The following is a 144,179-nucleotide window of genomic DNA, read 5'->3' as shown; positions in this document are numbered from 1 at the left end:
AGATCTGGGTGGATTTTCTCTCCTCGTTTGGGAGTAAACAATGTTAATCAAGTCCTAGCTGGCATAACCTAGTCTGTGGAAGGTCATTGGAGCTTGTGGCTAATAACCTCATTACTTAAAGGAAAATCTGCAATTAAGTCTCCCAGTTCTCAGATCTTGTCTTTTTGTTTTACATAAGAGGAGATGGTATCTAATCTTATATTGTCAAAGCAGATGGTGGTCTAGTAACAGGATTCTTTCTCCCTTGTAGGCATTCTGGCCATCAAGTCAATTGACAGGCTGTCCCTGACTCATTCAAGACACCTATCCCTGTTGAACCTGTGCAGTGGAAACTTTTGAGCCTAGATGCTGTATTACTTTCCTACTTGACACTGAATCATGTGCATCTCAGGTTCCACCTAACCTGCGGAGTCAGTACTCTTTGTCTTCATCCTGCATTCAAAGCACTAGAGGCTGTAACTGAAACTTAGATGAACAGAATGTATAGTTCCTATATAATAGGCAATAAAGGAAAGACAGATAAAACCAAAACAGAAAAATCAAGAAATGTTTAAGTACACATTAAGAAACTAGGACATAGAAAAATGATAAAAAGAATAATAAACTTAGACCATAAGGTCAAAACATTGATCAACTACTAAAAATCTAATGAAGACAAATGAACATTAATAAGTAACACAATACCTTAATTGAAAAAATAATCATTAAATTGGAGAAAATTAAAATATTCCAAAAATACTTGAATGATATTAATTGGTCTATAATGGGTGATGTTTAATGCGTGAAAGTTAATATTAGAAAATGAACCATCACAGTGTGTTCATGGCTTTGGATTCCCAAACTAACCAATTAAGAAGCAGTAATCCTACTCTTATGAAATTGTCCAGCCATGTATTCTGACTACACATCATAGTGTGACATTCATATAGGATGGTAAATTTTGAAAAATTCCCACCAGTTATTACCAACTGAGTTAAACTTTTGAATACTCATCAAAATTCCTTAGCAAAAATTTTCAACAGAGAGAGCAAAGAAGAATATTGAACATATAATGCCTTGACCTTTGGTAGGTTGGCAATAGAAAGGAGATAATTAAGTGTACAAACATGGCTATACAGTCTCTCATGTTAACAACAAATCTCTCTAGAATACATACAAATCACTTTTGTACGTTTTCTATGTCACTTCCAGAAGACATCTCCTGCAGAGGCTGCCAATCATTCCATATCCCTAAGCTCAAGAACTGGTTGTTGCTGAATATCTTACAGTTTTAGAAAATTTTGACAAAATCAATTTTATCCTCTTTGAAATATTTCCTTCACCTGACTTTCACAGCTCTGAATTGCCCTTGTCTCTTTACACATGGGGATTTTACATTTTAAAGCCCCTTACTCCTGGTGGTGAACTGACCATGAACTGTATGATATTGTGACAGCCTCAGCCTAACTTGGGGTCAGCAGTTTGGTTTGGGGCTGGAATAGTGCCTGATGTGACACAGAACATGACAGTTTCTTCATCTCTGGTGTGATAACTGAAGTCATAAGATTGTTCAACAACACTTTCTGATATGGAAAAGAGCATTCAAGGTCAGCATAGCTGTTGTGTGACAAAGCTTTTCATAGGAGTGTACAACACATATCTACTCTTTCCAGATAGAGAGCTTACAGAAGACCAAGGCATGGATATAACAAACGTTCAATTGTGAATAAATGAATTTTGTGGGAGTTACATATAGAAAATAGAGAAAAGTTTTGTAGTAAAAATCGTCAGTTACGAGAATCCAAGAACAATGGCATTGGGTTTTGATTCTACTGCATGGACTGGCTTTGTGGGAGCCTAGTCTGTTTTGATGCTTACCTTACTAGATCTGGATGGAGGGCAGAGGACCTTGGACTTCCCACAGTGCAGGGAACCCTGACTGTACTTAGGACTGGAGAGGGAGGGGAGGGGGAGTGGGGGGAGTAGGAAGGAAATGGGAGGAGGTGGAAATTTTTAATAAATAAATTAATTAATTAAAAAAAGAATACAAGTGAGGGGTTACCTGCTGGAGTAGAAATGATTCACTGATAGTTTCATCACCAAAGCTCACCCCACTACAAAAGCTTGGAAGCTAGAATACTTTTGCAAAGCTTCCAGGCAGCTCAACAGATTGGAGAGCGTCCATTCCATTGGTCTAAACTTCTTCCATGCAGCTTGGTTGGGTAACTGCTTCTTCCAGGAAGTTGGTCTAGCTTCAGAATCTTCTTTGCCTTTATGTTTGACAGTGGCTCTCAACAGTCTTTATTGGTACTCTTGGGAAGAAGAGTTCTCATGAATCTTGTTAGTGTCAGGGACTTTATGACGCTATCGTGTGCTGTTTAATTTCTGTCTGAAAGTGCTTCCCTATTGGATCAAATGTTCTAATCTGACTGTCTATCTCTATCTCCCTTCTCTATCTCCAACTCTCTCCAAAATTAGATGGTATTCTATCTCAGCCAACAGTACCTTCGTTATGACAAGCTTTCTTTCCTTCATCTTTCATATTTATCTCATTAGCTAACTTCACACAATATTCTAATAATTACTGCTTATGTTATGGGACCACCTAAAACCCATGTCATTTATGCCATAGTAGATAAACAATATCTTACACTGTTTCTAGTTTTGGTAGAATTCTGATGAGCTACTGCCTTGACATTCTGAAAGCATTATAAAGTTTCAAAGAAATATACAGCAGATCATTTTTGAAAAGCTCTTCCACCTCCATGTCTTTCCATTTCACCCAAGTAGACTCCTGAACTCCTAATGAGAGTTTTCACAACCTGGTACAAATTCAGTGCTGGGCATTCCAGGAACTTTCTCCTCTGCCTTGCATTCTTTCCCTACCTCAGCCCAAACAAAGCTTCAGGGAAGAACTGTGAGCAGGTGGTTCTCCTCCTGAAGTATCCTGAAGAGATCACACCCCAGAGCCTGACTTTCTCTTTCTTTATGGAGTTTTATTTCACATGTATCCTTTTTCATGATGCATTACATCCTATTTAAATAGCATTGACTCTTTTTCTCAGAAATCTCAATTTCTTCCTGTGACTTATTTCATCACTAACACTTACCTGTGCCTGTAACTCATTTCCCTTCCAGGCTACTTCTCAGAGTTTTGTTTTGTATAGTCCCATAGTTTCAGTTTCTAAAACAGTGTCAACACTTAGCCTTGAGAAGTGCTCTTTGCTCAATGGGTTGCATTATTTAATAAAATGTAATGCAAGAATAATGGTTGTGGTGGCTATAGTTGGCTACATAGGATATCGGGAAGGATAACTTCAGTGGCAGGGTTTGTGTCCTAATGCCTCCAGGAAGTCTTGCCTGGTCACAGGATACGGCCAGTTCAGGCTATTTAGCCATTATTGCCAGCATTCTTAGCTGGGGGCATCTTTGTAGATTCCTAGGAATTTCCCATTATCAGGTATCTCCATGACCCGGAAATACCCTCCCATTTCAGTAGTCTCTTTCAGGACTCTCCTCCTCTGTCCCCAAGAACCTAATCCCTCATGTTTCTTTACACACCTGCCCCTTAGTTCACCTACGAAATCTCTTCTATATTACCTTCTCATTGAGATCCAAGCACAACCCCCACACCCCAGCCCACCTTGTTACCTAGACTCTTTGGATCTGTGGATTATGTCATGGTTTTCTTTCACTTAAGAGTTAATATCCCGTATCCATCTTTCCTATATCCCAACCATCCCAATCCTCCGAGCTCCTCCATATATCCTATCTAAGGGAGCCATCTTAGGGTTGGCAAGAGACTTGACTCTTGAGGGGTTCGCAGGTGTCCAGGAATATGTCCCCAGCTGGTACCTTGGGCAACTAAGGAGAGGGAACCTGAAATGACCCTATCCTATACTGATGAATATCTTGCATATCACCTTAGAACCTTCATCTGGCGATGGATCGAGGTAGAGACAGAGTCTCAATTTGGAGCAACGGTCTGAGCTCTTAAGGTCCAAATGAGGAGCAGAAGGAGGGAGATCATGAGCAAAAAATCAGGACCACGAGGGATGCACCCACCCACTGTGACAGTGGAACTGATTTATTGGGAGCCCACCAAGGCCAGCTGGTCTGGGACTGAATAAGCATGGGTTGATTCCGGACTCTCTGAGCATGGCGGTCAATGAAGACTGATGAGAAGCCAAGGACAATGGCACTAGGTTTCGATCCTAATACATGAACTGGCTTTGTGGGAGCTTAGCCTGTTTGGACGCTCACCTTTCTGGACGTAGATAGAAGGACCTTGGTCTTCCCGCAGGGCAGGGAATTTGGACTGCTCTTCAGTATCGAGAGGGAGGGGGAATGGAGTGGGGGGAGGAGAAGAGGAGTGGGGATAGGGGGAGGGAAGTGGGGGGAGGGCAATATTTGGGAGGAGGGGAGGGAAATGGGAAATGGGGAGCAGGTGGAAATTTTAATTAAAAAAGAATAAAAATAAATAAATAAGTAAAAAAAAAAAAAAAAAAAAAAAAAAAAAAAAAAAGAGTTAATATCCAATTACACGGATCTCTGTGAGTTCGAGACCAGCCTGGTCTACAAGAGCTAGTTCCAGGACAGGCTCCAAAACCACAGAGAAACCCTGTCTCGAAAAACCAAAAAGAAAATCCAATTACAAGTTAAGTCTTTTTGGATCTGGAATATATCACTCAAGATTATTTTTCTCCCTAGTTCCATCCATTTGCTTCAAATTTCATGGTGTCATTTATTTTAACAACTGAGCAATACCCCATTGGTTAAATTACTATATTTTCTTTATCCATTCTTTGGCAGAAGAAGATCTAGGTTATTTCCCCATTGTGGCTATTCTGAAAAGAAAAAAAAAAAAGCTGCTATGAACATCTTTGAGTGTCCTTGTAGTATTATTGAGCATACTTTGGGTATTTGCCCAAGACTGATATAGCTGGGTCATGATGTAGATCTAGTCACAATTTTTTGAGAAACCAACATTTTGATTTCCAAAGTGGCTGTGCAACCTTGCACTTCCTCTAGCAATGCTCCACTTCCTCTCCAGGATGAGCCCTTGCTTGTGTTTTTTTATCTTAGCGATTCTGATAGGATGGATTCTCAGAATCATTTTGATTTGCATTTCCCTAATAGCTAAGGATGCTGAACAATTCTTTAAGTGTTTCCAGGTCATTTGAGATTCTTCTGTTGAGAATTCTCTGTTTAGATCTCTGTCCCATTTTTAAATTGTATTATTTGTCTTTTTGATGTCTGCTTTCTTGAGTTCTTTATATATTTTGAAAATTAGCTTTCTATCAAATAGGGGGATGCTGAAAATATTTTCCCATTCTGTAGGCTGCCATTTTGTTCCTATTTATGATTTCATTTGCCTTACAAAAGCCTTTCAATTTCTTGAGGTTCCATTTCTTGTCAGTCTTAGTGCCTGTGCTATTACTGGCCTGTTCATGGAGTTGTATCCTGTGTCAATGTGTTAAAGGGTATTCCTACTTTCTCTTCTATCAAGTTCAGTGAATCTGGATTTATATTGCGGTCTTAAATATCTTGGACTTGCATTTTATGCAGGGTGATAATTCTTTATACTGGCATTCAGTTATACCAGTTTCATTTGTTTAAGATGCTTTCTTTTTCCATTGTATAATTTTGACTTCTTTGTCAAGAATCAGGTATTCATAGGTGTGTGGATTTATGTCTTGGTCTTTGATTTTATTCCACTGACCCACTTGTCTATTTTTATGTCAATACCATGTTGTTTTTATTACTATAGCTCTTTAGTAGAGTTTGAAGTCAAGGATGGTGATACCTCTGGAAGTCCATTTATTGTTCAGGATTGCTATAGCTATACTGGGTTTTTGTTTTTCGATATGAAGTTGAGTATTGTTCTTTCAAGGTTTCTAAAGAATTGTGTTAAGATGTTAATGAGGATTGTGTTGAATCTGTAGCATGTAAGACTTACAAGAGCCAATCCGGCAAACGAGATTTCAGGATCAAATACTTATGTTGGATTAATGCTACACTAGATAGTCTCTGAGGCAATGGCTAAGGACTTTCCAAATTAATATAGTATACATTCATTACCTTTTCTAAGATGTGAATGATAAAGTGACATAAATGTGAACCACAAGGAAAAGTTCTGAGTCAAGGTTACAAACTGACAGGTGATTACAAATGTGGTCTCAAAGGCTTTTAATGTGAAAGATTCTCGATAAGTGAACTTGCAAAGGCCAGGCATCTAAGGTGCTTAGTGAATACCTGACAGCTTAACGCTGTTGGGGGCCAAGGAGTGGAAATGAGGTAGTAGGTAGTCCTCTAGATCACAGGGAAAAGTACATATTAGGTCAATAGCTGTGGTGAGGTTGGACAATTGTACATCCCTATGTCCTTTTCCTAGACAAACCCATTTCTGAAAACATCAAGCACTCAAGAGTCTCATAAAATAATAAGCATTGAAGTTTAAATGTACTCATTTGCGTGTTGTCTGAAATGAAATGTGCTTGGGCATTAAGAAAGGTGTTATTATGTTTATTATTTGAATTGTGTATATCAGTGTGGTGAACATGTATGTGCACCATGTACGTGCAGACACCCACACAGGTCAGAGCTCTGGCTTCAGTGGAGCTGGAGTATTAGTGATGATCCCCCATTGTGGGTGTTGGGAACTGAACTCAGGTTGTCCATAAGAGTACATGGTCTTAACCACTAAACTGCCTCTCCAGCCATGTGCTGAGACATTTTCAAGGGGGAATAAATGAGAAATGAGTTGAATCATTCTCTATAATTAGGAAGAATATAAGGAAGATATTACTGTAAAGGACAGTACTTCTTATCTATAAGTAGAAAACCGCTTTTAAAACATACTTTCTAGTGTGTATCTTCTTGTAAAAATAATACATGCACACATGTGTGTAGGTCTGTGTGTGTGTGTGTGTTTAAAACTCTGGAGAAATTAAGACATCTCAAAGTTCATTGTCGGTGATACAGAAATATTATTCCACTGGTGCATTCTAGTTTTTATGATAAATTAATAAATATTATCTTTTTGACAGTAACAATTTTCTAATTTAAAATCATAAACCAGTATCAACAGTGTGTATAACAGTCATCCTAATTACACTAAACCACATGTTACCTTTAACATTATACTTTACCTCATCCTAAACTTTTATACACATCTGAGTCCCAGTATAATCTAAAAATAACATCTGAAAAGCGTGCTTGCTTTTCATATTGAATTTGATTAATGATTTTGCCCTCATAAACTTAAAATCCTCACAGATAAATAAAAGCCTAAATCTTCCAGTCCAACATGTATTAAAGGCTGTTACTCACTAGCTATAATTAAAATGGAGCTGTTTGGAGCATTTTACAATGAAGTACAATCTTCCAGAAGATCAGAGAAATATGCAGGCTCATTTGGCGAATAAAATAAAATGTTGATGGTGTATCTTGAAGGAATTGAAAATACTATATATTGTTGATAGCTGCTCACTTTACATACAATGTAAAACATCTCCCTCCATGTAGGACCACAAGTGAATTCTCAGTCAGGTTTTCACTTCAAGGAAACTTATTGAATGTAAGAATATCTACGCTATAGCAAGATAAATGCCATTTTCTAAGTTTTCTAGCTTTTAAGACAGAGAATTGTTCCCCTTGATGCCTCCATTTTGCCTTGCATCATGTAACATAAGGTGGACCACGAGTCTAGCACATTCTTACTTTATGACCTGTGTTTTCTAGGGTCTGAGCTTTTCAAAGTAGAACAGCTAAATTCAGTGCGCTTATTTAATTAAGCCTGAAACCTTTTAGGGCTGCCTCCTTAAAAGTGCCCCCCCGAAGCAAACTTTAATCAGATGACTGTAAAGTAATCTGAAAGTATGGGGAGCAGTTTTACATCTGTGCCACTCAGATATTTTAAAATTAAGGATAGAAGTGAGTGACATTTTGTTGCATTGAATTTTAGAAACATCTTTCATTTGAAAATATTTCCAGACATTTAACAAGTCCAAAATGTGACAAGATTTATCTCTTCCCAATTTAGATGTCTGATTTGACTAATGAGGCAGTGCTTTTCAACTGAAAATGTTTCCATTTTGGATTTATTTTTGCTTAAGCTTCTTTCAGATCGCAGCAAGGCCTTGGAGCAGCATTCTTGACATCATCCTCCCCCCCCCCCAATGTTTTACTGAGAATTTTAATTTTTGTTGACTACTTTGGGAACTGTGGCCACTGAGAATTTTCCTCAAGTTAAGTTCGAATCATGGAATTTATTTAAAGCCAAAGTCTCCTAATTCCTGTTTTTCAGTTAGCATCAGGACCAGAACATACACACCTAAAGAAAGAAATTTTCTGAAGTGACACTCAATGGAAGCAAAGAAAAAAATCCCCCAAAATATCAATCTCAAATTTTAAACACCTTACCTTGTTGTTTATGTGAAATGTTTTCCACTCAGATAACCCTGTTCCACTTTTCATGTGTGTATGGATGCAGATATGAGTGTGTGTATGCATGTGTGTGTGTGATATTTGCTAAATATAGTCGGTGCTAATGGTGCAAAATCTATAGTGAACATATCACTCTGGTAATCTCCATTTGACACAAATGCCCTTGCTCTGGAGATACATCATTTCAACCAATGTAACTTTTGTATAATCCAACTTTACATATAAGTAAATGATTAGAAATAATAGGCAATTTAAAAAACACTAAGGAGAATATGCTTAATGTAGGATATTAACAGAAAAATGTTCACATCATGACTAAGAATAACAGTGATGGAGGGCTTGATTCATCCAGAAACTTCCATGCCAGCTAAGAAAGAAAGACTCAAAGTGAGAATATTTGGAAAAGTAGGAGCTACATTGAGGGTATGTTGTACTTAGCAAATGTATCCACAAAGCAAACACTCATGGGTATTTTAAGTGGCTTCCAGCACAAAAGTGTAGTGAACATGGCTGACACTGAGGTCTGAGCCCTGGACTTCCCGATAACTTTCTCTCAGACTGAGCGCCCCTGACAAATGTTTAGCAAAACAAAATGGGAAACAACATAGAAGATAAATCCTCCTGTACTGCCAGGTAATTATACAGAAGAACAAAAGTCGTTCACATTGGCATGGGAAAGAGCACTACACAAAGAACATGCAGGAGATTCATTGCTGAGTTACAAGGCATAAAACAGAATCAAGAAATGGAAATATTCATCACCAAGCATGGCAGTGGAATATTAACCAGCTAGGACATATAAATGCAGTTGTAGAAAGGTTAAGGCATCTCCCTTCATAAATGATACTTATGTTGCGAAAGCATGTGTGATTATTGGTTCGTAATCAGAAGACACATAATTCACGGTAGGATTTCTTGCTTTCCACTACTACAAATACTTCATGGTGGCAATTGACCAAGGAGGATTTCAGTTATTTTTTTTTTAATAATAGTCTGCCGTTTTCCAGACAGTTTGTAATGCAATGTGTACAAGACCTTGTCATTCTCTGCTATGAGATACTATGGGCAGGCCATTCTATAATTGTCATTTGTTTCTTGCAAAATTCAACCAGGCAGAGTGGGCAACGAGCCATTTGGAAATGCTGTATTTTATGAAAGATGGAGACCCATTCATTCAAAGTTTACAGCATCACTGGAGTAAGACCATTCTTTGATGCATCTTAGAATAAGACTTGCATCTTTGCAAACACTTCTCATTTGTCTCTTCTTTAAAGTAAAAATACCCCTAGTTTCTCTCCCAAGGGTAGTATTTGGGATACTATGTAATGTGTCTCACAGATTTATATGCAAATGTGTAGTCACTGTCATGAAGAAGATAGTTGTATAAAAGGATAAAGGCACACAGAGAAAAGGAGTCTGCCATTGTGATCTTGAAGGGCCTGGATGCTGTTTCCTAATCAACTATTATTATAACCCTGAGACCCTAATCAACTGTCTGAATCTCCACTCGTTAATTTATTCAACTGTAGAATGTTAAAATGCCATGAACCAGGTTTATCAACATTTCTCCTCAGGATCCCAATGACCCCTGCAACCTGAACTTGTACAAAAAGATTTTCCTACATTACTCAGTGTCTTCCATATCATTTCTAGACTTCTGGAGCTTGGGCATGTAGGATTATTATAATCATTTTAAATTCCCCACTGCATGTATCCTTAACATGTCCTCTTGTACCAAAGGTGGTATGTGTCTCGGGTACTATGCATGTTGATTGACTAAATAAATATTATGCAGATGTATCATTTTTTTCTTAAAAATCGCACAAAAAGTTAGGGATTTAGTCAGCACAAGTAGCCACTCAAAAGCATCTGCAAACCACAAGCAGTTAGAGAAGGCTAAACATCCACCACACAGATCCCTCATGGCATCCATGAGAGTGGATTAGAACACACTGCCTCTATGTTCAGAAGACACGTACTTTCTGTCACGGGCGATGGTCACCTGCCACTTTCCTACAAATCAAAAATGCAAGAGGCTGAAAGTCTTTCCCCAAAGTCCCAAGTATGGCCTCGAAAGCATGCTTACATTATTGCTTTCATCCAATAAGGTAACCATGGTCAGACAAGCACAGCTTGGGATGTGTGCTTGAGCTCTTATGGCAAAGTCATTTTGATTGGCTAAAGGAAAGAGGATTGAAATTCTTACTTGAAGTCATGGGTGTGACTTTCCTTGGGGTTGCACATGGGAAAAATTAAACATGCAAACAGACACACTTTCTAAGGTCCTTATCAGTCACTCATACAAGGGAAGTCAAGGTTGTGAAACAAGGGATTCAAAACTTTGGATAAAGAAGGAAGATAAATAATAAATTCATGTTATCAGAGAGCAATAAAGATGAGTTAAATTGGTCCAGCAAAAGAGCACTGGGAAGCCTTTGGTGACATCTCAAATCCATACACTAACCTGAAAAAGAGTGATGGTTATGGGTAGGAGCTGGCTGCAGCAAACAGGATCTCTCATTCCAGCATCTCTCATTCTAGCCTGCGGGCTAATCTCTGTATCAGCTGTGAACTAAGTATCTGTGGCACATTTACCTCAAAACATAAAGAAACAGGAGAACTATGAAGACGGAAAGAACAATCACACAGATGGAGACCTGCTCTAGTGATGTGCACAAGAGAGAGCTTCAGGAATCTAAGAAATGTGCCAGCCAAGGCCATTATTCATTCAATCTTCATCTTAGGAGCAAACAAAACAAAAACATAAAAGTATAAGCACAAGCTCTCCTTATTCTTCACATACTGTTCTGTCAAGGAGTAGCGATGGAGTCTGTATCAGATTACTTAACCATTCTCAGCCTCAGTGTCCTATATAGCATGGGACAAGTGGAATCCCTACCCAAGAGCTTGGCTGTCAAAACAAAATGTGGTCACCACACCAGGCAGAACAGCCTGTGCTGGAGATGCCGCGGGAGGCAATAAGAACCCTCTGTCATTTCATATAGAAGCTGGGCACCGTCTTTCTGCCCATTGCTCAGCTTTGTTTGGTCAAGGTTCCGCGTTGTCTCTGGGGTCTTAAACACAGTCCTTGATGTATATGTCTGTGATTCTGTAGCAGAAATTCGATAGGGTTCCTTCTAGAAACCATGCTGTATCATTGATTCATCTTCTAAGCACAGCACCACGGCTGTGTGAAACCCGCTGAATTAGACTCTGTTCGCAAACACTAAAATCAAATTAAAGAGCCCATACTACTAATAGCAATACTTATTCAGTTTCTTTCCTCTTTTAAGTACTCTATAAACATTAAGTAATTAGTCCTTACACTCTTCTGAGGTAGGTAAATAATTGTTAGCTCCAGTTTAAGGAAGCCAAGGTGGAGGTTAAATGGTTTCTTTGCTCAGGGCACTGGACTGAGGCAATATTTAATTCTCAAATTAGAGCATTTAAACATGTATTAATTTATTTTTGGATACTGTATTGAATTTTAATGATAATTTATCATACTAGTTTATACTATTTCTGTTGCAAATCAGGTAGAAAACTAATTCATTGATAATTGAATGCAAATAGGTAGAAAAATCAAGACATGTGAATTTCCAAAGTTCACTATGGCAGCAATTTATAGGCCAGCTTGTAATTGTTCATGGTGCTGTGTTCTACACACACACACACACACAAACACAAACACACACACACATGGATGCACGCACCAACAGGTAGAGCATTAGTAGCAATATTTTGCATATTATGTATAGTTTCCATAATAATAAAAACCATATATTATTCTGTCTCTCAGAACTACAGAACATTCATGGGCTACCTTGGGGAATGGAAGCTGCTAAGCAGCTGTCTTACCAATGACATCCTCACTGTATCTCCTCGTCTGTCCTACCCATGGCTGTCCAGGTTATACTGCTACGCCTTCCCATTTTTAGACTCACAAATACTTTTGTGTTTCTGCCTCCACCGCCATGTTTCTCTGTGCTTTTCTAGAAACTATAGCAGGGAGTTCCAAGAGGTAGACTTTAACCACAGCATTTACGTTACTGTGTAACCCAAAATTGGTTTGCAATTGTTTTACAGTAACAGAAAAAAAAAAAAAAAGCATATCGTAATTTAAATATACATCTCAGTGCAAGACCTGCACTGGATCTCCTGCGAGTTAGCTAAACAAGGACCCAGAGAAAGCAGTAAGTGTCCGAGCCACCTTTTCTACAGACAGATTTTACTGCTGACTTATTACTAATGAATTTTTCATGCTTTCCTTTGGTATTCACCAAAGGGAAAAGAATCTTTGCTATTTGTTTACACATAGGCTTCTAATCTTCTTATCATGCCTTCCCCATAATCCTCATACTGTCAAAATCTCCGTGCTCTCCTTTTATCTCACTTCATGCAAACTCCACAAGAGTGGATAGCTACTGAGTGGAGAGTTTAGTAAGAAAGTTTTGTGGATGTAAAGGAAGGCTTTGCACACAGTTCAGATGTAGACACACATGGTATTATCACTTGTCAGGACCTCTTTACGGAGGCAACCAGACTGTTACCTATCTGTTGCCTCATTTAAAAAAAGTAATGCAAATTAATTTCAAAGGCGTAGTCCAAGTGTCTGATAATTTTTATGCTGTTCTTGAAATAACTGTTTGAATTTAAAGTGGGCAGAGAATATTCTAAGCTTCTTGAGGCTCTATAACATTAACTATATCTCAAGTTCTCTCTAGACCCCAGGGTTTCAAATTAATAAAGAACAGGGAGACTGGAGATATTTCAAAAGTAGTTTATTATTGAGAATATGAGGCAAATTACAATTCTCTAACAAATATTTAAAGAACTATTGATGACAAAAACCCAAGATGGGTAATAGAGAGAGGCCATGAGGCATCATCACCTCAATCTAATTTTTGTGCACAAAATAATGGAGAAAATCCAAGGAAATAGAGTGAACAAGGTGTAGTCACAGCCATCCTGAGTACTGGCCCCGCTGGTGCCTCTTTCCACACACCATACACAGCAATGCAAAGGAGAGTATCTCCAGAAGCCCTCAAGATTCTTCACTAATCCTTTCTTTATCAGCTCAGCATATCAAGCTCAAATCTGAAGCCTGAGCGGGGCCAGGAAGGGGAGGAGGTAATGATTAACGTGGATCTATTTTCGAGGTACCCAGCCAGGGTAAAGTACACAAAACTGAGAATTTTCAAGAACCCCTAAAGATGCACCTGAGATTCCTGTAATGGCTTAGAGAGTCAGGTTTGGCACAGCTAGGCTGAAGGCAGTAACGGGAAAATACAACAATCTCACATGTATATCCTGGCTGAATGCAGACTATTGGATAAACTTGTTGGAATGGCGTTATGCCGTGACCCACCAAATCATTAGCTGTCTCCATCTGTCTAATACACTCTATTAAATGGTAAACTATAGGCTGTTGGGCTATCTCAGTGGTAAAGGGGCAAAGGGGCTTGCTGTCAAGTCTGATGACCTGAGTTGGATTCCCAGAACTCACATGGCAGAAGGAGAGCGCTAACTCCCACAAGTTGTCTTCCGATTTCCAAAAACATGTCACACTCCACACATCCAATAAATAAATGAACGTAATTTTAAAACTAAAGCGGCAACAAGACTGTGAGTCACGTGTAGCGTTGCTGCTGTAAAGTATTAGCCTGAGGTAGGTCATGCACTGCGATCAGCATAAACACTTACTGAAGCTGGCTTTGGGTCATACTTGCTGAACCTACCAGGGTCCTGCCAGGGGAAGAACTGAAACGAAAACAAGCGCATTTGTAAATGTGAGAGATGGCAGTTCGAGAATACGAGGCGATTTGCAGACCTGGACAATGTGCAAACTAGAAGAGAGCTCCGCGCGCAGTGCCATAGCTATTTGCTAAGCCCAAATGGCTTAAATGCCGATGTTTTTATTTGTTTCTATATACTGGAAATCACCACTACATTTATCAGGTCCGTGGGTGTTTGGGAAAAGGGAGGGTGCCTGGTGAGGTAGCTGCTTACAGCAAGCATTGAAACATCCTCAGAGCCCCCATGATGCTCTCATAGATTCCGTAATACCTAAGGGGCAGATTTTGAAGAAAATAGCAGTGATGACGGCTGAATAAATTTAAAAATTATGAGACACGGACAAGAAGAGGCTTTTCAGTAATCAAGCATGTGCCTTATTATTTCTTAACCTCAGAACGATTCAAGTTCAATGTATTCATTTTGAGAAATCTAATTGCTGCAAATTCAAAACAGATACATATTTTTCTAAGCAATAAATAGAGCTATTTATTTTTTTCCCTTCTCTGAAGCATAAAAGAACCGGTGCTAAGAAACAGCTGCATCCCCCCAAAGAGAGGCTCAGACCCTTAGAAACACAGTCGCTTTGTGAGTGGACGAAATAGATAGGCAGTTCCATTTCCCTGCCTCCGGAAAGCATGAGTGAAGGGTCCTTTTCGACAGCTGCGAAGATGAGCGATTAAAGCGACTCAGACAATGGACGGATGAAACCTGCGCGCACAGATGTCACCTTCAGAGTACGTGTGGCACTGACAGCTTTGCTTATCTGCTCCATCACCTAAGAACGAGCAGATTGATTTTAAAATGGGGAGGCAACATGTTCATATTCACGGAAGTACCAACCAAGCCCGGACTCCGCATTTGGCTCTTTATCCAGGGACCGAGACGCTCTAGCTGTGTGGCTATCTCTATAGTCTGTTTCATCTGTAGCCATCAATTGATTGACATGAAGATAGTGATTCTGAGTCTCATTTATTTTCATAAGGTTTTGTTATATCTATAAGATGACTATTTCAAGTTCAGGTCATTTTTTTTTCTTGATCTTCAACTTGACTTGGAATATTTTCCTGTGAACATTATCCCTTGTCAAGCATTCCAACATGACAACCGAATCAGATGGTTGTGCAGGGACCCATCCTGAAGGTAAGAGAATCTGGATCCAAACTTTGATGAATTCCACTTCTTGCTGTTTGAACTCACTCCACTTCTGGTGGAGGTTGAGATCTTGGAGTTTGTTTTATAACCTACAGCAATTCCTTTCTCCACAGCCCTGATCCATCACGACCGTGCTCAAAACAGACAGCTGTGGGCTAGAGGATTCTAATGGAAATAAAATAACTGTGTTTACAAAGCAACACATCCACAGAACTTTGAAAATTAAGCATTAGTCATCTAAATTTTGCAAGAACCCAAGATTCCCACCAAGGAGGGTCACAGCACTGCTGACATTTGCTGTTCCTTGCTTGTTTCCCTCACTTTTCTTCCAGATTCCTGTACAGTCTTTCTGGGGAAATACTTGACTGATTTTTTTTCTTTGTTTCTATTCTAAATATACTCTCTAGTTTTTACCTTATCTTTTCAAGAAAACAGATAGACATGTTGCAGAAATAAAAGCACTCATCTTTTAATGACAGCTGCCAATATGATGACTCTCTTCACATTGTAGAATAAACAGACTCCTCCCTTCCCCATCCTGATTCACAGTCACTGAACAGTGGAGGTGCTTCCTCTGTGTAAAGGGTACCATCTTCATTTCCTCTTGGCCTGTTTGCACTTGTAGCATCTTCCATTTGATCCATCATGCCAATTTATTCCCAGTACTCATGTGATCTTGCAGCTAAAATCTCACCAGAGTCATTACTCTGAATCACATACCATCACGTGTCCACAAGAGCCATTTGCAGCAATATCCCCATAGATCATTGTTTTTCTTATATTTTCTAACCCTAACTTATTCTTCTGGCGGCATGGTTGTAGAAGCTGTGTCACCACTGCAGTGACAGTACAAGGTAGTGTACAGAAACTACGAGTCTTTGTGGAGTAGTCTATTTGTACCCTTTGAAGATGTATCATTCTGATTGCTTCAGAAAACTGAATAGTCAATAGTGAGGCAGGATTTTCAGGCCCATGGCACACTGGGAAGAAGAATGGGAGGGGGGGAGATTACAGCCAGCCAGAGAGGAAGCAGCATGGGCAGTGAAGAATGAAGGGAATAAAGTCATGAGACAGAAAGTAGATTGAAAAAAAAATGGGTTAATTAGAGTTGTAAGAACTTGTTAGTAACAAGCCTATGCTACCAGTCAAACTTTTATAATTAATAAGAAGTTTCCAAGTTCTTATTTGGCAGATGGCAGGTAGGACAGAAAGTTCTTCCTTAAAATGGCACCCAATATTCAGGTAGATATCTCTACATAAGATCTGAGAAAGTTTTTTAAAAGGTTCCAAACACACAAAAAGGGAAGCAAATGCAGCTTGCTAGACATGTTTCTCAAACTGTCCCTGGTACAGAGACGAGTCTCCCTGCAGTTGCCTGCATGCCTGAGCTGCCAGAGTACCATGAGTTAACCTGCATGGTGGGTGTAAAGCTTTGCTCATGCAGACAGAAAGGGTTATAGATGCACACTAAAGCAGGCTCAGATGGAAAACAAACTCTAACCAGGTCACAGTTTGCTTAACAATGTGCATAGGCTTAAGCAAAATGGGCATAAACAGTCATAAAAATAATTTTAAAATAATAAAGTCTTTAACGAAAGAGTAAAATAATAAAAGAGTCACATAATTGTTACTTGATAAACCAACTCACTGGTCCCATACATGAGTCTTAACTATAAAAATATGCAGTGATTGACACTCATAACCATTCTATTCTTGAATGTAATTTTTATTTATAAAATTGAAACATCAAAAGTATTTTTTGTTCTTTAAATGTCATTATCTGTTTTGAAGTGTCAAAGAAGATAGGAGAGCAAATTCACACACTGTTAATATTTGAGATAACTTTAGCAACCAGCTACTTCAGCATCTAAGTCACAAAACCTCCAAATTAATATTCATTATGGGCTGATGGAGTCCTTGGGCAGCAGCTATGCAGAAATGTTTGGCTCATGATCAGATCATTGAAAGGTTCCTATTACTGAGATTCCCCCTGAACAGTTCATTTGTATTCATAGAAGTTCTAGAAAAGAAAGGGTATACAATTACCAGGTCATTTAATCTGTCCTCTGAGCCAGGGAAGGCTATTCCCTGCACAGTGCTTCCTGGGAGTTTGTGATCGGTGTGTTACTGGGCTTAATTCTTTCCATTTCTTTTCTCAAGTCCCTGAAGCTGTCTCTCATTCCTAACTTTCCAAAAGGGAAAAGCAATGTTCATGCGCAGAAGAAATGGTATTCCTTTGAGTGTCCCTTGACGTCATGTGTCTGTTGCAGGCCTGCATGGTAGCAGCTTAAGCATTCGAACATAGATGTTTAGTGTTTCCTGATAACACGTAATTAGAGGGACTGGTCTCCAATTTTGAAATGACAAGACAGTGTTCACCATCATAAGGCCATTTTTACTAATATTTTGAACACAACTATTATTTCCTGAGAAATTATGCTGCTCAGTTTTGGATTATTAGTTGTTTACGCTCGTAAGAAATAAAGCATTCAATTTAACTTAAGCTGCTTGTTTTTTTCTTTTCTTTGTAAAACTGCAAAGAAAGAAAATTTAAAAATAAAATAATATTTTATAACTGGGATGCTACTAAGAGTCTTTTAAATTGAGCTTTTTAAAATAGCTTAGTAAATGACTGGTGCAGATATTTCTTCAAGAGTTTGCTTTGAGATTACTATTTCATAGCAGAAAAATTATGAAAATATTCAATAAAACCTTTCATTCTTTGTAGTATAAAGTCTATGACTGGTCAGTGTGGAAGGAAGACCAGCATTATAATAGGAATAGATGAAAGATGGGCGTGGAGGATAAAGAAATAAGGGCTGCTTAACGCACTGCAAGGGGCAGTGGGTTGGGCAGTAATGAGTGTGTGGCTTGTGTCTTAAAAAGAAAAGCTGTCAGGGTCTCTGTTATGGCAAAGCATTGGTTAATATATTGGGTAAAGTATGTTTTTCAGTTTACTGGTAATTTCCACCAGGCAAGTAAAGGCTGTCAAGACTGGTTGCTGTGCATTCCTGTGAAGTTAGACTGAGACATTATAAACGTAATTTCCAGTTACATTCACCGCATTGTTCTGACCCCACATCTTTTGATTTACTCAACTCTAATGACCTCTTCAAATATCCTACATTTAATCCATTTTATCCCCATCATTTTTATTTCCAATACAAAGAATATTCCTTCCCAATAACTAAGAATAAGAGAGAAACTGAAAGATTAAATTGGACTGTTATTTATGTATCAGTTGAGAGTTAAAGTAAATAAAAACTACTATGAGCTCCATTATCTTGAATTTTTAATACCTGTAAATTTTTTTTCAGGCTTGCAAGATGGCCCAGTGAGAAAAAGCATTTTTCTCAAGACTGACAATCTGAGTTCAACCTATGTGACTCATACTGAGGAAGAAAAAGTCAACTCCCACAAGCTATCCTATGGCCTCCATACATTAGTGTGTACATACTCAATACGCAATATTTTTCAGAATGTGTGTACATAGAGATGTGTCCATGATTCTTTAATTCAGAAAAAACACATTCCCAGAAGCTGGAAGTTCAGTCGAACTTGAGTCATAAGCAGCACATGTGGGTAAACCTGACGCCTTTTGGGCATCCTCCGAGGGACATCTGGTTCTTTCTCAAGCTTTGAGCCATTCGCTGTCATGTCTCAGCACCAGCAAGGCTTAGCTTTGCACTTCATTCCCAGCCACCAGTGAGGTCTAATATTATTCACAATGCTGATAAAATTAACACCTACAGAGTAAAGGACAGCATGGTTATAGTTTCAGAGTTCATCTGACAGTCACGTGGTTCCATAGTTGAACAACATGGCCCCAGCCAGCAGGTAGAAGAAGAACCTACCTGGTGGAGGCCAAGAGTCAAGACAGAAGAAAGGACCCCAAACCCAATAGAACCCTGTGAACGAGTTTCCATTTACAAGGTCATTTATTAATGATCCTGTCACTCTCAGTGATAGTATGGGCTGGGGTAATAGTTCTTTTTCTCTTGTTATGATAAATTACAATGAACAAAAGCAACTCAAGAAAGAGACTATTTTGGCTTAGGGTTTCAGAGAGCTAGATCTGCATAATGACAGGGAAGGCATGTCAGCAGGGATGGGAAGTTGGGAGATCACATCTTCATTCACATCAGGAAGCTAAGTGTAAACTAGAAGTGGATTTATGGGGTGAGTCCATACAAAAAAAGCACCTATGACATATTTCCTTCATCCAGGCTCCTCCTCTGAAAAGTTCCATAGCTACCCTAAACATCGTATCCTGGCAAGGACCAAGTGTGCAAATATGTGAGCCTGTAGGTGACATTTCTCATTTAAAACCAGCACAGCTGGGACCAGATCATCAGTGCATTGATCTTTGGAGGACATTTAAAATTAGATTAAAACACACTGGGCCTCTGGTACCTTCAACTTCATGATCTTGCTCTGTACTCTTTTATGCCATGGAAGCTATGACCCCACAACAACACACTATGACACTTGGTGTTCTTTATGCCATGGGAACTATTACCCCACAACACACAGGTGACACATGTTTGACGAGATGTTTTGTTTGTGCATTTTCCTCTCAATACATGTGTGACCATGTATTTTCTTGCATTTGTTTTCCTCCTGTGTTCTAGAGAGAACAGAGACTCTTTAAACCTCTGGCCTTCATATAGGATGATTTTAAAATTCATTAATACTTTTGTTAAATGAAGAGTTAAATGGTTGACCAGTGGGAAAGGATCATACCTTGAAGTGCTACTTAAAATGAAAAAGTAAGAAGTCAAGTAATGGAAAAATGTTAGCCTCTCTAAATGTCTCCTGAACAAGTAACACACTCAATCTATTTTTTTAAAAAAATTTGTAAGTAATGTTATAAAAGGCTGATTTTGCAATTAAAATATATAATATCTGGCCAAGAATTTTGGAGCCAAATATTAAATAATACTGCATTTTATTTTCTCTATAGAAATTGAAAATATAAGAGTTTGAACCAGAACTACAGTATTAGCTGTATATATCTTTGCCAAAGTACATGTAAAGACATCTTTGCTATTTTTTAATAATAGAGGTTTATGAATATTGTATATTATTTTTATCTTATAATGAACAGATGACTCCTTGCTCCAGGCTATACCATTTGTATCAGTCGGTATTGAATTTTCTCATGATGAAATCAATCATGTCACAATGTCCAAGATATAGATTGTATAAGCCAGGTAACTTCAACCTTTCCATTTTATCTATTACTTTATTTTTTGACATTTGTGAAAAATTGAAAATACTTTCTTGTATCTCACAATGTTGCCAGGCATATGAAAATAATTTTTGCTGGGTATTCTCATCATTCACTGTCTTGTTAATTGTCATTAATAGCATTAGACATATTGGATATAATATTCCAATCTTGATTTTGCATTTCCTGAAATTACTCAGTGCTTAATAGACCTGAATTGCTGATGTTTTGTTTCATATAGACACAATACACAGGAAAAGGTTACTGTACCTTTCTGCACAGTGGAAATTACTTGAAAATAGAAAACAAATCTGTGCACATTGTAGTTTTACCAGCACTAATTGTGCAAGAGCTGGTTGTCTTTCTCTGTGGATAAGAAAGGATGAAGGCCTTTATGCAAGATTCTTTCATGGAATTTGATTATAACTGATGCGAATTACTGGGGAGATCACAAACCAAAAGAACCAAGAGAGTTTTTAAGAAGAATTTGTGTTGAGGAGGGCTGTTTGTTGGTTCCCAAATGCCCAGCTAGCTTAGACCTTAAATAATCACACAGAAACGATATTAATTAAATCACTGCTTGGCCCATTAGCTCTAGCTTCTTATTGGCTAACTCTTACATATTAATTTAACCCATTTCTATTAATCTGTGTATCGCCATGAGGCTGTGGCTTACAGGCTAAAGATTCAACTGCCATCTGTCTCTGGAGGTTCCATGGCATCTTTCTGACTTTGCCCTTCTTTCCCCCAGCATTCAGCCTAGCTTTTCCTGCCTACCTAAGTTCTATCTTGCTATAGGTCCAAAGCAGTTTCTTTATTCACAAATTGTAATCACAGCACACAGAGTGGCCTCCCACATCAAGGTTACTTCTATTATTAGTGAATTTGTGAAGTATGAATAAGGGGCATGTCCAATAAGCAAGAATGTATTAGAAACTGCAGTGATCATGTAAAACACCACCCTGCAAACAAGAGAGAATGGAGACAGGAGTTCACTACCACCCCTGGGTCTGTAGAGTACTCTGCTGCCTACAAACCTCCACTCCCACTACAGACTGCAGATTCCTATAACATCCTCGCTGTACCCAACTATTTCCTAAGAAGACTGGCATCTCCAACACTCCCCACACAGACACACCTCGCAAGCCCAACTTCTCCTTTATAAAGGATATGAATGTTTCAAACCTAGAAGGTTACCCTTCAAATTCTCTATGCTCAGGCTGAGATTCAGTAGCCATGAGAAAAATCTAGTTTTCTAATGTGATTTTGGCTCCTTAAAGATCAAAATACTTAGGGGCAAAAAGATGGCGATCAATATGTGTGTCTTTCTTACCATTACAGACTGTGATTTCAAGGATAATCATTCTTTTATCTTATAGAATGCATACATATGTGCCCATGTATAGGTACACATACATTCATATACACTTAACACTGAACATATGCATATATTTTAAAGTTCATTAATGTCTTTTCAAGCATGTATATTTTCTTTTAATAAATTGTATAATTTTGAATATGAACATAGTATAGGCACAACCATACTTCTCATGTTACAATATATCCTGGCTCCCTTGACTATTCTTGAATAAATTACTTAAACATTGTGTGCCTCATTTATTTTGTAAAATGCAATGAAAAATAACACATTCATAGAACTGTTGGAACTTATGCATTCAATATGTTTGAAAGTTTCAGGACACTACATGGAATAAATATGCAAAATTTTGAGCAACTGTTAGTGAGCAAGTTATCAAAAATTATCTTCGAAATATTTGTGAAAATCAAATTGTAATTGATACTTACTTTTTGACTGCATTTAAATATAAGAATGGAAAGGATGCCTGAGATGAATGATATTAGCCTGAAGCACACCCAGAAAACAGCACAATAAATATAATTTCTTACAATTTGTAGATGATCAACCATGCATAAACAATGTTACCTGAAGAATGTCCTAATCCAAATACAGGGAAGTGTGTTTAGTCCAAGGGAGTGTAGGTTTTTCTGGAGGGTGTTGAAGTTTGAGAGACTTGTAGAATAGACTTATTCCAGTTGAGTCTTTGTATCTCTGTCAGCAAAGTGTGGAAAAACTTGTCATTTTTAGGGCCTTAGTCTAGTCAAATGGACAACAGTTTTACCCTCAAAAAATACAAAATAAAAACAAGCAAAAGGAGTCAATTAATGTGAAAAGTGGAGAAGCAACTCCTACCTATAAAGTAATGGTAGTGTCTTTCCCCACAGTGGAGGAACCTTTAATTAAAGCCCTGAGACATGAAGCCTGGTGGACTCTCAGCTGGGCACTGTTCATAATTATTATGGCCCAGTCCCACACCATACAAAGAAGTGTGGAAAAGGCCAAGGATGTAGGTGTTCAAGTCATTTGACCCATAGTCCTTCAGAACGTTTCTGAATATACTAACAATTTATACTTCATTAAGAAAATTACTTTTTCTCGACTTCATTATTTTTTTGAAATTCTAATTTTATGCTTTTCCAAAACCACAGTGGCCTCTCCTAGGAGACATGTGCTGTCTGCCTGAGCAGCATCCTCATTTATACCTGTCAAGAAGGTCAGAATATCTTCTCAACTAGTCTAACCCACCAGGACACATCATTTTAGCCATAACATGGTTTGTGTCAAAATTAATCATATTTTGCATTTTAAAAAGTCCCTTCTGAAGCTGAGATCATGTTTGCTTATTTTGTGGTAATCTTGATTGTGAATTTAATGAATTCTAATTACTCCCAATTTAAAAACAAGTCCCCACACAACTGTACCCAGAGGGTATGGCAGAGTATTTGTCAACTCAGTGCTTGGAATATGAGGGCAGAAATACTGAGTTTGAGAAAGGTTTTGATGTCTGTTCAGATCTTGTCTTCAAATATCTAGAGCTGGAGTGTAGTTCAGTGGTAGAAAGCTCACCCAGCCAGTTCAGGACACCTGATGCCCTGGGGTTAATCTCAAGCACAGTAAACAGATAAACAAAAGCTGACCTTGACCAAAAAGGGTCTGGTCTCAAGCCTTTATCATCTGGGTCATCTCTGTGGTGGGACAGCTAGAGAACCTAGGACACAGACTCCACTCCTTGAATTGGTCGGGTTCTCAATTTGAAAGGATCTTTTTTGGTATTTGGAGCAGATTTATCATCTCAAAAGTTCACAAGTACTGTGCCTATTTTTACAGAGTGATGTGTAAGAATTGAAAAACCCTTTATTGTTGTCTTGTAGATAAGCCACACTTCTAATCCTATCATACACTGGGCAGTTATAATTGTAACTGTAAGAAGTTGAGTGTGGCAATTGAAAGATAAAGCCTTGGGCTAAAGACACTCATACCATTCCCCTGCGACCTAGTGGTCCAGCTGGTTACAGATTTAACTCCTCTGTTACCCGTAAAATACTCTCATCTCACTGTACATATAATGGAATAAAGTCAAAGCTCAGAGCAGGAGTACTTAGGGAGATCATCTCAGAAGCTGTGTGAGTCACGTCTATTTATACTCAGGTGTCTAGAATTTAGAAAATTGGCTCCATAGAACTTCAAGAAAGCCTAAGAAATACATTTACACACACCAGATCACAAGGGCGGCTAGTGTTCAAAGGGATCCATAGGCAGGAAAAGAGGAGTATGAATATTGTGGCACCATTTTTATCATATTCCTCATAGAGATTAGAGGTTATACCAGTTGATACCGCTCAGTTTTCTGGAACATCATGAGTTCGCATTAGGAAACCATGCACTTTCTCTCCAAAAGCTGTAATGCAATTTCCATTGTCTCGTTCTAGCAAGGAGGCCTTTACCCAGGTCCTGTCAATTAAAACAATCTTACCTGTTGGCCATGGTAATTGGCTCTGTGTGACACTGACATTACTGGGTTCTGGACAGGAGTACAAATGCTAACATTTGAGGTGAAAGATAAGCTTCACTGGGTTGAAGCTTATGTCACCAGAACAAGGAGGTTTTAACAACGCATTAAGGTAAAGTCAAGTCAGAGTATAAAGACAGACAAGGTTCACTGCCTTCCTCTAAACCTTCAAGGAGTATTCAGTAATATGAGATAACAGCTTTTTTTTTAGGATGTATGTAATATAACACATCCAAAAGAAGCATGAAAAAACAAAATCAACTAGTAATTTTAAATAATGAAGGAACAATGGAAGGAATAAGACTAAGTATTTACAACATGAGCACTAATCCTAAATAAGAATTTAAGGAGGTGTGTGTGTGTGCATGCATGCACGAGAGGAAGAGAGAGAGAGAGAGAGAGAGAGAGAGAGAGAGAGAGAGAGAGAGAGAGAGAGTTCTTTTTGCTCATTTAGGGGTAGCTATAAAATGTCCTAAATACCACTAGCTACATAATACCTAAATATTTAGGCTGGAATAGCTAAAGTCAAGGCACCCGCAGATTAAGCTTAAACAGATGATGTTTCCTTCCTGTACTCAAGGTAGAAGGGCAAGGAAAGCCCTTACCTTCCTCACTAGAGACTATATGCAGACAAATTTCCCCTTTATCACCTCCTCATTGCCCCAAAGCCTTGCCAGGTGTTTGTGAACTGCCCAGCATGGGTGTTAGGAACTGAACTTTTAACACTAAATCTATGCAAGAGAAGCAGTTCCTCTACCTCTGTGTCACCTCTCTAGCCAAACATAATTATTTTTGAGATTGCTTGAACAGAGAGCCGAATGCCTCAGTCGGTTCCCCAAGCTCTCAGGGTCTGCATCCTCTGGGCTTTGTGTCTCTCATTGTCGTATCACTCATTCATACCAAAATGTTCCTCTCTATCACTACCAGTTCCTGTCCAAAAGGAGTGCCTGGGACATTGTAGCCATTTAATTTGTAAACATATACTTTATTTTGAGTGGTTTTGGGTTTGTGTGAAGTTGGACAGACTTACCAAGCTGTGGGATACATTCAGAGGCTCAATCATTGTCAGTCTCCTAATTCGGTCATTTCCAAGTAAACACTTGTAACAAATGAGTTGTCACCCAAACTTCATACTATGCAGCAATTAGAATTCACACTGCTATATATCTGCATAAGTACATATAGTAGTTCTATATTTGTATTTATGTTTGCAATGTAGCTATACAGGTATGTGTCTTCATCCGTATATCTGTCTATTCTATCTATCATCTATCTATCTATCTATCTATCTATCTATCTATCTATCTATCTATCATCTAGTCTACTCTAACTGTACCTATCCATTCATGATGTATGTATGTATGTATCAGTGCATTTATGTGTCTATCTATCTTTCATCTAACTTCTATGAGTTTTGATCATTAAAACTGTGCTATGATATTTTTACTCTGTCTCTTCTCTACTGAGTCCATGAAAACCACTGATCTTTAGTTGTTTCCATGGTTCACTCTGTCCTCTAGTTTCAGGTTTGGGGTATTACACACTTTCCATAATTATCCTCAAATCTTTAGATAATTATTCTTTGAACAATGTATGCCTCCAGCTCCAACTGGTCTCCATTTAATGAGCGATTCTGTCTTGAAAAATAAAATGTTCAGTGAGAAACTCTTTCTCAAAAAAGATGAGGTGAGGAATAATAGAGAAAAACTGACATCAACATCTGACCTCCTTACATACTTGCAAAAACATGCCTACACATACGTAATTCCCACACATACACATATAAATAAGCAGTCTTTCCCTGATATAGACGACAACAATAATGAAAATACCAAATAGAATTTGTAAGAGAAGCAGTAAACAAACATGGAATTCATCTTTCTCAAGCCCAGCACAAACCAGAATGTACTCTAATGACCTCACCAGATTCTAAATTAAAACAGAGGTTGGGGCAGAAAGGAAGTCTGCACTGTGGATTAGTTTGTCTTGCAAAGATCTTCCTGTACTTGTCTTGAACACTTGAGAAATGTTTATTTAAATATGAAATTAAAACTTGTTTTATCCCCCAAATGTTTCCTCCACATATTCTTAGCAATTTCACTCAGAGAGAATTCGGGCTGCAATTTGAATATGAAATTTAATTACAAGATAAAACGGAAGCAGTGGGAACATGATAAACTCAAAACTGAGCTCTGAACTCAGGTGCTAGCGCCTCTACTAGAATCCCGTAGGCTTTAAAAGGTACTGACAGCTATTTCCTTCATGACAGCTGTACCATCAGGGCCAGAGAGAGCTCAGCAGACAGGACACTTGCCTTGCATGTCCCCTATGATTCCCTTAGATCCAACCCTAGTAGATCCAGAATTCTCAGTGGAAGGGGAAGAGAGACTCTTGAAAATTAACCTCTATGAACTTGCCATGGCATACACATGGTCACATGTGGAAGTTCACAGATGCCTGTAATTGACATACACACACAGTGCACACATATGCAAATGTGTGCTTGCACACACACAAATAAGTAAATAAAATAGGAAAGATTTAAAACTGTGGCTATAACAACGCATCATTTACTATCTCTGGTAAGACAGCATTATACTTTGAAAAACTTCTTAGTCTAACTAGTTCCCCACATACTTACTTCAAGGGGCTATAAATTAAACAAAAATTACAATCCAAAATTTTCTCTGTAATGTGGACATTAATACTTAACATTTATCATTTACATAGTATTAGCTGTATGGTTGGTTGTGGAGATACTAAGGGGAAGCTACCAAAAGAAAACAAAACCAAAGAGCCCACAGCCACCAAAGTAAATGGCCTTGGAACTAATAACCCCAGAAGCTGTTCTCAGGACTTCATGTTATCATTACAAATATCATAGTAAACATACTGTGTGTGATATCTACAATGGTAGTCATGAGCATGTCTGTTGGCTTTTGCTTTTTTTGTGTTGAGCAATAAAATTCCCTTTGTCGTGGAATCAGATTCATCAATCTTCATTTCGTTCCCTTATCATTATTACCTATAGAAATACACAGTTCTATGGATGACCAATCTATATAGGGATATTTGTTAAATTTCACTATACTTTATGGAGTACTTGAGAGTATATTCAAACCTCATTTTATCTTTTTCATCTTTAAAGTGTATTTTTCAAGGAAGAAAAATATTCTCTTGCCTATCAAAATTAAATAAGGTTATGTATACTCTTCTTAAGTGAAAATCAATTTTATCAATCATTTCCTCCACTAATTGAGTTAGAAGTATACACAGGGAATCAGATTACAGGAGACAGATAGCTAACTAATTAAATTAGTGAATGAATAATATAAGCAAAGTAGAAGAATCAGGGAACTAGAAAATCAACTTATCACAAATAAGATGGCAAGAATTAGTTTAGACAAGAGGAAGTGTCATCCAGGTGGTGGTGGAGGCACTGATGATATGGAATGAGGGTCACAGGATCATAAGATGACACCTTGCCCTGAAGACCAACAAGAGCATTACCAGACAGGTAGCTCACTCTTTTAATGCACTTTTAACCCAAATACCAGTTCTAGTATCATCAGATGTAATGCCCTAGAATGCAGGCAGTCCAAATCTCATATTTTTTCCAAGAGACTTGGTCTAATCATGAAAAATATCATGTAATTTTTTTCTTAAAAATAAATCCCTAACAAGAATGATTCTACTGTCGTTATATTTCTCCTCTCACCACTAGTATTGTCAGAGCCCCATATAATTCTTTCCTTCCTTAAACAGAGAGTAGGTTTGCCAAACAGGAGTGTACCTTGTAACTGCTGCAAAGCAGAAGGATTTTCCTACAGTTTTCATGAGTTTCTTACAGGGTCACATTATTTCAAAAGATTAAAATAGAAAAAGAAAAAAAGGGGGTTATATAGTAAGATGGCAGAGTTGATAAAGTTCTTGCCATTTAATCTTGAAACCTGGCCTTGGATCTTTGTAAACCATGTAACAGGATGAATCCTTCCCCAACACCCCGTGTCTGAGGCAATAGAGACAAAAGAACACTGGGGCTTGTGAGCCAGAAAGCCTTGCAGAATACACGAGGCCCAGGTCCATTGACAGACTCTGTCTCCAAAAGGTGAAGACCAACTGGAGAAAACCCTAATACTAACCTCTTGTCTCATACATAGCTGCAAACATGGTTGCAGGCACACACAAATACATATATGCAGCTAATTAAGTAAAAAGACAGCACATCTGTTAATATGTACAGCACAATATACATTAAACCAGAGAAATCTTTGTGAACTACAATAAACGGTTGGTTAAAGAATGATTGTTATTTACATTTGAAAGACTGGTCAGCTATACCAACAAGTGAGGTATTTCTCTATTATTTATCTACTTGAAACGAAATACCAACAAATCTACTTCAAAACATTAAAAGAGATCTTTGCAAAACAATGTATTTAGTGGCTACATGCCAGTTCTTCAGAGGAATGGCGTCTGTACCTATATAATCATGACCATTTCCTCGGGGTGTAAAGTGAGCAACATGTGTTAACCCCACCCTCTCCCTTCCCCAGCTATTTCCCTTCCTAATCATCTTGTTGGGCTCTGTTCCTTTTCCTTTCCTCAGAACCCTACATTTTATGAGTAGTACCACATAAAGAGCCAGAATGCTAATCAACAATCTTTATATCTGCAAAGACCAGCTCACCTGGTGGCTGATACAAGATAAAAACAAATGGGTGAAAAAAAAAAACTATTCAAGACAAAAAAATAAAATAGAAGCAACAAAAAATGTGTGTGGGGAATTCAAGAAATAAATAATCTGGATAAGGGAACAGGAAGAAGAGATGCAATCACCACCAAGAGAATTCAAGAGATGGACCAGAGAATCTCTAGCACTGAAGATATAATAGATCATATAGGTTCACCAGTCAAAGAATATTTTGGAGCTAAAATTCTAATAAAAGCACATCCAGAAAACATGGGACTCCATGAAAAGATGAAAAATAAGAATAACAGAAATAGAAGAAGGAAAAGAATCACAGCTCAAACACTACAACAATCAAGTGGGCTTCATCCTAGAGATGCAGACATAATTCAACATATGAAAACCTTTCGCTGTAATCACTATAAACAAACTGAAAGAAAAAATGCACCTGAAGATCTCATTTGATGAAGAAAAAGCCTTTGACGCAATCTAACACCCCTGCATGATAAAAGTCTTGGAGAGATCGGGGATACAAGGACATACCTAAACATAATAAAGCAGGTATATAGCAAACTGAGAGCCAATATTAAATTAAATGGAGTGAAACTCAAGGTAATTTCACTAAATCAGGAACAAGACAAGACTGTACACTCTATCCATATCTATTTGTAGTCGGTGGGTCCAAATTTGTAGACAGAGGCTGCTTGTTTGTTTCTGGACAACCAGACTTGAAACAATCACACAGAAACTGTATTAATTAAAATACTGCTCATCATATTGGCTCAGGCTTTTTAATTAGCTAACTCTAACTTCTTAAATTAACCCATTCCTATTTTGTATTTTACCTGGAGGCTCGTGGTTTACCAGTAAGGTTCAGGGTGGGAGTCTGTTCCCTTTGGCAGCTACATGGCATCTCTCTTTCTCTGCCTTCTTTTCTCCTCTATCTCTTCTTGGAATTTCCACCTTGCTCTATACCCTATCATAGGCCTAAACAGTTTCTTTATTTATTAACCAATAGTAATATAAAATATTCAGAGCATACGGAGGGGGAAGCTACATCACGTATAACGACATACTGCTATACTCACAGATTGGTACCAGGCCTAACAGTTATCAGAGATGCTTCACTCGGCAACTGGTGGAAACAGATGCAAAGACTCAGAGTTAAACATTAGACTGAACTTGGGGAATCCTGGAGAAGAAAGGGAGAAAGTTTAAATGGAAGCAGAGGCGTCAAGGACATCACGAGAAAATTGAAAGAATCTGTGGGAGCCCACAGAGGTGAATCCATTCTACCTTGACTGAAGGTCAGAGAGGTCAGGCCTAGTCTTACTCCTTCAAGGTTATTGACCGGAGATTTGACTTAAGGTGTGGCTACTAACAAGGCATCTTGATCTAGGGTGTGGTTACTTGGTGTTTTGGGTGTTAAGATGGTAATCACTTTGTTTATTCCTTGTATCATGAAAAAAATAAGGTCTTTTGCTTTCTTCCCCTCTTTTGGACTGTGGTATTTAAAGATCATAAGAGACAAACATGGACAGATTCAGTATTCATTGGATTGCCCAATTCTGTGTTTCTGTCTTTTGTATCTCTGTTCCTTCTACCTAAAATTTCTAATCCTCAAGTCCCTACTCTGGAACACAGAAACCCTGCCGAGACTAGACCCCAACAAGAATCAACTAACTAGGGTTCTTAGGAACTCACAGAGACTGAACTAACAATCAGGGAGCCACTTCTCTCTCTCCCTCCCCTCTCTCTTCCATTGTAAAAACAATGATAGTTCCAATCCTAAAATGGCCTTCGCTCTGTGGCACTTCAAACTAGGGTTCTACCCTGCCTCTGCTTTGTATTTGTTGTAAGAAATACACCATAGGCTCCTAAATTTTGCTCATTTGTGGGAGCATCACCTTATTCTGTAATTGGAGTGAAATCCTGTCAAGAAACCATTACTAGAATTTTAGCACCGCAGTTTTCCTTTTGTTATGACTTTTTTAGTGTCTGTACCGAGAAGTTGTTTCCTCTCCATCCTTTTTCTGTCTCTTAGAACTCCTGAGCAAGGAACACCAGTCTGTGGAGCCAGTGAAGTTTATGTATCTACATCCTGTCTCATCCCTGACAGAGGTGAATCACTCCCCTCCTCTTAAGCCTATATACTGGTTCCTCCCTCTTACATCAGCACACTTCTAGGACTGCACACAAAAACAGATGTCTGATAACAAAATGGTGACACTGTATTATTACAGAACCCTCCTGCTTATAGGTTCTTAGCAGTGGGAAGGCTGAATCCTTATCTGTTTAATTAATGATGTAGCTTTTAAATTTGGGTTTCATAAGCAATCAGTTGTCACTTGGTAACAGATTTGCCTTGGGCTCCCTGAAGAAGCCTGGCTTTTCAAGCAAAGCACCCTGTTGTCTTATAAATAGGGCAGTGAAGCTTGCTCAGACAAGCCTCAGGCATTCGGCAGCTCCTCTACCCTATATTATCTGATTCTGGCCTGCAACTTTTCCTCACCAGAGACACACTCAAGTGGAGGGAGAAGAAAAATAGCCCTTATTTGTGTTTTAACCTAATAGCATGCCAAAAGACAAGAATGCAAAGGGGCACTAGTTCTTGTTTTCTAGAACAAGAAAACAAATTACATTGGAGAAGTTTGGAGACAGATTAATTTGCTAAAAATAAAGCCCATTGTGGTTCTTGAACAATTTAGCTTTAGTGCAAATATAAAATGCAATACCATAGGAGGATAATAGCGAACTCTAAAAACAAACAAACAAACAATGTGGACAACCAGGGGTTTAGCTTGGGGGATATGGTATCAGTGAGGTTTTATGTTTTTATTGAATAATGCATTGTTAAAAAAAGATAGCTTGAGTGGATGGATGGATGAATGGATGAACAAAAGAAGAAATGAGTAAATAAACAAAGAAAGAAGGGGTTAATAAAAGCTCTCACACGATGAGCCAGAGACTAACACAGATCCCACCATCTATGGTGAGAGAAGAACAGTAAGCGAGAGGGAGTTCTAGGAAGATGATAGTCTCCACAAGAGGGGTGGGATAGGATAAAAGTGGCTGCTCTGTGCAGTCTAAGAATTCATCTATCCAACTGCCAATAGATACACACAATAATAACTTTCTTGGCATTTCTTAATTTAGGAGTTATTTATTGAATGTCTATTATATTCCAAGCGTTCAAAATGTACTTAGAATCACTAAAATATACAAAATTATGCACTACACTGAGCAAAGTAAAAAAAAATTAGTAAATTCTAGGCTCCATATAGTCAGTGAAATATACCTATGTTATTCAAAATAAATCAAAGAACTTTGCATGCCTTAAAATGGTGCCAAAAATATGTTGAATATCTGCCTTGACATTTAGACTTTATCCATAGAGAAAAGCAAACATTGGCTCAAATGTCAAATTTTCTTTGCTAGGCAAAAGGGAAAAACATTTATAGGAGAACAATAATTCATAAATTATAGGCAGTGTAAACATAATTTTGTCAGTGTTACCGCTATTGTACTTATTTGTGCAATGATTATTAAAGATCTGACAATGTTTTACACTAACAGTCCACTTGTTGTAACCAAATATGGTTTGGTCAGTGTTTGGTAAAAATAGTGAACTTACTAAAACAGTAAAATATGAATTTCACAGTTGTGAATTTATATAAAGCTACGTTTGAGTCCTTAATGTATCCCTTGAAGTTTTGCAAATTATTGCTGAAAAACTGAAAGGGACTTTATTAAATTAGATATAAATCAAACACTAATGTTTCCAGATTCACAACACTGCAGTGATTTATATTAATATATCTGAGTATAAAATGTAAGTAATTCATTCTTTTTCTCAAAGCAAGAATAACTTACTCAGATATTTGTGTATTTAAAATATGCAACTGTTTCTTGATAAAAACAGTTGATTTGAAAGAAGTGAAAAATTAAAGCATAGAAGAGTGAATATTTTTCTCTGATTTTCAAATAAGTACATTGTATTATATAAATCATTTTAGCTTCTATGAAGAACCAAATACAATACAAAATAAATTGCCCATCTTTCCACATATGAGTTTTCTCTTAAGATAGCCATTTGGCTGCATCTCTCATATAGGAAACATCAACTCAGTAACAACTCCAGGAGACCATAGTAAAAACGATGACAAAGCAATGGTTTTGAAAATATAATGTCACAGTTTGAGCCAAGTGGAACAGAGCCTAATGTAGCATAAATAAAACTATTTTATGTGAATTTTTGTTGAAATTCAGAACTCTTAAGTTTGAAGCACAACCCATAAAAAATCAGTAGCCTCTAAACTTCACATTTTCTTTCTTATGGCATGCCCCTTAAAAACACCAGGTTTTCTTGATACTTTCTTGGCACATAAATGCACTTATGTAAATTTCACCCTTCAGAGGTAAGAAATATGGATCCATCAAGCACATCTTCTCTTGCCTTCATTAAGCCCTTTGTATAGCATATTTGTCCCACAAATGAATGATCATAAAAGTTTCCACTGTGTGCCATGGCAGCTGATACCACAGAGTTGGGAACAGGCTACCCATGCGCTGACCTGTGGAGACTCTGACCACTGCTAGTCTCTGTCCATCAGCCTCATAGACAGGAATAATGAAAGTTCCTATCTACTGAGGACTACCATGGGGAAGTCATTATGCCGTTTGCCAAGTCTAACAGAATCAGTTAAGTCCTGAAGGGTTTAGACGTTTGTGTACTCTACTCCTGGTTGATTTCAGAAGCAGTTAAGCACTCCCTATGACTGCTCTGTTGATCTTAAGGGATCAAAGCATGTTCACAGTCTCAGAGCAAAACTATATGATGTCACTGTGGTGACATCGGGACAAATTTTCTCAGCCTGCACACACTAACTCATAAGTAAATTCATCAAAAAATGATAAAATGAGATAATCTTCTTAGCCTCTAAATACTATGCGACTGTGTTGTGGGATCAAACCCAAAATACCCATACTTTTTGTGATGACTTGGACTAGAACACTCAAGTGCCAAAAAGACACGGGTGTAACCCCATTGGTATCAGCACATTTTCTTAGATAAAGACATCATACAACCCCAACATCAGATATTAGCTCATGAATTCTAAAGTAAAATCTGTACTTTTATCGGCAACCACACATAATCTAAAATGACATTTATTCACAGGAAGAGTCTCTACTTCTACAGAACTTATTGTGCTGGAACTGTTCAGGGTTATTTAAATAAAAGAAAACAAATCTTTCAGATGGGTGTATTATTAAGCCAAAGCCTTCGACCTATTATTAGATCTGAGCTTCTCTACAATAGATCTCATTTGGGTGTATGTGGTGGTAGTCTTGTGTGTGATGGTTATGGTGGATCATTAGTAACTATCAGTATCAGACAGTGAGGGGAGCAATGAGGAGAGATGACTGGATTGGGGAGCATTTGGGGGGCAATGTGAAAATCTAGTGTGTTGGAAACTCCCTGGAATCTGTAAGAGTGACCCTGGTAAGGGCTTCTAGTAGTGGGAAGCCTGGACTGGCCATCTTGTGTGACTAGGAAAGGCTTCCAGAAGTTGGACTGGAACACTAACCTAGACACATAATGTTCAACCTAGAATCTGTCCTGCCTCCAAGATGTGCTGGGTAATGGGGGCACAGAACTTGCAAGAGTGGCCAACTAAAGACTGGTCTAACTTAAGGCCTGTTAAAGGAAAAGGAATCCTGAACTAACCCATCTCCATTAATCTGTGTATCGACTGGGTAAAGTTACAACATCTGTCTCTGGCAGGGCTACATGGCTTCTCCTGATCCCACCTTCTTTCTCCCAGCATTCAGTTTAGTTTTCCCCGCCTAGTTCTATTCTGCCCTGAACAGGCCCAATACAGCTTCTTTAGTGATTAACCAGTAAAAAGCAACACATAGACAGAAGGACCTCCCACACCAAAGGCCCGTATCTGACAATACCTGGATGGCCAGGAACCAAAGGCTAGATATCTCAGAAAACCAGGATGGCCAAAAACAACTGGGAAAACATTCAACAAAATGATTGCTAATGATACTCCTTATACTCAGAGAATTGTGCCAATCCCAATTGCCATCAGAGAGGCTTCACTTACCGGCTGTTGGAAGCAGACACAGAGACCCACAGCCAAATATTAGGCAGAGCCGGGGAAACTCCATAGAAGTGGAGTCAAGGGTACCATGAGAACACAGTTCACAGAATCAACAAAGTAGGCCTCATAGGAATCACAGACTGAAACAAAAATCACAGTTCCTGCATGGGTCCTGCATGAGCTAGGTCCTCTGCACATTTGTTATGGTTGTGTAGCTTGACATTCTTGTTGGTCACCCAACAGTGGGAGTGGGGGTTGTCTCTGGCTCTTTTGCCTGCCTTTTGGACACTTTTTCTCCTAATGTGTTGCCTTGTCCAGCCTTGATATGAGGATCTGTGCATAGTTTTAACTTGTTATGCCATGTTCATTTGATTTCCTGAGAGGCCTGTTCTTTTTAAAAATGGAAAAGGAGGAGAAACAGATCTGGTAGAGAAGGAAGGTGGCGAGGAAGATTGGGAAGAGTTTAGGGAGGAGAAACTGCAGTTGGGATATAATGTATAAGAAAAGAATAAAAGAAAAAATAATAGCCGGGCGGTGGTGGCGCACGCCTTTAATCCCAGCACTTGGAAGGCAGAGGCAGGCGGATCTCTGTGAGTTCGAGACCAGCCTGGTCTACAAGAGCTAGTTCCAGAGCAGGCTCCAAAACTACAGAGAAACCCTGTCTCGAAAAACCAAAAAAAAAAAAAAAAAAGAAAAGAAAAAATAATATAAAAGAAAAAACTGAATAAATCAACCCCTGATAGGTACAGAGTAACAACCATCCATTCTAGGCTAAGAGTAAATGTGTGCTTTCTTTGGTTTGTATGGAAACCATTCTCTGCAGGTGGTAGAGCCTATGAGAAACAGACACTGATGCTGCTGTCTGGATCTGCATTTGGAAACACCAGCACTGAGTTTACACCAGGAAAGGACAGCACACACTCCATCCATCCCGCCACGTCGAAGCCTCTTCATAAACACAATTTCCTTTACTCATGAAGATGTTTAGACAATTTGGAGGCCTTGATGGCAATCTTAAATACAATTCAGAATTAATTATGAAAAAGATGTTGCTTCTGAGGATCGTTGGTAAAATGGAAGATTTCTACTTTAATCCAAGTTTCTTTCCTTTTTTTAACACGGGTCTTCATTTCATAAGCTTCTGGGCATTTGTTATGTTCTAATCATGAAGTATCTACTCTGTCTTTTAGTTTGTATCTTTTAAGAGCTCTGAGACATGCTAAAAATACCACAATTTAAAATTACCTTGGAGAATGGTGACAGTTTTTAAAATCACAGCCACAGGGTGTAGCAGGACAGAGGAATGGGTATCTCTGTCTCTGCTGCAATGTAATGGGGTGTTTCATCTGCTAATATTTAAATTAAAGCATGAGAACAAGAGTTTGACAGATGGCCAAGAGAATGGCAGATACTTCAGACAGATGGATCCACATGAAAAACAGAAACAATTTTAGAGACATTATACCAAGCTATTCCAGGTGTTAAGGTGGGTGCTGGAGACTTGCAGGGGAGTGAAGAAATACATATGGGTTACGAGGACAGACTGGAGTTGAAGCTCTGTGACAACTTGTTTTGCATGTGGTTTTTCTTTCTTTTAGGCTTGGTATAATGACTCATAAAAATTCTTCCCTGGTTACTTGGCCCAGCTGAATAACTCCTTGTGTGAACCTCTTCATATCAAAGGGTTCAGAATAAGAACTTCATCCATGATATTGAATAGGATGCTTACAAATTTAGATGCTTTTAGTACCTATTTGTGTAGAAGTATTTTTTGTTAAATCTTATCTAGATTTTGAAGCAATCCAAGGAGATTGCAGGAATAAAGCTGACCAGATACTTGAATATGAACTAATGTACACACCAAGCAAAAACGAAACCAAGGGAGACATAAAGACATGAGATAAGGTGACAGAATAGAGGGACAAAATCATCTGTAATGGTCTGAATGAAACGGCCCCATATATTCATAGGGAGTGGCATTATTGGAGGAGTGGCTTGTTGTAGTAGGTGTGGCCTCGTTGAAGTAGGTGTGACCTCGTTGTAGTAAGTGTGGCCTTGTTGTAGTAGGTGTGATATTGCTGGAGGAAGTATGTCCACAGGAGGTGGGCTTTGAAGTTTCAGAAGCTCCAGCCAGGCCTACTAGCTCACTCTGGTATCTTGTTGCCTGTTGATCCAGATATAAACCACTCAGCTTCTTCTCCCACAACGTTTGCCTTCACCAGGCTTCCTGTCATGATGATAATAACCTAATTATGTCAAACATAGGGAGGACTTAGAGTAGCGCCTTTTAGACTTTCTGCCTTCCACCTATAAATATGTCACCACTTCCTCCCCAGAGCATGAAAACTAAGCCATGCTCATGAGATAATCACCATGAAATAGAACCTGCTGCGTTTTTATCTAGTGTACAGGGAGGTGATAAGTCTACCATTTAATCCAATTGACCGAATTGTTGACACCATACTTGATAGATTATTTTTTTCCTCTAAAGATTAGAAATAAGCTCACAAAATAAACATTCTTTTTGGAAAAAAATAAGACAAAGAGTTCTTTTATTAATTAATTTTATGGACATTTTTCTTATATCTAATGAACTTTTTAAATGTATAATCACACTACGAGTAACAGTGAATTGAGTATTAGTCTATGAACAATTATTTCAGAGCTTAGACCTTTTCCTCTTCCCATCTCTGCCTTCCACTGACCAGATCCTGTTTAAATGAAAGTTAAACAAAACTGAGCATCCTGTTTCCAATGATTAACTTACCGGAAATGGCTAAGGTTTTTGTGTAAGGATGAGGAACAGGGAGATGAACTCATATTGAGGAGATGAGAGACATTTGCTGATAGCCCATGCTGAAGATGCATAGCAGCAAGCAGCCTTCCTGTCAGAACAATGCTGTGTGCTCTAAATGGGAGTAGCCTCACCCTCACTCTGCCTCCAACTCCCCCACTGTCAGGCTAAAATAACATCATATGAACTAAGTTACGATGCACCAATTATTTCATCCACAAAACTGCTGCTTGACTGAGTATGCCAAACTGATATTCTTAGGTGATTGTGAATTAATACTTAATTCTTCCTGAAACATAATGCTTATATCTGTCCTTGTGACCTGGCACCATGCAGTGTGCATCTTATAACTTAAATATTAGTCATAAGGAAAATGACTAATCATTTTTATCATCCCAGCCTTTTATGTTAACCTCTAAAGCCAAGTAATTATGTAAGAAAAATCTATCTTCTTCCACAAACAGAGTAATTGCGCTGTAACATTTAGTTAAATTTTGACTCATTAGATTATAGAATTGATTATGATTAATAGTTTTATTTATTAATTTTCATTAAATTCATGCTTACTAAGAATCTATGGTGTGTTATCAAACTATATGTAAATAATAATCTTATCTACTAACATATTAAATGTTTTTTAATTTAATATTTACCTGATTGTGCTATGTACACCTGTACACTCAGCAATTGGGAGGCAACACAGAAGAATTTTAATTTCAAGGCCAGGCTGGCCTCCCAACTCTCAAAAGAAATTAGAAAGCAAATAAAGTTTTAATGTAATGTTGGTGTTTATAAATAAGTATAAAAGTGTATTTTTATACACTTACAAACCATATGAAGAATTAAATTTCTTTCTCCCATTTTCAGACAAAATATCATTCTCCTTCCCATTTCCCACATCTTTCTTCAACTTGTATGCTCCACTCTTAGTCTCCTTTCATGTCATATGACCTTTTCCCCTTCCTTGCCATGCACACAGACAGACACACACAAATACACACACACACACACACACATACACACTCTAATAGAATCTTCATATTAGAGAAAACACAAGAATTTGGGCTTTCTGAACATGAAACACCTCCCTTAATATTTTCTAGAAATATTAATTTCCTTGCAGACTTCATAATTTCTGTAAACAGAGACTTCATTTGTTGCCTGACCACCCAGATCCAAATATTCACAGAGAAAATATATTAATTGCATCACTGTTTGGCCAATAACTTAGGTGTATTCCTAGTTAGCTCTTACAACTTAAATTAACCAATTCCTATTAATCTGTGTATCACTAAGAGGCTTTGACCTACTGGTAAAGTTCCAGTATCTTTCTCTTTTGGCAGCTACATGACATCTCTTTAATCTACCTACTCCCTCTTTTTCAAACTTTCCACCTAGCTTTACTCTGTAATCCATTGGCCAAAACAGCTTTATTCATCAACCAATAAAAGCAACACACATACAGAAGAACATCCACATCAAATTTCACTTTTCTTTACAGTTCTATAAAATACCATTTATACATATGAAACACATTTTCATGATCCGTCTATTTGCTGATGGGGATCTTGACTGGGTACATTCTCTAGGTGTTTTGAGCAGAGCAGCAAAACTATATATACAAAAGTAGGAGGCAGACCCTTTGGGTACAGATACAGGAGTGTTATGGGTGGATCATCTGGTAGTTGTACTTTTCCTTTTCTTATGTTGTCCATGAAGACTTCATAATACCTGATGTAGTTTAGATTACCACCAGATGTGAATCAGGACTTATTTCCATATTCAATGTAACTGACACCTTTAAACACTTGTGAGCATTAGCCTATGTTTATTAAATATTTCTCTGCATCAAGAATTAGCATTTTTTTATCTTTTTTTGTTTTTTTTATTTTTTTTAAGTATTAGCATCTTTTAATCACTTCTTTATTAATGGCAACTATCAAAACCATCTATTCTTCTGACTTATTTTATGATAGACTTACTATGGAACCACATACAAACAGAATCAGGAGCGCAGAAGCTTTTATATCAACATGAAGTCTGTTAGCTCTGTCCTGAGGCATCTGGTGCTGCCTGGCTTAGTCCTTTACTATTTAGGGTTCTGCTTTATTAACAGTTCTGCTTTGAGGAACTGTGGTGGTACTGAACAATGTTTTACAGTAGTCATGCCTGTTCTAATTCTTAGTTTTTGATGCATCTACTTATTTTTCATAAGTAGAAACATACCTAGCAGTACAACCTGTATATCAATGATTAGGGTCATGATTACTTTTATTAGGAGTTACAAAATGATTTTCCAAAGTTGCTTTCTCTCTAATCAACAGGGATGAGGCTGCCATGCATAGCATTTGGTATTCTTAATTTTCTTTTAAATTAGTAACTTTGCTAAGTCAGCATTGATGGTTAATGTTTTGCAGAAGTTACACAAATCCAGGAAAAAGTCAATTTATATTTTCATAATGTAATTGTTTGAAAATATTCCAATGAGAATAAATATCCATTTTATAAACTATACATGTTAACAATTTTATGTAAAATCAATGTTTTCTGCTGAGATTTCAAGGATAATTAAATAGTAGCCCTTTCTTTTCCTTAATTGGAACTATTTAAATAAATAGAAGGTACAAACATCTGAAGAGGAAATTTTTCACCTTTATTCTTTTTCTTAAGAAGATCAAGGCAGATTTGTTACCATGGTCCTACCCTAACTAGATAGCTATGGGCACTGTTACAGAGGCCGAAAGAGCTCTCAAAGGATCTTCCCATTGGTGGCATATACACAAAAGAAAACAGATCAAGTGTGTATTATTACACATTCATCAGGTACAGTAAGAGAAGCAAACAGCAACGGAATGAGAAAACATCTAGACGGAAACGTAGAGGGAGTAAGCTGGTCGTGCTTTAGTCTGGTTGGTTGCTTCTTACTTTTTTTTGAAAATAACAATTGTAGAATTCCCTAGAGGGATCAAGAATAAAGAACAGAGTAAGCTTATTTACTAGGACAGGTGAGGTTTCTCTGCAGGTGAACAAAACCATATCTGGCAACTCCTAGTGGGAAGGCTGAAACATGGACATTTTAAAGATGACGTGCTATTTTAAAACAGGCAGACTGAACACTGTATGCACAACCATTATGACAGCAGTGTGTCAGTCAGAGAGGCCTTGGAAACAAGTGGAGGTAAAGAGACAGCATTGAGAAGAGGAGGATAGAATAAGACAATACTAAATGAAACACATCCGTCTCAGTACAAACTAGCCAGACTTCTATCTCTGATGGAGGAGATTCTTTCCATGAAGTAAAGAGAATCTCCAAATAAAGGCCTAATCCCACACATCCAGGCCACATAAGTACAATTTCCCATTTGATTTCTATTCATTCTGATAACCATTTTCTTTTTTATAGAATATGTTTTTTTTTTCATGCAATACATTCTACTTATGGTTTCCCCTCCCCATACTTCTCCAAGTTCCTATCCCACTCCAATCCAGATCCACATCCTTTCTGTCTCTCCTTAGAAAATGGGCATCAAAAGCATAATAATAAAAGAAAGTAAGTTGAAGAAGTATCAAACAAATTGTAAAATACCAAGAAAAGGAAAAGAGCCAAATAATAAATAAAATGTGTAATAGATATAGACACACAGACATTTGCATATATAAATACCATGTAAATATAGCAGAAAAAAAGTGTATACTTAAAGGACCTATAAGGTTTAAAAATATCGCTTGACTTAACAGTGAGAGAAAGAATATTTGAAGATGCCATTCAGTTCATTTTCTGCTGGCCATGTACTCGTCAATATGCAACTTACTCTTAAGAGTGATTTCTTTCCCCAGTGAGGCTCCCTTGAAGAAAACAAATTTTCCATTTGAAAGTGGTTATCAATTGAATATAGACTCTGGATTAGGGATGGGGACATGTGTCTACTTTTCCCTTGAGCTATAAGACCTGGTGCAAATCAAAGCAGGCTTTGTGCATTCTGCCACAATCTCTTGAGTTCATGAATGCCTCGGCCCTTCTGTGTCTAGAAGGCCTTGATTCCGTAGTGTCTCCCTCTTCCTCTGGATCTTACAGTGCTGCCACCTCTCTCCGGGACAGTACCCTGAGACCTGAAGGAAGGGGTCTGATGGAGACATCCCTTTAAGGACTGTGTGTTACAAGGTCTCTAATTTTCTGCATATTCTCTTGCCTTAGGTGTCAGTATTTTTCTCATATCCTGCAGGAGTAAGCTTCTCAGAGGATATCTCGGCAAAGTACTGACATCTGAGTGTAGCAGAACACCATCAGAGGTCATTCCGTTGTTATGTTCTTTTAGTAGAAGGAATTACTTCGTTAGTAATTTAGTAGAAGAAATATGTTATTTTACCCTAGGTTCCTGACCTATCTAGACTCAGGTTCTCGGTCATCAAAGCAATTTTGGGTGTGTTCCATCTTATAGACTGAGCCTTGAGTCAAATCAGATGTGAATTGGTTACTCCCACAAGCTTTGTGCCACTATTACACCAGCATATCTTTCAGGCAAGCGACTCTTTTATATCAAAGCTTTTGTTTCTGGGTCGGTATTTTGCCTTCTCTTTTGGTAGTACGCAGAATTTCTTCTAGTACCATTAAAACGAGTCAATTGAGTGAGCACTTTAGGTAGGCACCAGCTTGACTTCTCCATGTTCAATGAGTTAGGTAGGTGATGTCTTCAGTCAGTTTGTTGCATACCACCATCAGTTTATGGAGAGTCATCAATAGCCTAGGAAATTGCTTGGGGTGTTGCAGAGTTTCAGGGGAAACCCTTTAGACAACAACTTGTTTATATGTGATCACTCTTGGTTACAGAAGGCTTCATGTGGTAATCAGGGATGTCCAATTGGGCTCTGTAACTCCCCTTTATTTGGCAAGTTCATTTACATTACCTTCCTAGATGTATAATCTATAGGACGCTTCTACTGTATTAGGGTTCCACATGGCCCCTCAGATGGCCCTGAGTATCAGTTTTCTCTGCCTGTATTTCATTTTAACCCTTCACTTCCCTCTTGATAATCTCTTGAACGCCACTTACAAGTAATATAATTCCTGCCAGAATGAAAAGAGTTGGTGTACAAATAATTTCTTTTTTTATCTCATATTTAAGCCTTTGACATTGAACATTTTAAAGTACAATCTCATAATATTTTCACTGCCTTGAGCTATAACATTTTGTGGCTACATTCTCACTGTTTTTATAGGGTTGAAATTTTCATTTTTTTTTTAACTTGGTGGTGATGCCTGTAATATTTCTACAGATTGAGGGTCTGTAGGGCATCCTCACGTTTGCTGTTCTCATTAATATCACATTAACTGTGAGAATCTCATAAGATGATTCTCCTCAGAAAACCATGGAACCTTCTACAAAATCTACCACAAATTGACACAAAAGGCAAATCTCAACAAATATAGAAAAATTCACTTTGAAATTAATCCATTTCAGAGTTATTTTTATGTATCCACATTTTTAGTGACGTTCACACCTTTCTGAAGAGCTGTTCCCCTGTTATCGCGTTCCTGTAGGTGAAGAACTCTTATAACAGTAAGTTTTCTAAGTTAGGGTTTAATATAAACATTTTCCCATTCTTATAGTTGAAGAATTTTCTAGAAATGTTTTATACAACCCTTCTTTTAAGTCCTCAATGCATACCCACTCTATTGCAAATTCTGTTTCTGCTGAGAAATTCACAGTATTGGAATTTTTCCTATTTTGATACTTTTATCACTATTATTCATATTTCATCTTTAATTTCTCAGTATAACAGTGATATAATTTAATTTTTATATATTGATTTTGTTATTAGGGTTCTTTCAAATTTATAAATTTATGCTTGTTTTCTAAATTTGGGCATATTGGAAAGCTTTTCTAATTTTTTCTGCACCATCTTTATATCTCTTCTTAGCTTTTGGTAAAGCGCTTTCCAGGATATTACAACTTCTGATATGACAAATACAGAAGAATCTATTTATCAATAGGGGCCATTATTTTAATTCCTCTTTCAAATTAGATCATTTTTAGTCCTTTATATTAAAATTTCTAGACCTTTCCCCATTTGTATATCACAATATGGCCTATTTTTGTTCATCTCACCCAGGTATTTTATTTGTTATTCATTATTTATTATATATCAGTTGTCAGTTTTCTCTTTAAATTGTACTTCTCATGGGGTTAAGTTGGCATTTATTAAGAGATTGTAATATAGGTGTCAGTACAGATGCTAAGAGTGAGAAAGAACACAAGAATGAAAGAGGAGCATACCCCAGGGGGATTGCAGGCCTCCTACAGAGAATCGTTATTTGATTTGTTTTAACTTCTTATATACTTCTAAGATCTTTTATTGTCCAAATATCTCAGCTCTATGTTCCTTGGTATAATTTAATTGAACCACAATAACTGCTCTAGAGCATCATATTCTGAGTTTAGCATCTAAGGTTTGGTCTTGACCTATTAGAGTAACTGTTCTTAGTCAATAAACAGAGCACACAAATATTCCTGCTTAGTGAATGCTATGTTCAAATGAGATGGAATTGATTAATAAGCTAGGTGAATAATTTAGACTAGTCACAAAACAATAATTATTGTAGAAAAAAAGGTAAAATCAGAAGGTATTTTTAACTTCTAATAAATTATTGCGGAATAATTTGGGGCAATGACATGAAGATGAGGAATAAAACAAACACACAACACAGGGGAGGATAGAGAGCAATGGGGACAACATGGCAAGGGACCATCTGGTGGGCTGTTTAAGATTAACAGGCAGTCAGCATAACAGGTAAGGAGATTTTAAGCGGTAATGTGATGTGTTGAATTCAAGTCTATGTTAAAGACTTTGAGTTTCCCGTTTGAAACACGCAAGGCTGGAAATGTGGCTTAGCATGTGAAGGAGCCGAATTGCCAGCCTGAGTTTAATGTCTGGGATCCATGTGGTAGGAGAACTGACTGTTGCAGGTTGCCCTCTGACTTCCACATGAGTGCCCCGGCATATTTGCCTTGCCTCCTACATGCAGATAAATAAATATAATTTTAAATTCTTTAAGAAGATAGTCATTAGAGGACTGTCAGCAAAGGAACAATTTCTCCTTTATCTAAAAATTCTCATTTCCACTAATTTATTTTTAAAAAACAAATGTTAGAAAGTCAAGGCTAGAAGCAAGAGATCAGGATAAACGCCTTGGAAATAATCTAAGAATAGTCACTGGGACTTGACCTACAGAATTTGATTTATCAGACTGAATATTATACCCATTAAAGATAAAGTGTAACGTATTTTTATAAATTATAAAAGAAAGAGAAGAGTAAAAGTTAGCTTCAATATTTGATTTGGTTGTCTGAAAGAAACACATTGTTACCATTCAAAAGAAGAAAGGCTATGATCCAGGATGCTTGAGAGTTGAAGTGGAAAATAATTTACATTTTACTCTTTTCACCTTTGAAGAATGTAGCAAGCAAGCTCGTAGAAATGTAAAAGGGCAGCCGTATGCGGAAAGTTCAGAGTCAATGAAAATCCCAGGAGCAGGTGTGCAGAAAGTAACTATTGAGACCTGAAAAGCACATGTCTGAATGAGATGGCCTGGGAGTAAGCAAGAGCATAGGAAAAAGTAGAGAGGATAACATAGCATGAAGAGTTACAGGAAAATGAAACAGAATAATCTAAAGACAAGACAATCTGCCAACAACTTAAGAGGAAATTCTAGAAAGTGACATCTGAGAAACCATGTAAAATAACTGTGTCAAGGAAGAGACAGTATACATTCTATAATTGATGTGGGATTTCCCTCTGTATGCTGTGAATATCATTGGTAATAAAGAAACTGCTTTGGGCCTATAACAATGCTATAGGTGAGCTAGACGGGGAAACCTAAACTGAATGCTGGGAGAAAGAAGAGGGAGGTTAGAGAGAAGCCATGTAGCCCTGCTGGAGACAGACGCCAAAACTTTAGCGGGTAAGCCACAGCTATGTGGCGATACACAGATTAATAGAAATAGGTTAAATTAACATGCAATAGTTAGCCAATAAGAAGCTAGAGCCAATGGACCAAGCAGTGATTTAAATAATATAGTTTCTGTGTAAATATTTTCAGGTCTAAGCTGCTGGGAAGCTGGGAAACAAACAGCCTCCTCATTGCAACGTAAGTCAGAAATAGTGGGTTGAGAATAGACTGCTGTTCTAAGAAAAATCTGGCCTCAGAGACTTGACACAGATAGTTCCAACAGGGAAACCAGTAGGAACCCAACTGTAAGAGAAAGTTGCAGTTGACTCTACACAGCATTTCAAGAAGTTGTGCCAAAAAGATGGACACAAGGATTGGACACAAGCATTAAATATTGGGAAACTGTTGAGTATGGGACAGAGTAGAGTGATTTGATGGGCTTATCAGAGGAATCCAAGAGTGGATTAAATATTTACATGAACAGAAAATGTTAAACTTTCAAAGGTGAAGTCTATCAGTAGGAGGATGTTGGCATTTGATTGAAACATGGATAATTCATCTATAATAATAGAGAGGAGGTAGAATAAATGCAGTCTATATGGGGTTCCTCTGCTAAAAGAAAATGGTGCTAATAAATTATAAAACCCCATTGCTTATATATTATAGTTTTTTCTTGGTGAAATAGGATTCAAGACCTTCAGGTGAAGATATCCATAGGAGAGAAGGTCTTTTAAATTTATGTGCAGGGCTTAAGGAATAAATCCATCATCTTTTAGAAAAAAGGGGGAATGGATTATAGTGATGGCTAAGGATATTGTAATAAAGAACTGGTATGAGAACAAGCTGCTTCGGGAACACAAAAGAAACCAGATGAATGAGCAGGAGATATGTAAAGAAATTCAGCATCTTGGAATTTGAGAAACACTCCCCATACGTAACCAGTAGTTAAGTAGTTATAAATTTGGAATAGGAATTTAAAATTTAGTTATAGAAAAGTGAATGCTGAAAGGATAAAGAATACAAAACTAAATAAATTTAAAAGTGATGGAAAATTTTGTTTAAAATTGAAAAAGCACAAGAGTAAAGGATTGAGAATAAAATACTAATGCCTCATTTATTATAACATAAAAATTTAGTACTGGATGCCAGATGGTCAAAGAACAATGCCACAAAACTTGTAAATGAGTTTATTTCTCAATTTAGAATTATTTACTTAGCTAAGGCATCCATCAGACTGCAGAAGTTTAATTTTAAGATATGTAAGTACTCAAAAATATTTCTGATATGTTCTTGCGAATCTAATAAACTGATTTGTCTACAAAAGTAAAAGTCATAGGAGAGAGGAAGACTGGACAGAAAACAGTACAGTCATTGGGAGTATACTGTGCCCTGCAGATGATAACAAGTAGAAAATCACTTAGGTTGTTTTAGAGATGGAGCTGAGAATTCTTTATCTTTGATCTGCAGACAACAGGAAGTGAACTGAGACACTGGGCAATGCTTGAACATATGTAAGATCTCAAATCCCATCTCCACAGTGACATACTTCCTACAACAAGGTCACACCTACTCCAGCAAGGTCCTACTTCCCATTAGTGCCACTCCCTTTGGGAGATGTTTTCTTTCAAACCACCACAGGGAAGAATCTGAGCAGTCCTCTGAAAGCTGGGCACTGACAGTAATTCTTAACAGGAAAATACAGAGGTAACAGTTCTGTGTGTGATAATAATGATGCCCACATCTTCTCCATCTCCCTTAAGGTGCTTCCAACATCTCTTCACTCTCCCATTTCCACATCTGAACATAGAACTTACCTACTGTCATTGATACAGCATTCTTTAAATCCGCAAGTTAGTTCACATGATGTCTCTACTCAACTTTCAATTCTCAAAGTAAAAGTAAAAAGTCTTAACAGTTACCTGCAAACCTGTATCATGTAGACTCTGTATCCTAACACCTTCTCCAAGGCTTTGCTTTCCTGTTTCTCCAGTTCCTCCTACACATTCCTCTAACAAGGAAGAATAACTTTATATTGAGTTCTGTGTACCATTTCTAAACTCCCATATCCTTTCATCTTCCCTTAACACCTTGTATAATGATGTCCGAATCTACCTACTAACCCCTACTCTAACAGTTTGTCCCTGGGGCATCTACTTTTCCTAACAAACTGTATTTATCTACTGTAACATTCTTTATAATCAGCCTCTCTGGTAGTTCTAAGAGCCTTGATGTTCTAGTCCAACTTCTCAGAACACTGAAGACATCCAAACAGTGTTTAATAAAGATTTATATTTTAGCCTAATTTTAATAATGCACAAGCCACATAGGAAATCAGACAAATGAAAAAAGTTCAAGTTATTACTTCTAAAGAAATATAATGTTTTATATGGCATGAGAGTTTTCTACTTTGGCCCAGTTGGGAAAATAATACAAGGGTCAGTAATGAACAGTGTATTTCTGTGAGTATAATTGATGATATAGATGTAAAATGATCAAAGGGTGGTGTGTGCACTTATTAGCATGATAAATAAAATAACCAAATACTATGTTCTGTGAAACCTCAAAGAAGTAAATGCCTGCCTGAATGATAAGAATTACACTGGAAGAAAAAAATTTAACGAAATTGGTGGAAAAGTTTCTCTTACAAATGATAATTGAGAAGTTAGATCAAAATATGTTTTCAAAATGAGGAGTCTTATAAAATAATTCGTAAAACTATTCACATGAAAAAAGTTGATTTTAACATACTATCAAATATTTAAAATGCTCTTCACCACTGTCTTAACTATTCTTCCTTCATTTACCATGAACTGTGTTTGGTTAAGAGTCTGGATCAAAGTCCCTCAATAATTCAGATCCTTTTTTTATTTGTAAGTCCAGGGTAGAAAATGAACATGCTTACTCAAATTTTACATAAAGTCCATCCATTTGTTTAAAAAATAACTTACCTTTCAGCTATATTTCAATAATCTGAAAACACCTAACTTGGTGATTTTAAAACATAAATGCATCTACATTTTTCTCGTACATAAAAATTTATAATTGACTGTGTATTTAATTGAGGTAGAGCTGACATGTGGTCCAGAGTTATGGCTTTTGACTGGTGAAAGGGAGGTACAAGTAGATTCTATGTGGTCATAACTTATGTTTGACCCTGGCTGAGTTGCAAATTCCATCATCTCACTCAAAAGGCTGAGGGTTCCTACGATACCTGGATTCTAGGTGCTTAAAGGCTTAAGTCAAATTCACCTCTGTAGTATAATGAACCTGTGGGAAGCCCAAACACAAACACCAACTTGAATGTTGACATTCAAGTTGCTTTGAAATGTGGTGTCTGGCTTTGGGATCATACCCTTAGGGTGAACTCAAGTGACAAAGGTTTCCATGGAGAGATCAGGTTCACCTGTGTGCTCAGTGGGCTCCCAGTTGCTTCTCTGGCCTGTGGGTAGAGGTGAATGCACTCACGTGGCTGGAGGATCACTGAGGATCTCAAGTAATTGTACTTCCCCTAAATTGCGTTCACAGACAAAAAGCTTCTTTTTCAATAACTTGTAGTCATAGACGAAGATGCCAATATGAGAAACATCCCCTCCACTGTGCATTTGAAAGGCTGGCTACCTGTCATGTCTTCCTCTGCCGTGAAAGCAGCAGGAGAGCCCAGAATCTTATCTTGCTTGCATTGCTCCTCGACTATCACTTCCCTGGCTGTCAGTGGCACACTGTGTACAGCCTGGTGCTCACGCGAGCTGTTATATATCTGCTGGGAACACATCCTAGTGTTGGTTAAGATGCCTATCTCTTAAATACCAGAAACTCCTCCACTCTGTCTGCCCTCTGAAGCCTCTCACCTGTGGCCATTTGTATGCAGTTGCACTTATAGGGGAGCTCATGGTACAGTAAGAACACCACGCACAGGCTCGTTCATTTAGCCGGCGTCTAATAAATTGTCACTCCATGAAAATTTTTACACTACATGCAAAATGAAATGTCTTGTGACTGACAATAATTACAGGTATTAGCAGTGACAAATATTCCTGCAGATCATATGCATCTACCTCAGAAGTCATTTTTTTTATAATTTCACAAATTTTGTATAACAAACAACTGTTTTTCATAATTATAGCAGAAAGATTTTTCTGGTCATTGCATAGGGGAGGTAAGTCACAGTGTGACATGGGGGAGAACGTGGTAAACAATTTAACTTTCCCCAAAAGGTGATCTAGGCTTTTGCTTAGTTTCTTTTTTTCTTTTTTTTTTTTTTTTGGATTTTCGAGACAGGGTTTCTCTGTGGTTTTGGAGCCTGTCCTGGAACTAGCTCTTGTAGACCAGGCTGGTCTCAAACTCACAGAGATCAGCCTGCCTCTGCCTCCCAAGTGCTGGGATTAAAGGCGTGCGCCACCACCGCCTGGCTTTTGCTTAGTTTCTGCATAGTAATCTGTACTGTCCTTGCATACTATACCTACTAAAATTAGTCTGGTTTGCCTAAAGCCTTTGGATAGTCTAACTATGCGGTTTCATGTGGAAGATGTTTATCACTGGTTTTGATGTATTTTTCCTCAACAATGTTGTACTATTGTTTACATGGGTAAATCTTATGCGCGATTAGAATCCAGCTTGCCCTCCATTTCCCATAGGGAATTTAACATGGGATGCTATAATCAGAGACCTGAGCATCAAGATTACTCAGGCTCTAGTACTGACCTTACCATGCTTCTAAAATCTCCAAACCCCTCCAATCTACCCCCACAAATCAACAGGGGCTGTGCTTACTATGCAACTGGATTTTCTATTCAGTCTGCCTGTGAATCTTTTGTATCAACCCCTGTGCTTATCCACAGGCATCTGCCCAGGTACAGCAGCATCTGTCTGCAATCGTGCAATTTGGCTCCAGCTTAGAAGGAAGATTTCCAGGGCAAATCCATCATCTGTAACAGCCTTGGCTGGTGATCTGGTACCTGGGATTCGGTGAGAGCTGCAAACTGCTCATCTCAGTGAAAGTCGGACAAAATTTCCCCACACCTTCTTCCTTCCAGGAGGACGCCCATTACCTGAGTAAATAACTGTGGCTGACCGAAAAATAATGAACTGTTTGTCCTCCTAGGAAATGCCCTCCAATAACCAAGAACAGCTACATTTTAGAAAGTCCTTTAGAGTCATCTAAGGGCAATGTGCTACACTGGTGTTGTCTCTTGAATAATCAGTGAAGGTCTCCATAACCTTCCAAAAGTGCAAATGAGTACATTTTAGAGGAGGAAGGTGCTTAATACCTGAAACGTAAAAAAGAAGCAGTGTTGGGATGCACACTGAAAAGAAAGCCATATTCTTAATTGTTCAGGATGCTTGAAATGGAAATATGACCGCTGACATCAGATTTGTCTTTGTTTTCTCAAACGGCCTTTCAGCCGGGTAGCTGATACTTCCTACAGTAGTTGACAATTCTGCTTGAATATTTGTGCCCAGTCTTTGGTTTAGAAACTAATGAATCAGTTCAGTTGGTCCTGTTTGTCATGCCACCCTGGCTGTGGATATATTGCTGATCCATCAAGAATATATCTATGCAGGGCAGAAGAGGGTCACACCCGGATATGATTGCATGGGAGGCTCAGCACCCAGGATCCTCTCCTGCTGTCACTCTCGGTATGTAAAGGGCTGTGGCAACCAAATCATAATGGGATCAAAGTCATCCAGGTCAGGCAGTGTCTGGACATTATGCAAACTTAAGATGGTTGAAGGCAGCCGGGCGGTGGTGGCGCACGCCTTTAATCCCAGCACTCGGGAGGCAGAGGCAGGCGGATCTCTGTGAGTTCGAGACCAGCCTGGTCTACAAGAGCTAGTTCCAGGACAGGCTCCAAAGCCACAGAGAAACCCTGTCTCGAAAAACCAAAAAAAAAAAAAAAAAAAAAAAAAAAAAAAAAAAGATGGTTGAAGGCAAAGTAGTTGACAAAGAACCTTTAACCTCTTTTCCCTAGAAGCATCACTGGGACCGAGGTTCTTTCCTGCTGACCACCCCTGAGAGCACTCTGTAGCTCTAGCTTCCGTCACTGCTTTTCCGGTGACATCATATTCACACTAAGAACTTTTGACCACAAGATTTGAGTGCAAAAGTGGCAACTTGTAAGTATTAAAGTCTGATGTTTCTCCTTCAGGAATCATCAAGAAGATAAACCATGGATGTGTCCTTCTAGCCTACTAGTTCTAGTTGAGGGAACCTGAGTGGAATCCCAGCTTTTTTCTCACCTTCAGGAATATTTTTGAGATCATTTTCCATCAACACCAAATGTAGTTAACCTACTCGAGTTGTTTTTCATATAAAAATCGGTACCTGAGCTTCCTTCATCCTCCTAGAGCAAAACGGTTTTTGGTTTGGTTTGTTCAATAAAGTTATTGCCATATTGTAAAAAATCTGCTTTCTTGATCTCCTTGAGTTTCTATAGATTAGATTATATCTTATTCAGTAGTCTGAACTGCATAGCACAGGACAAGACGTACATTAAGTGCCATAAATTAGTCTAAAATAAGTTGTTGAGGTAGGCAAATAAAAGTATTTATAGTCAACTATTCATTAAAACCTTCAAAAGATAAAACATGCCTTAGTAATCTGATTTCAAAGGAAATAATTAAAATAAAAACAATTCATATTTGTGTCCTTATTGTGTCATTCTTAAAAAAATAACAAAACTTTTTTTAGTGGGAAAACAATTGAATGAGCTTGAGACATTCATGTTTTAGAGTATCATGGGTCCACAATAAAAGGTAACTCGAAGATGGATATATGGAGCTGCATAAAGACATAGGTTATAGATGTTACAGTCATAGATACTCCATATGAGCATTAGGAGAACACATTATGATAGAACATTATGCATAACACAATTCTATTAATATTAAACCATACTCAGTCACAAGAGTAAAAGAAATGGAGTCAGAAAAAGGAAAGGAGCAGCAAGAAGTGATACAGAGACGGCTACAGTCCGATGCCATCTGCAGATGGAAGTGTCTTCTAAAGATGGACTGCACACATGAGGAAGGTCTGGACACCAGTGGTGTCTTTTATTTTATCATTTGTATTTTTCAAATAATGTGAATGATAAAATTTTAAGAATATACATGCATTTTACGTATCTTAGTTGGGACATATGACTACGTTGACTTGTATAAAAATGAACTTATTGTGAAAATTTTGTTTTCTTACATTTTTTGATTCTCTAGAATTTAGCAGTTATGCTATATTTGTATGTTTTAGATTTTAGTGGAGTTATATGCTATATACAGAAATGAATATAAAATATTATACAATGTTAGTAATCATTATATATTGAATTTTGACTGTTTAGAATATTAAAATAAAATCAACCTGGATTCATGGGATACTTAATGTCCACAAAATTTTCATTTAGCAAAGAAATTAAGGTAATATGTTTACTATGAGCCAATGTTCCCAAAAGATATTGGTACATAGCTAAATATTGCTAAATAAAGGGAAAACATTATACAAAAAAATGATGCCAAACAAAATATTAATTGTGTGTGTGAAGTTGATGGTTATCTCATCTTCCTGCTTCTCTTGAAGTTTTACTGTTATATCAATGCATTCAATAGCACACGTGTTAAATTTATATACATATATATATGTATATATATATATACAGTAATTTTTGAGAGAACATGAGAATGGATGAGATGCACAGCATACTTTCACATTTAATTGCCACAGAATCACAAAATCAAAACAGATGTGATGAAAAGCATGTTTGTGCGTCTGTCTCCATCATTAGAGTGTGCTCCAGCGTTCTTTCCCTTCACAGGTAGAATTGTTTCTATTTCAAGTGTCTATCAGAATAGAATGAGATCATCTGCTGTTCTTCTCCTTTCCCAGACTCATTCTGGGCAGGTGTAGGTTTAATAAACGTTTATTGAATACCCTAGCCGGTGAAATACTGTAAACTAAAGCAGAAAATCAATTAGAATGTACAGTTTGATACTCCTAGGGGGGTTGTCTTTTTCTTTCTTTTTCTTAATAAATTAAATATTAGAGCCTGAAGGAAATAGTCCTGTTGGTGTTGAACTCTGTCTTGGCTGAGACTGTGCAGTGAGGTGATCTTTCCCTGATCATTGCATTTGTCTATCAACATCCAACCAGGTGCCTGTGACAGTGGGGACACCGGGCTCTTTGGACACCTACGTTGGTGTGCTGGTCTTTCGTGAGAAAAAGTGGGCATTCCTCTACAGTTTGTAGCCTTTAAATTTTATTTATTTACTTATTTATTTATTTATTTTTGGTTTTTTTTTTTTTTTTTGGAGACTCGATTTCTCTGTAGTTTTGAAGACTGTTCTGTAGCTCTTGTAGACCAGGCTGCTCTTGAATTCACAGAGATCCACCTGCCTCTGTCTCTGCCTCAGCCACTACCACCTGGAAATAGAGCCTTAATAGCCCTTCTAGTAGCAGTAAGTTCTTCATTATTAATTAGTTAATATATTTTTCTAATTATTCAATAATATAACTATTTTAAAGTGTCTTAACTTTTAATCAAATTATCTTTGCGCTGTAACAAAAAGGATTTTCCCCCAGATCACAGTCTGGTTTATCAGCTGGAATGACTTCTCAAAACCATTTTTATCCATTGTGGTTCTAACTAACAGTATTGATTAGCATGATCTGATATAATCAGCACTAAAGTGAGTCTCCAATATGAAACTATTTATAGTATTATTATGATACTATTCATTCACACAGAGCCCTAGAACGTCCCTGCTTGGCACGCCTGGGGTCTTCAGTCCTCACTTTCTAGTGCGAGGATCACCCTAATATTCACTTGTTGACATCTAACTGTTCCACAAAGTCCAGCCAAGTGTTCCGTGTCCTTATTCACACAGAGACTCTTCCTCCTTTAGAAAACTCGTATGTGTTGTTTACTAATTGGAATGCTGCTTCCCAGGTTGCAGTCTGCTTCTGCCTACTTGTTTTCTTTAATTCTGCTGTTATTTTTATCTCCCTCAAGCATCCAATGGATGCTAATAAAACACATTCTGTAGGTATAGCTATTTGCAAACAGGGAAGAGTCATAGCAAATACGGAGGTGTCTTTCTTCTTAAGGAAGGAGATTGCTGGCTGTGTTTCTCATTCATTGATATTTCATGTCCCCTTTTTGATTAATATATAAAAATGAAAGCATTTAAGTTTCCAAGCTTTTGTTTAAATTGAAGAATATAGACCATACATCTGATACTCAGGCATCAGCTGAAGAGCAGTTAGTGGTAAACAGTTTGACATATACATTCTGTGTTTCCAGGTTCCCAACCATTGAGTACACACCGTCTTAGTGAAAAAAGTAAGGTCTTTGTCACCTTATTAAAAACAATTCAGTGGTTCCTCTTCAAAATAGGATCCTTTTTATGGAAACGCAATGTTCACGATCAGCTCCCAACCAATACTAAGGCTTTTTTTCTAATTGTAGTCACAGTCTTCTTCCTCCAACCCACCCACCATTTCTCAATAGTTTACCGAATCCTTGCACACATCTTGAACACATTGGCAATGATTTTGTTTAGCTAATTCCTCTTCACCTCTGGCCATCACAACCTAAACACCACAACCTCTAAGGCATCTTCTTTAGTTCTCCAAATCAACAGAAGATGCTTTTCATCAGGACCCCCTCGTATCTATATTTCCCTGCCCAGAACTTGCCCCACGGTGTTGAAATTGAGCATTAACCTGTATTTTCTACTATATTATTGCTTTGAAAGCAAACACAATGTCTTCCTAACCTTTACTTTATTAGCACTTAGTCCAGGGGCATAACCCAGAGAGCGAATATTCAAAAATAGCTGCAGAGAATTGAATTGGTCTTTTCACCTTTGCTACTGATGAGGGCAGCTGAGTGGGAGCTGTGCTTTGACTAAGTTACATCGCTAGATGTAGCTTTCTTTCTCTAACATTAAATAAGTTGCATCTGTCAAGGTCATATGCTCGGAATACTGATTGTGAAATTTAAACCCATCTACATTACCTGTGATGTTTAACCATATTTGGGTCTCTTCGCTCTTGTAGCAACGCCATCATCTGAATGTGGTCCTCAGTACAAGTACAATTCTGCCAGTGGAATTAGAGGAAGATGGCAATGGGGTGGTATATTAATAGGCCATCTTGCACAATAGATGCTCTTTCAATTCCACAACACATCTTGTTCTCAGCTCTTATCGAGTTTACTTACAATACACTCTGTGTATTTTACAAATGCATAACATTAATTTACTTATTTTAAAATTATATGTAGGTTCCACTCTGTGTTTCCTTTTGTGTTTCATTTTCTGTCTCCATGTTCCAATTTCTTGGGAGAAAATAATTAGTATATCTAGTTTATTTTGAAAATTAGTTGACTGTATATTCAGAAATAAATCAACAGAGATTGAAAAACATATTATTGATTAGACAATTCTTTTAGGGAATCAATTAGTTTTTTGTGAAAAGCAGAGGAAATATAATTTTTAATTTGCTTTTCATGATCATATACACCAGGACAAGTCCTACCAAAAGGTGAGAGCAAATGCAAACTGAGAGAATTGGCAGGAGCTTAATAACAGCACTGCTCACAAATTAATTCATAACCACATTGTAGGGCCCACCACTTGCTGTGGGATGGGTAACACAGGGGTACTGAAAACCAGAAAGAGCCAGAACCCAAAAAGGCAGACGGAGACATATGCCAAGATCTGAGAGACGGTCCTAGGAAATTCAGCCTCAATATCTAGGAAACAAGTGTCTTGCTCTTTCTTCTTCTGATAGGAGCAGATAAATAGAGAAGACAGTCAGAGGCAACAGTGTCAGTCATGAGGTTGATTCCAATTCCTATGCATCCTCCCTAACAGAGCAGGCAGGTGGGAGATAGTTGGAGAGTCCACCCGGAGGGCCAAACAGGATGCTCAGGAATAGACCAGTTTGCAGTTACCTCTTAGACTCACTACTGTGTGGGCCACCCTGAAGTCCATCACATCAGTCATCATTAGCTCACTCTAAACAGTCTGTCACTCAACTCCTGGCTGTGATGCTGAAGTCAATAAGTGTACCTCCATAGTAAGTATATTCACTATGTAACTTCCAAGGCAGGAAGAACGAGTGAGGATGAAGGAAAATTGACGATAGGATTTATATTTTGGGGCTATCTCTAACTCTACAAGAAATCACAGATCTTCTGAGTCTCAGAGTTAACACCAGCCATTTGGACGTATGTGGTCCAAACAGGTGCCTGAAGAAATAGAAGAAAGAAGAAAGTGTCTACAGTCTTCTTTACTTCATTGGCACATTTGAAGTGGTCGGCCAGTAAACACAGCACTGGATTTCTAAGTGTTCAGTGTGACTTACACCCTCCATTAGAACTGTGATTGTTATCTCAATTCAAAGGACTGAAATTAAGCAGTTCCTCACTGGAGGTTGACGGCCAGTCAGGATTGTATGAGCTCTCACCGTTGTAACTATGTAAGGCCACGCCAATACTTGACCTGAGTCTTAAGGATGCCACAAGTTTTCAATAGAAGGACATAGGATATGGCTATGATTTACAAAAAGACAACCATTTGTCAATTAGCTACAGAACAAAGTGAATTTGAACACATTACAAATGAAGGCTTTGACATTGACGGTACCTGGCTAAGTGCTGTCACTAAAGAGCTAACTACCCAAGGTCTAACTTCTTCCTTGAAACAAGAGTGATAGAATGGTCATGCGTCTGGCATTCTGGATACGTTTTCTCACCTGGTTTCTGAGCACCACTCAGTCTGCAACACTGGTCATGAAAAACCATTCATTTTCAATCTTTTGTCAGATTGTTTCTCTTAAAATTCTACTATTTGCTTAAATTTCTCACTTCTTTACTGTCTGTATTTAAATGTTTGTGTACACACACATTTACACACCTATGCATATATTACTGTTATTCATGCAAGGTCTTAAACATCTAATTTAGAATTCATATGTGTTTATTTTACAAATTTTAATTGCATATTTATATATTTGCACTAGCTATTTTTATCATTGGTTTAATAAAATACTTGAGAAACGTGATTTGATGAGGGAGCTCTTTGTTTTGGCTCAAGGTTCAAGGTCACTGTCCATGAAGGCAGGTCATAGACTGGAGCGTGCAGTAGATGGTCCCACTGCCCCGGCACACAGGAAACAGAGGTGAGCGGGACTGCTCAGATCAGCTGTTACTCAGTCTATGGAATGGTGCTGCCCACAATTAGTGTGAGTTTCACACATCAATATCCCAATCCATAAACTTCCTCCCATACATGCTTAGAGGTTTGTCTCCCACCTACTTCTAGAACCTTTTAAACAGACAATCAATATTACCAGTCACAATGTAATCATCTTTAGCACTTCTGTTTCATACTTACCAGGCATTTCTCACTTTACAAAGATATAATAGAATTTTTCTCATTCACATTAACATTTTCTCCATCTGGTTTCCTCAGTAAGTTGAATTTTTGCATCAAGTGGTCAAGCTAAAACTTTGAGGCTTCTTTGACTCCCCCCCCCCATGTCTTAATCTGAGAGTGAGGATTACAAACTTATACCCCACCACTATGACCTGGTACGCACCTTTCTCTGCCACCACTCCCCTACCTTCTCCAACAATTTCCTTGAGATCCTAATTTTGCCCTATTAAAGTCTGCTTTTAATCCTATTTCAAGGATAGACAAGAGAAACACAATTCACAGTGCCTGAATCTTTTCTGAGAATTGGCGAAGAACTAGGCATTGAATTTTCCACACTTCCACCCTCTTCAAGTTTCTGTTATTTCTCTTCTACAGCCTTCAACAGAGGAAGAATTGAGTTTTAAATTTCACAAGCAAAACATGACTACAGGTTGAACCATGTTGCAGCTGTAGATTTTCTTGAAGGTGCTGAAATATTTTCCTACTGAACATTTCAGGCCTATAACTGAGCACATTTTGAACTTAGTGTTTTGGTTACACTTTAAATTACATTTTGTAAGAGCCACAGAATTTGCCTCTTAGTCAAGTGTGTGTAAATAAATTCAAATTTACTTAAGAGAAGTGTAGATCAGATCTTTTCTGAAGACTTCCCCTACTTAGTGAACATTGCCCTCCTAAGTCAAGATTTACATTTGTAAAGTTTTCAAATGAAAGAGGCCCCCATAGTCTGAACTTCTCAAACTCAAACAGTGTGTTAGCTTCATTATTCTTTTAGCATAAATTAGAACATCACTTTGAATTGGTTTCCCAGATGACATCTCTTTGACTAAACCCTCCTGAGGTTGCCCCCGCTGGTCATAGTTGTACATCACTCCACCATTGTGAACATGTGAATAAAACCTCTGTCCTATGCAGGGTTATCTAGGTTTGAATATTAATGGATAATTTACAGATGTATAAAATCAAATGAAGTAGTTTGTCTACACCATGTAAACTAAATGATTCTGATATGGTCCTGTATGTGGGCATGAAAAAGGTCATGCCAATGGCACTAGGTTTCGATCCTAATACATGAACTAGCTTTGTGGGAGCTTAGCCTGTTTGGATGCTCACCTTCCTGGACCTAGATAGAAGTGGGAGGACCTTGGTCATCCCGCAGGGCAGGGAATTTGGACTGCTCTTCAGTATCATGTCGAGAGGGAGGGGGAATGGAGTGGGGGGGAGGAGAAGAGCAGTGGGGATAGGGGGAGGGGAGTGGGGGGAGGGGGCAATATGTGGGAGAAGGGGGAGGGAAATGGGAAACGGGGAGGAGGCGGAAATTTTAATTAAAAAAGAATAAAATAATAAAAAAAAAGAATCTGAAAATGCTCAGTGTCCCTAACCACTTTGTTTAGTTGCCAATAGCACATGACCCCAGTTGTGACTATAGGAAATACATTCTGATCATGATAGTTGTTCTTTTGTAGGGGGAGGGGATCAACTCCAATAACAAACTACTGCAGATTGTAACCTCCTACCCATCCCCCAAGCATCTAATCAACTAGTTGTAGTTGAAGACTGTTCTTTCGTTTCCTGGGCACCCAAGACCCAAAAAAATCACACAAAAACTGTATGAATTACAACACTGTTGGGCCAATGACTCAGGCATATTTCTAGATAGCTCTTACATCTTGAATTAATCCATTTCTATTAATCTGTGTATTGTCACAAAGCTGTGGCTTACTGAAAGGGACCCGGTCCTTCTCCTTTGGCAGCTACCTGCCTTTTTTTTTTAACTCTGCCTACTCTCTCTCTCTCTCTCTCTCTCTCTCTATATATATATATATATATATATATATATATTGCTTACAGATTTTGAGACTTTAAATATTTTTTGTTGTTTTTGTGGAGGGCAACTTCTCTGGAGTCATGAAGAATGTATCAGACCACACGTTGCTGGAGTTGCAGGAGGATTAGCTGTCCAAAATAGGTCTTGAGAACTGAACTCGGTTCACCTGGAAGTACTCTTACCACCAGGATTTACAACACTCTAATTTTTCAACCTCTTCTTCGGTTTATGATTCAAACCCTCTCATGACCACACTTCAAGGGGTGGAGGCTTTATAGAAAATGTGAGATCAAGATTCAGTTCTTTTTATTGACTAGTTTTTGTGATATTCATGAGTACTCTGAACATGATTGATACATTTTATTTTTGTATGATATTTATGTATGTGTGGCTCAAAATGGAATTTGGTACATTTTAACACATTATATTTAAGCTTGTTTAAGGGTTTTTATTTCTGTGCCAGCAGGATTATTACACATTGTCTGAGTTCTTTCTTTAGCAAAGTTCAAGTCTCTGCACACTTCATTGAACACTTTCTTCCTCCAGACCAGAGTCAGCCTATGGTGTTTTAGTAAGAATCGTCCTCATAGGCTCATGTATCTGAATGTTTGGTTCTCTGTTGGTAGATCTGTGTGGGAGTAATTATGAGGTGTGGCTGTGAGCAGTCATTGTGTTACTGCAGGTGAGTTTTGTGATTTCAAAGGGCCACACTGTTTTCAGTTAGCTCTCTCTGCCTCCTACTTGTAAATAAGATGGTGCCTCAGCACCATGCCTGGCTGCTTGCTGCCATGTTCCTGCCTCAAGGATCACATACTATACCCCTCTGAAACTGTAAGCACCAAGAAACTGAATTTGTTCTTCTAAATGTTGCCTATGAAAGAATAGACAAGCATAAGTTTCTAGCAGGAAAGAAAATGATAATATATCTCAACTTTATGAACTATATTGGGGTCCTTCACCTACCCTGGCTAGAGTTACACTATTTTTCACCTCACTGTGATGCAAAGACCCATGAATTACATAGAATCTATTCTCTAGACTTGGAAGAAATTATTCTATTTCTAGTGTTGCATAATGCAATTCCCTTTCAGACAAAAATGCTGAGAGGTGATTATGAGCCTGTCCAACACAAGGTTAAATGGCAACATTCTGCAATGTCCCACCTCACCTCCGGATGGTCTTCTATAGTCTGGAACTGTTCAGTGTACCTTCAGCCTGCACATTTTCACATTATTAGGATGTAACCCCACAGTACGACAAGGAGCAAAAGTATATTTATATCTATGTATTTTTTTTCATAAAATTCATGGGCCACATAAGGATCCTAGAAGTTTGTTGTAAAAGTTCTCAGAGCTATACTTACGTAAAGAAGTGGGGCAATGATCTCTGGAGTTGATGCACCTGTGCTGCAGAGTCCATGGTATTCCAGAATTCAGATAACCTATTCACTAGCACCGTGACTTTGAAAAGTCCTTACCCTCCACAATCTCAGTTTCCTTTCATTAAAAAAAGTAACAGAACATTTATCTCCCTTGAGATGTCACACCAGCTAAACCTGTCTGTGTGTCTCACTCTCTTGTGGGCTGAAAGCATGGTCAGAACCATTTAGTCATTGGTATTATTGTTGTCTTTTTCTGATTGGCCCCCTTCCATCAGAAAAGCCCATCTCCTCCACAGAACATTGTCAGCTACAGTCGTTTGGGCAGTGCATGTCACAATGTCTGCCTGCCTGCGATAATGCTTTTTTTGTGATATAGATCTGTAAGACTGCTATGGGATGGATAATATGCTGAACTATAAAGAAATGATCAAACCATTCCTTTTTCTTTTGCTCCCAACATCAGCTCTTCTCCTCCTTGCCCTCCTTGCCTACCGCTGTGCACTGAGCCAGTGGTTTCAATGCCTTTCTTTGTAATAACTTCCAGAAACCTGTGCTGGTCAGTGCACTGAATGACTCTCCCATTTAGCACCTTGCCCCCTGCTTGATTCCCATCTCTTGACAAAATAAAGATCCAACTTGAACCCCAGCAGCCGTCTGGATGATACACCAGGTAACCTGTCACAAGAGCCTTTGGGGAGGATTGGAACAGTCGTGAATTTTCAGACTGAGGCCATAATGCTGACTTAAATGGGTGAGAAGGCTTGTCCTGTGTTCTTACTTATTCCATCAACAGAAGCATTTTAAATTTTCTTGCAGGCCTGAAAAAAACATTCTCTGGTTGAGTGACACCTTTAGGAAAACCAATATCTCAGTTGAGAGATTCCATTGCAAGAAAGGAAAAAAAAGAAAAACCTTTAATAAAAGAACAAAAACAAAATAAATCTAATGCCTGTCTTGTATGGAGACCCGGCACAACCTTATTCTCATCCCTGCACAAGCTAAACAGATTTAATTGCCTTTTCATATGTCAAAGCCAGCCTGTCCAGGGGGACAGTGGAGAGGGTCTGGGAGGGAGCGTCTGGAGCTGGAGCTGCTACTGAAGCCAGCATCTCCAATGCAGTCAATTATGTACAATCTCCACAGCACATATTCATTAAGACACAGTTGCCAACTTCATCGCCACTGCATTTTTTATTATATACATTAGTTCTGGTTGAAAGACAATTTAGGAATGTTTTCATGGGGAATAACAAAGACTTCTGGCAGAGGGGATTCTCCTATCATTTATTACATTACACTAGCAAAGCAAAATGGCTTTGTGCCTTAATGATGTACTCTTATCTGCATTTAACTTCATCTGATCCTTTGAATATTCCATATTTGTAATATTGCCTCATTCCAGAATATACTTTGCAGATTCAGAAAGCAAAGTATTTATTGTTGTTGCCCTGAAAACATATTGTCAAATATTAGATACTGAATACAGGAATGTCCAGAAAATGGCCAGAGGGGTTTTTTAAATATAATAAAACATGATAAAGATACATTAAATGAATCATGGAAGATGCTACTCCAGAGAGTTATGAGAGTAGAACACAGGGAGGGCTAGTTTCTACTAGAGTGGGAGATCATAGCATGTCTACGAGTAGAACAGGTGTTGTTGAGAATAGCTTTGCATGTGAGGATAGTTTGCCATGGTGTGGTCTGTCTCAATCCTAAGACAGCCAATGCTGCTTGGGGATGAATTGCGACCTAATGTGAAGTAAGGTGTGGTATAGGTAACCCCAGAAGGGTGAACAAGGAGAGGAACCACATTTCAAGAATTATCGATGTCTATAGTCCCAGAGACGTGATTTACTGAGTGATGTACTACACAGTGTGCCCAGAGTTGATCAGCTCTGTATGGTCAACTTGGGACCTTATGACTATCCATAGCTGACCACAATGCTTCATGACTTTGGATGCCGTTTGAAACATGGTTGTTCCCTCTTCTCATCTGGCTCACAGTGTTGGAGAGAAAGAGACTTGAAGATAGGAAGGTAATTAGTGAAGGCCCTCAGAACCAATGGGTGTAACGGGGATGCAAACAAAACAGGACACATAAAAAGAAAGGTTCTGGTGTGATGTGAGGTCCAGGGTTTACCAAAGGCAATCTATAGATTCAATGCAATCCCCATCAAAATCACAACAAAATTCTTCACAGACCTTGAGGAGAACAATAATCAACTTTATATGGATAAACAAAAAACCTAGGATAGCCAAAACAATCCCATACAATAAAGGAACATCTGGAGGCATTACCATCCCTGACTTCGAACTCTATTACAGAGCCACAGTAATGAAAACAGCTTGGCATTGGCATAAAAACAGAGATGTTGACCAATGGAATCGACTCAAAGACCTGGTTATTAATCCACAAACCTATGAATAACAGATTTTTGACAAAGAGGCTAAAATTATATAATGGAAGAAAGCATATTTAACAAATGGTGCTGGCATAACTGCATGTCAATCTGTAGAAGAATGAAAATATACCCATATCTATCACCATGCACAAAATTCAAGTCCAAATTGATTAAAGACCTCAATATAAATCTGAACACGCTGAACCTAATAGAAGACAAAGTGGGAAGTAGCCTGCAATACATGGGCACAGAAGACCACTTCCTACATATAACCCCATTAGCACAGACAATAAGAGCAACAATAAATAAGTGGGACCTCCTAAAACTGAGAAGCTTCTGCAAAGCAAAGGACACAGTCATTAAGACAAAAAGGCAACCCACTGAATGGGAGAAGATCTTCACCAGCCCCAGATCAGACAAAGGCCTTATCTACAAAATATTTAAAGAACTCAAGAAACTAGACATTAAAATTCTAAGTAAGCAATTTAAAAATAAGGTATTAAACTGAACAGAGAATTCTCAACAGAAGAATTTCAAATGGTTAAAAGATACTTAAGAACATGTTCAACTTCCTTAGCATCAGGGAAATGCAAATTAAAACAACTTTGAGATACCATCTTACACCTGTTAGAATGGCTAAAATCAAAAACACCAATGATAACCTATGCTGGAGAGGATGTGGAGTAAGGGGAACACTCATCCATTGCTGGTAGAAATGCAAACTTGTACAACCACTTTGGAAATCAGTGTGACGGTTTCTCAGAAAACTGGGAATCAACCTACTTCCAGGATCCAGCAATTCCACTCTTGGGAATATATCCAAAAGATGCCCAATCATACTACAAAAGCATTTGTTCAACTATGTTCATAGCAGCATTATTTGTAATAGCCAGAACCTGGAAACAACCTAGGTGCCCCTCAATGGAAGAATGGATAAAGAAAGTGTGGCACGTCTCCACATTAGAGTACTACTCAGTGGTAAACGACAATGACATCTTAAATTTTGTATGCAAATGAATTGAAGTAGAAAACACTATCCTGAGTGAGATAACTCAGTCCCAAAAATATGAATATGGTGTGTACTCACTCATTAGTGGATTCAAGCCATAAACAAAGGACATTGAGCCTACAGTTTATGATCCTAGAGAACCTAAATAATTAGGTGAACCCAAACAAAAACATATATAAAGCCTCATGGAAATTGGAAGCAGACATGATCACCAGGCAAAAGTTGAAATCATGGGGGTAGGGATGGGGTTGCGGAAGGAGAGAGGGAGAGAGAGAAAGGAGAAGGGGAGGGTTGGGGAAAGCTTGGGATGTGGGATGGTTGAGATGGAGGAAGGACAGATATGGGAGCAGGGAAGAAGATATCTTAATTAAGGGAGGCACTGTGGGGTTGGCAAGAGTCTTGGTTCTAGAGGGGGTCACAGATGTCTACAGGGATGTCCCCAGCTAGGACCTTGGTCAGTAGAGGAGAGGGTGCCTGAACTGGCCTTGTCCTGTAGTCAGACTGATGACTATCTTGAATATCACCATAGAACCTTTGTCTGGCAATAGATGGAGATAGAGACAAAGACCCACGTCGGAGCACTGGACTGAGCTCCCAAGGTCCAGTTGAAGAGCAGAAGGAGGGAGAATATGACCAAGGAAGTCAGGACCGTGAGAGGTTGTTCCACCCACTGAGACAGTGTGCCTGAACTAATGGGAGCTCACCAAAACCAGCTGGACTAGGAATGAGCATGGGATCAGACTGGACCCTCTGAATGTGGCTGACAATTATAGCAGACTGAGAAGCCAATGATAATGTTTATATACATGTTTTCTTTACTCACATGCCTTGAAGAACAACTGGGTCACAAGCAATTCCTTACTGAACACAAAAGAAGTTATAGAAACATGACTGAGTGAAACCATTAAAATAACAATGTCCTCAATTAGGGAATTCTTATTTTAAATCTAGTTCTTTATTTGAATCATATCATTTACTACAAAACATTAAAATATTATCCTAGTATTTTAGGTACTTAATGATTTATATACTCGCTCAACCTGACTATGGTAACATACTACTGAGAGGCCTAACACCCAAACTAGATTCCCAGAACCCATGTCAAGCAGTTTTTACCCACCTGTTACTCCAGCTTCGGGGCATCACATACCCCTGGCTTCTGCAGGAATCTGTACTCATATGCACATATCCACACATGAGCTAAAAATCGTTTTATTCAAAATATAACTCATAAATTCAATCTCCATTATTTAGCTGAGGAGGATAAAAGATATGTTCACACACATACACACACACACAAAAAAAAAAAACCCAAAAAAACCTCTAAGTAAATCCTGACCACATTCTTAGATTAGAAACAAGAATAAATGCCCTTCATAGCGATAACAGAAATGTACGGCATGTTGTGTGTGCTGCGGAAATGCTGAGCAGACTGCCCTAGGTAACCATGTGGTTGCAGTTGGTAGATGAATTGAGTTAACTAATCACGATGCAAAGTGGACCTACTGTGTGGCCCCACGAGCAGGAAAATCCATCTTATATTAGAAGACAGGTCAGCCAGGGCCATAAGCCAGGCAGGCATGATGGGGAACTACTAGAGAGAGCTTGAAGAAACATTAAGGATGACAGAAACACACCATATCATCATCATGGTGCGTTTTGGCATGGGTGCATTTGATTAAACTTATGCTTTCTTTACGGACCTTTGATTGTGAGCTTGACCCAGTCCACAGGCATCTGGGAGGAAAGCCTAGATTGGAGAACTGACTAGTCAGATGGGCCATGGGCATGAAGTCTTTGTGGAACTGCCTAGAGTGTTAATCATTGTAGGAGGTTTCACCCTGCTGTGGCAGGCACCACTTCCTGGGCAGGCGACTCTCGTCTGTATGAGAACCCTAGCTAAGGGTTAGGTTGAGAATGAGGCAGCGATCATCCTTCCTCTGTGGTTTCTGCTTCGAGTTCCTGCTTGAGTTTCTGCCCTCACTTCCCTTGGTGATAGACTGTGATCTGGCATTGTCAGCCGAAGAACCACACCCTCACCCTGCCCTGACTTCCCTCAGCGATAGACTGTGATCTGGCCTTGTCAGCCAAAAACCACACCCTCCTCCTAATTTGGTTTCAGTAATGATAATTTTTTTTTACAGTTAATGAAAGAAACAAGAAAACCTTGAATATATTTTTATTATACTGAAATAAGCCTTTATGCAAGCTAATGTTTGAAGTCTGTGTTCAACCTTAATTAATCATATTCACGGGGCGTTTCTGACATCAGGACACTCTGGTCCTCTTCTGTTTGCAGAAATACACCAGTAGCTCAGCTCCCCACACAGATAATCAATTACATACAAATCTCCACTTGGAGCCCTCTGTAATCTAAACTACAGGCATCAGGCGGTTTTAAGAAGACTAAGCTTGAGATCAAAACAAATATTGACTCAGTCTTTTCCACTGAAATCTTTGGCCTTCTGACAAAATGTGTGCACTACAAAGTTTTTGACATTGGAGTCCGTGCTCCTGGAATGAAATATTTTTGCAACCCTGGAAGTAATTATTAATAAAATTACATTAAGGCTCAGTAGGCTTGCTGCAGACATAAACGCAGTTATGAGAAAATGTCCAGTGATGCACACAGCTGAATATTCAGGAGCTGCATTTTCCTACTCTCTGAGCATCTGCAGACTCTGCTGCCTTTGGGAGTAGAGCAGTGTCTAAATACTATACTACTCCCAATGATAGGACTTCCTTTGCCAGGCCCCACGGGTGTGGCATCGGATGTGAGGCCTAACTCAAGACTAGTTGTTTCTGCTGTCACAAAGATAATGAGAACAACAAACTTGGCCTCCAAAGCTTAATACACATTTTACCGTACATTTTTTGGTGTCTTGATGATAATTACGACTAAATGCACTAATGGCTGATCAAAGACAGAAAAAGGAGAGGGAATGTTTGTGGGTTGGTGGTGAAGAACAGATATGAGTCTCGGGGAATGTTGCACATCACGTTAATGACACAGCCATGCACCATTAGTGTGTCACAAAGAGAAGCTCCTGAGAAGCTGTGTGGATCTGAGGATGCCGGCGAGGGCTGGTCAATGACACAGCTGAAGGGCATTTTCTTAATAGGAGTCACCGCTCTAAAAAAAGAAATAATTACACATTGTCTGTCTGTTAATTACCCTCTACCGAACCATTACTGCTTAAATTTTCAAAACTATAACTCATTGGTTGTGTTCACACAACAGTCTCTATGCACATGACATACGTGCACACACGTGCACACACACACACACACACACACACACCAATCCAGTAACTTCAAAAGAAAGAACAAGTTATTCTTTATTTTCTATTCTGTTCCAGATTATGTCAATTTAAAATGTATCACTCAGACCTTTTTTAGTTAATATAAATCAGATTGCAAAAATCAGTTCCAGGACTAGGGAGATAGGCCAGTTGATAAAATGTTTTTCTTGCGTGATAGAGAGTCTGAACTGATGTCCTGAACCCTGTGAAACCTGGGTGTGATGCTGAGTGTTTATATCCCCAGCTCTGCGGGCGGGGAGGGAGGAAGTTCCTTGGGACTTGCTGAGCAGCAGACTTTAGCTCAAAACAATGGACAGAAACTAAAAACTGACAGCCAAAGTGAACCTACAGCCTACACACACACACATACACACACACACCTCTACATACTTGCACACAAATACACAAAATCATTTTGGGGAAAAAAAACCTCAACTAGGAATTTGCATATGCACCTAACAATATTTATAAATTCAATTAAAATATTACTGTGAATAAAGATTTGAAAAGGGAACAAAGACATCATCAGAGAGGCTTCCACCTATAGCAGATGGGAGCAAATGCAGAGACCCACAGCCAGACATTACACAGAGAGAGACCTTGGAACATACAGCTCTAAACAAATGTCTCCATTAAATCCCTACCCTCATGGAACAGTGGACTCTGTGGATAAAGAGGCCAAAAGAAGAAGAGAGAGGAAGAGGACAAGACCTTCAAAACAATTGAGAAAAGCTCCTGTGCACTCACAGAGACAGAAGCAGCAAGCACAGGGCCTGCGTGGGTCTGTACCAGGCCCTCTGCATACATGGAACTTCCCAGTGTGTGAATGAGTGGCTCTCTTGGGTCTCTTTTGTTTTCCTGTTGACTTGGCTCCACCATCTTTGATATACTGGTCTTTGTTTCATCTTAGCATATTTCATTTTGTCATGTTTCATGAAAGCCTGTTCCTTTCTAATAGGAGAAAGAAAGGAAAATGGATCTGGTTGGGAGGAGTGGTAGGGAGGAACTGAGCGTAGAGGGACAGGAAACTCTATTTGGATTATAATGTAGGAGAAAAGAATCTTTTTGATAAAAGGGAGAAGAATACATTGTATAAACATGACCAAAAAAGAAAGAAGAAAAGGAAAAAGGAAGAAGAAAAGAAAAACAGAAAAGAAGGAAGGAAAAAAGCAGAAAGGAAGGAAAGAAAAGAGAAAGGAAGGAAGGAAGGAAGGAAGGAAGGAAGGAAGGAAGGAAGGAAGGAAGGAAGGAAGGAAGAGATAAAGTGTACTCTTCTGCTCTATTCTGTTCTATTCTAGAAACTGGACCAGGTAATTCTACAAAGGGTTTCATTCACGTATTTGTTTGCTGGTTTGAAAAAGAGGAAAGGCAGCAGGTCACAGAAAGATGTGTAAGCAACATTCTAAAAGTGACGATCTGCATCTAAAAGCCTAGCAGGATGTCCTTGATCAACATGTAACCAGGGCTGATAATAAGGAAGCTTACGTCCATTATAGAATTGCTGTGACTGGCAGGGAAATAGATAAGATCTTCAAACCCAGGTGATGAGAACACCCTGCATTCTCTCCTCAGTACCACAGAACAGAAAGAAAACAGACCGACCTTCTTCCTCGGGTGTTTATGATAGTCAGATAGTAACACATTTGTAAAAGAGTCTGTAGATTTACGGATCTAATTTAATTGTTTTTAGAAAAACAGAGGGATGAATATGCAAAAACTTTAGTGTGATTGGTTTGATTCAGGCAATATGGATTGATTATGAACCTATTAATAACCACTGTTATGTAAAGCTAATGAATCACTTCTTTGTTCCGGATGTTTGTAGGGAATAGAATGAAAAGATATTGAATATTATAAATTTCAATAAGGCACAATGTATGATCTCAGGAACTGAGAATGTCTCCCTCAGGCTTCTTCTGTTATTATATAATCTGTTTTTAAGTTTCTGGTTATTTTAGGGAAATGAAGAATCAAAGCACAATTTATACCTAATCTACCTATAGCCTCATCTATATGATCTATATGACCTTGGCTATTCAGAGTTACAAATCCGAATTACATAATCTATATCTGTTGCTTTGTTGTATTTTGTTGTATTTTAAAATAGGATATGCTGCACATATTTTAACCAGTAGCTATAAACAAACCCTTCAAAAATGTTGTCAAATAACAAAACTTTAAATAAAATGGGGTGTTCACAATTTTTTATTTGCAATGCATCTTAGGAAAATGTTTGTAATCAGCTGAATCCTAAATGTTACATGGGTACTAGATTCATAACAGTGAAAATTCCTCTCATTTCTCTTGTATCTTACAGTCAGTGGTGGACTAAGCACAAAACGGTAAATGAATCGAATATTTAGTAACTCATTTGAAGATAGACATTTTCAGAAGTAAAATGAAGCAGCAAAGGAGGAGAGAGCAGTCCCAGCAGCTGTCAGGACCGAGTACGTGTGTGCAGACGTTGGAGACCATGGTGGTCAACAGGTGGTGAAGCTGGGACAGAGCGAGGACAGCCCAAGCACAGATGCCTCCCAGAGTTTCAGATTTTACCTTGTAACTGCATCACTGGACTTGAATAACAGACAAGGAATTCAAGGATTTGATCTTTAGGGTGCTATCCTGATAGCAGGTTCTTAAGAACGAAACAGGCAGTCTTGTAGCTGTTGGTCTTCCTCACCCACCACGAGCACATCAGATCCTGACATCTCTTACTGTTCCAGTTAGAGTTTCTATTGCTTACATAAAAACCATGACCAGTACCAGCATAGTATAGAAAGGCTTTGTTTAGTTTGCCCTATAGGGCACGGTCCTTCCCGAGAGAAGTCATGGCAGGAATTCAAGGTAGAATCTTGGAGGCAAGAACTATGCAGAGATCACGGAGGGTTCTAGTTTTTGGTTTGGCCTCTGTGGTTTTATCCTTCTGATTTTTCATAGCACCCAGGACCACCTGCCTGGAGCTGGCACTGCTGTAGTGAGCTGGACCTGCCAGTTTCAACTGTCATTCAAGAAAATATCCCCACCATCTTGCCTACAGGCAAATCTGGTAGAGGCAATTCCTCCAAAGGGATTCCGTCTTCTTGGATGGTTTCAGCCTGTGTCAAGTTGACAAAAGAAGCAAACAGCCAAAACCATCCATGGCATCTGGACTGCTGAGAGTGTGGACTAGTTCTATGTGCTTGGAAGACACCACCTTCAGAGACGGGTTCCTAAGAGATTCCAGGTATTGCTCATTTAAGAAGACCCTGATAGTTAGCTCCTGGCAATGGCCAACTAGGTTGTGTTTTAAGAAGAATCAGTCCTCCCTGTGGTCTGAGGAAATGGCATGTAGGCTTCCTTGGCACCCATAACTGCTCCACCGCTGACAAAAGAGGAGGGCACCAGATCTCATTACGTAGGGTTTTGAGCCACCATGTGGTTGACAGAAATTAAACTCAGGACCCCTGAAAGAACAGGCGGGGCTTTTAACCACTGAGCCATCTGTCCAATCCTGAATTGTACTCCTAAATATCATTCTTCAGGTTGGTTGAAACTGGTAGCAATCTGATATATATTAAATTCCAGGTTCTCTTGAGCTTAGTCACTTGCTCCTAGTATGTATGATCTTGCCTCATGGTAATATTTCTCCTTTTGGGCTCATTATACCTTTTCACTGTGAAAAACTTCTGGTTTTAATAAGGTTTTGACGCTGAATTCATGAGCACTGTGTCAAGGAACTGCACACAGGCCAAGATGGACCCGTAGAATTGCCTTTCAAAGTGGAGAGATTAACATTTTACACTGGTAATATAGGGAGGGAAAATATTAGAACCAAGAGGAGGGTCTTAGAGAGAACGTCCATCATTCTTCTTCCTGAGAACTTTAAAGGTGATCCAAGTAGTCACTAACCTGAAATAAATTGTACCTTTATTACATGTGTATATTCTAGATCTCAGGTACATAGCCAGAAATTTGACAAATCAAACTAAAATGTTCTATTTTCCACAACAAGTTTCATTCATCTGTTATCACATACTCAGAACACAAATCCATGCTTTCACAGAATGTGCCTGGTATTCTAATTCTAGTATATAATTATCTGTAAGAAAATGGTTCTTTTTTTTTTTTTTTTTTTTTTTTGGTATTTTGAGACAGGGTTTCTCTGTAGCTTTGGTGCCTGTCCTGGATCTAGCTCTTGTAGACCAGGTTGGTCTTGAACTCACAAAGATCCACCTGCCTCTGCCTCCCGGGTGCTGGGATTAAAGGCATGCACCACCACTGCCCAGCTAGAAAACGGTTCTTAAATGTCCACAAAAATAGTAACATAGTTTCCTAAAATTCAGAGTCATGGGCCCCATCTAATTCAGTAAATCTGTCTCGTTAAGAAACACCCAAGTGTTTCCCAAGAAGCAGAAACAATGACAGAAAATTGAACTATACAGACACTTTTAGCATTGTAGAGTGGGTGCATCTTGACTTTTAAGGAGTCTCTAATCAGCTCTCACAGCTTCTGAGAGGGGAGGATCTATGTGTCTAGAAGTGTCATTAAGAGAGTCAATAACAGATCAGAAGGAACTCCAAGGATGCTAATGCTTATTTGGGAGGCTAAGGTAGGAAGGGGGTGAGTTCGAAACCAGCTGAAGACACAGTAATCTCAAGACAACCAGTCTAGCCTACAGATGCAATCATTTCTTGTAAAGGAGATGTAAAAAGAGTCTTGTTTTTGTTTGTCTTTTGGCTGTTCAGTTTCTTCTTGCTGTTTTGGTGTGTGTGTGTGTGTGTTAGATATAGAATTAGGGCTTTACACATTCCAGCAAGTGTGCCCTAACTATGAAAACCATGTTAAATGAAATATAGTTTAAATTACCCCTTGAAAGAAACCTAAAATGAATGTCAAATTGTCTAACACAGTGGAGAAGACCAGAATGTCAGATGGGATGAGGCAGCCATCCTAAACTAAGAATGGAAGGAAGCCCCTTTACTTTTACTAATATTCCCAAAAGAGGGAAATGCGCAGAGATACTGGGGATGAAAGAAGCCCTGAAACAAGGTCATGTAGAAATTAACGGAGAATCATCTCCTAAACACCCTACCTCAGGCACTGGGCAGCACCGTCACTAGCCATGAAGGACAGCTGATTGAGAGCCCATGACTTCAAGGACAGGCTCAAAATAGGAAAGCAAGCAATTTAAAACAAAACAAAACAAAGTATTTCATACCTATGACATGACCACAGAAAAGTCAGATAATACATGTAAAAACTCTCCTGTACGTTGTCTCCAGGTTCTGGCAATGACAAACAATGCTGCTATGAACATAGTTGAGCACATGTCCCTGTGGCACGATTGAGCATCCTTTGGATATATACTCAAAAGTGGTATTACTGGTCTTGAGGACGGTTGTTTCCTGATTTTCTGAGAAATCGCCACACTGACATCCAAACAGGCTGCACCAGCTTGCATTGCCACCAGCAATGCAGGAGTGTTCCCTTTACCCCACAACCTCTCCTGCATAAGTTGTCATCAGTGATTTTGATCTTGGTCATTCTTACAGGTGTAAGATAGAATCTCAGAGCTGTTTTGATTTGCATTTCTCTGATGACTAAGGATGTCAAACATTTCCTTAAGTGTCTTTCAGCCATTTTAGATTCCTCTGTTTAGGTCTGTACTCCATTATTTTATTGAATTATGTGTTCTTTTGATGACTGATTTCTTGAATTCTTTATATATTTTGGAGATCAGACCTCTGTCTGATGTGGGGTTGGTGAAGATCTTTTCCCATTCTGTAGGAAGAATGGATAAGAAAAATGTGGTACATTTACACAATGGAGTACTACACAGCAGAAAAGATAACATCTTGAAATTTGCAGGCAAATGCATGGAACTAGAAAACATCATACTGAGTGAGGTAACCCAGACCCAGAAAAACAATTATCATATGTACTCTCTCATAAGTGGTTTTTAAACATAAAGCAAAGAAAACCAGCCTACAAATCACAATTCTAGAGAACCTAGACAACAATGAGGACCCTAAGAGAGATATACATGGATCTAATCTACAAGGGAAGTAGAAAAAGATAAGATCTTCTAAGTAAATAGGGAGCGTGGGGACCATGGGAGAGGGTTGAAAAGGTGGGGAGAAGAAGGGAGCGGAGCAAAGGAAAAATAAAGACAAACATTAACAAAATTGCTGCCTGACACCTGAGTAATACTAATACAGTGTTAAGATCAAATGGAAACAACATCAGAAGTATAATCAGACCAAGCAGCAACTTTTCAGAAATTCTAAAGGAAGGAATGAAGAATTATCACCGCATCTCGGATAGGGAATGGGTAGAGCCATTTACAACTGAAATGTCATAGAATATAGTTGAGGACACTTAATAGTAGAGATTGATACTCTGGAGTGACACTCAGGACCGAGCACCTGCCTCAGGCATGAGGTCCTGGGTACAGTCTTCAGTCCTGTCAGGAAAGAAAGGAAGGAGGGAGGGAGGAGAAAGGGAGGGAGGTGGGGAGGGAAGGAGAAAAGGAGAGAGAGAGAGATGAAGGGAAGGAAAGATGGAGGGAGAGAGCGGGAGAGGGAACGGGAGGAAGGGGGAAGGAGGGAAGGAGGGAGGAAGGGAGGGAGGACCTACTGGCAGAGAGCGCAGACATCCCTAAAGGGAAAGTGAATGTAAAGAAGATGCACAAATTTGAAACAAACTCATCAACACCACACGAGCATCCCAGACAACATCAGATTGTGTTGTTTAATTGAGACCTAGCGCAATTTCAACTTTCTGATTAAACAATCCCAATTCTAGGATATATGTAAGAATCTGTTTAAAGCTGCATTCATCCAAAGTAGCCAAGAGGAACTGAAATTCCCCAGGCAGATGGAAACAGAAGAAAACAGACTGAAAACCTTACCCCTCCCTGCAAAGGACCTACTCAGAAAACATTGCATAATGCATAGAAGAAGAATGAAGTAAAATCCAAGATCCAAGGGGTTAGTATAATGAGTATTAATGTCTATTAAAAGAAACAACAGTGATAGCTACAAAATAAAACCTACGGAGGTCATGAAGGAGAACCGAATAGAAGAGTGTGTGAACGGTGAGTGTGGTTAGCACACCACTCAGTACACGATGGGCAAGACAGAAAATTGACAGAAACAGGACATCAGGCTCCGTAAATAACACATTTCTCTCTCCATTTCATGAGACAGCCATGAAATGAAGAAACATAAAATGAAAATCCCGAAATCTTCATGATTACTATGAACCAAATGGAATTTTAAAATATTCTCATTTCTCCTTTAAAAAAAATAGGAAAAAAGCTCTGCCATCTGGATGTTTAATAGACACTCCATTAAACAACCATTTGGTAAGAGAAGTTATCCAGACAGAAATCATGGGATTGCTGAAAATAACAATGAGCAAACTGGTAGGTATCAGAATACCACCAATATGTCAAAATAAGAGTTAGCTAAAAAACAATAGCTTCCAACATCTGCACCAACAAAGTATAAAATCAACCAAAAAATAAATACATGTCAAGGAAGTTGAAAATAAAAGCTCTAACCGAAGGTACACAGAATGCAGTAAGAATAAAATATATAAAAGTTAGAAGATCAGGCACTGATTCTTTGATTGACAGGAATCAGAGCAGCAGAAGAATGACTTCCACTAAGAAGTACAGAGCTGCAGCAGTCTCAGGGCGGTACTGGGGGGCTGTGGTATACACCCTTAGTTTCAGCATTTGGGATACAGAGGCAGGAAGATCGCTGTGAATTAGAGGCCACCTGGTCTACAGAAGAGTTCCGGGACAGTAAGGGCCACCTACAGAGAAAGCTTGTCTCAAAAAACAAACAAACAAATAAAGAAATACATAAATATGTGAATAAAGGAATGGAAGAGGAGAAAGAAGAGGAGGGAGAGGAGAAGCATCATCTCAGAATACTTCAAGCAACTGAGCAGAAGAAGGGCAGAAATTCTAAAGATAAAAGAAAAAAGCAGGACACAAAACAGGGTTTCAACCCAAGTTCCTCACAGCAAGATGGGGAGTGAGGCAGAACCCATGGCCACATCAATCATGTGGGCCTCGTATGCCCGAGACAGCAGTCTGTCTGTCCATGCAGATGCCCAGACATGGTTGCTCAGAGGCTTTGAATCCAGGGTGTATGAACCTGCCATGATAGTAAGCTTCCCACAATTAGGTCAGCATTTCCAATAAATCCATCCAATATCATCCCATATATACCCTGAAGTCCTCAAGTCTGATGCCATCTTAAGGAGGAGCCTATAGTTCGAAATTGAGTTCGCTAGTGATCTAAGAACACTCAATAACTGCCTGTCCCACAACCTGGGTCAGCTTCCCCCGGTGTCTGGGTAAGGTCAGTCTCCAGTGGAATTTACAGTGCAGAAAGTCAGACAAGGACATGCTGAGAAGTTGTATCAGGGAATCTGACGATGGCAGGGAAGAGGTCATGGCCCTTGCCCTGTGTTGGTAAGGAGCCAAGGTATCCTCAAAGATGACTGTCAGCCACCACAGAAGGAAGGTCAGTGTGACTAAATGACCATGAAGTGGCTGTTCTTTACTTGGAACGGACAGTTTATATTGAACTAGACTACACACAAATGGAGGAGCATGGACTAGATTGTGCTAGTCCATTTAATTTTCCAAGGAGCAGATTGCTCTCGTCAGCTTTAACTGGTTGGTTCCTGGACATGTCTTTGGGGGCTGTCTTGATTGTGAGTTGATGTAGGAAGGCCCATTCTGTTGTGGATGGCAGCATTCCCTGGGCAGGTGATTCTGGCATGCTTAAGAAATCCAACTATAAATGGATCTGCCCATGAACTGACCAGCAAGATGTGTCCTTCATGGTTTGTGCTTCAAGTTCCTGCCCCAACTCCCTCTGTAATGGCCCAAGGACTATGAGCTGGTGCAAACTCTTCCACCTCCTCAAATTGTTTTTTGTAAGATAGCTTCACCAGAGTACAGATATAAAACTAGATCACCCAATCCTGAATCAAGGATCTTATAGAGGACTGTGACAGAGACATGGTAGATGCAGTCACTGGTCACAGGTCCTGGTCTCAGCCATCTTATTATACCAGTAAGATACAGGATTCTAAAGCCCCTGTTCTATGACCCACCCCCATCACCCCGAAACACCAGTCATGTTAAGAACAGACAAAGGACCCAGAAAACCCCAATTGTTTTTAGAGCCGCCATGTAAGGGACCTGGATCAAAGACCGTGGGTACCTTTCCTAGAATCCAGCAGTTCACATGACTAAGTAAATAGACAGGGTGAGAAACAGGCAGGCAAATTTGCACAAATAGAAAAAAATGAAGTCCTGCCACCAGATTTAATGTCCTGACTGAGTAAATTGTTTAAACCACCAAAGGTAAATTGCAAAAGCTAATAAAATGTCATGCATCTCTTAAACTGCAGCTCTAAAATTTAGCAGATGTTGGTGATGGAAAGCTGTCTTCCCCCGCCGTACCCAAGGCATGCTCTTCGGGGTGATGTGGATTAGTCTTGTATGTTTTACTGCTCTGAAGGAAATTGTCCTTGAGAAATGTAGAGAGATTTTGAAGGATTTGACACAGATGGAGAACACCGCGTACCAGAAGCGAAAGAGTTCAGAGTTTTCAAATTGCAGTATAAACCGAAAGCTCGGTTAAATAACAGATCTGTCCTTTTTACTCCCTTTGAATAAATTGGATAAGAAAAAAAAATATGCTGACTTAGAAAAAAAAAGCGGTTGAAAGTAAAAGTGTTCCTGGAAGAAGCATGAAGTTTAATTACTATCAAGCCTCACTTCTCAAGGAAACATGACACTGTTTTACATGAATGACCAGAATGGTAATTTTGAAAGATAGTAACAAACACTCAGAAATCAAGAGTAGTTGTTACACTGTATATTGGATATGTGACTGGGTAGGCACAGAAGCAAGGCTCATCCACTTACAGGAGGTGGCCTCACACCATAGGCAAAACCTTGCACGGGAAACTGATTTGCTGTAGTGGTGGCTCAAGGACCCTTAGCTAGCAGCCGGGTCTTCTGCAAACCCACATTGCTCCGCACACTCGAGACACCGTTTACTGAACAATAGCAGGACTGCAAACAAAAGCATTTTCCTCCTGACTTTGCAAGTGTGTAAGGATGCTCCCGAGGGAATAATGCATGTCTTCTACAATGGTCCAGTCCCGGCTCTTTTCTGAATTACCTGCACACAAACTGACCAAATGTTCATGCTTACTTAGTACTCATTATTCAGGGAAGTCTTAGGAATTAGAATTTCTAATCATTTTCCCCTTTGGCCTTTGAGCATTGTTCCAATTTAAACAATCTCTGAGGACACTGAAAGCTAGGCACCCATTACAGATCCCTTGCTTTAGAAGTAGCAAGAAGCATGGACAAGCCTCATTGACCAATTATCTGTCCAATATTTTAGTAATATTTATAATAAATGTATTATTGTAAAATACGCACGTCATTGGTAAACTTGCAAATATACGTGAAGCCCATGATATGACCATTAAATGTCATACAAATTACCACCAAGAAAGAAAACCAAATGTTCCATAAAATAAAATCTCAAACTGCTATTTTCTTAATTAAATGTCTTGAATGCTCATTTCCCTGATTTGGTTTAAGAATGTTTTCAGCATTTGTTTACTGCGTGCATTCAGTGCTGCTCATAACCTTGATCTGTGCCCATGTCAACTAGAGATGTGATCCCTTCAGAGCATAGACAGTAGACTTTCTCCAGTCCGCTGCTAATGTCTGGAATTTCCAGATGCAGCCCTGACAATGAAGGAATCTGCTTGGAGCATTTCTGAACTAAAGCCAAGTGTCTGCATACGGTTTCCTGTTTGTAGGGTGAGTTGTAGTGGGTCAGCAGCCAAATTAAAATAGCTGGGTTGGAGAAAAAAACATCAGCTCTTTTAACCAGATCCAATTAGGATGAGATCTCTCCTCTAAATTCTTGCAGAAAGATATCTAAGAACCAGAAAAGCCAGCAATAGCAAACAATGTATAGATGACTCCAAAGGAACAAGGAGAAATCATTCTGAATATGTATCTGTGAAACTTTCATTAACTGTAGCCTTTACAGGTTGAGGGTAAGGATGAGCTGAAAATCCAGCTCAGCTACTGATGTTTGCCAATGGGTAGGATTTAATACTCAGAACCCTCATCCTCATCATTAGAAAGGTAGAAATATTATCCAACTCATCGGATTAATGGAGGATTTAAAATAACTGCGTCCATACATTCCATATCTTTCTCTTACTAATGGCTCCCATTCATCAGTCAAATTAACTCTCAGCACCTGTTATATTGATAACAGTAAACTACTCCACTCCCAGGGGCCTCTCCTCACATGAACATCTGCTGCTTGCTGCTATCACGGGATCAGTCTGTGTTTGCAAACTAGCCTCGAAGATGCTTACTGACTCATTAAAGAGAAGTAATCTGGGCTCAGGTGGGGATGGTGGCCCAGTCAGTAACGGATTTATACCGCATACCTATGGACATAGATTTGATTCCCAGAACCCACACAAGGCCAGGTGTGGTAATGCCAGCTTGTAACCCTGGTAGAGGCAGAGACAGGAGGATCCCTAAAGCTTGCTGGGCAGCCCGGCATACAAACTGGCAAGGCCCTGTTTCAAAAGTTATCATGAAAGGACTCAGTTGCTAAACACTTATCTAGCAGGCGTGAGGTACAGGGTTCAGATCCTCAGAACTAGATAAATACTGGGTGCATGGGGCAGGGGACTGTGACCCCAGAGCCTGGAAGTCTCAAGTGGGGAACCTTGGAGCAAGCTAGACAGCTGCTCTGGCTTTATTTGTAAGCTTCCGGTTCAACCAGAAGCCAAACTGGGCCTCTATGAATGAGGCAGAGAGGGACCAAGGAAGGGGCTTCAGAACTTCCTTGCATATGTTAAGACACGTGTCCACGCATCTGCACCCACTAGAGTCATGTGACACAGGCGCTTCCACAGCTGTAAGGATCTGGGGATGGCTCTCTGAGTATCCCTCTTTTTAAAAAACAACAGCAACAACAAAAAATCATAGACTAATGCTGAGAACTTAAGGCCATAGATCGAAAAGACAGTAAACGTGTCCCGACTCCACCGGTTTCCATCCTCCTGGAGTCCATCCATCCCTCTGCTACCCAAGAAATACTTAGCCCGTGGCCAGTGCACACTGTTTCTTCTCCAGTGGGCCTCAGGGCTTTGTTTCTGCTCTGGGTTTTGAGAGTCATTGTTCCTCAGACTGACTTTTCTCTCCTCGCACTGCACTGTTATCAGGCAGTGGTTGCCTTAGCAACCCTTGCCGAGGCTGCAGTTCTCAAGGCTTGTTTCTCTGGAGCCGGTCTTCACGTGCTTTCTAAATGAGCCAAGGCTCTCCTCCTGTCACACACAGAGGCAGTGTTCCTGGGAAGAAAACTGACTGTGGAGATGAAGCCTGTAATCTACTCAGATTGATCAAAAAGGATGCTCTGCTTTACTAATGCATCAGCTAAATAGTCTATCATTCCATATGGCTCAGCCTAAGAGGCGTGTGTGTGTGCGTGTGTGTGTGTGTGTGTGTGTATCCACCAGATATAGCAAATAAAAATACCTGAAATCTGAAAGGGTTACATCAGCAGCATGCTAGTCTGTAAGTAGCAATTAAAAACATGTTTCCTGAAAAATGAATGCACATACAGAATATATACATAAAATTACATTATAAAATTATATATATATATGAAATCATTATGTGTTTCTATACAATTTTAGGAGTAATGATTATCCTTAAGATAAACTTAATTCTTAGCAGTGAGTATTTCACAGTTGGTACAATTCTTGAAAATCCCGAAAGGCAGCCCCTGCCTCCTAGCACTAGCACCCGCCACTAGGATGGCAGCTTGTTCAAAATCACACCTTCCCCAGCTGCAATGAGCTTACATCACATATTTTAAGGAGATCTGGGCTTCAGGGGTGACTTAAACGTTAAAGAAACACGTCTCCAGCATGTCTCTTTCTGCTGTAGATTGGCCTGTCCATTTCCCTCTCTGCAAACCATACTCAGTGTCCCTGATTTCCCAGGATGAAGGACACATGTACCAAGTTACATCTTCCCCGGTCTTAAGAGTTTCCCTACTTGGTTTGGCCCTGGTGCCTTCAACCCTTTTTGAAGAGCTACAGTATTTTTTCAGGATACACAACACATTTAGCTTAAATCTTCACGGCTTGCCTGTCTTTAGCTACTAGAATACAACAATAATATTAATAATAATAATAATAGTAATGATAATAATAGTATTATCAAAATGAGTGGAAAATCCAGTGTTTCTTTCCTATTTCCTTTGTCGGTGTGCCCCAGTGATGTTACTATGATATTAGAAGTCTAGATGGGGCAACACATCACATCTAGTAGAAAATACCCATAGAGGATTCTTTTAAGATTCACCAATATTTAAGGAGTGTTTGGAGAGAATAAAATGATTTTATGTTAATTCTGTAGCTCCTGTGAACTTTGTCACAGTAACTGTAAGTAGCATAGACATCAGTGTCCTCTTGACATGAGAAGGGCGGAATGCAGTTCCACTAACATCCCACTCAAATAGAAAAAGGGACCACTATTCTAACAACACATGGCGTGGTGCATTTTCCTTTCATTGTTTTTGTTCATGTGTTGATTTTATTTTTTATAAAGACCAGCAGTATGGGATATGATTAAATCCAAATGATTGTCTTGAAATTGGCATGGGATTCCAACTTCCAATTCAACCTTAAACACTCCTGAAATTCAAAGCAAGGCACTCTATGGTGAGAGAATACCAGGGTTGTTGTCAGCCTTGGTCTTGTAATTGTTCGCTTCTCTCTGCTTTATGAATTCTTTATGATTCAGAATATCAAAAAGAGCACCAGCAGCTGCAGTAAATAAAAGGCCTGCTCCACGTGTCTGCCATGGGGGAGACCCCAGGGTCCACATGACCTTTCCAGGGGCCTTTAGGGAGCACAGAAAGGGAGGGTTTCAAGGCTGTGGTTTAGGTGACAGAGTGCCTAGTATCTGAACCCTCCCTCTCCTCCAGGTAGTATTATCAAGATCCATCTATCTTGAATGGTTCTCCCTTACTTATATTTGGCCCTGATTTCTGTTATATATGAATAGAATTCTTAAACATAAAGCAAAGAAAACCAGCCTACAAATTATAATCCCATAGAACTTAGACAACAATGAGGACGCTAAGAGAGACTTACATAGATCTAATCTACATGGGAAGTAGAAAAAGACAAGATCTCCTGAGTAAATTGAGAGCATGGGGACCTTGGGGGAGGTTAGAAGGGGGAAAGGGAGAGGCAGGGAGGGGAGCAGAGAAAAATGTAGAGCTCAATAAAAATCAATAAAAAAAGAAAATAATTCTCAAATACTTCAAATTGATATATATTTTTAAATGATGATAAAAAAGATACACATAGTCACATATTCTTTGATTTTGCCCTAACTCACAAAATAACTATCACACTTGATAGATCAACAGAATTTTATCATTTATGTCCATAAATAGCCTGAGTTCTATCGGAGTTTATAATGTTGGCTACATTTATATAAAGTAAAATAAATCCAGTATTTATGGAACATTTTATATGCTCTTTGGATAAGCCTTGATTTTTTTTAATTAAGTAAACTAAACACCAAAAACCAAAAATCCTGTAAAAGCAAATGTGTACCATGGAGCTAGAGCTTCAAAGAAATATCTAGAGAATTATTTCACCAATCTAGAAAAATATTACGATATTTAAACTGTCCAATTATATGTGGAGTGTTTCCAGAGACTGTTGAGTTGCAGAAGTCATAAAATTTCCCAAGGGAAGAATGAATTTAAAAATAAAAAATACAAAAAAATTAGATATTTGCTGGATTTTCTTTAAACTCACCAGAAAAAAGACAGGGCAGTCTTGTAAAGAATCCCCATATCTTATTTTTTTTTATGGCTTCATGGTGTTCTTTTTAAAAAGATTGAAAAAGACTAGAATTCATTACAAGTTTTAATTGCTGGTTTCTCTACAAAATAGATGTTTACTCGTGGTTTTCAGAATAGCTCCTATTCACTGGAGGGAGAGCGTATGCAGCCCAAGTTTAAATAAACAGCAATGTTGTACTAAGTTTGCAAAAGCATAATTAGCCATAGAGGCACAATATTTTTAAGCGTAGAATTCTTGTTCTCCAGCTGTAGTGGTTAGATTTGTGCAGAGACAGCTCATCATCGTCTTTGAAGTCCAGGCCTCCATAGTGATGGAAAAGCACTTTCCCTTCCCACTGGATGATAAATGGAGCAATCCATTGCCTTCAGCCCCCTGATAGAGGCATATGTGGTGCTTACAAACAGGTCAAAGTGGATTTCTTCAACCAGCATTGTCGATCGTGCATGCTTTGCTATGCAATTACAGCAGGTGATACAGATGACAAGCGGAAGTGACTCTTGCGGTGTTTGGAGCTCTGGAAACAATGTTCTGTTTATCTCCTGTATATCAGAAGTGGCAGTGCTAGCTTTTATCATAGAGCTCACTGTAAGAACATGGGGCATAATGCAGTATTGCAATTAGCCCAGCTGTGATATTGCTAGAGATGATGGGACTCCAGCAACTGGTCATAGGAACAGGTGTGAAGCCCATTCTAACCAGTAAGCTGTGGCTTTTCCCATAACTGGAAGACATTACATACTTAGAGAATTAATTGGACACAGCACCACATGCTTGAATTCACTTAAGGGAAAAAACCCAGACAAATGGTCGACAGATAGGGGTATAGCTTTGTGTATGTGTGTGTATGTGTATGTGTGTATGTATGCACATGAAACTTTCATACAAACATGAGCTGTAATTAATTTCTTCCACTGCTACTGTTGTTAGTTTCTTGCAGCCTTGTGTATGATACATTTTATATACATAGACGTAGCATTTCTTCTTCTGACTCTTCTGAAGTTATTAAGCAAAATGGTCTATATTTCTAAGTTTCCAGATCCCTTATCAAAATAGTAGTTAGGGTTTTTTCACTATTCTATCGTAAGAAAACAGGCCACAAAAACCTGAGCTGCAGGTCTCTTCATCCACCTGCATTGAGACATTTCCTAAACATACTGGATGAAGGTAAAGCAGACAGACGTCTGTACGATTCATGACAATTCCCGAAATGGTCATGAAAGAGGAGTGCAAATTTAAATTTATAACAACAAAGAAAAAAGACACGGACATCAGATACAGGAGCACAACTGAAGGCTCAGCTGAGGAATATATGAGAGAAATATGGAGGAGCGGGGGCGGGCAGGGAGGCCGAGAGGGTAGAGCCCAAAGCTGCTTGGAGACATGAGAAGTTCTGAGTGTGGTATTTAGGATACTGGCTCCATCAGACACACGTTTACAGTATTACAAAGGTTTGCTATTATTTTACTTATATCTGTGTGCATGTCCTATATGTGTGGAGGCCAGAGGAAGGCCGATGGTTCAGTTCCCTGGATCTAGAAGAATTACAGGTGCCTGTGAGCCACACAACACAGGTCCTCTGGAAGTCAGCGTGTGCGCTCAGGGACTGAATCATCTTTACATCTCCACACATCTAAAAGATACAGACAGAATCTGAAAAAAAATGGACTAAGTGTTGAGTACATTTCAGTCGATCTAGTATGCCAAAGTCATTTATCTATTAATAAAATGAAAATAATAGTTAAATATAGATATAGCTAGTTTATGGCAAAAAATGCCATGTAAAAAAGTCTAGTAAATACAAAAACAAAATTCTTATTATTAATAAAAGAGTTTGCCTATAAGAAGTTACAATTAAAATTTTCTAATATCCACACTTTGATATTCTATAAAATTATATTTTATAATAAAATTATATTTTAGCTGGGGTGTCAGCACACACCTTGTACCTTGCAGGCAGGGACAAAAAAAAAATGTGTGTTCAAGGCCAACTTCATCTATATAATGATCCAAGTCAGCCAGAGCTACACTGTGAGATCCTTTCTAAACAATGAACAAAACCATAATTAAATTGTACCCCGCACTGATACACAACGATAACAAAAATGTGTTTCCCTCAACTGTATTTCGGCTTATCGTACTTTATGGTAGATGCATGAGCATGTGTGTCTGTGTATGCACTCACTCAACACTGAGTACATGCATGAGTATATAGCCATGAGTGACTATGATACGGCCTTTTCCTCCCATTGAGACACAGTCTCCTGCAGAGAGGAAAACTCAGAATGAAACAAGCCTCTTAGGTCCTCAAGACAAACTTTCAATTATATAAGATCCCCTCCCTGAGAAGATGTAAACAATAAATACCAATTAATAAGCTAGAGAACTAGGGTTTATTTAGTGCATGGCAATCATCACACAGTACAAAGTCCAATAAAGGTTCAAATCCAGTTCTTTCCACAAAATACATGCCCCTACTAAGAATTCACTGGGAGATTCTAATTTTCTCTATTCACAGGGTATGAATAACATAAGGCTTTTAAGGATTTACTGGATTATAATCACTTTTCTAGATATAATGAAGGGCAATAATTAAAACCATTTCTTTAACTTTACATCTTGTCAGTCCCTCTCGATGTGACCTCATATAACTGTTCTCTGTATCTTGGATAATATCTCTGACAAATGGGGAAAGCTCTGTACATACACGACAGACTTGAGAGACAGGGAACACACTCCGTTCACCAAAGGAAAGGAAGTATCCTGCACGTCTGAGACACTGTGATTATTGTGAATTGCTATAAAGGCCACAGCTCAATTTGCCATGTATTTGACTTCATTTTCATAGGGCGCCTTCTGTGCCTCCATTCATGTAATGCAGTCAATTTGTTCCCTTTCTAAAGAGAAACTAAATGCACAGATTACTGGTCACTTCGGCCTCTACTAGCGTGTGCCCGTGCATAAGTCTGGGGCAACTTAGGTGGAAGGGATAGTTGAGCCAAATTCTCAGAAGCCATGCACACCAGGAAAAGAGATACTCAGTCACGGCTCCCACATCAGCCACATTAGGGCCATTCTCATTCTGGCAGAGGACATGGTCTGACATAATGACACAGGGTGGAGGAGCATGGAGCCCACGAGGATCAACTGGGGCTTACTCTGTTCCGATTTAATAGGAGCTTATTACTGCATGCTCAAGGAAGGTGCCTGACAATGCCAGACAACAGTAAAATACACTATTTTATGATGGATCCCTGAAAGAAACAGCAAACCACTTAAGCTAAAATGCTCTTGGGACTTCTTCATTAACTCTTATCTAGAAACACAAGAATAACATCATCATTGCTTTGTTAATAAGATTCTTTCTGTCTCTGTCTATCCCCAGTACCTGATATGTATCCAGGAACTCTCGTCCCTTTACAAATTTGAATATATAACTGGCCCGCCTATGCTATTCCTTGATAGATAGTCATTCCTGTTCATTATAAATCTCTGATGACAAGGAACAAACACTTTGCAAGTTTACTGGATTTGGGGAAACAGTTTTAATCAAGCTAATCCTTTAATTTTTTTTTCAGGTTGAGGTTTTTCAACTTAAAAGAGCAAAAGAGGACACTGGTATCAGCAAAAATGGCTTCTGCAAAGGTGTGGGTTTGAACAAAATCAGGTAAAAACCATTTGACCTTCATCTTTAAATATGCTAGGATTAGGAAGAATATTAGTGAGGACATACAATAGCAAAAGTCAAGTTAGTAAAGGTGTAAAATAAAAGGAAAAGACTCCTTCAAAAACATAAACTAATTTTTTAACAAAGGAGGAGATTCTATGTGATGTTGTAAATCACAGGGAACAAGAAAATGCGCCACTCTTCTGCCAAAGGTTCTGCAAAGGGAAGAAGAGATGATGGCTACTGGATTTGATTTCCTTCAGGACTGAACACTAGTGGACATGCAAAGTTCCAAAGTCGCTATTGCTTTGGGATGGTTCAGCTTCCCTGAGCACACTCACAATGTTAGAGACATCTGAAGTCCTGCATTCGGGGAAATTTGAGTCTCCTTGGCCATTGCCCTCCCCTCTTGTTTGCCCTTCATGACTGATTTAAGTAGATCAGAAACAGCCTACCACAGAGCACTTGATAAAACACCATACCTGTTTTGTTGACTGATATATATATATATATATATATATATTTTTTTTTTTCACATCCATGCCCTTAAAATTAATGATGCTCAGTAAATTGTTTCAGCTACCTTGCTGGAGAATTTTTGAGACTGTGGACCTATAGAATGTGTTCCTTTTCTAGTCAACAAGGAGGTTTCTTGTGAGCAGGGGAGAGAGACAGCAAAACTGTAAAATCTTTAATCATCTTTAGTTGTTCTGTTTCCAGTCTGCCGACTGAAGGAAAATACCAGGAGCTGACACTTTCAACCTTTTCTACTCTTTGACCCATGCAGTTTCCTTCTTACACACACACGCACACACACACACACACACACACACACACACACACACACTTAACATGAACTGCTACAGAGGTGTATTTTAAGAAACTATGAAGTTTTATGTCTCCCAAACTACTACAATCCCAAATATTTCACCATAATCCCAATGTGTGAATATTTCTTTATGCTTCTTTCATTAAGTCAAATTTTAACTAGATGTTGAAACCCTTGTGTTACAAACACCAGACTCCAAAGACAGAAGACAATAACTAAAAGTTAAAAATAAAACCGAACAGTGCACAGCCAATCCCAGCATTTACTGTTCCCTCAAAGAAGATGTGGTTTACACTGAGATAGTTCTTACAGCTTTAGAGGCCACCATTGGCATCAATTCATGGAAAATAAGTCAAAGATTGGGAAACATTTGAAACACACAAAGCTAGGAAAGTAGAAACAAAGTTAGTATCTATTATACAGAAAGGACTCAGGACAAGAGACTATGATTGAGTAAAAGCAGAAAAAAATGACTTCAGTAAATAAAAAAATGTGAAGGAAATGTTAATAGGAAACAGCAATCTTTAAAGGACTCCGCTCTTAAAAAAAAACAAAAAAGCAACAGGTTAAGGTCAACAAAATTACTGCCAGGCCTACAAACTAATGAAACTTTTAGACACGATCAAATATAATTAAAGCTTTGGATAGACTACTCAGTAAGAATAGGGTTTGTTTGAATGGCTTTAAAATCAGTTTGATACAATTTGTTATGATGACATGCTGTAAGCACTGATCACCCTTCTACACACACACTATAGAGAATTTTTTATTTTGAATTATCATGCATTTGTGGAGATATTTGCTCCAGCATCATTCAAAACAACAAAATCAAAATTGCCCTGATTATCATTCCCAGGGAAATTGTATATGTAAGTTGGAATAGAGTCATATAGTCAGGGGGTGAACAGAAGTGAAAACCTAATAAGCTATAGCTTTCTGCAATGATAGGGATGAATTTTGATGGTTTTTCATGTTGCGCTAATAAAAGGCAAATCAGAAAGGACTGTGCGTATCATGGTGTCATTTTCATGAAATTCAAGCAGTAATGGAAAATGCATTGTTCCGCTATTGCTGAGACAAAAAAAGGAGGGTCAATACTGAAAAATGCTGGTATATCCTACAGAGATATAGGATCAGAGTAAGGATTCTTCACCAAGAAAAATATTGTGAATTAATTGAGGTATCTTTAGGGAGTTCACAGGTATTGGTTTGTTGAGTTTGAAGAAGAAGTGGCTCCCAGGTAGGTTTATTTTCATGATTACATTCATGAGGATAGGCTATGCTGTAACACATTTATAAACAATTATATAATTAGACCACATTTCCACAAGTGTGTGCATACATAAAATATTGTAGAATTTTAATTTATTTTTCTAAAAGGAAAAGGCAACTTTCTTTAATAAAATGATTCCTTTTAGATGTTTCAAATTTGAAAAAATGAGAAGCTTTTAATAATCACAGAAAGCACCAGCAAATATGATATATATTGGGAGTATAAGCATGGGAAGACTTTAGAACACATTAGTGATCACACAAACACACACACATACACTCACACTCACACACACTGGTGTCTCTCTGGGATGATCCATAGATAGTCAGGTCATAAGGTTCTTACCATCAGACACGTCCCTAGCAGTGTTCCTTCAGCATGCTGCACTGTGTTCTTTTAAGTCACATGGTTTTTAGATGAAAGGTGATTGGGACAGGTAAGGTTGTCCCATATCACGCTGACAAAAGTCTGTGAACAGCTTGTAAGAGCAGTTACCTGCATCGGGCAAGCCTTTAGGGATCCCTCTCACAAGCCAGGAGAAAGTTTCTTCACAGATGACACACTCAACTTCTAGATATGTCCTGCATCCAGAAAAAGAGTTCATGTCTGAATCCCATCCTCTTGTAGATGGCCCACTTCTGTGAATGTTGTTTCTGTGGGATGCAACTACCTGATCCACCTAAATTTTTAAGATCCATACTTAAAATAAGAATTTGTTATTTGGGGTTCACTATTCCTATGGTCTTGCTGTAATGATACCCACGTCCACGAAGTTACTGATCCTGACCTTACCCTCCGGCTTCTTTCTTTATGGTGTGCATTTGTGTCACCAAAGCATTTTTGCTAAATTGGTGGACTGAATTGCAAATTCTGATCATATGAGACTATCACTTTCTTTAATTGAAAATGATCAGATATTACTAATTCATATTTTCTCCTTATGTGGGATGTGGCGATGCCTGTCAATGACCTAACCTCCCGGCACCACAGGTTGGTGGTTGCTCAGTGAAGACTCACAGTGGTGTTGTTTCATCCTCCAAAGCCACCATCCTGATATGAGACTGTAACTCGTTCTCTCAATACTGCTCCCAACCAATCAGATTCCTTACAATTCATGTTTTCTCTCAATACTGCTCCCAACCAATCAGATTCCTTACAATTCATGTTTTCTCTCAATACTGCTCCCAACCAATCAGATTCCTTACAATTCATGTTTTTACTGTTTTTGAAGGAATGCAGTAAAATGATGCTGAAGGGAGCATCCCACAGAAGCACTTAACACTAAGTACAATGTGGGAAACTCTCACACTTCGCCCAGACACCCCATTTGAAGACGCGTCCCCAGAGCACAGCATCCCCCCGAGATGCCTCCCTGTCTGTGACTTAAAGCACTGCTGCAGGAGGCAGCTGTGGAAAGACCATCTTCTCTACATCTTGTCTGACAAGCAGAGGATAAAACATATTTCAGAAAATTTTATTATAAATATGTCTTTAATTCTGAAATAAAATCATCATATCCTGCAACAGAAAGGGAACTGTTTTCTTCATGTAAGGACTTTTAACTGTTGGTTTGCCTGTTTACTTTGAACGGTGGGAATATCAGAACTAAATCTAGATCGTATTGTGCCTCAGGTAACTGGAACTCACTGGTTTCAGTTCTAAACTGGGCTCTAAGGCCAGCTCATGCATTACATGCCACCATTGGGTTTACAGTGAGACTCCAGTACTGACCGTCTATCTAGACAAGCATTTTTTTTTTTAGCTTAGGCTTTTCTAAGGAATAAATAAAATTAAAAATGAACAAAAATAGTTATTGAAATATTACTCCAGCTGATTTATAGTAATTATATATAAAGTAAAGATATACAAAAATTAATTCAGTTGATTTTGAAATAGCATATGATCTAGATCTCAGCTTGATTTGAAAAATAATTTAATGACTTAAGTTTCATATGCGTAATATAGCTGAAATTAGATCAACTTAAAAAAGAAACTTAAAGAAACAAATTAAAAATTAATTTCGTAAGAATAACTCTTTCTATAAACAGAGCTCAAAGTTGTATCTTGTGATTACATGATTTTTTATTTAATTGTGTGTGAGTGTGGCAGGTACTGAGAATCCATCATATGTAATATAGCTCCACAGAGAAGGAAATTCAAAATTGCAAGTGCTCAGACTGAGATATGGTATATGCATATGCATCATACGATTACCTAAGCGAATTGACACAGCCATGCTATCACGCAGGTCCCATTTCTATGGTGGCATGAGATTTCCAGAAAAGCAACACAACTCATAGAACCATGGTTACTACGCTATGACCTTCAGGCATATCCTGACGGATAGCTCGCATACTGGAAACCATCTCACGATTAGCGCTGTTACCAGGCTTTGGCCAATGCTGTTCTCCCCTGCCTCGGCGAGACTGGCTAATTTGCATTCTGCACGTAAGTGTAGACACACTGTCCTTCTTGCTTCTGTGTTTTGTTTATGTCACATGGAACAGAGCTGTGTAGGTTCATGCACACGGTAACACATAGGATTCCTTTGTATGACCAAATATTTTATTATACATTTATCATATCTGTAAAATACTTTAATTTCTCGGCAGGCATGTAGTCTGTTTTCAGTTTTTAAAAAGATATGGACAATTCTGAACCTAAAGAACAGCTGGTCACGGTCCCTATCAAACCCTACTCACTGTCGCTGGTCAGCTTCTGCTTAATTCACCAGCTTTTTATTTGGTTGTTTGTTTTTTGCTTTTACAAAAGAAAATCCTGATCACATGTCTAGTTAAATATGTGGATAAATTAAAAATAGAAGATTTTACCTCTTATGGCTTATTGCATTTGAGGAAAAGTGAATTAGTATCAATTTTTTCTAAATATTTAGCAGAGATGCCAGATAAAATAATAATAAAAATATAATCATAATGCTTTGTTCTCTAGAGTACAGTGTTTGAAAGGATTAAATACATAAACATCAAAGTAAGACCACCCTGAAACTAAGAGCTGCATCAAAACATCCCCTGCTTTGTTATGTCCCTTATGGTCTAACGTAAGACAATGGATCTGGTGATTTGAGTGGTTTGTTTGCTTTGTGCAATAAAGCAAAAAATAAAAAAAGAAATACAAAATATTTACAATCACGTTTCATAGAAAAACAAAATCAGAACCAATTTTGAAGTTGTTTTTAGCATAGTTTATTTTCTAAAATAAGATATTAATATATGCTAAGTAAATTTAAAATATACAGTCATCAACAAATTGATTCACATCTGTATTAGGAGTCTGACATCTGTCCTTCACTGTGTGTATACTATGAATCTGATTTAGCAATGGAGTCGTATCTGCATGGGTCTACACTGCCTCCTCCTTTATGCATTATGAACAGAATGGTTACTGATTCTTACAGTTGCAGCGTCATGCCTTATTGATCGGTGAGGTTCCTGATGTACAAGTCACTACAATAAGATTATACAGTTGGATCCCTAAGAGGATCAGAGTGGGGAAAGGTAAACTCTCTTAGACATTCTGCAGAACAGTCTTGTATGTATGAACAAGTAAATAGCAAAATGTTTAGTAAAATATTCTACAAAGGCGAAGCTATGTGCTCTGTCCAGAACTTAGTCTTCTCTCGAAATAAGAAACTTTCCCTGTGTCCCATACAGGCCAAGAAATGGGCTCTTCTGGGGTTGGTAGAGAAAGAGGCCCTTGACTCCTAGGTGACCCTTAGGAGGTGCACAGCCTAAGAAGAGGAGTCTTGTGGTGGCTTTTTAATGAAAATTAATTGACATAAAACCTTTTTTTTTCTTAGAGTAGTTTAGGACAACTTTTTAAGCAGAGATCAACAGACTCAGGATATAAAAGCGAAAACATTAGAACCAAATTTTTACTCAGTAGTTTTCAAATTCAGTGGGAAAATTATGTTCTCAGCATGTGTTTATTGAGTACCTACTCTGCTTGGTGAGACTGGGGTATTTTAATGAATTAGCCACAGAAGACTTCTAGCAAGGTTACAAAAACACACATAAATAATCATGATTCAAAGTGCAAATTATTCTTTCTGTGAGAGGGATTAGGAACATTTCTGAAATATATAGAGAAGAAAAATATCTTTCCTAATGTTGCATCAAGGAAAGCTTTAAGGAGGAAATGTCATTTAATCAGGCCTTGAATAATGGTTTGTTTGAGGACATGCATTGATTAGAGAAAAGACATAAAGTATGTGCTCTATAAAGTCAATAGGATATATAAAGCTTTATGGGAAAACACAGTGGAAAATAAAAATACATTTCTGGAATTTTACAGTGTGCCGTGAAGATGAGTCTATTATATTATATCAACTATGCAGAGTTTTCACTTAGGAGGTGATGCTGATGATCTTCTAGAAACAATGCCTTATATTAATACAGAATCAAGAGAGTCCATATAATCTTTTTATTAAGTGGGATTAATAAGAGCATCCTAAGAGATAGATCCTGAGGAAGAGAACAATCCAGCAGCTGGGAAATGTGAAGACTGAGTTCTTCAGACCTGCTGACCTCTGCCCGTTGACAATGTGGGAAGTCAGTTATTCTAGATACCATGAGCTAATTCTGTAGTGTTTTATAATACATAAATAAGGTGAATATGATTTTTCTTTTAAAAAGACTACTTAGTTGAACTGTTCTGAATGGTAAGAAAAAGTTGGAATTTTCCTAAGTACTCTTATTTTTAGTGCTGAGGCAGCTCCTTATACATCCTGAAAACGTTGTTAATGCTGTTTTGATAGAATCAGTGCTTTTTGAGACAGAGCCAAAGGAAAAACTCTTTTATTCACGGAAAAAAAATGTATTTTTTCATCGCAAGGCCATTTTCAATTAACTCAGTGTGATTTTTTATAATAATATACATAAGGAGTCTAGAGGGAAAATAATGTTACTTCTTTTACATCCTCAGAGACACGTCCCTTTTAAAGGCAGGTGTTTTTAAATGAAAGTCACAGTGAGTAGAAATCATCCTAAGAACACTGCTCAAGAGGGGACAAAGGCCAACAGCTGGGAAGCGGGAGCCTTGCCAGGAAACACATTCTAAAAGAACAGAGTTCTAAGAGGGCATTTCACAGGTTGACTTCCATAATTTGGAAGATCAGTTTGGCCCTGGTCTAATTGGATAGATTGCCTCTTGTGTGACAGTCTTTGAACTGGAACCTTAGCTTTGCTCCTGATTCTGAACTCAAGATTCACACAGGAAGATTTTCTTCAGTGTCTCCTACCCTGAAGATGGATGGCCTTTCCAGAATCCAGAACCATGTCTCTCTGCCTCTCTGTGCTTCTGTCTCCCTCTGTCTCTCTGTCTCTGTCTCTGTCTCTCTCTCCCTCTTTCTCTCTCTCACACACACATCTATATCCCCTTTATCCTTTCATCAACTTCTCTTCATCTCCTCTTTCCCCACTTTCTTTCCCTCTTCTGATAAATTATATAGACATATATGTATGTATGTCTATATACATACATACTTGTGTATGTTTGCATATATAGATATGTATGTATGTATATATGGCATGTGTGTATGTGGAGAGAGGGTGTTTGATAATATTGAAGCTGAATGTAGAACAGAAAAATACACAATCACAACATTGGACTCACAAATCTCCATGCAGCCCAGAGACACTTAAATGAACTGCCTATTTATATACTTTGAAATGGAGTTTTCCAATCTTCTTATCTCATTTCATATCCTAATATTTCCTCTCTCATTCTAATGGACCTAACTATTTTATTTTCAATTACATTGAAAGCTTTTGGTATGGCTCTTCAGTTACACATTTCACCATGTGTCTGCTATTACCTTCTTATACATTGTGTCTGAGACGACACATAAGATCAGACTCTTAGAAAGGACAGCCTCTGCCCACCTCCTCTCATTCACCATATCCTGCCACCTGGTGCCCATCTTTTCTTCTCTTCCACCATAAAAAGTAATGGGACAGAAGGAACCTGTCTAAACTGATAAAGTCTGGGTTCCTATGGATATAGTGGCTTTGGTTTTCCTTCAAGAAGACAAGATTTCCATAAACCAGAGAGTAAAATATGTTCATGGAGGATTGGATTCCTAAGTAAAGCACACCACTGTCACAACTCACAGAATTTAGGAGAGATTCCTTAATCAACAAGACAAGTTTGTGTGGTAGACGTATTAAGACTCAAAATTGCTTAGTAATATCCATCTCATGATGAACTTGGGCGTTTGGAAGTGTCTGAGTGAAATGTACTTCATGATCAGAGAAAGTAAGTATTCAGGAGTATTGAGAATGAGATAAAAATGGATGAGTGTTTTTTCATCCTGGCCACATTTTGAGTCTTTGGACTTCTAAATAACAATGAAAGGAAAAACTGTCTCAAGTTTAAGGTAAAATTTCTCCTTGATTGATGACTGTACTTTCACAGCCAAATTTAATTTGATTTAGGGAAAAAAGCAAATGTGACATTTCTGATCTCAAAAATAAAGACGGGAAATTTATACCTTGTAAATATACAGGACATTATATGGGTTTATTAAATATACAGGACAGTGTGTGGGTTTATTAAATATACAGGACAGTATGTGGGTTTATTAAAGATGATCATGCCTCAGACACTGACAACTCGGACAGACTAAAAACTCTATAATTGGAGTTACTAATTTAAAGAAAAATAGCCTTGGCCTAAGGGAGGCATAACTCAGAAATTATAGCAAACAAAACTGCCCACATATGGAGCAGTTAAACAATACTGTTCCTCCCAGGGCAGGATCATCGCGTATCAGGGACCCACCACAGACTGACAGAGCACACTGTGTCCCATTTTTGATGGTACTAGCCTTCACTCATCTCCTCTCACAAGCACTCCTTTGGCATGCCTTGCGTACCTCCTCAAATGATCTTCACTGCCTTTTCCATGAGTAGAAGGGGAACTGGCGGGACAGCTGGGAGGTTCCAGTTCCAGGACAGAATTCCTACATTTGAGTTGATGTGGCTTCCCCATGACCACGTCAAGCCACAACTGTACTTCACTGAAATTATATTCAATCTTGATCAGAATACTTGACCAGAAGGTGCAGGCTGTTTGTGAGTCTCCTGAGTTTCTTGGGTTGAACTCACCTCTGAGCCTACTACAGAGACAGACATCAAATAAAATCTTCTTATATAATCTGTAATCTGTCTTTATCTAAGCTAAGTATTGCTGCTCTTTCTGGGGTACAATTATTATTTTTATGCAATATTGTCATTAAAATTAATTTAAACAAAAATAAATTAATATACTAACATGCCTTTTCTACACACACACACATACACACACACACACAACCTAAAGAAAATTGCTCAAGCTTCAATTTAAAAGATGAGAATGAGTGAGACACACAGAAAAATGAATCGAGAAATTCCTACCATGAAATGTAGCTTCAATAACAGAAAGGAATGTTTTGGGGTTGCCTCAAATAAGTTCCTGTTAAGTATCCATTAGCACCTCAACATGAGTATTCACCGGAAGCAGGTAATGTGCAGTAGAAACTTAGAAGGAATCCAAAATGAGACGAGGGACGAGATCAGAGTAGTGCACAGCCTAGGTGACAACACCTTTAGGGACTGTCACTGTATCAACCTCCTTTGCTGTTGACGGACACTATAAAGTAATCCCACACTAGCTCAGAATGGAGTATAATAAAGGGTTCTTTATTTAGGAGTAGACTCACAGATCACAGTCCTCTGCGCAAATGAGGAACAGGAACCAAATCCAACAGGAGAGAGAAAGAGAGATAGACAGAGAGAGACAAAGAAAGAGTCAAAAAGAAAGAGGGAGAGAGAGAGAGAGAGAGAGAGAGAGAGAGAGAGAGAGAGAGAGAGAGAGAGAGAGAGAGAGAGAGAGAGAGAGAGAGAAACACATTCTACATTTATAGTACAAGAGACCATGCTCAAGTGAACTGGTATCTTAAAGGCTATTGGCTGAAACAGTTCCCACACCACTTTGCATTTAAATTCTTTTAAAGATTGACACTTTGTGTATGATTATGTGTACAGATATCCCTGTGTGTGACTAAGTGCACATGTATGTAGGTGCCTGTGGAAGCCCCCTGATGCTGGTGCTGGGAACCAAACGCCAATGCTCCAGCAGAGTACCTACTAGGTGCTTCTAACCACTATATCTCCCCTGCTGCTGTGCTAACTTCTATTGTTTTATTTATTTTAATTTTATTTTACATTCCAACCAGATTTCTCCCTCTCACCCCTCTTCCTGCCCCGCTCACTCCTCCCAGCCCTATCTCCCAGTAAGGGCTCCCTTGGGGAGTCAACAAAGCCTGGCATATATATTAAAGAAGGACCAAGACCCTCCCCTCTGCATAAAAGCTGAGCATGACATTCCACCATAGGGAATGAGCTCCAACAAGCTAGCTCATGCACCAGGGATAGATCCTGGTCCTACTACCAGGGTCCCCTCAGATAGTTCAAGCTTCACCACTGTTTCCCACATATGGAGGTCTTAGTTCAGTTCCATGGAGACTCCACCCACTGCTATTGGTGTAAAGTTCATGAGTTTCCATGTGCTTGGTTCAACTATCTCTGCAGATTCCTCCATCATGATCTTGACCTCCATTGCTCATATATTCCCTCCTCCTTCTCTTTAATTGGATTCCTGGAGCTCAAACTTGTCTCCCCCTATAATCACCCCAATTATCATCATAGAGCCTTTATCTAGTAACTGATGGATCCAGATGTGTTACCTTCTTAATGTGCATCTAAGAGAAAATATTCATCTGGTTGTACTCCTCTAGTGAACAGATAAAAGGGTAAGGGAGTGCAAAGTAAAAAATGGGGAGTCCATCTTGATAGTATGTTACGGATGTGACAGAAATGAGAGAGTAGGGTCCTAAACAGGGATAAATGTAATCAAATCTTAATAGTCTCTTGATATAAAAATATATTCCTAAACTTACATTTCTTTAGAACTACTATAAACAGGCAGCTAAATGAATCTGCTCATGCTTAACAAATAACTGTCTTGCAAAATACAGATTTCATTTTTAACTTGGCAAAGCAATTTTACAGCTGTCAATGAATAACACAGGAAAATCTCAGCAACAAAAGAGCCATTACATAGCATAAAGAAATTCCAGAGGGATAATAGAGGGCTTACGTGGGAGTAGGGGGAGAAATAATGATTTTCTGTACATTTAAATACATATTTAGATTTCTCAGCTGCATTTTTGTCAGCGTAAATGAAACGACTGGTTTGAAAATTCTAGTAAAGTCTTTATATACGTTCTTACTATTAGAAAATAAGCAATGTTAAATTACGTTGCTGTTGTTCTCAATGAACAAACTAAGCTAAAAGAGCCAATTCACAATCCTGACTAATCATCTAAAATTTATAGAAACTAACATTTTCCAAGATTGTATGCATATTTGGTTATTATCATCATTAAATCACAATCATTTTGTGAGGAGATTCTCCAAGTTTTTTCTTATCACATGAAGGACTTTTGAACACTACTATTAATACTGTTGACTGTCGCCATATTACCAAGATTCAAAGTCTGACTTAAATGCTCCCTAATATTAGTTTTGTGGCCCAGAACTCTCCCTTCAGCTCTCATCTGCAAAGCAAAGGTTCAAATCACACAACAACAAACAGGATTTACCAACAATGAGGTAGGGGAAAGCTGCTGCCATGTTAGCCATCCCCATCCCCCACACACTGAAAGCTGATCATTTGTTCCCTTCTTTCATTGCACTTGGGTAGTTTTGAGAAATCAATCCATGTCACTAGGGACCACAAGGGTGAAAGCCAGTTTATGAAGTTCCATTGCCAGTGGTGTTCAGTGACAGCCGAGACATAAAAATAAAAAAGCAACAACAACAAAAAACAAACATACTTTAGAGATGAACTACTGGAAATTAGTAGTATGAGTTGACTATTTTATTTTTAAATTCTATGGCTTAGGTTTAGCTAATTGATGGCCAAAATGACTGGGCATGTCAACTCAAGGTCTGTTTATTTAATTGACCTATTTCAGACATCAGTCAATAATTCTGAAGACTTTCTAATTAAGACCTAAGTGACTATCCATGTGTTAACTTGGAGGGATGTGCTTTTCTCATCACTGTCTCTGGAGTTTCTAGTCCCAAAAGGGAGGAAAGGACTCAGGTCTCCATTTCTAAATCTCAGTGAAAACCTAGTTCTTCAGGACCTAGCAATCTCTTCACCAGTGATATTAAAATACCTAACTATACCGATGATACAAATATGTGCAATCTCACAAAAATGGGGATAGTCAAAGCAGTGGGGGCAAGCCACCTTAAACAACTGCCCAAATCAGAGAAAAACAAACAAAAATGAATTTAAAAATTAGGCTGATTTTACATCAATAAGCAACTGGGAAAAAATCAATAGGGTATATTGAGTGATTGCTTTCTGTGCTTTAAAGGAAAAACAGCGACAGGAAATTCTGAAGAAATCATATCAGGACTTGGACAGTCTGTCCTTTGCTGTATTTCTGCAAACACCAAAGCAGAACTACCGCATCATAGTTGTTGCCTTGGTGTTATTTTTTGTAGCCCATAAACACTCTAAGTGTGTGCATGTGTACATAACATTTGCAGACAGTGCTCAAGACTTCGTGTCTTAGTACTTAATAACTCATCAGATTGTAACTAAGACTGTTTCATGTAAATTTGTTTTACAGCTAGTGAAATCTCTGTTCAAACTTTCCTCTCTGTTAGTAGCAGGGAAACTGGTTCTGTTTAAAGACAATCTCTTCTTGAATTATTTGAGATTATGTTTCCTTGTATGGCTACAACCTTGTGTGTATAAACAACAATGATCTATTCTAAAAAATTACAAATGTTCCTGTCTTTAACTCCCTGGTGGCAGGTTGCATCTAATTATCAACACAGGGTATTTCTATGAAAGATTCTGGAGGGAATCAGAAATATTTAGGCAACTAGAGACTATATTTGTTGATGTTAGAAAGAGCACAATAATGAGCTAAGATAAGAAAACAAAAAATTTTCAAGTATCTCCTGTAAGAACCAAGGTCATTTGCTTTAAAGAAATGTGATTCCTGAAACACAGCTCTGTTTAGGCTTCCTAATGTATGCTAAATGCCATGACAACAATAAACTGGTTGATATTACCTGAATTCCATAAGATGCTAAAATTAAGTTGGTTTTATAGTGGAAATAACATGAAAATCTCTAATGTTAAGAATCTAACATCTGACTGCTCAAATAGTAAAAGTAAAAACTTAGGTAGTCTTTTGGAAGTTGTGTGTGTGTGTGTGTGTGTATAACTTACATATGCTATATATGTGACATATATATCATATATGACTCATACATATAATTTTTACGTTCGTAGTATTGAAATATGAATTTAAGAAAACTGAGGCTTTCTGCATAAGTAGCTAGGACTGAAGTATTTTCTGGGAGGCATTTTCAAGTGGATTCCAATTTTATTCTCTTTGTCTATTTGGAAATGGGAGGTCTCCTTTTTGGTTACTGGTATGACAATAAATCTCATTTTTTTTTTAGATGATCTCACCCACTCCAAGAAGATTGCATTCATATATGTTTTCTTTGCACAGAATTGCTGACCTCTGTGCCACATGCCCAGGAAGTCTGAGTGAGCCTGACACTGTTAAACCTATCTTCCCAAATAATACTCCTCATTCCACAGCAGCACGAATAAAATCGTGTAGGATGCTGCTCAGATCTTCAGCAATCTGAGGAAGCCCGGTCATTTCTGCCACCCACTCTCACTCCTTATTGTCCATTAGAACTGGCTTCAGCACCCTAATCGGGACATCGGGAGTCTCAAAGTGACTAGGAGGTAGGGAACGCTTACAATGGCATGACGAGTACTGGGTCAGCCTGCAGCAAATGCTGTGCTACGAATCCTGCAACTTGTGTCCCAAGAGGAAAGAGAGAACTAGACAATCAGCCTTAATACACTGCAAGACAAGATGATTAATAAAAAAGAAAGTGGATCCATTTTCTATTGTTGTTGTTCTGATGTAAGAGTTTTCAGCACACATTCAATAACAGCTTACTATTTTCTTCCTTCTAAACTCTGCAGTAGGAATTGAAGGGCAAATACAAATAAAAGAGAAGGCCAGGCTCAGGAAGGTGACTGTGTTGTCTACTTGAAGAGACTGGAAAGTTGAGGTAAAATATAGATGAAAGTTAACTTGTGGTTTTATACCAGTTAAAATGTTGCCAGATTGAAGCCAGTAAGTGCTGATAAGAGTAACTCCTAAGTGTATATACAAGGGAGAATTGAAGGCATAATTTTATGTATTTGTTTGTTTGTTTTTGTTTTTGTGAGTCAGGTGGGGTTTGTTTGTTTTGTTGTTGTTGTTTTGTTTTGTTTTGTTTTGTCTTGGAATTAGTTTGGTAGCCCAGGCTAGCCTAGACCTCAAAGAGATTTGTTTGCCTCTGCCTTGAGAGGGTTTGGATTAAAGGTTTATGCCACACTGTTGGGCACAAAGGACATACTTTTAAAGAGTTAGGTCAACTGATCCAACCAGGTGGCTAGGTTGGCAAAATTATTTTATTACAAATGTGATGACCTGAGTAACCCACATGGTGAAATGAGAGAAGCACACATATACACACATACACACACATATACACATACACACACAGACACATATACTTACACACACATACACACACATAAACATACACATATACACATACATACACACACACCACACACGCATACACACACATACACACACATACATACATACACACGTATACACATACACACACATACACATACATACACATATACACACATACACACATACATATCAATACACACATACACACACATACATACATATACACACATACATACACATACACACACACACTATAACTTTAAAAGACAGAAAAGTGATAGGTACTCTTTCTGACGTTTCTGGCAGTTTGTCAGCTCCAGCTGCATTAGTTCTTGATTCTTAGCTTAGCAATCGATACTACAGGAGGAAAACTTAGTGACTTAACTTGGATTCCATTCCTATTGCTATTCAACTCACACCCAATCTGATGAAAGATCCATCACACAGCCACTCCCTTCTTGTTGGTAGAAAGGGGGATAAATGTTAAAACTTCAAGCACTGAAAGCCTACAATTCTTGTTCTTACAGACTAAGACATCGAACTACAACAGTCTTAAAGTCTGGTCTCCATTGGAATAAACTGTGAAATTAATGGGGATGCAATGGTCGCTTTTCCCTGCCCACTGGATTTAGAACCACATCTCCAGCATGTCTCGTGCCTGTGAATGCTGAGTACAAAAAAGCCACAATAAATAGTGGTGGCATCACTCCACCAGCTGAGGACCTGGGATGAACAGAAGAGTGAGAACAGCACTGTCATCTGCCTCTCTCTGCTGATGACACACAGGTGACTTGTTTCCTTACCCTGCTGCTGCTGGACCTTCCGCCCCATGAGGGACTGTGCCCAAATGCTCCCCCATTAAGTTACTTCCCAATGGGGATTTAACTACTATAACTGTAATTCTTGCTTTATAACTGTTTTGTTATATGTAATTTTCCTCTGTTAAAGTTAAAACCTTCCTTTTTATTTAAACAGAAAAGGGAGGCGATATGGGATTCCCCTCTGTATGCTGGCCTGCTCAGAGAAAAGAGGTAGGCGGGGAAAACTAAACTGAGTGCTGGGAGAAAGACAGAGGAGTTAGAGAGAAATCATGTAGCCTCACCAGAGACAGAAGCCAGAACTTTAGCTGGTAAACCACAGCCTCGTGGTGCTACATAGATTAATGGAGATGGGTAAAATTAAGATATAAGTGTTAGCCAATAAGAAGCTAGAGCTAATGGGCCAAGCAGTGTTTTAAATAATATAGTTTCTGTGTGATTATTTGGGGTTTGAGCTTCCAGACATCTGGGAAACAAACAAGCATCCTTATTACAACAAGGATTAGCTTGTGTTCAGTCAGGGTTGTCAGAGAGAGACCCAGTTCCTCATGTCTGCACAGTTCTTACACAAAACTTCCCTGAACTGATGGAATACCCTCTTACAGAACCTCACGCTCACTAATCCTGCATCCCACACCTTAATTGCTTTAATTGTTGACTGTGTGTAGCATCTTCTGGAAATGACCAGCAAAGGTGCTTAGTCAGATACTATTAAGTGTCTAGTGAATCTATTGGCATCCTGATTCAAACGTCAGGTCTGCATGTAGGTAGCTTTCATCAGGCTATTAGGATCAATGAACTCCTCTCACCTGGAACCTTATGACTTTTCATAGTGAATCTAGGACCTTCAAGATACTGCCCATAAGGCTGAGGGCAGCTTTCTTTGTTTCCTCTAAACAATTTCTTAATCCAACCAATTTTCTCATTTTATAGATTGAACAATTAAAGTCAACCTGAGAAGCAACAACTGACACAAGAGTTAGAAATAAATAGGAGACAGTCACCCTTGTTCTTCTCAGTTGCACTTGTGTGTGTACCAGGAACAGAGACATAAAGGAATGGGAAGAAACACAATATGGAAGACAGAATGAGAGGGAATCCTGACTCTAATCATTTTGCCCTTAAGGTCGGGAAAATGGCTCAGTACAGCCAGCAGTGCCACACAAGAACAAGGGTCAGAGTTCAAGGTCCAAAACCCAAATAAGGGCCAGGCATGGTGGTTTGCTAGAGGAGGGTCTCTGAGGCCCACTGCCAGCCAATGCATCTGAGCCAATGCAGTCAGTGAGAGAACTGTCCCCAACATGAGGTGTGGAGGGACTATGGAAGAAGACATCTGACCCCATGCTCCAACCTAAACATAAAACCACACAGATGTGCACCTATATCATGCACTGATGTACATACACAAACATGCAAATAAAAATAGTAAGTAGATTAACCACATTTTGCCCTTACATCTTACTAAAAGGAATAACAAACCAAAGAAAGTCTGACCCATCGTCTTAGGTATGTTGGATTTTATCAAATGGTTTTCAATAATTATGAGCTGAAACACTGTTTTCTCCTCTGTATTTGATATAAACAGCCATGCAAAAGGAACCTTGAATAATGAATTCGTTGAAAGTAAATTATTGAGAACATGTAGATGAACATAGTGGCATTTTTCTTATTTCCCTTAAGTGATGGTAGAAGCAGCTAAGCCTTCCAGACCATTCAAAAAAAAAGAAAAGGAGTAATGAAAATATGTAAAACAAGCTGGAAATTCACTCAGGATAAATGCTTAGAGAACATCAGGCAGAGTGCTCTGCTCTGGTTGTTGGCATTACAGTCGACCACAGAAAGCTGTGGCCTTGCTTGCCATATTATAATCTCCCTAGACGGTGTGGGCAAGAATGACTGAGCCTCTACTATAAAGAGTAAAGCAAAGGTGACAGGTGGGACTCCTGTGCAGCTGCCTGCTCTGAATTGAAGCATTCCAAATCTCAAGTGACTTGAGAAGCTCATGAAACTTGCAACACCTACTGGGGCCCTGCCGCAGGTTGTGAGGGCTGCGAGCAATGGCTAGAGTGAAGAGACCCTGAGGATGTTACTTGTGCAAGCCTCTGAGGAAGCTACAGGGCTACCTGGAGCCTTAGGCATCAGAATCACAACTGTATGAATTTAATTGCATCTCTGTCTAACTTCAAAACAAGCTTGTCAGAGGGAAGAAAACGTATAGCTGGTAAATATATTTTCCATATGCAAAAAAAAATTAGAATCACTTAAAGACTCAATGTTGTCCTCCCCTCCTTGGTTCAGTAAGGTAAAATCCGCTCAGCAGATCTCAGCACTAATTATAGTAATTTAGCTTCTCTCATCTAAGTAGGTTTCTGGGGAACTTTAATCAAAGGAGAGTGAAGCTGTACAAATACTTTGATTTTACTGTTTGTATCTTTCCCTAGTTCTCCAATCTATTCCCATTTGCTTTAGTTCCAGGATGGCCGGGTTTTAAGCACTGGTATGAACGTTCATTATCAGTCTAAATCAAAAGGGGATTGCTCTACAGTAATAAATGCCACAAGGAGCCAGCTGTCCCCAGGAGAAATTTTCCCAGTGTGGAACTAATGAAAGTAGAATTTCTCATCAGGTGAAGCTGCACGGAATGGAAGAAAGGGTGGCACAGATTACCAAGTTCTGATTTAGGATAGAGAATCTTTTATAATAGTCACATAAGAGAACTGAAAAGTATAAGTGTAATATGCTACACGCATGCGAGTGCACACAGACAGGTATACACGTCACTGATTTAAACTAATGGTGAGCAATAAGGCAACACAGCACACAGACTGCAGCAGGAACTGCCCCTTTTCTTTAACTAATTTATGCCCCAAGGTCAAGCCGATCAACTCTACCAAAGGAAACCTTCTCAAGGTGCAGAGATGTCATGAGCCTCCAACCTCTGTGCCCTTCATACACCCGCAGTGACTCAGAACTGGAAAGCGAGAACAAGTGCCTCATAGGCTTCATTTTGAGTTAGAACAATAGCGTTGGGTGCACAAAACTCATGAGCTTCCAACAGGTGCAAATACAGAAGCCGCAATCCTCGGGTGCCTGATTCCTTCATGAGAATGATCAACATATTCCTGGCTGGTTCTCTTGCTGAGACTTGGTTCAGGTCAAATATTTTGCATATTTTCCATCAAAATCCTTCTCCCAAATGTTACCTTGTAAAGGCTCTGAAAGATAATGAAATTAGTGGGTTTGCAGAATTCAGAACACATGTCAGGGGAGTCAAGGGTACATAACTTCTAATTTTTACCTCTTTCCTTAAATGATAAATGAACGGAACAGGCCTTTCTATGTACTTTGTAATTAGACTTTAACAATCTACTAGTAACTGAATAAAAATTTGTAGGAATAGAGATTTGACCATATATCACTATATGCATAAAGGCCTTTGAAATAAACCTTAGAATGTTATTTATCTTCAATGACTAAAGAATAATTGCTTATAGCAAATTTTAATTTGTCAACTAGTGTGAAATTCACATACAAGTTTAATTATCTGAGTCATGCTTACAAAAATAAAAACCCGAGAAAGCCCAGACCTAGAAAACAACCTCATTTGTTTCAACAGAGAAAATTCCTAATAATTCAATAAATATTGGGAAATAGTTGATAAGGCTTTTCAACACAGACTTTAGTTTTAGCATTTAATGGAGTTTATAGAAGATATAATTGAAAAAAATCTAACATAACTTCTAAAAATGTAAACATATAGTGAGAGGTTTATAAAACATGGCATATAATCAACTCATCTTTATCAAAGCCTAAAATAAAACAAAACATGGGTGCCTAAATGACTCAAAATGTGCTGTGCTCCTTCCTCTTCCTGTGAGAAGACCCTGGAATGAGCTGAGTCCCTTTCTGAAAGGGCTGGTTTCCCACGGCTCCTTGCTTGATTCCAGACTCAACTTTTAAATGTTCCTTAGTCACTAAACCAGGCAAGAAATTTCTCTCTACCCTAGATTATTGCTATCAGTGTAGTAGACACCATGTCTAAAACCTCCTTGGGGGAAAGAAGGACTTAATGGCTTGGAGGTTTCAGTCCACCTTGAAGGGAACTAAGGAGCAGCTAGAGGCAGGAACGGAAGAAAAGGCCATGGAGGATGGTGCTTACTGACTTGCTTCCTTTAGTTTGCTCATCTGCCTTTCTTATACAAAGCCCGGGACCACCTACCTGGTACTGGCACTGCCCACAGTCATTTGGGCATCCCTGCATCAATCATTACTCAAGAAAATACCCACAGACTTGTCCATATTTTCTGTAGACCCTGTGGCACTGTGTTTATGCTTACCTTTTGACATCTGTCACTGTGGGGTTTTTTTTGTTTTGTTTTGTTTTTTGTTTTTTTGGCACCTTCTCGGTACATTCCCCCCTGGTTGTTTGATGGATCATTCAGGTCATGGATAACATCTCAGTAAATATTGACTGAATGGAACTCCAAATATTGTGCACAAATCAGAGAAAGTATTGCTTCTAATTTCACAGACACACATGATGGCTAATGAACAGTGGTGTTTACTGAACACTTTCCAATAAGTTTGCTTTTATCTGAAATTGCTACAAGGAACACAAATATCTAGGGACAATTTTTTCCATCTCTGGAATCCAGATACAAACAGACACATCATATTGTTTCCTTTTACCCCTCAATTAATCATTAACTAAGTTAGAAGCTTAATACCACATCTAAAACACCAGTTGTCAACTTGGTTTTGGCAAATTCAGATCTCTTTCTAATATCAAGATTGCTAGGAGTTCCTTGGGCACTGCCTTTTACTGTGGTGAATCCAGCACTCAGAACAATGCCTAGCCAGTTGGTATTCCATGTCAGAGCATATTTACCTTTTTACAATAATGACCAATGTTTACCAAAGAAATTTTTATGACACTCAGAATATGTAGGGAACAATGCACCTATACAATTCAAACATTAGCTGAGAAATAATAAATCATAAAGAATTTTATTTTGAAACAAGTATTTGGTATAAATGTGTGTAATATAAAACTGCACTGGTTATTAAACATGAAAGTAAATCTGCTTACTAATGAGACAGATGATGTACTTGTTTATTTTTCGATGAAGAATTAAGTCTTGCTGAATGATTGATACTGGGTATGCAGCATCCTCAACATTTTTCAGAGTTTATTGATATTTTATTTTGTAATCTGCAATGCAATGAGCATCACTTTGTGTAAATGCATGGTAAAAAACAGCAAAAGTGTCTTTAGGTTCATGTTAGAAACTCTTGGTAACCCTATCCTCATACAAAGATTTTTTTTTCGAAACTATAGTTGACAACTCAAAAAGCAATTTTGAAATCAAACATTCTAACATAATATAGTCCAAAAATATCCCTAATTGCTGAGGAATGGCAGGAGGAAAATATTAAATGTTCTTGTTTTCCATAATTAAAGCCTTACACTGTGTAAGAGGGGGAAACTTTGTATGAGCAATGAAAACACTGTATTTCACGATGTACAACACACTGGAGTCAGATCCGCAGCGCATCAGGCACCACTGCAGGGTGAAATAACGTGCTCAATGCAACGTGAAAGTTGTATGACAAAAGATGGCTGTGTGGGGTCCTAGAGGGAACACCAGGGAAGTGCATCCAGATGCAGACAGAGACTACTCATTCCTTTCCCGGCCACCCAGACCCAAATAATCACACAGAAACTATATTAATTACAACACTGTTTGGCTAGTTAGTTTTCACATATTGAATTAACCAATTTCTATTAATCTGTGTATCACCATGCAGCTATGACCTACTGGTAGGGTTCTGGTGTCTATCTCTTTCAACAGCTACATGGTGTGTCTCTGACTCAGCCTACTCTCTATATTTCTGTGGTGATTTCCCGCCTGGCTTTACTCTGCTAAGTCATTGGTCCAAACAGCTTTATTCATCACCAATAAAAGCAACACATATCCAGAAGGACATCCCACATCACCCAGAAAATCTGCTTCATTATGGCTTTGAATATGAATTAAATGCTGATGGTTTCAAAATCAGAAACCTTACATCTTTACAACCCCCATCTTTAATTTCACAGTCCACAGCTAAAAAGCCAGGCACTGGTCCTCTATTTTAGCATTTCTTAACATTCTTAGAAGCCAAAAGTTAATTGGTTCCTTTTCTTTTGGACTAGCCAGCAGCCTGATTCTCTTTTGCATACATCCTCAACTCATTCTTTTTCAATCTTCTTAAGGCTCAATTGTCAATAAACACAGCTCTCCTGCCATTAAATTGGCACACCTATAAAAAAAATAAAAAAAATAAAAGAACAATAATGAATAATAATAAAGATATTTTTTAAAATGTGAAAAAAAAATTGGCACACCTGAGCAGGTAAACATGCTTACAGAATCCCCTCATGTTAAATGAACTTCCTACCACTGGGCATACTGAAGTGGGTCAATCTACTCAATTAGTCTTCAAGTATACTCTATCTTCATGTGTCACCAAATTTCACCTTTGTTCCTCTTCAAACTTGCAAGATTATTTGTATCCCTAACCACACCTATTGCATGCCCTGTTTAAATTCAAGAGTGTCTGCATACCTATTCAAGCATATGCTATAAGAAAGATGGCTCCAGGAACCTCACATGTGAGAATCTAGCACTTGAGTCATATAATCACATGCTTATGAGTTCTGAAAACAGAAGTAGTTGTTTGATTGGCCAAATGACACAAGACTAGTGCTTGGATTCGAACTGTAATATAGTATTTTACTAGTTAATGACCTTTGTCAACTTTTCTAAATTTTCACATCCCACATTGTTACTTCTCTGAGCAGAAGTCATCATATTTAGGTTACAGATCACTCACAAGACATTACTGAAGTAGCATCAAGTACCCATGAGAGTCAATATGAATGCCTACATCTTATACAGAGAAAATCTTAATGACAGAAATTCCCTAACAGTGAACCCATCCATCAAAAAGGCAAATAGACACAAGCAATGAAGCATTTACTACAATTATGTTTTGGTGGTCATCTCAATTAGAATTCTTAGGTTTTCATTGATAACTATACTCTTCCTGGCCAACTGAAACATTGGTATAATTTAAAATTGGGGTCACTTCTTCATGGATCCCAAGTCAATTGTAATATGATATCATGTGTTATGCTGATCCATGTATATATTATATAATGATTAAATTAAGCTTTACATATCTCTATCATTCTGATGACTAGTCATTTACAACATGGATCAGAAACAATAGACTGATGTCGTTTGGGGCCAATTTTCCCTGTCATTTGAAGAGGAACACACCACATGACGGGGAACACGAGGAATGCAAATAAAGTAATCCTACACTATCTCCAAATAGGGTATAATAAGGGGATTTTTATTTAAAGGGGAACTCACAGATCACAATGGAGAACAGGAATGGAGTCCAGCAAGAAAGAGAGGCAGGCATGTCCCTTTTGGTACCCAAAGTCATGCCCAACCTGGTCCAAACTCTTAAAGGCCATTGGTTGAAGGAGGTTCCCCATCACCTCCCCTTTTTTCTAAATAAGAGAGTTCCAAACCAAATTTTATATATATATATATATATATATATATATATATATATATATATACACACACATATACATATATTAAGAACATATATCAAGTATAAAAATTATAATCACAACCATCATAAACAATATTAAACAAGAAACATATGCTAAATTTTTTAATTGATTTTTATTGACCTCTACATTTTTTCTGCTCCCCTCCCTGCCTCTTCCCTCCCATTCAACCCTCCCCCCAAGGTTCCCATGCTCCCAATTTACTCAAGAGATTTTGTCTTTTTCTATTTCCCATGTAGATTAGATCTATGTAAGTCTTGCTTTGTGTCCTCATTGTTGTCTAAGTTCTCTGGCATTGTGATTTGTAGGCTTATTTTATGTTTAAAAACACTTATGAGTGAGTGCATGTGATAATTGTCTTTCTGTATCTGGGTTACCTCACTCAAAATGATGTTTTCTAGCTCCATTTATTTTCTTGTAAAACTCAAGATGTTATTTTTTTCTGCTGTGTAGTACTCCATTGTGTAAATATATGACATTTTCCTTATCCATTCTTTGGTCGAGGGGCATTTAGGTTGTTTCCAGGTTCTGGTTATGACAAACAATGCTGCTATGAACATAGTTAAGCACATGTCCTTGTGGCATGATTGAGCATCCTTTGGATAATACCCAATAGTGGTATTACTGGGTCTTGAGGAAGGTTGTTTCCTAATTTTCTGAGAAATCACCACACTGACATCCAAAGGGGCTGTACCAGCTTGCACTCTCCCCAGCAATGCAGGAGTGTTTCCTTACTCCACAGCCTCTCCAGCATAAGTTGTCATCGGTGTTTTTGATCTTGGCCATTCTTAGAGGGGTGGAAATGTATAATGCAATATGATAAATATATCCTAAAATTGTATCAATATACAAAATATCTTAAACAGAGGTAAAACATGCATGCATACAATATGACAAAATAACTTTGCATAGGTGTACAAATATTGTGAACAAAAATAGGAACATATTTAATATAAAAAATATTTGAATTTGTATCAATATAAAAAATCTATACCACTATAAATTTTCTTTAAATAATAGCTCACAAGTATTTACTCTATTACTCACTATTATTATTAGTGTGGTACATTCACACTAATCTACCTATTACCCCATTTAATTTGGTTAGAGGAGGTTCCCCATCAGTCATTGCCTATCTCCATACCATAGGCCACCTTACTCTAATATTGCCTAGTGTTTGCTTTACTGGTTTTGCCTAACTATACATCCACATGGCTGAGAAAGTTTTCTATTCCTACCATTTCAGCTCAGAGTTACTAAGATTAGCCACTTCAACCATGACATGGGTAAAAGTTAGACACAAAGATATTCCCCATAGGACCTGAAAAGTAGTCACTGAGGTGTACAGTCAGTGTGGAGAACCAGAAACACTCATCAACACCTGGATACCTGGTGTTACCACATAGTGACAGGCAACGTTAAAAGACAGCATAAATCTCCCAAGTTGCTATTCTTTCTCCAAACTAGAAATTTATTTCTTATTCAAATTATAGCCTCCACTCTTGCTTAATTTTCATTGTCCTAATAATTCATCATGTAGCTTCATCTCAAACTGACAAGGGGGAACCAGAAAGAACCCTTGGCTAGAGCTCAACAAACTCATATCTGAAGGAAGAATTTATTTAGAGTAAATGTTAATAAAATGCAAGTACAGATTGCTAGATAACATTGCAATGCATCTATATACAGATAATCAAAGAAAGCTGCTTCAGCAGATAAAATCTGATATTATTTATGATTAATATTTAATGTTTCAATTTCAGATAATTTACCACCAGTAAAAAGTCTCTGATTGAAGCTGACCTCAATACTTCTCTTAGTCCAGTAAGAACATAAATAAATATATAATTGAAAATGCAAAATATGTCTAATTTTATCGACAGATGCTAAAAGTTGAAGACTCATCATGATGAATAACGCTACTTAAGTGAATATAGCACGTCGCTGTTCAGTCTCAGTGCTGACTGCCAGATGGGGCAGGGCAAAGAAGGATGAACAAGGAAAGTGTGGGGTGCTGATTTACATTCAACTTTTACTAATACATTTTTCCATAGCTCCAATAAGTAAGCCAAGAAAGAAGTCTGAAGTCAAGAAGGAAAAACAGAAATAGGAAGCTCACATCCTGCTCTTCGACATCTTTCAGACTGTCTAACGATGCCATGGTTCAGAGATGTGAGTGAAGTCATATCTCCCCAGTCAGCACTTGCTTATATGATCATGCACAGACTATGAAAACCCTGTGTTTGTTATTCTAATTGATGGTAAATATAAGCAAAATATATGTGCTTTGTTTCATTTATCTAGTGTAAAAAGTACAAATTTAAATAATTTCAGACGTCAGGAAGAAAATATGCCCATATAACCCACAACAGCGGGAAACTTTGTGCCATGCGAGGCCCTATCACCTGTAAAGGTGACACCACTAAAGCATATATTCAGCCCCTCCATGTCAGGTAAACAAGAAAAACTATAACTATCTATCTAGTTGTCAACTCCCTCAGAGACCTGAGACGGGAATAATATTAACTAAGTAGGCAGAAGGTGCAATCAAGTGACTTCCAAAAAAAAATGTAAGTTATGACAGAAGCAGATGAATACCTGGACAGTCACCCAAAGTTCTTCTGCAACATTGGGGCATCCATCTTTGGCCTACAGGCCTAGCATAGTCAACAAAGTTTTCTGTAGAACCAGATATTTTGTGTCCTGCTTGTCTGATTAGGACAGAATACTGTCATCTGTTGAGACAAGGGCATTTTCTTGCCCAGTGGTTCACGAAGAATGTAAATTGTATGTGGAGTTTCTTCTATGCTAATCATCTTCTCTGAACTATATTGGTGCTGCCAGGAGTAGACATGTTTCATTGTCATAAAAAAGAAAAACTTAGGTTATTAAAACATCTTAAATATCATATCTATAGTTTTCTGAAGTGTGTGATGATGACATGTCTATCTAAAATATATCTTTGTTTGACCTTGAAAACATACCTAATGTGACTAAAAGTTTGATTATACAAGGTGATTAAATACTAACCTATATTTTCTTATATTCCTAAACAGTTGGTAATAATTTTCAAGTACTAGAAATTTGCATTACATTGTTAAGTGAGTTGTATAGGTACAATACCTTGAACAAGATTAGAAATGCATGTACAGTATGTTTTAACGAAATTAGTCTCAAATTTGTATCAGTAGACAAAATTTGTACACAATATACAAAAGTCCAATCCAATGTAAAACATTTAAAACTAGTAGCTACTTTTTAAATATAGATTCAACGATCTAGCTTTCTATCTTACCATATCTATACCCTCCCATTTTTATTTTCACAGTAGATTCAATAAACTACCCTCTTATCTATTATCTCTATATCCCCCCTTTTTTCAAAACAAAAACCTTGAATCTAATTTCCTTTGTTTAGCTTTTTTTCCTGACCAATATCCATAACAACTTGTAACAAACACACTAAGCAAAAACAAACATGCATAATCCCTTTTTTGAGAATGAGGACAAAGTTTTCTAGGCTACTTCCTGCTGACTGGGGCCACTGATAATCTTATAGGGACCTAAAGAAAATTTAGGATTATGGTCAAGTCCTAACTGGAGTATTCTGTGAGGCAGGATCATCTTAGCCAGCCATCTTAAAGCCATTCTGGATGGAGACCTCAGAGGAAACTGGAACAGAGGGTCTCTAAAACACTAGAACATCCTGGCCATCTATTTCCATTGGAGATTTTTCAGGGAGTCTCCCTCAATCAATCTTTTTTTTTTTTTTTTTTTTTTTTTTTTTTTTTTTTTTTTTTTTTTTTTTTTTTTTGGTTTTTCGAGACAGGGTTTCTCTGTGGTTTTGGAGCCTGTCCTGGAACTAGCTCTGTAGACCAGGCTGGTCTCGAACTCACAGAGATCCGCCTGCCTCTGCCTCCCAAGTGCTGGGATTAAAGGCGTGCGCCACCACCGCCCGGCAAAACTTTATTTTTCTTAAGGCAGAATGAATCCACAATCTCTCATTTCCTTTGGAAACAAAAACAAAACCTCTTCTCCCAAAGTCGCATATCTTTTGTCTTAAATTTTGAAGTCAAGGAATTTTCAAAATATATAGGTTTGGTTAATCAGCAGCATTTATAATCAAATGTGTTTCAGCAGCTGCTGTTTCTTCTCTACCATCAAACAATTCAAAGACAGCACAATAACATACAGTATCCATATACTCTGTATACTTTTGCATCTTAATATGGAAGTTAAGCCAATGTGAATGGGAACTGGAAGAATTAGTTATTTTCCCCAAAACCCAGCTGGCTAGGTTTGGGTTCACCTGTGTCCTGTGACAGCGGCTAAAAAGCCTTAGGCAAATGACTTTTTCATGAATTCATACACGAAAAGTTGGGCACCAAAATGAAGCATGATTATTAAAAACTCAGAGATAGAAATTAGGGTTCAACCTAAAGTCCAGAAAAGAAAGAAGCCAGCTACTGGCTCATACCTCCACCTCAGTCTGAAAATTGCAATCCTGCCTCTAGGAATCTCAGAATGAGACTTCGGCTGAGAACTGTCTCCACCTGTTTTATAATCCTCTCTAGGGCTGGGATTAAAGGCATGCACCACCCGGTTTCTATGGCAAACTAATGTAGCTATTGGGATTAAAGGTGTGTGTTACCAATGTCTGACCAGTGGGGATGTTTTACTCTCTGATCTTCAGGCAAGTTTTTTTTTTTTTTTATTAAAATATAAATGAAATTCTACTACACTGCTCTATCCTGTCTTGTCCTGAGCAGAGAGAACACCAGCATGTGGAAACAAAATCCTCTGACTCTACACAAAGGCATCCTTCAAAGCATGCAACAATACTTGTCAAAACTTTCAAGATTATCACAAACAACGAAAGTCTAAGCAATTTCTGCAACCTTGAGAACTTTAATTAATAATTGCACATGAATGTTTTCTACTAATTGCAACAAATATCAGATGCTAGAGAAAATCTGAACCAACAAAAAGAGAATAATAACTTGGAATGCCTTCACAATTATTCCATAAATATAAAAATCTTTCTTAAAAAATCATAGTCATCATTTCCATGTAGCTAATGGCAAAATGAATCACTGGAAAGAAATCGCACCTAGTAAGCCAGATGAAACAGATCCTACTGCAATTGTGATTAAGGAGACATTTCACTTATTAAGCTCCTTTTCTGACTAGCCACAACATGAGGCCTCTGTTTATGTCTAAAAAGAAGCATTGATTAAAATTCTGAATTATTCTAAAGTCAAGTATTCAAGGATTAAAGTTTATAAGATTCATTGTGATGGTTAATGTTTCCAAGCAATGATTTCAATTAGGAAAATGAATATATTTGATATAATTTATTTTGGGTGATGTTTGTCTAAATTTGTTCCTGGAATTTTTCTGCTCACTCTGCACTGATAACTATCCGTCAAATCTGTGTAAAAAAAAAATCTAAAAAGAAACACTTCAAGATTGAATGAGAAGAGGAAAATAATATATTCTTCCATCTATTTATTTCTCTATATTGAACACAATAACAAATTCAATGACATGATATCTGTATTAAAAGGTAAGTTATTTCTATGATTTTTGAAAAAATGGGGGTAATTTCTCAGTTGATAAACATGCCTGTGCTGCCAACCTGAAGACCCAAGTCTGGAACCACAGAAACTACACGTAAGCTTGAAACTAACCATTGACATCTGACCTGGGCATTTCCTGTGTGTACCCTCTGTAGCCAACACACACACACACACTGAAAAAAAGTTACACAAAAATGTGCTTAGTATATCATATTAACTAGGAAAGGACACTCCCACTTTAGGCCTTGTTACTATAGCTTCAGTGCCTGATAATTTTCATATTTCTAGCTAATCTCAAGGTACATATAGTACTATGCTCCATTTCTAGGTTCTGTGATGGTAAGTTAGATATGTGTTCTATGAAGTGAATTGATGATACTGTCCTTTACTAAATAAAAAATTACCCTAAAATGTAGGAGTTTAGGTTAAAAAACATTTATTATCCCACAGGTTCTGAGTGAGGTCTAAGAAATGGAATGACTAGGAGGTTATGGCTCAGGGTCTTTCATGAAACCACAATCAATTTTTTTTGTCATGTAGCGCTGCATTTCACCTTAAGATCCAACTGGGAGCAATCGATCTCAGAGTGCCAGGTGTACGCCTGTCGGCAGGATGTAGAAGACACCTGCAGACTGCTCACACTTGATGAGGTCTCCACAAGATCTCTCCACAGTATGGCTACCAACCTGCCTACAGTGTGTGTGTTGGGGGGGGCACTCATATTGGAATCATAATTTTTCACAACATATCTTGAAGTGGCATCCCATCACTCATGCCGCACTCTTTGTTAAAGTGAGACACACCCAGTTTACTTCAAGAGATAGGTGTTGCACAGGCTCATTAAACCAGTACCCAGGGAGCCTTGTGTATTTCTTTAGATGCGATCTACCACAATAGGCAGCTATGACCTCAGCCTTTCTTCCGAATAAACTAGAACAAAGCAGAAAAGAGAAATGCAGTTTCCACGATACTATAGAAATTTCTAACAAATCATTTTTCAAGCAAAACCAAATATGCTGTCAAAAAATTTCTACAATCATTCAAAAACATGAACAGAAGTAGAAGGAAAAAAATGATTAGGGTGACGGCATAAGTTGTCACCCAAACCAGTGAGAAACCTCAAACTCCATATGCTATGAACAATCATCAAGTACAAGAGCTAATTATCCACTAGATAACATGGCCAAAGACAGCCCTGTGTGAGTCTAGCACTCACCATATGAGACATCAGAATTTATACTGGTGTTTCTGTTATCTTGCATATTATGTGAGTGTCAATGAAAATAACATACCTGTGTGTACTCTGGTTGTTATTCTCCCTGCAGGAATTAGTCTCGTGGATGGCATGCACCTGTCATGTGCTGGGGTCTTATAAGAGTAGACATGTGGGAACCATATCCATCCATAGACCTGGACTGTGTAAACATACAAAACAGAAAATCCAGTAAGTAGGACAATATGTCAAGGTCTTCAAGATATCATTTTAAGTATAAATGCAAGGCAAGTCCCAGCACTTGAAGCACAGGTGTCTATGGAAGGGCTGGACCTGTAGTCTGCTATTGCCACAGCGAAGTTATTAGTGCTGACACTTTAACAAGGCAGCACACAGTCCTGAATCAACACTAAGTCAATGATGACCCAGTCTAACATGAAGCTTCCTCTCTGGGGATACAGAAGGGAAGTGTTCTTCCCACACTCGTTCAGGTTGTGATCGAATTGATTTTCTAGAACCCCTAAGAATGTCTTCTTGCAGACTGTCATCTAGAGGCAGCTTAAAAGACTGTTGCATTTTCTTGGTTCTTTCCTATTTTCTCCATATTCAAAGAAAGACGATGTGTCTACTCCTTCCCATAGGCTGATCTTTGCTGCTTCTTCCTCTTCATCTGATGGAGGTGGGTCATTTTTTTATTTGTTGTTTTATTGGTTAAGTAATAAAAAAATTGTCTTGGCCCCTTTAATAGGACAAAAAATTAGGTAGGCGGAGTAGACAGACAAAATGCTGGGAGAAAAAAGTCAAGTAAGGAGTCGCCATGATTTTCCCATTTTAGACAGACGTAGGTTAAGATCTTTTCTGGTAAGCCAGCTCGTGATATTACACAAAATATTAAAAATGGGTTAGATCAATAAGTAAGAGCTAGCCAATAAGAGGCTAAAATTAATGGGCCAGGCAATGATCAAAAAAATATAGTTTCCATGTAATTATTTCGGGACATAAGCTAGCCATTGTGGGCGGCCAGATGCCGGGGACACAGCCCTGCCGCTCATATTACAACAGAGTGGCGCCCAACGTGGGGCTATTTTGCCCCTGAGCCACAGCCCTGCCGCTCATATTACAACATTCATCTCTCATCTTCTTGGCCTCTGCTCGCTCTCTCTAAGGTTTTATGAAGTTATAGCAACCACCCCAAACAGTTCTGTGTGATAATCTTCCCCTGTCTTTAACAAAAAACCTTATGCTCTCACAGACTTTTCTTCAGGGTTCGAGGATGACCGGCTCCAGTGGGGGCATATGAATATACTACAGTATCTAAGCTTCTGTCTGATACACACCACAATCATCTGGAAAGATTTTTAGGAGGATGAAAACATTATTACACGTGAAGAGTTACTACTAATGTGCCAATGGAAAACATATGCTTTTTATCTTTTTGGTATGTTTTGTATCTAAATAAAAATGAAAGGAAAAGGTAAGTAGAAGCCAGATATAACAGTAATAAATATTTAAGCACACATACATTAAAATCTTTTCGTGATCCATTTTCTTAAGCTGACATATCAAGTTCTTGTCGGGGCCAAGACTCTGATTGCTCTGATCTGAATTCTTTCTCACAGACATGGGCAGGAAGGCAGAGTGACTTGACAAATGCTGTCTTCTTCCTTCTGGCCACAAGGGGCAGCCTCCCTCAACCTCACTGCCTCTTATTTTTTTATTCAGTGGATTCTGTTGTTATTCTATGACAGCTACTTTTTCTTTTCTTTCTTCCTGAGATTCCACAGGTCTATTTTCTTTGATTATCTAGAAAATACTCTACAACAAACGTTTACTAGAGCATTTCATTTCCCGACCTCTGAAACTCAGGTAAAATGAGAATTTGTTGTTGTGATTAATACTCACAGTGCAGATCGCTTTTGGTCTGAAGCTCTTTAAATTGATTTCTTTTTCAACATTACACCATGATTTAGATTCAGCTTGATTGCTGTATCTACAACCAGCTGGGTTCAAACATTTTAGTTGCCATAAAACCAGTAGTTACTGAGACACATATTCAAGCCTATTGTACAGGGTAGTATTTTAAAATGCACTCTCTTCTTCAAAAAAAAGCCCAAATTTGCCATAATTTGATTCTTAAAATCTTTTAATTGACCAATTCCATCATCTTTTTAGTTTGATCAAGTCCAGTCATTATGTAAAAAAAAAAAAAGAAAAGTGTGCCAATGCCAATGTCTGTCCTTTGCCTCATCAAGTGAGCGTTTCAGACCTTGAGCAGGGCCAGAGGCACAAGGTCAGAGTCTCTCCTTGCACCGACCATGGTATGCTCTCACTGCTCAACAGGAAACAATACATCTTCTCTTTTCAGCATGACTTGGTGTGCCAGTCTGAAGGATGTTTGAATGCTGTTGAGCAGAGAACGGAGCAGTCATTTATGCTGCCAGTGACAGATCATTGCAAAGAATGTTTGCTGTATGAAACTGTGAAAAACACTCAGTTAAATCTACATGGACCCAAAACACAAGAGATGCAGACAAAGGAGAGGGAGGAAAAGAAGGGAGGAGAGCAGAGATGGACGAGGGGCGATGGGAGGAGGAAGGGAAGGGGAAAGAGGAGGAAACTGTTCCTCATGGTGCTTTTTAGAAAACTGTCTTTTAAAAAAACTATATCATGAAGACAGAATACAATTGACATTATTAATGCGTGGAGGAGCGACATGGGCCTTTTACTTGGAAGCTGACCTATTATATTTGCATGAGCATCTGAAGCAGATTCTCAAAATTCTTCGAAGCAGATGGGCACAAGAAACAAAAGGACTCGTGATTACAAAGCCCTGCGCTGATTGAGTCAGCATGCGGTCCATTCTAATGACTGCTGATCTTTATTAAGTATAAAAGGCATTTCCAAGTCAAGTCTCTTTCCCTGATGTGTCACAGACTATGGAGGCAGTGTAGTTACCCTAGCAATAAACAGAGTGTTTCAGAAGCTAGGGCAGCATCCTGCCTGCATGTGGTGTTCTCTACCCCTAGAGTTCTGTAGAGGAGAGCAGCACAGCAGTGGTTTACATCCTTAGAATGTAATATGTATGCATGCATGTATGTGTGGGTGTATGTGTGTATGTAGGTATGCATATGTGTGTGTATGTAGGTAGACAAGTAGGTAAATAATGTGGTGATTACACAGAGATGAATACCATTTCCACATTCTGACTCATTTCTGCTGACTGGGTGCCTCCTCTTGCCCTTCACCCATCCTGAAGTCACATGGTCAAGCTCCCTGAGCTCCACAAACAGTCACCCTCTGGTTGCTAAGCAACCACAGATTTTTCTACAAGTGCCAGCCTCCTGTGTATTTAAACTGCAGTTGGCCTCTTTTCTTTAACTTTTCAAAATCTAAGAAAATAAATATATGTTGAAGGGGAAGCTGTGCATGAGTTAAAACTGGGGGATGACACCCCAGAAACAAGGAAAAGAACGAGGGACCTTGAGGGGTATAGCATCCTTCTGGATTCCTCTTCCAAGACCCTCACAAAGAGATATTGACAAAGCGACCGCCTCAGTGGATGCTTGCACCTGTGCATTTGCTAACTCTAGAGCTTCTACCTGCCTCTCAGTTGTGGGTGAACTGGGCTGTCCCCTGGTTTAGATGCATCTTGTCTAGTCTTTGTTTTCTAGAGAAAGGTATTGAAAACTTGATCAGTGCTTGCATTTGGCATCCCTTCACTAAGAGAGAATGAAGGTGAGAGACCCAGACTTATGGAGAAGTTACTGAAAGTACTGAGGGCTTCTTTGACATTCAAGAATGCTTGCGTGTACACGCATGCAGACACACATACACACACATACACACAGAGAGATTATATTTATTTTATTAATAAATAATTTTTTCTACATTTTTGTTGTTTGCATATGTTTATATTTAAGGGACAAACAAAGTAATTTTACTTTTATCTCATCATATGCCTCTGAGTCCACTGCTGTCTCAAATTATAAGGGAAATCAGTTGGGACCAATACATGTTCCCAAGAAATCTTGAGATCATAGAGACAGGAGCTGATTCAGAGGCCCAGAAGAGGTGTTGCTTACTGGTTTGCTTCCCCAGACTTGCTCAACCTGCTTTCTTATAGAACCCAGGACCACAGAAAAGGGATGACATCACTCACCATGGGCTGGGCGCTCCCTCACTGATCACTAATTGAGAAAATGCCCTACAGCTGGATCTCATGGAGGCATTTCCTCAACTGAGGCTTCTTGCTCTCTGACAACTCTAGCTTGGGTAAAGTTAACACACAAAACCAGCTAGTACAGCTGACCTCTTGTCAACTTGACACACAAACCAATCACCAATTTTATGCCTTGTGAAGATCTACATTTAAAATCATAAATAATTTTAAGAGGCCCACAGTCTTTACAAATTAAACACATTAAAATGTCAGTCTCTTTAAAATATCCAATCTCTTTTAAAAGTTCAAATCTTTTAGCTGTGGGCTCATTTAAAAATCAAAATTAAATTAAATACCTTCTTCAGGAGGGAAGAATCAGGGTCCCAATAATAATATGAATGAAGCAAAACCAAACTCCATAGGGACAAATACCTCAGTATCCAGTTGTCTGTGCTCCACTAATGATCGGGACTCCTGCAAAGGGCTATCGTCACTTCTCCAGCTCCACCCTCTGTGGCGCGCACAGCTTGTCTTCTCAGCCCTGGCTGCTCCCCTCCACTGCTGCTGCTGTTCTTGTTGGTCCTCCCACAGCAGTAGCATCTCCTGAACCAAAGGGTCTTTCCCTGCGATTGAGCTGCAATTTCATCAACAGTCTTTCATAGGCTTCAACTCCTTTACAACTCCTCCAGTCCCGGGCCTTCAACTCCCACTAAGACTGCACCTTCACCAACGGCCTCTCCCGGCTTCGCACTGTGCGAATTCTCAGCTTCTCTCCATGACCCATTTATGTCTTCAGAACCAGTAGCACCTGAGTGACTTTTATACATTACTATATCTGGCTGATAGCACAAGGTTCAACTTTGGCCAATTCTGGAACAAAGCTTCTCTGTGCTCTCAGGAAACACTTCCCAGATTTCACCAGGTAGGAAATCATCAATAATTTCTTAGCTCCAGCCAACCTGCGTCAATTGTTCCAGTAACACAAAGGTTTCACTTCAGCAGTTCTAGTGTCTTGTTAAATGCAGCTGATTCTTCAGACTGAGCTAACCAGAAGCCCAGGATTTTAAAGAGAAATATCAAACAGCTCGGATAAAGTCTTTACCATTCCCTCCAAAACCTCACAAACCAAGCTTCTATCATCTGCACTGCTCTCAACATATTGTCTTCCAAGCTCCTATAGAACACAGAGGTCTCAACGCTCAATGGCATTTCTAGCCCAAAGTCCCAAAGAATTATATTATTACCAGTGTAATGATGTGACAGCCCTGATCAGAAATGTGATTTGAAAGAAATGGTCCCCAAAGGGAGTGACACTAATGGGAAGTGTGGCCTTGTTGGAGTAGGTGTGGTATTGTTGGAGTAAGTGTGCCACTGTGGATGCAGGCTTTGAGGTCTCATTTATGCTCAAACACACCCAGGAAGTGACAGTTCACTTCCTGTTGCTTGTATATCAAGATGTAAAATTCTTAGCTCCTTCTCCAGCACCATGTCTGCCTGCATGCCACCATGTCTCACCATGATGATAATGGATTGAACCTCTGAACTATAAGATATACAATTAAATGTTCTTTTTTATAAGAGTTGCCATGGTCATGGTGTCTCTTCACAGCCATAGAAACCCTAACTAAGACACCCACCCATCAGAACATGCATACACACATACTCACATCATATAGACAAACACACACATAAATATACACACAGAGATGTACCACTTTGAAGGATATGTAAATTTTAAAATTTTAATATTCATAAAAATTTTAATATCTTAATATTTATAAAATTTTAATATTTAAAATTTCAGATGTTTATGAGAGAATGGGGGACTGGAGGAAATGAGGCAGGGTCCTAAAAATTGGAAAACAAAGACTTAATATTTCTAAAGATGAAAACAAAGAATGGAAAGCATTAGAAGAGCAGCTACGCTAGGGTCAGCACATGCAGAGTCTGAAAGACAACGGATTCTCAGAGCCGGTGAATGGTAGGGGGCCCCAAAAGGGAAACCAGTTTGAGGAAAATGCGTGAAACTCAACGGTAATGTTGAGCTACATTTCAAGTTTTACTCAAAACTTGAGAAGTGTGACTAAGAGCACATGGTTGCGTTACTTGTGTCCGTTACCTCAGTGCCCAGAAAGACACACGTTGGGTTGCACTTGATGAGTATAACTCTTCTAGAACACGCACTGCTCGTGAAATGAGGAGAAACCTCCTGCTGGTGCCTTGTCCTGACGCGTGCTCCACAAGAGACTCTGTGGACATCTTGGCTGCATCTCCATCACAGCTCTATAGGAGTGTGTGCAAACACAAACGCTCCTGAGAGAGTCACTTTGAAAGCTTGAGGTAAAAGGAGAATCCTCAAGGATTAATCCTGACCCAAGCTAAGTAGAAAGGAATTTAATTATAGACACAAACAGTAAGGAATTTGAGACATTCATTAAAAAATATGTTCAAATATGTTTATGAATATTTTTATTTTATAAGCAGTGACGGAGTTGGCAATTCTGAATGACACAATTTTTTCCAACAGGGAAAGAAAAATAAATATATATTCCTTGTTTTTCAAGATCAGAATAAGTTCATCATATTCAAAATATATGTATATAGGGAAATGAGAAATAAATCTTAATTAGTAATATAAATTTCCAGGCATTTTCTTGTCATTTATATTGTTCTTTGAGAGAAAGTCCTTACTATATAGCAGAAACTGACCTTAAATATCTGATCTTCTCTCTGTGAGTTCAGATTTCAGGAATGGGAACCCATTCAAAATAAAAGGTGCAATTTAAAAATGCTATATACATACATACATACACACAGAGACAACACTCAGAGGTACTGAGAAATAAATGTAATTAATGATATATAAGTCCATCGTATAGAAAATAGCTAAGTAAGATTAAAAATTTTAAAGATCTTGATAGAAACTTATAAAATTGTTATTGATTGAAACACTCATAGCATCAACAGCACAACTATTCTGATGTATGACACCAGCCATATTAAATATGATGCCAATAACTACCCCACAGGGGCTGTTGGGGGAACATGGTATATTAAAGCCAATAAATATTTTGTTTGCATTTCATTTATTTATCGTGTATGTGTGTGTGTGTGTGTGTGTGTGTGCACAGCATGAGCTTGGCCTTGTTACACTGTGGTAGGAGTCAGTTCTCATCTTCCAACAGGTGGATTTTAAGACTGAACTCAGATTTCAGGCTTGTTGGCAAGCATCCTTACCTGGTAAGCTGTCTTGCCAGGCTGAGTTCAGTGATAAACAGGAAAATTTAAGCAGCAAGAGCAGTGAAAGCAGAGCTAATGAAGGACCCTGTGGAGGAGCCTCCTGGGGAATGGAATGTGACCTCAGCAGACTGCCACATCTACAGCAGACGAAGACAAAACTCGGACAAGTTACCAAAGGGATGTGAAGACTAGGAGCTAGTTATTGTCCTGAAGCCCCGACATCTGCATGTCAGACATGGAGATGGGTAAATAACAAAGATGAGAAGAACATGAACCTTCAGCTTGAGAGTTATTATTGTGGTTACCGATAGACCCACTAAGCTGGCCAAGTGGGGGTGGCATCTTAAAGGCTACTGGCCAAAGGCTACATGGCCAGCATGAATCCCTTCTTGACTTTTCACTTCGTAAAGGTAGCCTGGAGGAGCATTCAGAGAACCTCACAGCTAGGCATAATTGACTGTTTCTTGGGAAAGGCAGTGATGATATCTTCAAGAGCTGGGGTACCATCAAATAGGTCACAAGGAAGGAAGGTCGCTATCATTCAAAAATGAAAATACAGAAAAAAAAATCATGGATAATTTCATATTTTTAATTTTCTAGATAATTGCCTGCCTTGCATAGCCAACAAAAGGCATGAAGTTTTTAAAGGAGTGATTGGATTTTTTTTCCTCAACCTTGAACAAGATACATGTAGTATTAGCACAATGGTATCTGCAAAAGTGTATCCACTTTGGGCTGTGACCCTCTGAACATTCACAAAAGGCCACACAAACTCCCAGGAGGGTTTCTCCCAGCTCACGCTCAGCCACACCCTGTGGGTTTGCAGTCTTTTTTTTTTTCTATTTTTTTTATTAATTAATTAATTTAATTATTAAAGATTTCTGCCTCTTCCCCGCCACCACCTCCCATTCCCTCCCCCTTCGGGTTTGCAGTCTTAACAAGCACAGCCACTAGTTATAAAGTCACAGCTGTGCCCTCTAACCAGACTATTCATTTTTATTCTTCTGAATGTTTTAAGCATGTTCCTGTATAGGAATGAATTTGTGAAAATGACTTCATTGGGTAGGCGAAAATAGCACTCCTGCTAAATGCCGCTGGGGAAGTCTCACTAGGGTGGATCTGAAACTCAGGGTGACCTTCAGGCCAGGAAGACTTCAAGGACAGACAGCGACTTTCTTCTCACAGAGCTCTCACGGGGGTTCTCACGGGGGTCACCTAAACATTGCAGGAATCATCTCCATTAGCACCGGTGCTGCTTTTTAATTAAACTCATAAAGTTAAGCCTGGATCAAAAATAAGGATCCTAATAAAAAACTGGAGAAATGGTTCAGGCCTAGGAGCCTCAGCTGCTCTTGCAGAGGGCCTGAGCCACCACCCCCTTCGGATATGTAACAGTCACCTGTTAAGTCCAGGTCCAGGGAAGAAGACACACACACACGCACACACACACACACACGTGCATGCGCGCGTCTCACTTAAAATAAGTTCAAAAATCCAAACAGGGCATAATAACAAAAAAAAGTCAAGTATGAGTCACGCAGCACTTCCAAGTTTTTCCAAATTCCCATCAACTCAGGAGACTCAGAAAATATATAACTTTGGAGCAAACAGCAAAAGAAGTCACTATGACAGATAAGTGTGATTTTTAGGTGTGGCATTTATCTAACGTGCTCCAGGGCCACCAAGAAGAGCTTTCTGTGTCCAAAGCAAGAGATGCAGCTGTAGTAGGTAAATCAGACAGCCTCATTTCATTTTCCAACCTAACAAAATATGACGTCATGTTTTAGTAGGCAGGGTTTCCTGCTTTTCTATTCAAGGCCCTATGTCAGTAACTCACCATGTGCTAGGAGCAAGGACGGAGAATCCAAAAAGAAGGGGCGTTTAAATTATATCTGCCATTAAGAAAGACCTCGGTTTTTGCAACAAAGCATAAGATTAAACATAAACTAGAAACTAGAAGGTATATTCTTCCAAGTATTAATAAGATAAAAATGCAGACTTGAGATCGCTGGTTCAATTGAATTGCAGTGAAAGGGGAGAAAGGGGAATGCGAGACAGGAACTGCACCGCGCAGAACGGAGCAGGGTGGAAGACGCCAGAGTTAAATCAGCTGCCACAGGGCATGGCGCCACATCCAGCATAGTGGTTACAGAACCACATAGGAAGCTTCCGGCATATGTGTGTTTTCAGTGGCAGAAACCAAAATGGGGGCCCTGAGCACCTCTGCAGACTGCTTCACCATAGTGTGATCTGTCTAACCTCAAACCTCCAGTTTTCCAAAAGTCAGTATGAACTCTAACATATCTTCATTTCATTCTGTTCCCCCAGGGTTTCTGGTAGACACTGATGGACTCTCAAGTTTCCCCTGAGATGTGCCCAGCATCCTGAAGCATTTGGAAGTAAGGTACAGGACTATCATCCCTAGAGTCAGAAGAACTTTCAAAACCGTCTGCTCCAGCTGTGGTTCTTCCTCTGAGGATTCAGGCCAGCGGGAACAGTGGCCATTCCTGAGCAGATGTATCTTCACACGGCTGCTATTTACCCAGCTCTTTCAGTCGCAAGAGAACCACCACACAGGCAGCAAGAGGTCCTCAAGTGTGACATGGTCACGTCTCCAGAGATCTGCTTTCTTACCATATTATTGATTTTAACTTTAGCAAGGGTGTTCTAGTTATGCTTTAAGCCCTGCTAAAAATGAGATATTTGGGATTGAGTGGCAAAATAATGGAACTGGTGGTCTCCAGGATCCCACCAACAGAATCCTCACCAGGGAGATGGTCAAAACTAAGAAGGGGAAAGCACCCAGGTCCAAAGGATAACTTTCAGAATAGCTTTCTATTCTGGGTGAGTTTTACAGTAATCTTGCCTTGATTAGTGTGACCATGAAAATAATTATCATTTATATGTAATTTTAAATCTTAAAAGCCCTGTTAAAATGTCCTTTCCTGCTCCAGGTCATGCAGTATTGACTAGAGTAATGAATTCATTACAGCAGTCTTATTTCTTCCTGGAGTCTATAAATGTAGACCTTAGAACACACCCATGGGCTAATATTAGCACATGGACTGGGGGTTGAAAATTAAATGGGTCTTTCTGATAATTAATATTTTAAAAATTTAGTTTCTGTGTATTTTAGTGTGATATGTAGGGAGATATTTCAGCAATTTATGAATATTAAAAGTTTTTACAAAGAAAATTTTCATCTTTCCTAGAACCATTCCGTTACATGGTAAGTACTCAGCAGCAGTCAAATACTCAAGCACTACCTAAATTCAAGGCCTTTCTAGTTTGTCTTGACAAGATGCAAACAAATGCTTTTTTAAATTCTCATTAAATTATTTTGAATAGATTTATGTTTGTTTTCTAAAATATAATACATTTATGTTCACCGATATTTTAATGTTGTTCTACCATAAATTCTTGTAAGATACTGAAGCTAAAGGAAGGTTGTAATATCCCCAAATGCGTGGATGAAGAGTCAGAAAACCCAGCTGTTCTTGTAAAAGGGACCTGGCTGATGCCATTTTAAATTGTTTTATTCCGAGCTTTCTCCGTTTTAAAATGTTGAAAATGAGACTGTGTATTCAATGAAGAGGAACAGAACTAGAAAACGCTCTCAAGCCATAATGAAAATCTACAGCCTCCTCTCTAAAATGGGTGACCCCCCGGACTTTGGTTCCCAAGAACCTCATGATACAGTAACAATCACTTCCTCTTGATGGGTCTACTGAGGCTCTGCCTGGGCCCAGGCCGCAGGGACCCACAGAAAAGGCCTGGGAAATATTCCATGGAAGTAGATCGGTTGGGTCACCACAAGAGGCTTAGAGTCAAGGGTCTTGGACCTCTCCCTACCTCTCCTACTCTTAATGGAGCGAGAGAGTTTCTGCAAAGGTTATTCACTTAAGCAGTTCAGTGAAGACAGCACAACAATCACACAGTTACTGCGTTCTTTTCAGGGAAGACTCCACACCCATGGAAACGCTTATCCTCTATCTTTGCTTTTTAAATCAAACAAAAGGTCATTTTTAAGATTTGACTGGGTCTGTGGCCAAAAAGACTTTGTTCCAGGCCTTGTGTTTTCTCCGATTATATAGAGTTCTCCTGAAAGCTTTAAGCACGTCCCTGAAAGCCGTGTCCTGTTCCCTTATAGAAAAGGGCAAAGGCAAGTTCAAGGTTCACGTTTACTAGCAAGCAATTACAGTGGTTGTCTTGATGTGTATGCTAAAACGGTGTGCCTTTTTCTCCAAGGCAGTTTATTTAGTGAAGCTTCGGAGAGCAGATGGGATATTTGTCTCCTAAGTGCTCATGTGTTTCATCCAAATAATAGGACTTTATGAAAAATTTGTAGAATTCACATACAAAATAGCTAATTATAGATGTGATAAAATGCTTTTATGGATTTATTTTTAAAATAGGTTTGGAAACATAATGAAATGTTCCTCTTTTATGGAATCTTGGCCTGAGGCCCATGGTGTTTTGCGATGATATGAATACCAGTGCCTGTTTCATCTATAAAAAGACAGTGAATGCCATCCTGACTCTGGGGGGCAGAGATTCTGGTTCCGGACATGGCTGGGAAGACTTAGTTCTGGTTTCTAAGGGTGTGTTCTTTTCAGAACCCCTCCAGGAATGGTGTTTATTGATTTTGGAGCTGAGTCTAGGAAATAATTTTCTCCAAGTATCCAGTCACCTTAGTATGACAGGCCTGTTGACCTGTTCCAGGGTAGGAGGGTAGCTGGATGAGCCTGCAATACAACACTCACTGGTGACAGGAGAGATGAGCTGTCATCAGTGATCCAGAGTCTGCCACTGTGACCCCAGAGGACAAGATTTCTGGAATTTGATTGAACAAGGCAACACCTTATGGTAAGAAGTAGAAAGGCGTGAAATAAGCACAACTTCTAAATGGACACGTTCCTTGTGTTGCTAGATTAAAACTGTTGACTGTGTTTGACAATGAAGAAGTTAAAATATATGTCAGCAAACCTCTGATTCTTTTTCTCACCGACCCATCTTTTACACAAAGATTGCTGGGTGGTAGAGCCTGGTGCTGGCGTCAAACACTGCTGTGCCATAATGCAACTGTTAACTTCCTGTCCTAAACTACTGGAAGACTTGTTCTTCCAGTGTTACAGTTTCTTCATCTAAGAAGTTATATTAATAATTGCTTACCCTATATGGTGACTGTGATTATATATGAGGATAGTAGATATGAAATAGTTATTGTGGTGTGTGAAATATATCATAAAGAAGTGATTATTAATATTCTAAAATTACTCATGCTTTTTTTTTTGTTTTCAGAATCTGCACTCAAACACCCTTGCTCTTTACAAGTTATAACTTTGCAAGTGTTGTCCTGGAAAGTTAAAGAACGGACTCTGACATCCCGCAGAGGACATACCTGACCTACTTCCAAGCCTGCATGGGACAGAGCCGGGCTCCCCTGAGGTTCTGAGATTATAGAAAGGATGAGAAAGAATGACATAAAGACAGTGAGTGGATCAAAAAAATGTTGCAAGGGAGGGAAGACAGTAGACGGAGGAGTCACGCAGTGCAGTAGAAAGGGGACATTCATGCAAAAGTCATGTGATTAAATTTGGAAGCCAAGTAGAGGGCCCATATAATGCAAAACTGTGGGGCTCAACTGAGGAGAAAAGCAGCCAAGGCCTCGAAGACATCTGAAGACAGTGTAAGGAAACACAGGAGGAGAGAACTTGAGCTGAGAATTAAGGGCAGCTGCGTCTGGAGGATCCACGTGGGAGGCGCCCATGACAGATGAGGATGCAGCAGCCTGAAGCCTCGAAGTGAAAACAGAAACTAAACAACACACGGGATGTAGAACTTGAAAGAAAGCGATATTGGCTCATTGTAAAGCTACTTGCAAGGATGAGAAATTAAGTGTATAGATCATATCTGAAAAATAAGCAGTCAGGGCACCTGGTATCATTGTCATGCTCAGGAAAAAAAAGCTATCTACTGTTTCTAGTACATGAGAAAACAGCAAAACCATCTACAAAACAGTAAAGCCTTAGCAGAACTCTGAAGAGTGTGCGGTTAGCCAGCTGCTCAGAGCTGCACAAACAGGACTTAACCGGAGAGCAATTATGTTTCCAACCAACCTACAGCGCAAAGAAGTCAGAAGGAAATTTTGTGTAACTGAAAAACAATATGAAATCTTAAAGAAATAAAGAATGTGTGCACTCTGTAATTCATGTATTTGGAAGGAAAACTTGCTTGGGTCTTTTATTCATTAGTCATTAGGTAAATTGGAGAAATAGCCAACAATCAATCATTGGAATGAAACTAAGTTTGCTTGGCCTGTGTCTCTCAGGTCCTGAGCTGGGAGCTGAGAGAAACAGTGACCAATTTAACCCAACACAACACGGAATAACTAAGAAAATAAAAATAAAAACAGAAATTAATGAAATAAGAAGTTAATTATACTATAAGGAAATAAACTCAAAGTTGTTTAACTTTATGGTTTGACTCCACAGACAGGAGGGTAACATAAAGTAGATAATCAGTTCTGGAAATAAAATGTCTATTAAAGGCTACATTATACTTTGTTCATTTTTGTAAGCTTGAAGTCTGAAAATAAAGGCATAGTCCATGACAAACACATGCTTCTAAAATCTGAGAAAGAAAACAGAATTTGAACGGCTGTGAACATATCATAGGTCTATAGACACCTAGCATATAGGTATCATAATACAATCAAATTAAAAATATCGAGCCTTAGAAAAATGTGGAGGATTCATATTCTTTATGTTACCAGAAAGCATTCATATTTGTTTGCACTTGATATAATTATCTGATAGTTTTCACTGAGAATAATGTACACATACTCAATGATGTATCAATCTATCCTTGTGCTTATATACAAAAAAAAAAACCGTGCAGTATTACACAAATAAATGTCTTCATGGCACTATATAATACCCATAATCAAACTAAAAGTGCCCCAAATCATCCATACATATTAGAATAGAAACCATTATTATGGCAAGCAATTTCACAGTATCCACTAAATAAAAACTGGTGTGTGGTCACTGATGTAACATTGCAGCAAATGAAATTTTCAGAACACATTTTAACATACATACAAGAAAATGCATAAAATTTAAGAGTACCATGTACCTGCTCCAAACTGGTTCTAATTGATATGTCTATTAAAGAGAGAATTTAAATAAACAATGTATTTAATACGTACATTCAAGGGTGGTACAGCAACTAGTGTGAATAAATTACTATTGTAATCAATATTATGAAGGTTTCTAAACGCATTCAGCAAAATGGAACGCAGACTCTGTGGTGCCTTTTCTAGGTAAAGATGTGGACATTCAAAGTCAGTTTTTTCAGAACAGAGTAGTAGTTATTTTTGGACCCTGTAGCACCTGCAATTCTAACCCATCCAGTGCTGAAGGGGTCTTTTTTCTTGGTCACTAGTTTCACTTGCTCTCCTAACACTGTTGAATGCAGGATACGTCTGCACATTTCTGGATATGGGAATCAAGGAACAAGAAAGGTGCTAAAGACTCCATGTCTGAGCCATGCAGTTGGATGAGGTCTTTGTTTGTCAAGCAAAATGAGGTCAAAAACATCTTTGAGATGTTCAGTGGGGATCCAGGCCATGCAGATTCATTCCTGTGAACGTGCTTTTAAAGAATGCCTCTAGATAAGTTGATTGATTGGATTGATAGATTCATTTCATTGCATCAGTCAGGGCTTGTCAGAAAAATAAATAACGCTTAAGAAGAATGGGCTCTACACTAACAGAAAAGCTGGAAGCTGTAGACAGTAGGACAAGCCTGAGATTAGCTGTATTTTGGAACAGCTGGAGACAAAACAGTGAAGCACCTAGAGGCAGGGCATCTGCAGAGCCTGGAGCTGAGGAAAGGGAAAGCCAATGCCTGTTTCAACCCTTCAACAGTCTCCTGCCATAACTCCCTGAAAGTCAAAAGAAAACAAGATCATTAGGGAAAACTTTGCAACCTTCAACTATGCAGTGGAAGGCTGGGTCAGAAGAAACAAGGAGTTAAGTAGCCTCATATTGAAGATAGGTTGGTTTTAGATGCTGGGGATTTGACTCAAGCCTTGCCTGTGATACAGCCAAACCCTACAGAAAATGTCACTGAAGGCTGGCCTGGCTAAGCTGCATGCTTTTGACAGGTTTCTTTGCAGTAACACAAGAAATTATTTTTCTAAACCATGAGTTATATCAGAGTTTAAGAGGGGAGAGTGCAGGTTTCAGTGTTCCCTTCCATCTTTGCTATTTAAAAACAAATCTCTTCCCACTCTTCAACTGGACTCTGGGAGCTCAGTCCCGTGCTCTGATGCAGATTTCTGCCTCTGCCTCCAACAGCTGCCGGATGAAGGTTCTATGGTGATATTTAAGATATTCATCAGTCTGACTACGGGGCAAGTCAAGATCAGGCCCCCTTTCCTCTTTTGCTTAGGGTCTTAGCTGAGGTCATCCTTGTGGATTCCTGAGAATTTCTCTAGAGCCAGGTTTCTGCTAACCCTATAATGGTTACCTCAATTAAGATATCTCTTTCCTTGCTCTCATCTCTGTCCTTCCTCCATCTCAACTATCCCATTCCCTCAAGTTCTCCTCACCCCTTCCTTTCTCTCCTTCTCTTTTTCTTCCACCCTCTTTACTCTCCCCATCCCCATGCTCTCAATTTTGTCAGGTGATCTTGTCTGTTTCCAATTTCCAGGTGTATCTATATATGTTTTTCTTTGGGTTCACCTTATTACTTAGCTTCTCTAGGCTCAATATCCTTTGTTTATAGCTAGTATCCACTTATGAGTGATTATATACCATATTCATCTTTTTTGGTCTGGTTTATCTCACTCAGGATAGTGTTTTCTAATTTCATCCATTTTCATGCAAAATTCAAGATGTCATTGTTTTATATTGCTGAGTAGTACTCTAATGTGTAAATGTGCCACATTTTCTTTATGCATTCTTCAGTTGAGGGACATCTAGGTTGTTTCCAGGTTCTGGCTATTACAAATAATGCTGCTATGAAAACAGTTGAACAAATACCTTTGTAGTAAGGCAGAGCATCTTTTGGGTATATTCCCAAGAGTGGTATTGCGTGAACCCTGCATGGCAGAACCTGTCTCAAAAGTGTTATGACTTGCTCTCCTTTTTCTAAGTTTAAGAGTACATTTGTTGTTGGAATAATTTGCTAACTGGATATCATCTTCCATAATATTTACAATGACAGTATAGGTCTCTAAGACAGAGAAGCCAAACATGACACAACATTCCTCTCTCTTTTGTGTCATAAATCCTCCAAAAGTAGATGTTTCTGGAAAATTAATATTTAGCCACTTATCAACCAGTCCTTGCCCACATGTGAGTGGCATGAGCCATTTCCTATTTTCAAACAATTAATTTTTAGTGTTGTGTCTTGTTTTTTATAGTATATGGTAGAAAATGCTCATATGTATATCTTAGTAAAAAGATTATTATCACTATCCATCTGTTCACAGGAATTCCTAGGATTTCTTCTCTTCTCTTGGATATTGGAAACATTTGTAGTATACATGTGTGTGGTACCTGTATTGTGCACATGTGTATGCATGTGTATATGTGTACATTGAGCATGTATGTGTATTCGTGTACAAGTATGTGCATGCATGTGTGTATGTGGCATGTGCAGGTATGCTTGTGTGAGTATGCATGAATGTATGTGTATGTACAAATAGTTTCCTTAACTTTATCAAAGCGAGGTATTCTGGAGCCTTTATTTTATTATTTATAAGAGAATGTCTTATTCTATAGCCCAACATAGCACCAAACTCCCTTGCCCATTTTGGCCTTGAATTTTCAATATATCATATGCTCCTCTGGATAAGGGCTGCTCGGACTATTGGTGCAAGCCACCTTGTCCAGCCCCAAGAACAGTTTGATAGAAAAAAATAACTTTTGGCTAAAATGCTTAACTTCCAAATCTCAAGCATTTCATATTTTAAAATGTCTAATTTGTGTAGACATCACCTGAACAAACACAATGACACAGCTATACATCTCAAGAGGTTCTCGGCATCTATAAATTGGGCACCATGTCAAATTATGGGAACACAAAGGTTGGCGGGGAAACCTTAAGAATGGAATATAACATGGAAAATGTCTAATTCTTCCATCATAATATTTCTTTTATTTTTATACATTCCTTGAGGATTTCATACATGTATATCATGTGTTATGATCATATATGTCTTACTTCGGTGCTCCCTATGTCCTCATCACAACTTTCTAATATATATATATATATATTTTTAAAGCAAAACATCCATTAGTGGTAGAAAACCATATCACTTACTTATGTGAAACTAAAACATGTTTGTCTTTGGGGCTTCGGGTAAATAATCATAATTATACACACATATGCATGCACACACCATGGTTATGTGTTTATAATTTGCACCCTACTCAGAGGGTTGTCTCCTTGGACAAGTAGAAGCTCTACAGTCACTTCTTCTCAGACCCACAATTCATTTGTGTCAAACACTGTTTGCATGCAATTGGGGAAGGAGCTTGATGGTTAAGTGCACTGTCTGCTTTCTTAGAAGAACTTGGTTTTAAGAGTCAGGGGTCATAGTCTAGCTATATATCCAAGGCTATCCCAGAAATAGTGAGCTTCCTAAGCACTGAGATTCTGGGGCTGCACCCATGCCAGAAGGAGGCTTATTTTGCTTTATTGTGTTGTTTTTCTTCAGGATGATGTAATATTCATGGGATATATGTATATTGTGAAGTTGTGTTTCCATGATTGGTGTAATCAACGCTGAATGGCCAATAGGTAGACAAAAGTAATAGGTGAGATTTCTGGGCAAAGAGAGAATCTGGGAGGAAAAATGGTGGGGTTGCCAGCCAGACTGGTAGGAAGCAGGAAGCAGGAAGCAGAATGGGCAGTAGAGAGTAAATGCAAATGAACCATATAAGAGAACATAATAGATGTGGGTTAATTTAAGGTATTGGAACTGGTTAGGAACAAACCTAAGCTAAGGACAAGCTTCCATAAGTAATCATAAGTTTCTGTGTTACTTGTGAGCTGCAGACCAAAGAAAACTCTGACTGCAAACAATCTCACGTTGATAGAATTGAATTGGCCTCGAGGAACAGCATTCTTCTCTCTTTAGAACACATTACAGCAGCTACAACTGAATCCTCTCTACTTTCAAATCTCCCAACACACCATGCCATGCTCACCTCTAACCTACTTCATTCACACAAATCATACTTAAATTAGAGCCAGAATGACCGGTCAATTGACCTACAAAACACAGGATGTGTTTGCTTGATTAATATGTTAGTGGGTCAAATAAACAAAATCCTGTGGGAAAACCATGGTGATAGTAGGCAGGGCCCATAGGAAGAACATAGACTAGTGGAGAAGGAGCATAAACAAATCTCTGATCATAACACAGGCAGAAGAGAGTGAGTGCCAAGCACATGTTGAAAGAGCTGTTCTGTAGCAATCCCAGAGGGGTGATTAATTACAGTCAAAATCCCAGTGTCAGGGACAGCCCCTCTGGGGAGGTGGCAGTTAAGTCTCCTTGGAAGGATTATAGTAAATAATGCAGGGAAGATGATTTCGTGCTGGGAGCCTGCGTGAGTATAAGCAAGGGGTCCTGAAAGTGCATATTATTTTGGAAAGATGAAGAGGAGTTAGTTTTCCAAACAGCAGGCAGGTTACAAGGGAGAATAATATACTCAGCTTGTTTGAACTTCTGATGTGGTGGCTGGTTATTTGGTACGGCTTGATTATATGCTCTGGGTTTATGTCTGGATGTAGCTTGGTGGTTGGCTCATGTCATTTGCTAAAAGCGTATTCTCTTTTATTGATTTCTTTTCTAATGATACCTGCACAATATCCTTGATGCCACACTGTCCTCTGTAGTGTGTCATTATCACACTTCCACCAAGAAGTAGTGTTGGGCTTATCTCTCCTTGTGCCCCACTGAGACCATATCATCAACAGAGTTCAGAGAAAGTGCCACCAATCAGCGCTGGCACTAAGTCAGGGAACTCTGGCATCTTCTACCTGTCAGGGCACTCCCACACCAGCTGCCAAGCAGCAGAGAATGTGTGTATCCAGCATGAGACACCCCATACCAGGTAACAGGTATGGAGTTGAAAAGCCCACTTTGGAGAAGAATCTTCAGCCTTCCACTGATTGCTCTTTCTAGAGCAGACTTCAGACAGAATGGAATAGAAGGAGGCTTTCCCATCATGGCTCTTTTGCTATTCTAACAGAAGATCTAAGGATAGACTGAGATTGCTACTCTGGCTCTTAGTGTAGCACAAATTCTAATTGTTCTTAATAATAAAAACCTGGAGTCAGTTATCGTGGGTGATTAGAGAAGCAGAGCAAGCAGCCGCTGGAGAGACCTTTTACCTCTACCGATGCTCAGACCAAAGGGGGTATCCTGTCCTCAGACTGCATGTTCAGACTGTGTTCTCAGACTGCACTGCTCCTCAGACTGTTTCAGACTGCATCTGTCTCCACCCAGGACTGCCTGAGCTTCTGTCTTCTCTTGCCTGATATTCCTCTCTCTACCTAGCCATAACATTCCTGTCTCCAACTCCTTGGTGCTGGGAATAAAGACATGGGATCCAAGTGCTGGGATCACCTTTGTGTGAGCTCTGTTTCTCTTTTAGACAGATTCAATCTCATGTAGCCCAGGGTGGACTTGAACTAATGGAGATCCCTCTGCTTGTCTCCTGAGTCCTGGGACTAAAGTGTGAGCCACCACTTCTTGGCTTCTAGTGCCATAATTCTGCACTCTTAATTGGTTAAAAAACAAACAAAACATCACCACATCTGAGTCCTGAAATTTGGAGTGCCTCCTTATGTATCAACAATTACTGACACATCTCCTTCCTGCCTAAGGACATGGATGCCATTACTCTGTGTTCCAGGGCACCCCTTGTACACTGATAGTGTCCGAGGCCATGATGTAAGGAATGGAATTCCTATAACCTCTTTCGTGGACCACTGTTCACTCATAGGCATTATTTCCACTCAAAGACAACTATAAAACAAAAGCAATGTCTTTTAGCTGGTTAAGGCAATAGCCCCCTGCAACTCCAACACTAGGAATATAGAGACAGAAGGATCACAAGTTCAAGGCCATCATCCAGGAGTTATATGGATCTTGGGCTACATGAGACACTACGTCAAACTAATAAAGACACGAACGAGCAAGCAGAGAATAAATTTAGGGAATAAGAAAACCAAAGAAGTCGGAAATTATTGTTGATCGGTTTAGATTGGGAGCAATCCCATCACTTATTTACAGATCCCCTTCTTGCAGCCACCAAAGACCACGCTTCCTGCAGCCTGCTTTAAAGCGCGTTCCTTCATTTTCTCCTGCAGAACAGAGTCTGAAGAGCAATGGAAGTCAGAACTTCTGAGATAATTGCTTTCAGCCAGTCTGTTCTGAACACTGTGTCTCGGGATTATGTGGGAAGCCGACAACAGGGGCAAAGGGTAGGTAGCGTTTAGGCTTGAAACTCTTTTCTCATCAGCAAAGCCTTGATTTGACCTCGGACGATTTTGAAAATGGGGTTCAGGCACAGACGGAGTAAAGACGCTTTATTTCCACGAGTGTTAAGATCTCGCCACCCATTTTCAATTTCACGATAATAGATTGAAAATGATTCTCTTTACTCTCTCCATCTAGAGTGAAGACAAACAGAACCAAAAGCTACATCTGTGAAAGGCAGGGACATTGGTAAAGCCTGAGAAACAATTTACAAAGGTTGGAAAGATGAAATTATTAAATAGTTACCAAAGAAGAGGGGAATTGAGCCCAAGTACAAGTGAGTGATTTCACCCATGGGGTAGACAGGGAATGTGCTTGAGAGGGCAGTGAAACAAAGCCGGGGAGATATGAGGGCTTTGAACATACTGTGTCGCTGAGGAGATGTAAGAATAGAAACAGGAGGAGATGATTTCTCTCAAAGGAAAATTGACTCTGATCTCTACCCTGAACTCTCACATTTGAAGGAACTGCCCAGTACTAAAGCAAGTCAGACACACAAAACCAAGACTCAAGGTCCACATGCTGCATCCTCAGACATTCCCATCGCTTCCAGAAGCAAACTGGGGGATGGTGTTGACAATGCTGGCAGCCAAGTGAAACAATAGTAGATTTTTCTCTAGAAATCAGGAAACAATAGCAGAAGTTGTGAACACCATCTCACCAGGATTGCTTCTCTGTCCTCAAAAGATTACCACATGGGGTGATTTCATAAACAACTTACCTCAGTCCTACACAGAGGCCAGGGAGAATCCCACAGTCTCAATCTAAGTGTGAAGGAGTTGTACCAAAGATTGTAATACCCTGTAGCTGGAAGAAGATATCACATTAAAAACTGAAGGTTATATGAGGACATAATGCCAAAAATCTCAACAAAACTGAAAATGAGTTTTCATGGAAATATTATTTTATTTAATTTTCTACTTTTATTTTATGTGTATTAGTGTTTGGCCTGAATGTATGTTTGCATAACACATTATCATCTTGGGGCTCAGGAAACCAGAAGAGGGCATCAAATCCCCTGGAATTGGAGTTATAGATTGTTGTAAGCCATTATGTGACTTATAGGCAATTAACCTAGATCCTCTGCAATAACAGGAAATACTCTTAACTTCTGAGCCATCTCTCTTCCCCCCCCAAAATGTACTTAATAAAAGAATGTAAAAATTAAAATGTATATAAAATCATTGGGGGTTGAATGACTATAGTAATTAGGGTCCTCTAGAGCCACAGAACTTATGGAATGAATGTGTGTGTTTATGGATATATATGTGTGTGTGTGTGTGTGTGTGTGTGGATACACACATATATGTATATATGATGTGGGAGATGATGTAGCCTGTGAATGTTTTATTGTCATTGGTTAATAAAAAAGGTGTTTTCAGCCAATGGCTTAACAGAGTAAAGACAGGCTGAAAGCGATATATAGAGAGAGTAGGCAGAGTCAGAAAGAAGCCATGAAGCCACCCCAGGAGACAGAGGTACTGAATCCTGCTGGTAAGCCACAGCCATGTGACAATACACAGATTAATGGAGATGGGTTAGCTTAGGATAAGCTATTGACCAAACAGTATTGCAAGTAATATAGTTTCTGTGTGATTATTTCAAGTCAGAGTGGTCAGAAAATGAACTAGGAACCTCTGACATATGTGTGTGTGTGTGTTTTGTGAATGCAAAGTCTGAGAATCACAAATGTACTCTCCATTTCTGGACTATAAATAATTCCAGGAATAGTCAAGTTGACAACCAAGAATCACCATCATAATGACAGTCACTGGCTTCAGTTGTTTGAAGCTTCACTTCTCAGAATTAAATGCCAGCTCCCTCACATCAGGTTGGAGCTAGTCTTAAAAATGGCTCTTGGGAATCAATGTATGGTAAACAAGCAAACAAAAATGATGGTTGAGCCTGGCGGTGGTGGCGCATGCTTTTAATCCCAGCACTCGGGAGGTAGAGGCAGGCGGATCTCTGGGAGTTCGAGGCCAGCCTGGTCTACAAGAGCTAGTTCCGGGACAGGCACCAAAGCTACAGAGAAACCCTGTCTCGAAAAACAAAAAACAAAAAAAAAAAAAACAAATAAAAAATGATGGTTGATTAAAGAGGAGCTAGAGGAGAGAGAAAGGAGAAAGAAGGAGAAGGCAACAGGAGGCAAGGGAAAGAGGAAAGGAAAGAAAGACATCACACATAACACACACATAAACACACACAGGAATTAGAGTATCTTTTCTTAACTGGGGTAAAAATGTGTCCATATAGAAGTGGCAACTCTACCACCTATTTGACAACGATATACTTTTAAAAATTGATTAACTCTGTACTAATTCTAAATAACGAAACATAAATATTAGAACAAGAATTGAAGCTTATTACTTTACTCAAAATAAAATTTAACCATGGGCTTTAAATGGAAATCTTTTTTAAGGGAAAAAAATGCATTTATGTCCAAATTACTGTTTGTCACCTATTTTCCCGTGTGGAGGAAATGAGGCCACATACACCGGTCACAGAATTTTACACAGGAGATAGAAAAGAAGACAATGGGTGAAAACATCCCTCCAGTGTGTTCACTGGAGACTGGAACAAGAGGCCAAAGGGAAGACATTAGCCAGGCTGCACCATGGAAAGTCCAAGATGATAGATCACAACACAACATCAGAGTCTGAGCTTCATTTCCTGGGTTCCGGGAGGAATAGACAGAGAAGAGATGCACACATATACCTCAATTTCAGATGCCAAATGAAACAAACATTTCCAGCTGTCTGGAAGCATGCAGGAGCGACTATGCAGAGACATGCCAAAGGCCACAGAAGTCGGTCTGTGTGAGAAAGGCATGAATTTACAGTAGAACTCCAGAAGGCTCAGATCACAGGTTCGAGCCTAGGAGAGGGTGGCACTGTCAGCTCTCAGGAGTACCTTGTGATCTCCCAGGCAAAGCAGGCACTGAGAAGCACAGCCTCTAGGAAGGCTAGCCAGTTCCATCCACAGCCTCCTGATTCTACATGCAATAACGTTCTCATCGCTTCCTAGGGTAGGGAGGACTAGAAAAAAGTCACTGCTGGCAACGTTAATCTTGAAGTAAATAAAGTGCTCAGATAAATGTATGGTAGAGAAAGAATTCAAGATGACTCCTCAGTCAAAAAATGGAACTTCAGTTCTCAGTAGTCCTCATTGTCCATTATGTTCAGCGAGACCGGTTTTGTCCCATGCTTTTTCAGACCCCGGCCAGCTGGCCTTGGTGAGTTCCCGATAGAACATCCCCATTGCCTCAGTGTGTGGGTGCACCCCTCGCAGTGACTACTGAGAACTGAAGAACAATGGCAATGGGTTCTTGTTCCTATTGCACGTAATGGCTTTGTGGGAGCCCAGGTAGTTCGGATGCTCACCTTAATAGACCTGGATGGAGGTGCGTGGTCCTTGGACCTCCCACAGGGCAGAGAAACCTGCTTGCTCTTTGGGCTGAGGAGGAAGGAAGACTTGATTGGGGGAGGGGGAGAGAATGGGAGGTGGTGGCGGGGAAGAGGCAGAAATCTTTAATAATTAAATAAATTAATTAATAAAAAAATAAAAAAACAAACAAAAAAATGGAACTTTTCCCTCATTTTATGTGACTTACAATGATTAACTTTTTTAGTATTTAATAATTATTATTTCAAGACAAGTTATTTGTAAGTCTTGGCTGCCCTTGAATTAAATAAATAGCCCAGGATGGCTTGAACTCACCATGGTCCCTTCACCTCAGCCGCTTGATTCTGGCAGCTGACTGATGTGCTCTAGTACACTGCTTTGTTTCCTGTGCTGTCTTTTATTTATTTATTTATTTAGCCAAAAGAAAATTGGAAGCCAATGCATGCTCTCTTTCATATGTGGACCCTACCATGTAGTATATATGTATATGTAAATGTAAGTGTGGGATAATAAAACATTTTAAAAAGAGACCAAGTCACTGCATCATTAGGCAATGAGGCAGGACAGAATGAACTCAAAGGCACATGAGTTATGAAACAGAATATAAAGCTCTTTTATTTTTACCTTCAAGATATTTTTATTTTCCCTTTTGGTGGTGGATAAGTGCATAAAATGTAGTTGATAGTGAAAATGTAACGTCTGAAGCTCCCTGGCTTCAGCATGGCTGTTCCAGATATTCAGAACTTCAGCAGGATGGATAGCGTTTGGAGCAGGGGAAGTGTTTGAGAGTAGACCTAAAACAGAGCATGTGATGGTTGTAGCTGAGTTGATGAGCACTGTCTTTCTATCCGTGTATATGCTGGAAACGTACAGAATGGCCCTTCCAGAGAGTGTCATTAAAAAGAACTCACCCAAAATCCTGGTGGTTCCCCTGTTATGGCCCTGACATCAGCTCCCCAGTGACGCAAAAGCAAAGAACCTTTATTGCATGCTCGAGCTTGGGCTCTTCATCAGCTCCAACACAGCTGTTGGACCAGGGAGAGCATTGAGCTCAGCTGTGTCAGGGTTTTAAGGAGTGAAGGATTTAGTGGGGGTAGGAGAATCCTATATTCAGGTGGGGATTGGACCCCTGATTGGGCATGAGTAGGGTAACAGAAGTCTTGTAATGCAGAAATTGGTAGTGGCATTGCTTCAAGGAAATTGACCATCTTTATACAAGTTAGAACAATTAATGTTCCAGGGCATCTAGTACTCATTTGTCTCCATTCTGATGGGTCCCCTGCAGTTGGTGATTTTTCCTGGTTATTGTAAGGGTGTGGCCTAGCGCCAGTATTGTTAGTTTGCAGCCTGTCATGGCTACACTGATGTTAGGTTAGACTTCCTCATTCTCCATTGAAAATTGGGTTGATATATTGTAATGAACACGGTGTGTATCAGCAGTTCCCTGAGACTGAAAGCTCTCAATCCTCCACTTCCCTGGAGGAGGAACCTATAACTCAGTTCTTATATCACGCTTAAGTATCTTCTACAGTAAGGGTTTCCATGACTGTATAGGAGACCCCTACCCTAGGGGACTGTTTAAAAACTATAATCATTTTGCTGCCACTTTTACCTAAAAGATAATGGAATCTCTGACACAACACAGTAGATCTATAGAGACAGTCACCACTGCAAGTTCCACCAAGACATCAAAAAGCTCAAAGTCTTCTAGAAGAGTCAGATATTAACATGGTTATAAACCCTAAGGTGTCGCACACTGTGTCAGGCACTTTATAAAATACCGGAGAGTAGAATTGAAGTCAAGGTTCAGTACACGTTATTTAGAAGTAAGGAAACTGAAGACAGAGAAGATAAACCATGTCTCTGTGGCCGCACAGATTTTAATCCTTGACTATAACGTGGTTCACCTCAAGACTGAAGCAGTAGTATAAGACCCGGGTAGCTCTTCTTTAGAGTGAAGGTCAGGGACAGGTTCAAACAAGGTTGACACCTGAGTAGGTGCCGTTTGACACTTAAATGAGAATCTGAGAGACAAGTTAAAGAACACACAAAATCTATGAAAACACACCAAGTGTTGAGCACATCGGACTTCGTTTTCTGTGCCTTATTTTGTAAGTCTCACTCTCAGGATCAGCTGTTAAATTGTGTACTTGTGGAGGCATAATTGTAGTTTTACATATTATTGATTTAAAGAGATAAAGTTTCATACTATAGTGAAAGCTATCCTGGAACTCACTATGTAGACCAGGCTGGCCTAAGGCAGCAATATCTCTTTGTTGGTCATGATATGTAAGAATTATTAATCTCCTGACTTTGCCTCTATGTGCTGGAATTATAGGCACAAGGCTGGACTTTTAAAAAGGTACATTTTGCTTGGAATGAGTAGAGAAATGGTAGGGAAATTCCAGAATAGACATACTCACACATTTAAACAAATATAGTTGAGTAAGAGATGCCAGCTGGTTGGATGAGAGAGGCATTGCTGGCTGATAGGCCTGCCAGGTTTCTGATTGACAGGACAAACCCTATTCTCTTTCTTGGGAAATAAACACCATGCTGAGTCCAATCCACACGATACACTGGTTTTTCACATGTACGATTTTCCTGGTTCATGGAGCTCTCTGCCTCAGGTAGCTTTTCACACGTGAGATCACAGATATGCAGTGTTTAGTTCGGTGTACTGAGAATGTCCCCCAAGCCAGGAATCACCTCCCATAGTGTCTCCATGCTTCTTGCTGATACAAAGCAGGTACTCACGAGGTGACGGGAAGGCTAAGATGAAACATCCCCCTTGCAAACAGCATTTCCAAACAAATGACAGCTTATTAACCTAGCTCA

This window comes from Chionomys nivalis, chromosome 18 (genome assembly GCF_950005125.1).
Source record: "Chionomys nivalis chromosome 18, mChiNiv1.1, whole genome shotgun sequence".
Lineage (NCBI taxonomy): Eukaryota > Metazoa > Chordata > Mammalia > Rodentia > Cricetidae > Chionomys > Chionomys nivalis.
The sequence above is the reverse complement of the archived record's forward strand: the minus strand, read 5'-3'. Positions refer to the sequence as shown.